Source organism: Zonotrichia leucophrys, chromosome 4A (genome assembly GCF_028769735.1).
Source record: "Zonotrichia leucophrys gambelii isolate GWCS_2022_RI chromosome 4A, RI_Zleu_2.0, whole genome shotgun sequence".
In the NCBI taxonomy this organism is placed as follows: Eukaryota; Metazoa; Chordata; class Aves; order Passeriformes; family Passerellidae; genus Zonotrichia; species Zonotrichia leucophrys.
This window is the reverse complement of record NC_088174.1, coordinates 1,894,686-2,035,683: the sequence shown is the minus strand read 5'-3', so window position 1 is coordinate 2,035,683 and position 140,998 is coordinate 1,894,686. Positions and strand designations below refer to the sequence as shown.

Genomic DNA, 140,998 nt, shown 5'->3' with positions numbered 1-140,998 from the left:
TAATGGCAACAAGACAGCAAGTGATGTGCATGTAAACAGATGAATTCCAATAAAAGCATTTGCTCTAAATCCTGATTAAAGAACCGAGATTCAACAACAGAGCACATCTTGAACAAGCTACACTCTGTTATTTTTGCATCTTTCCCCAAGTATTCACTTCATTTTTACATGAACCGAAGCAGAAGTCCTCTAATAAAATCAGGGTCTACTTTGAACTAATGAACCATGGAGTGCCCATGGCACAACACAGCTGGGAGCTCTCATGATCTCTCATTTTCCTGAGAGAAATGTCATTAAAAAATGACATTTTAAAAGTTTATAGACAATCAAAGCAGGCACCAGAACAGCACAAAAGCTCCTGCAGGTGTTCAGGACTCCTGTAAAATCCCAAAGCTCATTCCAAGGGAACCTGGGTGGTCCACCTGAACTGTGGCCTCCTTTGCTTCCAGCCCCAAACTGTCAGAAGCCCCAAATCTGCAGCAACAAACACCCACCACACACAGCATTAAACCAGAACACAAACAGCATGTGGGAAACCTTGAAGTGACCTCTTCCCTACTTTGTAAAGGGTTATGTATTTTTTTTCCCCAAAAAACAATTATTCTCAGGCTGGGTTCTAAGTGCAAAGATGAATATTTGGTTTCTTTCAGCTTAACAAGTCAGTCAAGAAGCAGAGCACTGCTGGAGACAGAAATCTGCTTAGCCAGCTCCACCCTCCCTTCTTACAGTGATAAAAATAAAAGCTATAAATGTTAATTCTCTGATAGAGCCAAAGCAAAGTCCTACAGCTACAGGTGACAGCAGGGAGGTGACATTCCACACCAGGGACACCACAGCTCTGCTTGAGCTGCCCAGTGTAAATTATTCAGGTGGCAAATGGAAATGTGGCACTCACAAATGCTGCAGGCACCTCCCCTGCACCACTGAAGTCAATAATTATGTCCTGATTCAGAGTGTGTAAGGCTACCCCCAATTTGTAGCCTGGATTGGAGTTCTTCAGGCATGTCCTACTGGTTTGACCAACAATTAGACATGAACCTAGAGGAAGTGGCTCTAATTGCCTACAAGAAACAAAATTCTGCTCCCAGCTTACTACAGACTCCTCACAAGCTGCCAGAGAGGAAAATCCCAGCTCTGGCCTTTGCACTTTGCTCCCTTCTCAAGTTCTGGTCTGCTCTTCCAAAAGTTCTGTCAATTCATCAAAATCCTCAAGTTCTGACTGAGAAACTCAGTTCTACAACTGCCTCAGAGCACAGCAAACACATCCTGGGTCAGAGGATGCAGTCAGACCCAGGGAATTCTGCCCTCCTCTCCACCTGTGCACCCCAGATCCCCCTTTAAACACTTCTGAAACTGCAACTGTAGATTGTTTAAGCAAAATGCCTCAGCAGTGCTCTCTGTTTCCACTGCAGCCATTTCCCTCAATCCTGCAGCTCCCTGCAAACAGAAGGAAAACCCCCAAAGCCCAGAGCAGAGGGAAGGGCTGGGACACACAGCTGGTGCCAGGGCAGCAGGGCTGGGGCAGTGGCTCCTGGCCATGGCTGTGCTTCCCCCGTGGTGCCACAGCCTCCCCAAGGCAGGAATCACATCCCAGGGAACAACCCCTGCTCCCTCCCAGCTCCCAGGCCTGCCCAGGGATGTGGTGGAACTGAGGCCTTGGGAGGGCTGAGCTGAGCAGAGGCTGGACAGAGATAAAGAATAAAGTAGAGATTTGTTAAAAGGATCTCCTTCAATGGATCCACCTTGGGCAGCACAAGAGCCCAGCCAGGGCTGCACCCAAGATGAACCAAAATGGTCAAAAATCCCCAACTGCTCATGGAGTCTCTCACTTTGATCAGTTCTGCTCCATTTGCATCTTGCAGTTCATTGTCCCATTCCAGCTTTAGCCCAGGTGTCGAAGTGAGGGAGCGACCACCTTTGTTGATTTTTTGCATCTGACTCCCTTTATTCACTCAATCAATCACTTTTTATAACTGTGTTAATTAAGTTCATGCATATTGCAAAATCTGAGCTCCTGACAGGCTGTAGAGAAAACTTCAGCTCCTCCTTTTGTTTACAATACCTGAAGTTAGTTTACTGAAACCAAGATCAGTGTTCCCACCATGATATTAAAGGTTCTCAAAACCTTCCTATCTATTCCCAGACTGGCCGTCTGTTCCCAGTAGCAGCCAAGGACAGAACGGTCTGAGAATCTTGTTGTTTATATAAAAGGTGGCTGAGAACCTTAATTATTTACAGGATCAAGCCTGGGAAAGGCTGCTTTTACAGCAGGCTTCTATATTTCCCTCAGCTGAATACCTTCATGGCCTCTTTCTTTAAGCCATGCTTAAACCAGGCTCTCCACACCCAGGCAGTCCCATCCTTGTTTTTCTCTCTCTGCCCACGGTGTTTGTGCTCCTGGGCTGAGATTTGGATCATTTGTCCTTGGTCCCAGCTGGAGCAGGAATTGTTTTGCCTCCCTAGGCTCACCATCCCATAATATGAACCCAGACCCACACACTAAAGCAGCACAGAATGTGAAAAACAGAAAAGCTAAACCTGAGGCATCAAAACCCTGGAAAAGGGACGGTGCTCCCACCAAGGAAATGCCACCACCCTGAGGCACAGCAGAGCTGATCCTCCAGAAGTGATTTCAGGGAGGGGAGATGCTCCAAGCTCAGCCTCATCACTGGCTGGAATGAACCCAAGCTTGGGATTTCATTTTCAGAGACATTGGAGAGGAATGGAGTGGCTGAGGAGCAGTCAGGAACAGCAGTCCCTGTGATGCTGAAGGGTCTGACAATGTCACAAACCTGGGTTTCACTGCTCCAGCCTGGAGCACAGATGCTGACTGGAAATGCTGGTAAAAACAGCATATTTTACTAAAAAAATATGTAAAGTTCTGTGGTAAAAACAGCATATTTTACTAAAAAAATATGTAAAGTTCTGTGGTAAAAACAGCATATTTTACTAAAAAAATATGTAAAGTTCTGTGGTAAAAACAGCATATTTTACTAAAACAAAATATGTAAAGTCCTGTACAATCACTACAGTTTAGCACAATCCTGGAGAAAGCAGCTCCCAAAGGGACTTTGTTCATGTATTTCAATGTTTTTAAAAAGAAAGCTCAGCTTTTTCATTTACCTTTTTTTAAACAGTATTTTTACTTGCTGGGCATGCAAATAAACTGATCCAGTTTTAAAATCCAGCACCCAGACTTTAATTTCCTGGGTAGGTGAGGGAATAAATGTTAATATTGACAATAAGTTTAGCCAAGCTACACATGCACCTAAACACTGATGCTGACAGATCCCACAGCATTTGATTAAATGACTAATTAAGAAATTAGGAAGGCAGTTTCATGCAATTATTTCTGCACAGAACTGAAACAGCAAATTCTCCACTTGAAACACAATGGGGAGAATCTGCTGCAGTTCTTGGAAAAGAACTTCCAGAACCTCAGGAGGGGAATGGGAGGAACCTGCCCAGCTTCCATCCATCCTCCCAGCCAAAATCCAGAGCAAAAATGCCAAAAGCCCACAGGGATGTGCTGAAGTGTGGCTGCAGAGTCCCAGGGAAATGCTCTGCCTTCCCTGGCCCAGCTGCTCCCAGGAATGCACCCAAAATATTCCAGGCACTGAGTCAATCTCTGCCCCTGGGTGCAGAACTCCTCAGCAAATTCCTGACTCACCTCTCATGGCCTTCATCTCACCTGGGTCTGTCATGGCAATTAAAAATACAAATTATGTAGGAAAAAAACCCCATTTGGTGAGGTTAGGGAAGGATAAATACTGGGAAGTTTTCTCCCAAAGACTTCCAGGGACGTCTCCAAGGCCAGGATTTGAAAAGCAAAGATTGATGAATCCTGTTAGGGGTGTGAGGCTGCAAACGCCCAGTTTGGAGCTGGGCATTTTGGTCAGTTTGTACTGGCTCAGCTCAGCTGGGCCTGGACTTACACTGGGAGGCAGCACCTGCATGGAGCAGAAGGAAAATCCTGTTCCTGTCCCACACAGGTAAAACAGAGCCAGTGACCGGTGTGGAGGCTGCACAGTGAAAAGATGGGATTGTGAACATCGAACTGCTCCAGCGGGCACCCCCTGCAGCCGGGGCTCGGAGCACGGAGCTCCTCCCAGAAGGTTCTGTGAGCTCAGCGCTGCTGTTTCACGGCCGAACTCAGATATTTCAGCCGTGCCCAGCGCCAGCCCGGCCACTCCAGGCTCTATTTACACAGCAGCGGAGCTTCATTAAGAATTCTGCATAATCATGCAATTACCAGCCTGCCTCTCTCCCCGGCTGGCGGCAGGGACGGTCCCGGTACACGCATGCACGTGGAGCGACTGCAGAGCTCTGACAAACGAGTAGAACGAGCTTTAAAATGAACTCAGTTATCACAACAACACAACACGACCTGGGCACAAGGCCAATTAATGCTCGATAATTGCTTTTCTCTGCGAAAGGCAGCACCCACCGGCCCGAGAAACATTGCAGGGCACGGGCGGCGCAGACACACCCACCGGGAGCGCCGGGCTCGCGTTCCTGCCGAGCCTCCGGCACCTTTCCCACCGGGATTTCACCCCCTTATCCCAAAGCCCTGCGAGCCCCGGCCAGGCCGGCACCCGCGCTCAGCCCGGCCGCGGCTCCCTGCGCTCCGCTCGCCCTGCCCGGGCACAGCCGCTCCGCCCCGGCCCCTCCGAGCCCGGTGCCGGCGGCGGGGCCTCCCGCAGCGCTGGCTCTGAACTGCCCGCACGGCGCCGGGGCGCGCAGCGCGGGCTCTCCCCGCCGCTGAGAGCGGGGCACAAGGCCGGGAGCCCCCGAGGAGCGGCGGCGCGGGCCGAGCGGCCCCAGGGCTCTCACCATGGTACAGACGGCGGCGAGTCTCCGCACCGTCACCAGCGCCTCCATCCGCCCCCGGCCGCCGCCATCTTGGGCCGCGACTGACAGCGCCAGCTGCGCACCCGATAACCGGCCCGGGCCGTGCGCCGCCGAAACAGCGCCGCCTGCGCCGCGAAACTACCGTTCCGAGGCGTGTTCGGTCCGGGGGGACCGGCTGGGGAACGGGGATGGGAATGGGATCAGGAATGGGAATGGGAATGGGAATGTGAACAGGAAGGGGATGGGGAATGGGATCAGGAATAGGAACAGGAATGGGGAATGGGATCGGGAATGGGAATGGGATCAGGAATAGGAACAGGAATGGGGATGAGAATGGCAATGGGAATGGGATCAGGAATGGGGATGGGATCGGGAACAGGAATGGGAATTGGAATGGGGAATGGGATCGGGAATGGGAATGGGATCAGGAATGGGAATGGGATCGGGAATGGGAACAGGAATGGGAATGGGATCGGGAATGGGAATGGGAATGGGAACAGGAACGGGAATGGGAACGGGAATGGGAATGGGATCGGGAATGGGAACGGGAATGGGAACAGGAATGGGAATGGGAACAGGAATGGGAATGGGAATGAGAATAGGAATGGGAATGGGAACAGGAATGGGAATGGGATCGGGAATGGGAATGGGGAACACGAATGGGATCGGGAATGGGAACAGGAATGGGATCGGGAATGGGAATGGGATCAGGATGGGAACAGGATTGGGAACAGCACAGAGATGGGAAAAGGACCGGGATGGAATTGGGCTCATTATGGGGAACAGTTTTCCCAGAGCAGCTGTGGCTGCCCCTGGATCCCTGGCAGTGCCCAAGGCCAGGCTGGACACTGGGGTTTGGAGCAGCCTGGGACAGTGGGAGGTGTCCCTGTCATGGCAGGGGTGGCACTGGAGGGGCTTTGGGGTCTCTCCCAGCCCATAACATTCTGTGGGTCTGTGATTCCATGGTCCTTGTGGGCCCCCTCCCTCAGGATATCCCGTGGTTCCCGGGGCTCAGGGAGGCCCCACTGGGCTGGGCACTGCGAGGGCTCTGTGACACTGGAGGAAGGCCCTGTCCCCACAGGGCTGGGGCTGGGGGGTGTCACCAAAACCCCACCAAGGGACACCACGGCCAGCCCAGAGCACCAGAACCCTCAGAGGTGCCCATGGAACTCTGTGATTCCCAAAACTCCTTGCAGAGGTTGCGGACAGTGGGATTTTGGGATGGGGTGGGACAGTGGTGCTGCCCAGGGATCCTCTGCTGTTCCACACCACATGTCCCTGCTCCAGCACGGTGACAAAAGGGCTCTTTGAGAGCTCAGCACTGCAATGACAACAGTGCCCATTGTCAATCCATTGTCAGTCCTGTGGGAGAAGGAGTGGGAAGTGTTCCTGAGACATCACAAAGCTCGTCCTGCAGGGCACGGTGACAACAAACACAGCTCAGCAGGAACAGCAAGGAATTGCCAGAAATTCAGGATGGGGCTGATCCTGACCCAGAGCTGTGCCCAGCAGGAGCAGGGAGGTCACTGTGCCCCTGTCCCTGGCACTGTGAGGGCACAGCCTGAGTGCTGTGCCCAGCTCTGGCCCCTCAGCTTGGGAAGGACCTTGGGACACTGAGCACATCCAGAGAGAGGGGCTGGGAACACAAACCCTGAGAGGAGCCCCTGAGGGAGCTGGGGGTGCTCAGCCTGCAGAAAAGGAGACTCAGGGGTGCCCCCATCGCTCTGCACAGCTCCTGAAAGGTGCCTGTGCTCAGCTGGGGCTGGGCTCTGTCTGCAGGAACTGACACAGCCAGAGCACACAGCCTCGAGCTGTGCCCCAGGGAAATACAGGCTGGATAGCAGGAAAAAGTTTTTACAAAAAGGGTGATAAAGTTCTGGACTCATTTGGTCCCATTCCCATCCTGGTCCTGTTCCCATTCCCAGCCACATCCACCACTGGAGGTGGTGCAGTCCCCATCCCTGGGTGTGTTTAACAAAGCCTGGATGTGGCACTGGGTGCCAGGGTTTGGGTGAGGTGCTGGGGCTGGGATGGACTCGATGATCTCAAAGGTCTCTTCCAACCTGATGGTTCTGTGAATTCTGTGAATTCTGTGAATGACAACAATGCCCATTGTCAATCCTGTGGGAGAAGGAGTGAGAAACATTCCTGAGGCACCACAGAGCCCATCCTGCAGGGCACAGTGATAGCAAACACACCTCAGAAGGAACAGCCCTGGGAAGCAGCGAGGAACGGGCAGAAATTGGGGATGTGGCTGATCCTGACCCAGAGCTGTGCCCAGCCTGGAGGCTGCAGCCTCCCCTCATCCCCACGAGCTGTGGGAGTGCCTGTGAGGGCACTGGGAGCTCCCTGCTCACAGTCCCAGCTCTGCCAGGGCTGTTTCCACTCTCCAGCCCTGACCTTGTGGGAATATCTGTGGGGAAGGGAGAATGGTTCTGTTTCCAAAGCAGAAACTTTTTTATGAGGCTGAGATGTTTCCATTCTGTTTGAGCTGCTGGCCTGCAGAGATCTCCTACCCACACTGGGCTTCCCACGTCATCTGCTCCATCCTCCCCAGGGACAGGCCCCAGGAGCACAAAAACCCAAATCCTTCCCAAAAATCCCCAAAGTGAAAAGGGCCACGTGCTGCTCACAGGGCTGCCATGAATGGCAGTGCTTTAAAATTAGGGACAGGAAATGCAGGAATTGGGGAAGCTGTACAGTGTTTGACCAGATTGAAGTGTGTATTTAAATGTTCATCTCTCTTACATCCCAAAATAGAGTCAAAGATGATTTATCACAGCTGCTGCAGCAGTATCTGAGGACATTTCCTTGCCCTTTAGCCTCAGGATCAGAACAACTTGGTGCTGAGTAGAATTACAGGGCTAAAATCATGGTCTTGTCCCTGAATGTCTTCAGAGGTCACTGCTGGAGCACAGAGATGCACTTTTAATTCATCTAAACTCAGCAAGGTGGAATTCTGAGCACACAGACCAAGGCTGGTTCCCTGAGCACACCACACTCATTTTTCATCCTTTCTTATCTCCTCCTCCTTTGCCTTTCCCAGCTTGGAGGTGTTCAGTTCCTGGGAGCACAAAGGTGCTTCAAAGACAATTTCTGTTGAATGCAGTGTCAGAAGTGACCTTTGGGCCCCAAGTTTGCCACAAAGAGGGGCAGAGAGAGCTGCAGGGACCAATTCTTGTTGGTTGGAGTCACTTCAGGGGTCTGTGCATGAGCCACCAGCCACAAATTCTGTCTCAGCATCTGCCACAGTCCCTGGCACTTCCCCACAGCCACATTTCCCATTTCTGCTCCAAAACCAGCCCTGTTTCTCCTCCCAAGTCCTCCTAACATCAATATATTCTATAAAAGATGTACCAGAGGCAAATGTAATGATTACAAATGGACTCCTGGAGGAAAAATCATTTCTGCCAGAGCTAGGCAGAGGGAGAAACATTTCCCCAACATGCTGGGACCTTAGCAAGGTCTCTCTAGTTCTGCTCATCTCTTACTCCTTTTGTACAATGCAGGAGGAATAATTACAGCCAGTTTTAAAGCACTCTGACATCCTCCTGTCACGGGCACTATGGTCATGGCAAATACTTTTATTTTTAGCAAGCTTCGTCTCTGAAAATGTGTAGGAGGGCCAACAACAATATAAATAGAAAATCTTCTAACAAACAGAGCCAAAAGCAACACAGAGCAGTAAATAAATCTGTAAAAAATTTGGTGTGGAAATAACAATCTCTGTGCACCATGCAAAGGCACAGATGCATGCTTTGCATGAGCAACCCAAGGGGTGGTAAAGTGAAACCTCCAGAACCATCCAAGCGTTTCCAAAGTTGCTCTCAGTTTTGCAAACATTCCCCCTCTAATTTAAGCTATTGTTTTTCCAAGAGAATTAGAATGTAAAACATGGGGATTTTTAGCTAAATATAAGTATATTGTGCACAAACAATGAATATCTCCTTTAAAAACAATTGTTATTCCACATGCCAAGGGTTACACAACCTCAGAGAGTGTGAATCCTTCTTGTCTCTGAAAAGGCTGCTCTGGCAATCAAGAAAATCAGACAAGGACATTTGAAACTTGTGGGTTTGATTCTGTATTTTACTTGAATCCTTTCAGAATTAAAGCCTCCAAGTTGAGAGGAAAGGGGAGCTTGAGAGTTGGTTGAAAACTTTGGGAGAATGCACAGCTTTGGGTTTAATTCTGTATTTTACTTGAATCCTTTCAGAATTAAAGCCTCCAAGCTGAGAGGAGAGGGGAGCTTGGGAGTAGGTTGAAAACTTTGGGAGAATGCACAGCTTTTTTATTTGTACTAAAAGCCCTTCTCTCTGCACAGAGATTCCTGCACGTGGTGGAACAAGATCTGGGAGAAGCACAAGAAGCCAGGGCTGGTGCAGGAGAAATTCATATTGAACCAGATCAGCCAAGGAGCTCCAGCTCCACTGCTCTGCTTCCAACATGCAGCCTGAAACTCTTTCACATTTGTTTTAAGCAACCAGAAGCCCTCAGAGCTGCCAAAAGCAGCAGTTTGACATTTCCTGCAGCACTGCTGTCTCATTCCTGCCCCCACACATCCCCTCTCAGCAGCAGATCCAGCCCTGCAAGCACATGGAGCAGCTTCCCTGTCCCTCCTCACACAGCAGCTGCTCCCTGTCCCTGCTTGGGACTCCTGATTTCTGAGTGCCACATCCAAGCTCAGCATCCTTTGGGCACAGTTTGCATTCTTTGTGTCTGCTTCACATTCATCCAGGCCAAAGCTCACCCTCATGTGCCTCTGACTCCCTTTGTGTTCCTCAGCACCACATTTGGTTACCCAAAATTATTTTGACTTTTTTTTTTCTTTCAGTTGAACGTGCCTCCCTCTTGGAGCAAGCCAGCAGAGCTGTTTTCTTCTAGGAATGTCTTTGCTCATATAGAATATTCTTCATGGTCTTTCTGAACTTATCTGGCTTTTTTTTCCTGGGCTGGAGCTCTTGTGGCCACCTAGAAGCTGACAGATCTATGACTGTTTGGTTTTGGAGGAGGACTATTGTGATGAATGGTTTTATATTACTCACTAGCATATGCTTTTAATAGCAAAATGGAACAAAGGTTCCACCCCTCAGACAGGCAGACAGTGACTTACTGCTGCTAACTAATCCCAAATTTATCACTGTCCTGCTCAATAGCACATTTCAAAGCGCTGCCCTATTAATTGACCACAAGATTTTGAGCTTTTTTCCTATTTCTCCTCTCATTTTGCCTCTTACAAAACTTGTGTGAGATTAAAGCACGCCGGTAAATAAATTTCCTGGAAAAGATTTTTTTTTATCAGTGTTTGGGGTTTTGCAAAAATCTGGAAGCAAATTGACGCTGGAAGATTTGCAAACCATTCCCACAGGAGCCATGTCCCAAAAGACAGAGGATCCAGCATTTCCCTCTCAGTTTCATGAGCTGCATCAGCCTCCACACCTTTCTTCCTCCTCTTCATCAGCTGCCAGGATGGTCAAAGGAGCAACGCTGGGAGCTTGCAGAGCATCACTGAACAAATACTGCTGCACAACGAGGTTTCAGAGGGGAAACAGAACCTTGGAAAAGGGACATGTCCATAAATCTTGGCATTCTTGTGCTGATTTCACCACACTGCTGTGCCCCAGAGCTGGATTTTCCTCAGGGCAGTTCACATCCTGTGAGGTGCTGGTGTGAAAGCTGGGATCTTTGGGAAGGGGCAGTGATCCAGAGCCCTGCCCTGATTTCCCATTCCCTGGGAGCCCAGGCTGGCTTCGGAGCCTGCTGGGAGGGCTCAGGTGTGTGCTGTGGGTCCCCATGAGAGCCCCATGAGAGCTGCTGGGCACAGAGAGGCTTTTTGGTGGCTGCAGCCTCTCCAGAGTGAGCCCAGCCCATCTCCTGCCTGCAGAGAATCTGCATCCCCAGGTCTCCATGAGCTCTGCGAGTTTATCTCGCTCTCCATTCCCATCCACGTCTCCCACACAGCCTGACAGAGTCCATGTCCCAGCCTCGCCTCTGCTCCCTTCTGAGAAGCCTTTCAAAGACGAATGCTCCAACTACATTATTTTTTTAAGTTTAATTTACATCTGTTTTGTATTATATGCAGTTCTGCTTTATCTGGGTCACTCCCTCCCCAGCGTTCTTCCCTCTCTGCTATCCCAGAGAGCTGATTGTCGGCAGTGTTCAGTTCCAGGCTGTCATCCCACAGACCCTGCCAGCTGCCCTAAAACCCCACTCAGTTTTCCTAGACAAGCCATTCTCTCCTCATTCTTCCCTCTGGAAGCCGCCCAGCCCCATTCTGTCAGCAGCCCCAAATTCCCTTTGCAGAGCCTGCAGGGTCCCACCCCAACGCTGCCCCACGTTCCTGCCGCCCTTCAGGACTCACAAAGCAGCAGATCAAATGTATCCCGGGGGATTCACGGCATGTCAGCTGGGATTTTGGAATATCCCACAACTGCCCCAAAGCTCTGAGGGGGGGTGGAAATGTTTATTGTCCTGGAGAGCGGGGTCCCATGGGCAGCACACAATGAAGGGCCCAGGGAGAACAACAGAGCGCGGGGCTGGGGCCGCGGAAAGGGCGAAGGACTCGGACAGGCAGAACCGGATTATTCACAGCCGAATTAAAGCTGAGCACGGCCGTGACCGCACCGCGCTCCGAGCGCTCCCGTGACGGCTGCAAAGCTCCAAAATCTGGGTTTTAGCAGCCGGCCAGAGGCAGAGCACGGAGCAGGCCCGGGGAGGGCCGTGATGGGAGAGCCGTGATGGGAGAGCCATGAGGGGACGGCTGTGAGGGGAGGACTGTGAGGGGAGAGCCGTGAGGGGGCGGCTGTGGGGACGGCTGTGATGGGAGAGCCATGAGGGAAGAGCCGTGAGGGAAGAGCCGTGAGAGGACGGCTGTGAGGGGAGAGCCGTGAAGGGAGGGCTGTGAGGGGAGAGCCGTGAGGGGAGGGCTGTAAGGGGCTGCAGGGTGAGGGGAGAGCCGTGAGGGGACGGCTGTGATGGGAGAACCGTGAGGGGAGAGCTGTGAAGGGAGGGCTGTGAGGGGAGAGCCGTGAGGGGCGGCAGGCGCGGCCCGCTCGGGGCCGGGGCAGGAATGTCCCGCTGCCCTCGCCATTGGCTGCGGGCTGCCGGAGTCAGCTTTCACGGGGGCCGATCAAAAAGTTCCCCTCGGCTCTGCGAAGTCGCTGTCTGAGCAGAGGCATTGGCTGAGGGAGGCCGGGCGCTCTCGCATTCCTCGGGAGATCGCCTGCAGTGGGATGAGAGCGCTGCTGGCTGCCGGCAGAGCCGGGCGAGGACGGGCGCTGCGGAGCCGCGCTCCTGCTTTCCTGCAGCCCGGGCCGAGCAGCCATCCCTTCTGGCATGCTCCTCATCCCTGAGCACACGATGTCTCAGTACTCCACCAACTTCCTGCTGCTGCCCATCCCGGAGTACCCCGCGCTGGACTGCGCGCCCAACAAAATCATCAAGCTGGTGGTGCTGGGCGGCAGCGGCGTGGGCAAGACAGGTAAGGACAGGTGTGTGCCCCGCTTTCCTTTTCCTTCCCTGCCAGACACACCCAAACTAGCCAAATTTAGTTTAACTATTTCAATTTGCTTTGTTTTCTTTTCTTTCCTTTTTTCTTTTTTTTTTTTTTTTAAGAAAAGGCATAGGAGAATTTTTGTGATTTGCTGTAGATGTGTTAGAAGCCAACATGAGCCAGCAGCGAGTTTTGTACTCACAAATGCTTCTAGCTGCTCTTGTGCAAATTATTTAACTGTAGCTAGATTTCCACACCCCAAAAAGTGTATTTTATCCTCCTTTCTGTAAGTGTTTTATGCTCTGCAGACAAATCACAGTGTACAAGATGTGTCTTTATTATTCTCCAAAGGAGATGGGAAGAAAAGACGGTAAAGAGAGCATTGTTGAATATCTGGTCCATGATTTCAGGAATTATGAAAAGCAGATTGATTTATTACGTTTGTGGTTCCATGGGATTCAGCAAAATGTTTGTTTTGGCCTTGAAAATAATATGAGCCACATCTTCATATTATTTTTAAATAGTTTCTTGAAGACAGCTGCACAGGCAATTTCATTTAAGGATGTTGAAGGATGACCCAGTATCACTGTGAGAAAAAGCATTGCTTGAAATAAAATCTATTGTAAAATAATGTTGCTTGCAGAATAAGACATTTTATTTAATTCTTAATTAACTGGTGTTGCAAGTTACAAGGAATCTACTGAGATCCAAGCTCCATGGGAGTATAAATTACTGTTGCCATGATGGGATTTAAATGTTTTATGCAGAAAAAGGAAAATGTTCTTATCAGAGTTTAAGAAAGCAGCTCAGTTTAAGGTAAGAAGACCCAGGGTGCTCCAGCATGACCCAAGGGTGCAGAGCACATGGAGTTTGTTTGCTGGGTGTGATTAGATATCACTAATGGGTTTTGTGAGAGGTTTTAAGGCTGGAAAGATCCATTCCATCCATCAGCCTCGCTTCTTGCATGACAGAAAATGCTTCAATCTGGATTAGCTGCAGTCTGCTGCCTTGTTACTCTTCTAAATTATTTCAGAGCAAAGGACAGATTGTTTTACCTGCAGTCACAGGGAAACAACCTCCTGAATCCCAGGGCTCATTTCCAACACAAGCTGTGACAAACTCTGTGCTGGGTATCCCAGGCTGGCCCCAGATCTTTGTCTGTGAGAGCTGAGAGTGGAGAGCAGCTGTGGCAGAGCAGCATGTGAGCAATGCAGAGGTGAAGCTGGCTCCCTGTGAGCCTCCCTCCTGCAGGGGATGCCCCGGGAGCTGTGCAGGGTGCTCAGGGCTCTCTCTCACCAAGCACCCACCTTTCTGTCGTTGTTTTGCAGCCCTGGTCGTGCGCTTCCTCACTAAGAGATTTATTGGGGACTACGAAGCCAACACTGGTGAGTTCTGCTCTGCCCAGCAGCCCTGCAGGGAGTGGGAAAGAAATCCTGTCTGCTTTGTGACTGGTGCACGTTACAGGGAAGCCAAGTGGTGTTGGATGTCCATAAGGTGCATATTTTCAGTTAATAGCCTTGAGCTATGAAAGCAATAAATCAAAGGCTCATTATTTATGATCCTTTCAGCTGGTTTTTTTTTCCTCCAAGTTGATGGAAAGGGATCAGAGTAAAAGGTTTGCTTGGGGACATACCCATAGTGAAACACAGGCTCAAGGAACAGCCTACACATCAACTAAACCATGGAAACCCAATGCTGCTCCCCCTGCAACCCCAGGGAAGGCAGAGGAATTCTGAGGAGTGTAAATGCAGTTCAGAACCTTTTCTGTGCATTCCCTTTATTTCAGGGGCTATTAAAACCAGGGAAACCTTGAAATTGAAACCTTCTTTCCACAAGACAAGCAAAGCAACCATTCATTCCTTGTTTAATCCAGAGGGTGTGTTCATGTGAACTGTTCCAGGAAAATACTGTACCCCCCATGCTCACCCCTACTGCACACCCCATATATTGGCCACCTCACAGTTTTGGGGTGAAAGTGGGCAGAATTCAGAAAATGCTTCACTTTGGAGATGCTTGCTGAGCTCAGGATGAGGAGGGAGCAGCACAAGGCACCTTTGATCTGAGGAAATGCACTCTGGAAGCTCCTCCTCCCAGCCCCCCCTCCCTGACCCTGGTTAACCCTGATGCTTGGCTGCACTTTTGCTCCTTTTCTTGTGTCACCTCTTCTCTGGGAGGCTGTACATCAAGTGAGAGCTGGGAGCTGTGCAGTGATGGCTGCCAGAGCAGTGCTGGGAGCCACATGCTTTTCCCATTAAGCTCCCAGGCCCGTGGCCATGCTGCAGGAGAGGTGAATGTTCCAGCAATAAGGAACAGGTGGCAGTGAGTGCCCTTGGGATCACTCAGCCCTGCCTGTCCTTGTGCCAGGCATCCCTGGGCAGAGCAGGGGCACTGCCTGGCAGCTCCTGCTCTTTGTTCTGCAGGGCATCATGCAATGGGAGCATGGGGCTGTCTGGTCTCGGGGGTGCAGTGTCTTCTCATAAACCACCTTTACAGCTTTAAATCAGGGCTGCTTTTAAACACAAACCAAATCCACCAGGGCTGGATTCCCCTCACAGTATTAAACCATAATATGATAATGTGGGATTCAGTGCTGAATTGCCTTGTGCTGAAAATGCTCTGTGAGCTCAGGCTCTTTTCCACTGGAATAAAATCACTTGTTTCTTTGAAACAAAGCTGATTTTCAGAAGTGAGGGCATTACTGTCACTAGTGGGCTCCCTGTTCATGTGAATTCCTTGCTCTGCAGTGGGTGGATTTCTCCACGTCTGACATTGTTCTGGAGGCAGCAGTGACAATGGTGCTGGGGCAGGACAGAAGGGCTGTACACAGCAGCTGTGGATTAGCATTTCCTCACAGCCCCACGTGACTGGGGCTAAGTTCTAAAGGAAAATGATGATGACAGCCACCTCTGAACCACAGAGAGTTCACAAGACCAAGACTTAAATTTTTGTTGTCATTTACCTCAGCTGCAGTAACAAAGTTCAAGCCCAGGATAGGGTTGGTTAGATCAGAGCTAGATCAGGCCTAGCTGGGTAGAACTGGCACTTGGCTGTGAATATGTGTCCTCCAGTCAGGTTTAAAGTGTTCAGTCTTTGGGGATTTCAACCAAGCTCTAACTCACACAAACCCCAAAGAGCACCTGGGGGATTTGTATACCATCCCTCATTCTGTGTCCAGAACTGGAGCACTTCCCTTTTTTAAAGGCATTCAGAAAAATGCAGCAGGAAACACTCACTCCTTTCACCAACCCCACCTGGATGTCTTCATCTGTGACATAAAAGTGAACTGCACTTCTATATAAAGTTGACAGTATGGGCTGGAAACCTGAGTGGGGTTTATGTGCCCACTTTGTGTGTGTGGGCACAATCCTGAGTGTCCCTTCCCACCCCCAGGCTGGCTGTGCCTTCAGGACGTGTCCCCACACAGCAAACACAGCCCCACTGCTGAGCAAACAACCACAGCAACACTCCAGGCCAGGCCCTTTCCTACAGGCAGCTCCACATCCTAAACCTCAAAGCTCTGGATTTCAACAGTCCCATTTTACCTTTCCTTTGTCATTTTGGTTCCTGGTACAGTCCCTGACTGACATCTTCCTTCTCCCCCAGGTGCTTTGTATTCCAGGAAGTTCACCATAGATGGGGAGCAGATCTCTCTGCAGGTGCAGGACACTCCCTTTGTCTCATTGGAGGTAAAACAACTGCTCTGTGCTTTTCCACACACTTCTGTCTCATGTTTATTGCCAGCACTTCCATCTCTAATTAACTCTGCTTAGCAGCAGGAAAATACCTGGGCTCAAACCCAAGACTCATCAAGGTACCTTAAACTCCACCAAAATGAGCTCTTGAAGGTGTTAAATCAGGCTCCTTCAGGAGTAAGCCAAAATTAAACCAATTTTATTTCCAACACACTACTAAACAGCAGTAAAATCACAATCTGCTTCCCTCCTGCCAACACCTGATTGTTTTATCTTCTGTCAAGTGGTTTCTGCCCCTGCATGGCAGGAAACTCACCTGCCCAGAGTCTCTTCCTCCCCACCCAAAGTCTCTCAGATTTAGAGAAGTGTTTCTTTCCAAGGGGCCAGGCTTCACAGCAGCTGCCATTTCCAGCTATGGTGCTTTGCCCTGCTTTCCTTACCCTGGTTTTAAATGTAATTAATTCTTTTTTTAAGGTGTTAGCAATTATCACACTCCTTTTTCTATCAGTGTTCTAGACAGTTAGACTCAATGATATTAAAGACCTTTTCCAATCTTAAGGATTCTATAATTCTATTGTGATATTAATGACCTTTTCCAATCTTAATGATTCTATAATTCTATTGTGATATTAAAGACCTTTTCCAATCTCAATGATTTGATGATTCTATTATATTCTAGATTTAAAATTCTACCAGGAACCTCTTTCTAGGAATATTTTTCCAAGCTGTCTCTCCTTGAAGTTCTGCTTCATATACAGAACAAGAGGATGAAAATAGTGTCAAAGCAACAGGAAATGTAGTGACATTTGTGGTTACATGAATGGTGGAAATCTCATGAGTTCCTACAGAACAGCAGAGATTCCATTATTAAATCAGGTATTCTCATTGCAGCACCAAGCTTAAACTTCTAGGTGTGCCCTTAACCTCAGACTAGACTTAGATTTGGCCAATATTTTGGGATGGGAACACCACCCTCTCTCCTCGTGTGCCAGGCTGCCCTGGACAGTTCTGCACCTTTGTTTTACCTGCCCAGAGCCACCTGTGCATCTCTGTGCCACAGCACTCTTCCACCCTGAATTCCCACAAGGGAATAAGCAAAGCTCCAATTTCCAAAGTTCCATTTCCAGCTCCTCTGCCTGGAAGTGGGTAGAAGGGGAAGCTTTGATGCAATCCCACTCTCTGCTGTGCAGGGTGCACAGAGCAGAGGGCAGGAGCCCTCATCTGCTCTGCACACTCAGAAGCAAACAAAAGCTGCAGTGGAAGCTCTCCAAATATTCAAGTGGGATTTGTCAGCACAAAGGCCTGGCCAGCTTGCCCTGCAGAGAGGAGCTGGGGGGGATTGGGCACCACTGGCATTGCCTGATAAACACTGAACAAAGGGAATCCCCTCTCTCTTCTGTGCCATGGAATAATTGAACTCCTGTTTTCAGACCACAGAGATGCTATTTTCCTGTTTAAATTAAAGCTGTGTCCTACAGTTCAGTAACTCCAGAGCTGCACAAAATTTAGCCAAGCCTACAGCTGATATTGCTTAGTTAGAAATTATTTAAATTAGTTAGGAATGAGTTTCATTTTCTTTGTCCCAGTCCAAGGTCTGTGCTGTTCCAAGATCTCCCACAGACACCCTTATCTCCCCCTGTGTCTGTTTGCTTCAAATAATAAATCTGCAATAATTGGAGGGACTGTGACAGAACAAGTTAAGATTTAGAAAAGGTTGGATTTTTTATTAAAATCCCTAAGAAAAACAGTTTCCTCCACTCTGCAGGCTGAGTGCAGTGTTCCAGGAGGAAATCATGTGGAAACCCTGAGGATTTAAGCCCCCAGAAATGTGAAATTGTAAGAGAGAAACAGAAGCAGATGAGTGGTTTTGTTGGGTGATTCATTGCTGCTTGGCCTATACACTGCAAAAGCCTGTGTGTTTCAAAATTCATTCTGGAGCAGAGATTTCCATTTAAAAAGTGGCCCATTAACCTTTGATTTCCTGAATAAAGCATTCCACTTGGGATTATCCATCCATCCATCTCACTGCTGGGTGGGCCTAGCTGCAGTGAGGGAGAATTTCTGCTCTTAGGGCTCTCTGAATGTGCACCTTCTCCAAACCCATTTTCAAAGCTTGCCACTGCAATTAGTTTTGTTGGGGGTTTTTTTTGCCATGAAAGGGTTTTGCTGGTGAAAAGGCTTCCAGGACATGGAGAGTGGCTAATTATCCCCAGGCTGGCTACAGCCCAGGCCCCAACAGTGCAAATTGCCCTTCTTCCCACAGGCTGCCCCAGCCTGGCTGGAGTTCACTCCTTAACCCTCCCACCAAGGCTGTGGGAGGATCCCTCTGCATCATTCTGCTCTGGGGTTTGGGGAGGAGTGATAGGAGCAGCTGATAACCAATGTCACTGCTCACAGGGTTTAGCTGGGAGCTGGCAAAGACAAAGAACCTCAAGGTGTGATGAGCCAGTGTCTCTGAGGGCAAAAATGAAATATTTACAGAGGGCACTTGGCTGGCAGAGCTCTCCTGGGGAAAGCTTTGAGCCTAATTTACTCTCTGACCCTTCAGAAATTCTGCTTCCTCCTCCTCACAGAAGAGTTTGTCAGTAGTTTTTTACTGTCTGATCTACCAGGAGAAAACTGATCAGTGTTACTCATTCTTTGCTACCTCTGCCATCTGAAGTTAGGCTTTATCATTCATGTTTAGGTCTAAATAAAAGTGCCCTGTTTGGGGAGAGTGCTGAGCACTAAATTCTGTTAGAATTAATCTGAATGGCAGATATGCATTCTATAAATTATAGATAATGGAATGTGTTTTCTATCAGTCTTACTGAAGTTGATGAAGATTTCTTGGATAGAATTTAGCAACAATAAAAAAAATTGAGCTCTGTATTTGTGATCTTGAACTCCCCTTAAAATACACGATTTCTACCAGCTTCATGAAGAGCTGTACACAGAATATGCTTGTTATATAAAATATAAAATAAATAAAGGATATTAAAAATTATAGGATAAAGGATATTTAAAAAATTACAACATTGCAGAAATGTAACATTGCCAGGAGTGACAGGCTGCAGCAGGGATCTCCCTCTCTGGCTGGGCTATCCCTGTCCCAGCAGGGTGACAAAGAGGAGAGGATTAGCTGGAAATGGCATCATCCTGACAAGTGAGCTGATCTCTTCTCAAGCCCACAGTGCTGCACTCAGCTTTGGAGTCCCAGTGCTGGTGGTTGTTGGGGCTCTAAATAGGAGGGGTGATGGACTCAAGAAATGTGGGACCAGAAAAAAATGGTATAAACCCATCACTGCTCCACAAATTACAATGAGACTTTAGCTGATTTTCAGTTCCAGTCATTGGTTCTTGATAACAAATTGCTTTTTTTCAAAAGAACTTTGACTATCTGGAGACCTGCAAGGCAGGAAAACCTGGCAGGCTTCACCAAACAGAGTTAGTGAGAGCCTCTGTCCATGGAGACATTGAATAAAGAACTGGGAAAAGCCCAAAAAGTCACCTGGGGGGACAAATGTTCACTTATGCTGTGACAAACCTGATGGACTTTTAGTGCTCTTACTGTGCCTGTCACAGTTTTATCCACAATAACAGTGTGAGTTTCTGACTGGTTGGGTACAAGAGAATTCAGAACTAACTTTCCAAAGCATTATTTTGGCTTTTCTCTTCAAACACTTTGCTCTGACCCCTCTCCACTCCACATTACTGCTTTCCTGCAGTATGGGATGAGAGAATCATGGAATCACTGAGGTTGGAAAAGGAGGAATGAGTCCAAGCCATGACTGATCCCCACCTTGCACTGAGTGCCACCTCCAGGGATGGGGACTCCAAACCTCCCTGGGCAGCCCCTGCCAATGCCTGACCACCCTTTCCATGGAGAAACTGCCCCTGATATCCACCCTAAACCTCCCCTGGTGCAGCTTGAGCTGTTTCCTCTTGTCCTGTCCCTGGGAGCAGAGCCTGGCCCACACTTGGCTACAGTGACCAGGTGTGGATGCAACAGCCTGATCAGTGTGAGAAAATGAGTTTTGTTTTCTCACAGTGAACTAGTGAGACTGTTTAGGGAGTTGTAGGAATGATGATAACTTGTTAGTATAAACAACCTGCAGGTGGTGTTTTCCTACTCGGTTTTTCTGCTCTTCTCAAGGACTGTTTGTGAGACAGATATTTTTGTTAGTTAGATTTGACACATTCTACTTGATTTGCTATCTATAAAAGAGAGGATTTTTTGTATTAAACACACTTCTCCCACAAACCAACCTATGAGTGAATTTGTGTCATTTCTGGTTCAACAGTGACAACCAGATTCCTCCCAGAATCTCCTTTTCTCTGTTGTCATCTTATCACAGGGGTTCCATACTGTTATCTTCTTATCACCAAAGTTTCACACCTTCTTGGTGTTTCTTGTGGGCAGCTCCTCAAAGCACTGACTCTTTCTGTTTCACAAAGCAGCCACTGACTGCAGTTCCCTTCTCAACCCCACCCCACTCTTCTGTAGCACTCTTCTTCTCCTCACTGGTCACAGCTGTGGCCTGTTAAAGTCAGGCCTGCTCCTGATCTTTGATAATTGGCCCACTCAATACTCAACTAAAGCATTCACCAGTCCCAGTATAGGCAATAGTAAAGACACCATTGGTGTGATAGAGAGTACGTACTGTAAGGGAAAGATGAAATAATAATGCAAAAACTGAGCTATAACAGCAAAGATCAACCCTTGTACCTTTTGCATCATGGTCTAGCAAGAAAAACCAAGCAAAATGAATTTAAGTTTGCCATCCCAAAACCCAAGGGAGCTACTTACGAGCAGCTATTGTTGAGTGAGCCCATCTCTGTGGCAAAAGAGTGGGATGGCTTGGGCAACTCCTTAGGGATAAGATTACTTTCTCCACTATCTTTATTTTCTTATATTCTGTCCCCCTCCATTTCTCCAGGCTGGACAAGCCAGCACAGTGCTACCAACACCAGGAATTTCCCTGGTACCTCCAGAGAGGTTTCTGGAAAAACAGTCCCATGCTCAATCCACACGATTTCTGTACTCAAAGTCTGGAAACAGTCCCATGCTCAATCAACACCAGAATTTCTGGTACCAGTGAGTTTGGAACATCCATGTCAATCAACACAGAATTTCCCTGTACCTCCAGTGAGGTTCTGGGAAAACAGTCCGTGCTCAATCTCAGATTCCCTGGTACTCAGAAGTCTCGAAAAAGTCTGCTAATCAGCTCTGTGTGGGGCTGCTCCCTGATGTGCACGTGCCACGTTGCTGTTTTGCAGGATGACACGGACAGCATCTGCTGCCAGGAGCAGATAAACCGCTCCATCTACTGGGCCGACGGCTTCGTCTTCGTGTTCTCCATCACGGACTACGAGAGCTTCCGCCTGCTGCGCCCGCTGCACCAGCACATCCGCAGGATCCACCCCAACGCCAACATCCCCCTGCTGCTCATGGCCAACAAGGGCGACCTGCTGAGGGCCAGGCAGGTGTCCTCCAAGGAGGGGCTGCAGCTGGCCAGCGAGCTGGGCGGCACCTACTGCGAGGTGTCGGCGCGGGAGAGCTGCGAGGGCGTGCTCGAGGCCTTCCAGCAGCTGTGCCAGGAGCTCAGCAGGAGCAGCTCCAGCTGCAACGGGGAGAAGAGGAGAGGTCTCCACCTGGTGAGGCCCAAGTCGCCCAACATGCAGGACTTGAAGAGGCGTTTGAAGCAGGCTCTGACTTCCAAAGGCAAATCTGCCACCACGCTTTGATGTTCCTGCTCAGGGATTGTGTTCTGGAGCCCTGCCTAAAAGGGCAGCAAGCTGGGAAAAGGGGCATCAGTTCAGCCATCAGGATGTGTGAGAGACCCTCAGTCCTGTGAGAGACCCTCAGGTCCTGTGAGAGACTCTCAGTCCTGTGAGAGACCCTCAGTCCTGTGAGAGACCCTCAGGTCCTGTGAGAGACCCTCAGTCCTGTGAGAGACCCTCAGTCCTGTGAGAGACCCTCAGGTCCTGTAAGAGACCCTCAGTCCTGAGAGAGACCCTCAGTCCTGTGAGAGACCCTCAGGTCCTGTGAGAGTCCCTCAGTCCTGTGAGAGTCCCTCAGTCCTGTGAGAGACCCTCAGTCCTGTGAGAGTCCCTCAGTCCTGTGAGAGACCCTCAGTCCTGTGAGAGACTCCCAGTCCTGTGAGAGACTCTCAGTCCTGTGAGAGACCCTCAGGTCCTGTGAGAGACCCTCAGTCCTGTGAGAGACCCTCAGTCCTGTGAGAGACCCTCAGTCCTGTGAGAGACTCTCAGTCCTGTGAGAGACCCTCAGTCCTGTGAGAGACCCTCAGGTCCTGTGAGAGTCCCTCAGTCCTGTGAGAGACCCTCAGTCCTGTGAGAGACTCACCAGTCCTGTGAGAGACTCTCAGTCCTGTAGAGACCCTCAGGTCCTGTTGAGACCCTCAAGGCACCTGTGAGAGAGCCTCAGTTCCTGTGAGAGACCTCAGGTCCTGTGAGAGTCCCTCAGTCCTGAGAGAGACTCTCAGTCCTGTGAGAGTCCCTCAGTCCTGTGAGAGACCCTCAGTCCTGTGAGAGACCCTCAGGTCCTGTGAGAGACCCTCAGTCCTGTGAGAGTCCCTCAGTCCTGTGAGAGACCCTCAGTCCTGTGAGAGACCCTCAGGTCCTGTGAGAGACCCTCAGTCCTGTGAGAGACTCTCAGTCCTGTGAGAAACCCTTCGTTTGGTTTTCACATCATCCTCAAAAAGCCCCTGCTCATTCAGCAAAGGAACTCACAGAGTTTGCTCTCTGAAGCAAGGATTTCCAAACCGTGGTTTAAAAAAAGAAATCGTCCCAAATTCATTCTATCTTTTTATTTCTTTTTGGAAAAGGATGCAGTCAAATATCTTGGTGTTAAAAAGTGGGTTTTGTTAATGAGAATAATGAAATCCTACTTTTAAGAGATGTGACTTCTCTTGGGGATGGCTGTGTTCCCAAACACAGGCAGTGAACTTCAGCAGGGCATGAGGAGAGTGATGGGAGCTCTACTGAGCAAGAAAAATGGACCAGATCTGCTTCAGTGCAAGAGTGGAAAATAAATGAATTAATTCATTTAAATGAAGAGCATAAATAATGAAAAATATTAATTGAAAGAGTTCTGAGCAATGGGAAGAAATTTGTTCATATGCAAACTTAAGCCTTATGTTTGTCTCTTTAAATGGAGATTTTTTTAAAAAATCACTATTTTTTCAGATTATTTTTGTTTAAAAGCACAGTGTCTGCTTCTGAAAGTGAAAATTTGGAGCAGCATTCTGTATTTCCAATGTCACAATGTCCAGTAGCTTCTCCATGGCATTTCTCATTTTTAGGAAGGTTTCTTACATGGCAAAAGGGAAAAATAGATCAGAGTGGTTTAAAACCTGCCAGAAAATGGGCTTCACTCAAGAGCAAGGAGGTCACCTAAAACTTTTAATTTTTCTTTTCCCCAAACTAGTTAGACTTCAAGTTCAAAACAAAGCCTTCACACAAAACATATTTACACCATTAGGTTATCCTGGGGTTTTTTAAGAAGAAAAGGCTTTATGATGCCTGAAATGTTTGGCTTTGGGAATTCATTATTTTGTTGTTTGAGTGTTTGTTGTTGAACTCTGTCCCTGAGCAGCTCCCAGAGCATCCCAGCTGTCAGGACAAACCCCAGGGGCAGCCTCTGGTTGTGCCTCAGCACGTCCAAGGATTTGGGGCAGCATCCCAGGAACTGATTGATGGAACCAAAACCAGCCCAGGGAGCTGCCAGCACTCTGCTCTCACTGAGGTGGGCAGCAACAGGCTTGGAGCATGAAAAATTCCTGCTGCTCCAACCTCTCCTTCAAAGAGAGCAGATGAGCAATTCAAGGAGCATGAAATGAAGTCAAGCTCAGTGATTTATACTCAGGGACACTGGAGGGAAACCCGAGTTTGATGGATATGGAAAAACACTCCCAGCTGCAGCTTCATCTGGCAAGACTGAGCTAAATCAACCTTTTCCTCATTAGGAGCAGCAAAAATGCAAATGGAGTCTGATGAGTATTTGTATAGCTCAGGGCTTTAAAATGTACTTTGTATTTTTCATTTCCCTATATTAGACAGTTCTAGCCATGATTTTATCACCTGGATTTGCCTTATCTCCAGCTCACTTTCTGTTTTATTTATTGTTTTCCACAGCTGCTCATCAGAGAATGTCTTGTGCTCTGATTCATTTAAGAGTTTTTCATTCCCACAAATGCTCTGCACCTGGTTTTAAATTCAGTTTCAAGTGGGATTAGGAGGGGAAAAGTTGGATCATCCAAAAAGGGACTCAAATTATATCAGGGAATTTTTACTTTGGCTTGTGCTTAATTAAAAATTTGGTGTTTGAGCAGTGTCATTAATCATCCCAGGCACTCTGGTATTTATGGCATGGAATGTCAATATTTTAAATTAATAATAGCACTGCTCAAATATTGAATGTGAAATTCAATAACTCAAATATTGAATCTAGAGATTCAATGGCTCAAATATTGAGTCTAAAGTTTCAATAACAAGAAATAGAACAGTTTGCAAGACACATAGAAATGGAAGTATTTTTGTGTTGGAAAAATGATCACCCATTTTGAATAGCAATTAACAATTTTGCCACTCCAGTACTGCATAACAAGGGCTAAATTTGCTGAAGACATTTTGCTGACATTGATTTGTTTGCAATTCCTTCAGCTCAAATCCTTTCTAATTTGGGAAGAAATGTCACCAAAATTCAAACCTGTCAATATTTTAGTTTCATTAGTGATTAATAAAAACATGCAAGGTCTTCCTGAGTAGTGAATAAAATGGCTTCTCAATGTGTCACATATTTAAATATTCCTTATTTACACTAAAATTTATTGTTTTCCCTTCTTACAACCTAAGATACCCTGCTTTGGAAATATTCCTTATGTAAGGAAATACTCCTTATGAAAATAAATATTCCCACATTCCTGTGGGGGGAAAAAAATCTATATTTTGGCTAAAGCCAAAAAAGATTGAAACATTTAAGTCTTCTCTTAGGTACTAACATGTGGCAAACATTTATTCTGCTACAGAAACTTCAGTATTTCCTTTGTTCATTGACCAGGAGTACAAATGCTGGTTTTAAGCCAGGACTAAGCATCTAGAGAAGGCAGTAAAGCTCAGTATTTTTATTTGGGGTGCAGCAGTTGAGCCCCAGGACACCTCACTGTGCCCCAGAGGCAAGGCTGAAGGGCAGCACAAAAAGCAGGGAGAAAAGAATGCTATAGAATTAAGTGCCTAAAAATAATCCTGTACAAGATCAAAGTTTAGTCATGTAGAACCTGATCCTGAATTAGAAACTTCAGGCTGCCAGGGGAAAGCATGAATTCTGCTGAAGGTTTAAAATTAACCCTCTAGAGAGAAAGTACTGACACAAAGTCAAGAGGGGAAAACAAAGGTTTGAGAGTGTGGGGTGATTTTTGGATATCAAAGAAAATTCTCCTCTCAGTTCTATTGATTTAGTCCAGATTAACTCTGCTGGAATCAATACCAACAGCAGTGAACTGTAGAATTCCTTCTTTCAATTTTTTTTTTCTCATCCCTCATCATTCTCCTGAGCATTTTAAATCTTTGTGCACCATCTGGTTTTCAAGATGGTTTTACAGCTGGGTTTACTTGGGCACAAAGCAGTTGAGTGATTTGCCCCAAGGTTACACAGCTGAGCAAGTACTTGAGAGGAACTCCAACCCTGTGTCCTTTGTAATGAATTCCCAACTCTCAGAGCTTACACCTCCCTCAAGGTATGCACACAGCACAGAGAGTTGTGTTGCACAGGATTGTAATTGAAAGTTGGGCAAAGTCTCTTCAATCTCACGTGTGTTGGGTGCTGAGCAAAGTCCCAGTGGCAGGCTGGCAGCTCACAGTGCCCCCAGACAGGCTTGGAGCCACTGGAGAGATTTGTCAATGGTTATTTCTGTGTTCTTGGCCAGATCCCTTCCTCTGAGCTCCTCTGCCCACAGGTCACAGAGAGCTGGCTCCCACTTCAGCATCCCTGGGGTAGAATCCCCGAGGAGAAACAAAGGAATTGTCTCCATTTGCATAGGGATGCTGGAATATTTACATCTGAACTCACATCTTGCTTCTGCAATCCTTTAAAACTCCTTTGTTGTTTAGATCCACATTTACACCTGGAAACCAGAAAATCCAGGTCCTGATTTCAGGGAACTGCTCAGACAGAAATATTTGTACCCAGGGTACCTGGCTGCTCCCAGGATTTGTGTCAGGTGTACAAATGAAGAAGGAATCATTTTCTGAGACATCAAAAAGAAACTTGCTCTGTACCAGAAAACAATCTTGTCTAATTGTTTTCCAAGGCAAGCTGGGGCGCTGCCAGCTGATTGTTACTGCTGGATTTCCCTCTGCCCACTGGCAAAGCAGATTTGGGGTCAGAATCCCAGTGCTGTGTTAGCAGAGCCTGCACACAGCCCTGAGGCAGCAGAGCACAATGAAATTCTTGCTAATATTTCATGTTCGTGGGTTCCCAGAGCTCTGCTGAGCTGTGCCTGTCTCCTCTGGGGCTCACACAGGAAAACCACGGAATTAAAGTTAAAAAAGATCTCCAGCTTCACTTTAAAAGCTCCAAAGCAGGGACAATGGGCTGGAGCAGATGATCCAATCCATCACTAATGGAGACAAAGCAAGACTCTTCCTTTGATAATTTCTCACTGGCTCTGCCCTCCTTGCCCCTTTCCATTCATGCCTTTGTTCTCATTTCACTTAGCAAGCAAAACCTTCTGCAATTCTTCTTCCTTTGCCTTAGAAACATACTTTTGCAGGCTAGTTTAAAATTTATTTCCAAATATTTGAACTCCAAGCACAGTTTATAACAAAAGAAGAGTGTCTACTTAGTCTTTTGACCTTATTTACCTAAAGCATTTTAAAGCCCAGCTACAGCTCTGTGCTTTGAATTCCTGCCACTTCTCCCCAAGAGCTTTCACTGGCTTAGCCCAATATTTCCTCCCCTTGTTTTGTGCTTACAATGTTGGGCTTATTAATGTTTCAGAGTCATTGCTTACTTAAACCTGTTCAGTTCTTACATTTTGCTGCTCTCTCTGAAATCCCTTCCGTTTAATCAGACAGATTCTCTTCTCTAAGCAGCTGTGCAACTGGAAAAGCAGCTCACAACAGCTGGTGGTTTTCTGCTCTGTCAGATTTTAGCCCATTATTGAAGATTTTGGAATAAACAGGAGCATGGAAAATGATGCACCAAGGCCACTTCTCGTCTCCCTTCATCTGTAGCTGGTGCAATAATTCTATCTGTCATGAAGTGGACAAAGTTCATCCTAAATGATAATGCTTTTTCCTACAGATGGAAAAACACCAAATATGAAGCAGAGAGCTGAGCTGATAGACTGTAAACCCTGGGATCCAATTCATTCAGGAGCTGTCACACCAATCCTCTCTTCTTTAGAAGATACATTTTTTACATTTTCCCTCTTATCCAAAAGGGTTTCAGGACGGAGCCTCTGCATCTCATCACACAGACACTTCCATCCCTCCAGCAGGTCAGGGGAAGCTGCACATTTTCCAGGGCTGATGGGTGGAACTCTGCATGTCTGTGCTGTTGTGGGGGATGATTGTGGAGACTGTTCCTAAGGACGTTTTTCTTCTCCCTGGCCAGTAATGCAGAACACTCACCATCAGTAAGCGGTCATTTGGAAAAGATACGAGGGGGTTTGTGCTGAATCTGGAGACACTCTGTACCTTCTCTGATGGTTAGAAAGCTCACCAGATAAGCTGAGGTTGGGTTTTTTCTGAGGCTGCCTTTGAACTCTCACAGAGAGAGCTGAATTATTTCACTTTTGATTGTGATCCAGGTTTCCAGATGCGTGCAGAGGCCACCACTCTTCGCTGTTCTGCATTGTATTTCACTTCAAAACTCAATATTTTCCTATGCCATGATGAAAAAGCCAATTTGGAACCTCACATGAATAATGTAACAGCCTATTCTCTGATTCCCTGTTTTTGATGAAAGTCATGGCTTTACATTTATTGAGGACCTGAACTCAAACTCATGCTCCTCAGTAAAGATGTTTGACCAGGTTACCCAGAGCAGCTGTGGCTGCCCCTGGATCCCTGAGAGTGTCCCAGGCCAGGCTGGACAGGGCTGGGAGCAGCCTGGGATGGTGGGAGCTGTCCCTGCCAAGGACAGGAGGGACTGGATGGGATTTAAGGTCCCTTCCAACCCAAACCATTTCAGGACTCTGTGGTTTTGAATGAAGAAGAATCTTAATTCTTTACCCAACAGGACAAGGCACATCCCAGCAGTTCTGGGACTGTCAGCAAAGAGCAGTGGGATCAGGGAGTAAAAGGGGAATCCAATTTTGAATTACCCTCCCATCTGCCTTTGATTTCCCCTAAGGGAGACTGACCCTCCCTCAGCTCTGGGAGAGGTGACAGGCTGGGGGTGCTGCTGGATGTGGAGGAGGTGATGGTGGCAATTCTGCCTCTCCAGTCTGTGCTCCAATCCCTCCATCTGGGAATGGTGGCAGAGGTCAACATCTGTAGGAACCTCCCAAATGCCCAAAGGAAGGTTACTGGGAACTATCAACTCTCTGAGGCTGAACCAAAATGTTCTTTCTGTGAAGAAATGTTCTTTCTGCTGAAAAGGAAACCCAGAATCCCAGCTGGAGAGCCATGAGTGTTTCCCATCCACATTCCCTGGGAGCAGTGGTGAAACCCCCACATCTTCATCACCTTCCAGCCCATGTGGTTCCATCAGGCCAATGTCAGTCCCCCCTGCTCCTGCAGGGCTGCCATGGTGCTGCTGTTCCCAGTGCAAACACTGGGATGGAGGGTTGGACTTGCCCTTCTCCTCCACCCTTTCAGCTGCCAAGACCACCTAGGGAGTGCAGAATCCCAGAGTTAGCACCAGATACCAAATATATCTGACAAGTGTTCATCATTCTGTGCTGGAGAGCAGGAGCTGGCTCTCAGGAGAGCCCTAATCTGCCAAAAGAGCAGCTTTTAAAGCCCAGAATACATATTTGTGTCAGGCCTGTGAAATGATACATTTTACATGGAAGTGCTGTTCTGTGGGAGTTATTTATTAGGCAGCTTTAAAGAAAGCAAGAAGTTTTGTTTCTAAATCCTGAGTGCTAATCATTGAAAGTCCTCATTTTATCTGTTTTTGTAGCTTTAGTTTTAGCCATTTGCACTTCTGAACCTCAAACTGGAATGAATGAAGGAAATGGAATGAACCTGAACCTCAAACTGTGGCATGAAGTGAAGCACATGGAGCCAGAGGTTCATCTCTTTGTACATTTGGAAATGCACATTTTCACCACACTGCAAATACATCTCAGCACTGGAAAAATCAAAAATCTTGAGTAGGGAGAATGTGTTCAGTTTGCAAAGTCCAGACACTCCTGAACTCCAGTGCTGTGGCTTCTGGGAAGAGCCACTGGTAAGACAAGAACAGACATCTAAAAACACCAATTCTCATCACCCACTTACGCGTGGTTTGAAGGGAGTTTGAAAGCCAAGGCATCCCAGGCTGAGGGGAAAGGCTCTCAAAGGGTTAAATGCTTCCTGCCTTTAATCTAGAATCACGTAATGTGGAATGAATGTTTCAGCTCAAACTGTTTCCTCACTCTGACAGTTTCATGGTGTGAGGTCAGAGTGGGGGAGAGTGGGGAGAGGAGAGGGGGAGCACGGAGTGGTGAGCTGCTAAATCCAGAGAGACACATGCAGAGGAATAAAAAAGATGGGTTCTGCAGCAGCCTCAGCCCATCTGGGATGGCTGTGCTGGAGCCATGGGTAAATGTGTGGGACTTTGGGGACTTCCTGCTCCGGGCTCCCTCTGCTCGTCCCTCGTGCTCCTGCTCGGCTCCGGGCACCGTTCCCACGCCGCGTTGCAAAATGTGCCTCGAGTTTCTCACAGTGGCTCTGCCTGGACACAAAGTGCAGCTCAGTCCTTCCTGCACCCTGCACATGCAGGAGATGGGATTCCTCTGGGAGTACTGCTGGCTGTTATTTATTTTCCCTTCCTGTGTGGACCTTTCCTATGCAACCAGGTCTGTTCCATGTTCTGCTCTACCCAGTGCAGAAAACTTCAATTTAAAGCAGATTTCAAATTAATTTGATTTTTTGGACCAACCATCACTTCTTACACCAAAAGTGACCTGGTTTGATTTCATTTGCAGGCCCTCCTACGAGGACAAGACACTGTCTCCATGTCAGAATACATTTCTACTGATCAGTGCACCACGTTTGTCTTTCTCCTTGTAATTCTCACCTACTCTGCCAGGGAAAGAAGTTTTCATTTGGAGAATTATTGCATTTCTTGCCCATCAACATAAACTTCTAATCATTGATACAAGGATTGAAAGGAAAAGAAAACAACAATTTCACAAACACTTAATTAAATGCATTACATGCCCTCCCTCTTCAGCCAAGCACAACAGTCTCGACCTCTCTGTTTCCACCCTGAGTTACTCAGCCCACCCCAAATCCTTGTTTTTCTTCCTGAAACAATCTGAGCAAGGGCACCACGTGCTCCTTTGTGGGGCTGATGCTTTGGCATGTGATGGGCTGTGACAGGAACGTGCTCTCCACAGAGGGCACCTCTGCAGCCCCAGCTTGCACATCAGTGCAGTGACCCCACAGCTGATGCCCAATTCACTCCCACAAGGAGCAAAGGTAAGGACATCCCTCCCTCCCTCCCTCCCTCCCTCCCCAGCCCATGGCAGCAGCACAGGGACATTCAGTAGATCAGCCTGCTGCTGAGAATAGTAAATTCTGCATCTTCCCACCAAATGATAACAAATGTCTGAAGGGAATCAGCTGACAAATCCTCTTGCTCAACACCACTCGTCCCTAAGCTGCATGAAAAAAACAAACTCCTTTCATGGCAGGAAATCCTCAGGCCAGTTTGTCACCAGGATTCAGACAGATTTAAATAACAGACCTGCTAACAGTGGATTTTGAGTGGTGAATGATACAGCCAGAAAAGCTGGACAGCAAGCATTTTTGTGGGCTGAGAGGTACAAATCCTATTTTTAAGATAGACATAGGTTCTAATGCTTTCAGGATAAAGATGCAGTAGGATTCTAGAACTCTTTTTAGGAGTGATTTAGGAAAAGGTCAAACTCCTGCCCACAGCTCCAAACATTCTATTTCTAAAATGGGCCACATAAAAATTCCCTAGGCCAGACCTGCCAGTTTTCAGCATCCAGCTTCAGCCTTCAAACAGAACTGGAAGATCCTAATTTAAATCTCTTTTTTAGTGCTTCTCTGTGTATTTTGGAATGTCCTTTATGGGACACTAGCAGTTTCTCTGATCCCATGTCTTCACATTCCCTGTGTGTTGGACATGTTTTCCAAGGGGCCAGGAGCACTGCAGAGTGCTTGTCCCACCCCTGCGCTGCAGTTCCAGTGAAATTAAAATGATTTTTTCCTTCCTTTGCAAAGTGTTTTGAGATCTATTGATCAAAACCCCTGTGTGCAAGCCAGGTGTCAGAGTGTTTTTAATATTCAATTGCTGCTCCCTTGTGCAGGAGAAGAGCTGATGGTTTGTTATTAATAGGGCAGGAAGTGGGGATTAAACTTTGCTCTCTAATTACAAACAAAAGCTGTAAGAGCTCTGTAGCTTCTGGATAAACCTAGGAATGAGCAACTGTTTCTAAGGCAAGTGAATCCCAGAAGTAGAAACCCAGATTGATGTCTCACAGGGAGCTGAATTAAAACAAGGTCGGGTTGGCAGGCTGCCTCCTCTTCACCTTGTGCATATTCTCCAAGGGAGGGATCTGGAATAGAACTGCTCTGGTGCAGGGTTTCCTGTTGCAAATGCTCTCTGCAGCCTGGGATTTTTGTTAATATGTGCCTGAGCCACGTTTTTGAGTGCTGTAAATTGCCATAGCACCACGAGAGTTTTGGGGATCAAAAGAAATCCTGGCTTTTGTTAGCTGAGGGTTTAACCCAGACTGAAAATCTGAAAATCATCCCTAGCAAAAGGCATCTCTGAGGCTGGGGAGGCAGTTCCACCCTGCAGGTGAAGCAGGGCTCCCATCTCCCCAAGGCACAGCTGCAGCTGCAGGGAGAGCTGTGCAGGGCAGCCTTGGAATCTTCTGTGTCTCCATGAAATCACACGGAAAAGGTTTCAGAGCTGTATAAACAAAACTCTGCCTGTTCAGTGGCCTTGCTGATTTGCTTTAAACTCCTTGTGCATATTTGGCATTCACTTTCCAGGAATAGCCCAGTGAGATTCACCCTGGCCCAAGAATTCCTGGATTGGTGTCTTTGGGATATCCAATTCCCTTTTGTGCAGTGCCAGATGGCTCCAAGGGCTGTGGGAGCCCTGATCCACCTGTGGGCCACGGGACTATCACATAACAAATCTGATCCTGCAGCAGCAGCCCCATGGATTATTTATAGGTGCATATAGGTTCTATATGGTACAGAAGGTCGTGGGGTCCTGCTGGTACATCCAGGGAGTGCAGCCACGCCAGGCCCAGCCCTGCAAGCTGCATTCTGATTGACAATTCTGGCTGCAAACTGCAGCCCTGTGCTAACACAGCCCTGCTGCTCCCAGTCTGGGAGCTGGTTTGGTCAGAATTCCCTGGGCCTGGCTGCCCCACACTCCATTGTGTGATGTGGCCATGCCCTTGGAGCTGCACAGCTGGGAATTGGTTCTGGAGAGGCTGCACACTCACCCACCCTCCACAGCAACAATGCAAGGGGATTTTTCTCTAAGTGCTCCTAATTAACAAAGCATAACCCATGTAATCATCCAGCCCTGCTCAACATCAATGGAAAAACACACAGACAAAGAATTACCTCCCCACTGCTTTTGAATGGCACAATAAAGTAAATAATCTGACCACAAGAATTCAGGGAGCAAAACAAAGCCTGAACCCAGCAGCAGCAGCAGCATCACCCTGCCTTTAAAGCTCAAGCAGTGTTTAAAAGATGCTCTCTGCCATCAGCAGCTCTCCAAGTGCTGCACACTTGCTGTGCCACGAGCTGGAGATGGGGCAGTGGCCTGGGGACATCCCAGCTCACCAAACATCTTCATTTATTACAACATCAGTGATGGCAGGAGCTGTGCCTGCCCAGAAATCCAGGTCTCAGAAAGAGCTCTCACATAAAAATAAACAGGACTCTCTTGGGCTGTTTCTTAGCAGGGCATAAAAGCAACTGAGGAGATACTGATTAAAATGGTCATGGAAAATTTGGGTCATACTATTTAAATTCAGTTTTCTGGTTATGTTCCTTCTTTGGTGTGTCTCCCTCCCTCTGCTGTCTCTGATGCTGAAGGCAGCTACATAAGCACCAGGATCTCTGAGTGCTCTTCTGACTCTTCACACCAAATTTACCTCTCAGTGTTGAACTCCAAAAAGAGATCATCACTACCTGTGAAGAAAAGAGCAGGAAATAAAATGATCTATAAGGAGCTACTTGGCTCAGTTCATTGTGTGAGTTTCATGGCAGCCAAAAATTTTAAAAACATAAATTTAGTACCATCATTTTTCAAGCAATAATACAGGAAAAAAGGGAAGGGAAGGGAAGGGAAGGGAAGGAAAGGAAAGGAAAGGAAGGAAAGGAAAGGAAGGAAGGAAAGGAAAGGAAGAAGGAAAGGAAAGGAAAGGAAAGGAAAGGAAAGGAAGGAAAGGAAAGGAAAGGAAGAAGGAAGGAAAGGAAAGGAAAGGAAAGGAAAGGAAAGGAAAGGAAAGGAAAGGAAAGGAAAGGAAAGGAAAGGAAAGGAAAGGAAAGGAAAGGAAAGGAACTTGCCATTGTCAATCTGTTTTTCTATTAGTACTTCTGTATACATGAGATTTCTTGAATAAATGTTTGCCTTGAAATTCCACCCTCTTTTAATAAAAATAATTTAACCTGAATTCTAAATAGAAAAAGGGAGCTTGAACATTGTCTGGTGCTACAGTGTGCTCCAGTCACTAGATTCTTACAAGCCTTGAAAAACTGTTGCCCTGAAACCACCTCTTTTATAAATTTACTGAATCTAAATAGAAAAGGGAGTGCAGTCTGGCCAGTGTGCTCCATCATATTCTTCAGGCAGAAAAGCTGCAGCTGCTGCAGACCACTCTTTCATTCACTAAATCTGGGATTGGGAGTCAGTATTAGCTTTAAGGAAGCATAAACCAAAATTAGTTTGATCTAGATAATTAGTTAAAGGGTAACAGTTGTTTCATTCTTAGTTCTTCAAGTTGTTCCTCTTGTTCTTCACCTCTCTCTCCCCTACATTTTCCCTGGAGGATTTTCTGTGTCACTTTTCAGGTTTTTGTTGTGCCACTTGTGAGGGACACAAGGGCTGTGTGAAGGAGGGTTCTTTACACCAGACCAGCTTTTACCAGGGCCAACATTTTCCACTAGCAAAGTCCCAAAGGATGTGCTTTGACTGCTCCCACTCAGGCATCCACACAAGCATTGGGGATGGGATGGGAGGGAATGGCAGTTCACCAGATGTCCATGGGTGTGCAATTGATCCATGGGGACATCAGGGCAGAATTTGGCAAAACATCAGCTGAGACATCAGAGTTAAACCACAGAAAGCAAGCCTTGCTGTAAGAATTTTGCTGTAGATAGAAAACTATTTTAAAAATAAGTGATAACAGAATGGTCCAAATAATGGACTGGGTACTGGTGTTGGCCAGTTCCTCAAATTGATGAAGGATCAGACTTATAGACTTACAACCAGACCTGTAAAATATTTTTCTGCAGGACCCTGGCAGGGATTGTCAGAACAGGTGAGTGAAACTTGCTGATGCTGTAAAGCTGGGAGGCACCATTACCATGCAGTGCCCTACAGGAAGAATGGCATTCCTCTGGAGAGCTGGATCTTGGTAATGGGAAGCAAGAACAAATGCCTTGGGACTGAGAACAAGAATTTCTCCTCTAATCAGTCAGGAGCAACACAGGAAGAGAAAGGGCAGAGTATATTATACACATGTATAGATGTCATTGTGCTACAGCTCTGAAAAAGGAAATGGAATCTGAGGGTGAAATAATTGCAGCAGAGCTGGGGCTGGGAGTGGCACTCAGAGAGTGCCAGAGACCTTCCCTGCTCCTGCCCCAGCCCTGGCCACCCATGCTTGGTGCAGGACAGGAGTTACTGGGGCAGGAATGAGGCTGAAACTGGGATTGTATTTTTTATCTGTGACATCCAAAGAGCCTGGAGTGGGTACAGATATGGGTTGATGTCCATGGAGATGGGGGCTCAGGTGGGATTTAGGGACCCCCAGCTGCTTGCTGTGCCTCACAGGCTGCTCACCTCCTCCTGCTGACACAAACGTGCTGCAGCCACCGGGCAAGGCAGGCAGAACATGATCCATCCAAGGAACAGCACAGCAGTGATGCAAAGGTTGTTTTTCTAGATCCAGTCTCCCGACAGTCAAGCAGCCTGGGCTCCTTTGAAATCTGAGATGGCTCAGTCGATGGTGATTTGGGAATGTTGGCCAAGTCACATTTCCATTGTAGAGAGAGGGTCCCAAAGGTGCCCTCTGTGTGGAGTGTATGCCCAGAAGAAACCAAGCTGCCTGCTCCACACCCTTGGAGTGCTGGGGACAGATTTGTTAGCTAAGGAACAAGACTGAGCAGGAATTCCTGAGCAAAGTGGCCATGGATTCCCCGTGGTGTGGGAATTATAAACTGGCTCCATCCATGGCAGCAGGTGAGGTTCCAAGAAGCAGCGTCGTGGTTGGGGTGCTTGTCACAAGTGCTGAGGCCCCAGTGACTGCAAACCTGCAATGACACCTACTGGTAACCAAAGACGTTCCTGCGTGCAGCCCGAGCCTTCCTTCCAAACCCAAGGACTGATTCCACATCCCCGAGGTTCCCCACACTGCTGGTGTACATCCTGCCACAGGAAGCTGTGCCCTGCTTAGCTACACTTTCAAACCCCTCATTTTCAATTTCTGTGTCCTGGTCTGAGCTGAAAAATCCATGTTGGCATCATCAGTGAGTGCCCAGTGTGGGCACTGGGAGCCCAGTGCTCCTCCCCTGATATCAGCCCAGCCAGGTGTGGGTGCATGGACATCTCCTGCAGCACTCCTGAGGCTCCACACCAATGGTTCTGTGATCCTGCAGAACAGGAGTTACCCACAAACTTCCTCCTCAGCACACCTGCTCCCTGAAAGCCTTGGAAGGTGACTCCTTTACCTGCAGCTGCCACAGATAACACCCAGAGCACCCCTGAACTGCTGACATGAAGCAAGCAGCACTTCCACTAAAACAGCCCTAATGCAGAGAGCAGTGGGAAACAAGGGTGCTGATCTTACACTGGAAAGTCTCAGAGCCAGTGATAATATTTCCCTCAAAACTTTCTTTTTTTCCCACCTTAAGATGAAGATTTTGACCAGATCTCTGGAGCACTGGTGGTGCACTGAGCACTTCAGCAGGCAGGAGAAGGCAGGAGATGGGGCCAGACTGTGCAAAGATTTGCACTGGGCTTGCTCATTTTGAAGACATAATGTGGAAAGAAAGGGAGTGGGAAGGGAGGAACCATCCCTTTGGAAGCTGGATGGGTTTTAACCTGTATCCTGTCAGCCTGCTGGAACACTGCCAGAGTGGTTTCTGCTTGGACAGGCTGCCATAAATTACAGGAGAAATCCAAGCAGAGTAATTACACTCAGGAATCCCAGTTGAGTGTTCCTTACTGAATTCCTCAGATTTGTCCCAAATTTTAAATCATCTCCTTTGTCTTTTTCTAACATATTTCTGGGTGACACTACACCATCACAAAAAATGAAGGCTCCCTAAATTATTTCTAAGACTGCAACACTTGAAATCATTCATTTGCATTAAAGAAAATCCAGGGTGAGAATGTTCTGTATTTGTTAATAGGTAAAGAGCTGGCCAGAGGGATTATCTGCTGGCACCCCTGGAGAGCACGCAGCCCAGATTAATGGCAGTACCTCTGGATCTCTCCAGAGCACACATAAATATATCTAAGGGCCAGTTTTCCAACTTCTCTCTACAACTGGGAGAAGTAAGCACTCGAAGGACACACTTTGTCTTATCCTGGACATCTGGAAATATCTCTGCCAGGGTGAGATGAATTGTGCCTCACAGAGAAACCTATTTTTCCCTTATTTGGGCACACCTTATATATCAACCTTACACAATAGATATAAAACCTTGTCTAAAAGATCCTATAAGGAGAATCTGGACAACTCTCTGGTGTGGCAAATATTTAGTGTGGAGAGATGAGCTCTGCCCTCATGCTGCAAGAGAGATTTTCCTGCCTCAGCCTTTGCTGTACATTGCATGAACTTCTACTGCAAAGACCTAAAGAGAGGCCGTGCTAGTTCCTTTTATGAAGAGATGACAATTTTTTAAATTAAATTTTCAGCTGAAATAGGTTTGATATGATCTCATTAGCCCACATATTTTAATGCTGACCATTAGCTCTTTGAAAAAGCCAAGAGGAACAAATGACACCCACAAGGACTGGGCACTCCAGTGGCTCTTCCTGTGGCACAAAACCTCTGAGCAAAGGCTGTACCAAGGAACTCTCACAGATGAGGGTACAACTGCATCATATTTCTCTTGTTTTCCTATCAAATCTCCCCATGGTTCAGAGTCTCTCTTGTTTGAGACACCAAAAGCAAAATGAGCCTGAGGTGAAATTTCCTAGAGCAGTTCCCAGGAGTTTTCCCTCCCATTAAATGTTTCTGGGAGCTCTGTTACTACAGAAACTGAGGGGCAATTCCTGCCCAGCACAGAAAACCACCACAGCCTGCAGAGCAGTATTTGGGCTCTTAATTTGGGCATAAGGAGTGTTTTGCTCATCCCAGACTTTCTGTGCTAAAATAACATGTAGAACACACTCTCTTCTTATGTGCCTCCAGGAAACAATTCAGCTTCCAAATGGGCTGGTTTGCCATGGCTGTAACAGGCAGAGCTAATACAGTATTTACTTAATCTGGCAATTTTTGAAATCTTCCTTTAATTAGAGCTAGATACAGTCTGTTCCTGAAATTCATTTATTTATACTACTCGGCGTCCCCACTGATAGAATCAAATGAAACTCTGCCTGCAAATATGTTTTTGCTCCTGCATTTAGAGCTCATGGCATTCCACAACACTTTGAGGCCAAAGTCTGCGACTTAAGAGAACCAATTCTTTGGCAGGAGTCACTTCTTGTGAAACTATTTTTGGCCCAGAACAACAAGGCTTATGTAGCTCCCCACAGTTCCCTATCACTAAAATACCACAGGCTGTTGTGGAATGAAAAGGAGTCATGGGCTGAGCCAATGTCCTTTGGAAATCCAAGAGGCTGATCCAATTTAAGATTGTGTTGTATGAAAAGATGGATTTCCTTTTTCCCCCAAATCACATCATCATTAATACTTGTCCAGCCTTCTCTGTGGATCAGCTCCTGGAGCACCCAAGTGGAGGTCCCAGCTCCCATTTTGTGGATGTCTGGATAACCAGGAGGTGGGAATCTCCTGAATTTATCTCATGAGTCTGTCCCAGGGGAAATGAGGGAGGTTTTTGTTGCATAATTCCCTGGAATGTGGCAGACACCTGCAAAGGAGCTCTCTGAAAAGTCTGCTCAGAGGCAACACCCAGAGCATCCTGAGGCACAGTGTGACAGCAAACCAGGAAAGGTGGGAGTGGATTCTGGAGAACCTGAGGCTGCTTGGCAAAGGCCAGTGCCTCACACAGTGAGGATTTTTCCCCCTCAAGCCCCAATCCTGAGCATTATCCTCGTGCTGTGGGAAGAGAGGTGGTGTCCCTGCATGCTGCCATATACAAAAATATAGTTCCTGGACTCTCCCAGGGTACAAGGCTTGACACAGAAAACCTAACATGCAAAAATCTCTTTTCCTCCCCTTTTGGAATTATTTCTACCTCTGCAAATGAAATTTCACCCACAGAGCATTGTGACATTTTACAGCCTTCTAGCAATGAAAGCAGCAACAGAAAATTTGGAAGAAACAGAATCAAAGCTGTTGGATGCCAGTATGCAATTAATCCCTTTTCATTTGCTACTTCAGATTTTATTAATATTACAGAAGGGAAAAGAATGGATCAGGGCTGAATCAAACACTTCACATCAAGAAGAGTCAGGATTTCTTTTCTAAAATCTTGTTATGTTCTAGCATACAATAGAAACCAAATGTCTCCATCAGGATTAGGCCATAAGCCACCCACGAAACCCAAGCAGTGCCAAATATAAACTGTCCCAATTTTGGGGGTTTTTTTTCCTGTCAGCAAACAAAACACCATCAGCTTGTTTACACAGAGCTTTGCAATTAAGTAAGACAAAAATTCAACAGCTGATTTGCATGACTTTCCATGCACATGGAGCATTTATCAAGAAAGGTGGGAATGGCCAGTTCTCTCACCAGGTTAAATTGCAGGGATTGAGATGTGTAAGGAGGAAGGAGAATAAAAGAGCAAGGCAGGGTGAAAGGCCAAGCATTCCCATTTTCCATGAATTAGGAACCATCAGTCACTGCAGAGTGTGGGTGCAGCACACAGGCCACGATGAACATCACTTTCAGGGAGAGCTTTTCTAAACCTGTAAATACATTTATTAAAAAGTTGACTCCTTCCCCAACATGCAACTCCATGGAACTGATCCTGCTGCAAGGCCCAGTGCTTCTCTTTTTAAGTTGCTGAAGGATTGGCTTAATCCTGCCTCAGAAAGCATCAAACCCAGGGGTGCTGTTCATGTAACAGGGAATGGTGGTGAAAATCCTGCAAAACTGCCAAAAAACCCATTTGACATCCAGAAACTGGATACTCCATCAAAGGTAGATCAGCCAACAGGAGAAATCACAGCTCAGGGTTGGAGTTTGTTTTTGAACATTTCCAAACATGAGGCTTTAGGATTTAGTTTATCATGGGTTTAAACTGCAGGCTGAGATCTGAGCACATTTTTCAATTACATTTGCACTTTCACAGAGTTTTGCATTCAGACCAAATGCTGGATTAGAAGTGTTTCAATGGTTTCCAGCCATCTTGTCAGACAGCCTCAGTTCTGGGTATTTGTTCTGTGCATTTTTATTTAAAACCATGCCACAGAGCAAGGCTTTGTGGATCAGCATATTAAGGGCTTATTGCTATTGTTTGGAGAGATGCTTGTTCACTCAATTAAAAAAAATCTGACATTCAGTAAATCAACATGATGTGAAGAACATTTCAGTTTCAAAAGATGAGATCATGTAACCTTAACTTTTCTGTCTGTTATTTACAGTGGGTAGGCAGAACTCTCCCAGTTGTGCTTTTCAACAACCTTCATATATTTAGTCAGAAATCTCTGTTTCTGGAAGCTTTCTGTGTTGTCATGGAAATTATCACCACGTCCCTAAGACTGGGAGAGCAATTTTATGACAAATTACAGGAGAAAGAGAAGATTTTGGCATAAGACAATACTTAGAAGGAAAAGAAATCACACAATGTTTTTGGACTCTAAAAAGGCATCCAATTAAAGATGACTCTTTAATCTCTGCCCATGCTTTATAACCACTCAAGCACAAAGTTTACCAATCTGCAGGAGGTATTTTTTGCAGGATTCAATGCAATTCCTCTGTATAATCCAGGGAAGATTGGCCAGGACATCTCAGGCTGCTTCCAACCTTTTTTCCTAAGCATCACACCCCAAAATTTAAGAACAAACCACACCAGAACATAAGGTTCTCAGGAAGATTTCTGATCATTTAAATCTGAATCTTGCAGACTTTTTCTGCTATAGACACCCTGTGCAATCACCAGGTCTCCAAACCTTTACAAATTGCTCCTACATAAAAATCACCCAACAGTGATTTTCAACAGCAGAGGGAACTCTTCCCAGGTAAGGAAAGGGATGTGAAAAACAATTTTAGCAGAAGAGTAAATATACTTTACCACTGTTGCTGCACTCTAAGCTCTGCAAAGGTGTCCCAGGAATCTGGGAAACAAAGAAGGAGGATCCTGTAGAACCCAACTTTGCCTTCACCAGCCCTAGAGAGGTGAGAAAAAAAGGCTGATCACAGTAGGAGAAAAGCTCAGTTAATAAAGAATCCAGCCTGTGCTCAAACATCAACCCTGCTTCCTTTCCTGGTTACCTGAACTCACTGGCTAGAACACTAAAGAATTAAAAATTCCTGCTGCTTTCCATTTAGGGCATAACTAATTATCTACAAACAGAAATAGCAGCTAAGCAGCTGCCTAAAACTCAGAATACCTAAAATTATTCATATAAATAGAACTGAAACATTTCATATTTTTAAAGTGAAAACAAACGGAAAAATTAAACTTGAAAAAGAGTCAAGAAATATTTTCATATTTTTGGCGTTTTTTTCAGAGACATTGCTGATAATTTTGGTTTTCAAAAAATTTCTAAAATGAATTTAAACTTTTTTAAATGCAAGTAGCACAACACAGGAGTCCATGGGATCAAAGTAAGGATATTTCAACCTGTTGCTGGCTGCATATTCTGGCACAAATTTGTGCCAGAAGGAGGGAACAGGCTGGATAGGGAAGTCCCCATCCCTGGAGGGATTTAAAAGATGTGTAAATGTGGCACTTGGGGACACGGGTTAGTGGTGGCCTTGGCACTGCTGGACTCAATGGTCTTAAGGGTCTTTTCCAACCTCAGTTATTCTGAGATTCTACATCTGAGCTGCTTTTAGTCCAGTTCCTGGAAAAATCTATAAAAAGGCTCGATGAATCAGAGCCTGCATTTAAAAAAAGCTCTTAGTAATGAATTGAAAATATTTGCATTGTTTGTTTTTTTTTTTTTTTGTATTGATATTCAAAACAGTAACTCACTTCAAGAATTTGGAGTTTCAAAATTTTACCTGCCTCGCTACTTTCTAATTGATAAAAGCACCCTTTTTCACCTATTTCTCACAGGATTTGGCAAAGTGGGGCGGGACTGAAATAAACCCCAGCAAATCCCAGGTGCTCTGAGTTCCACTTTCAACACGATTTGAGCGCTCAGGCAGCAATTCCAGCCAGCGACCAGGAGAGAGCAGGCACAGACAAGGGTTTGAGGATGCAGCCCGAAGTCGCGGCGAGCTCCTGGTGTAAATGCTACAGCTGAGAAAAGGAGTAGGGTGATTTTAAGGCATTATTTAATGGTGTGTGTGGATGACTGAAGGTCTCCAAATGGCAAACACTGCAGCTGACATTAAAGGAGGAAGTGCTCTGCCAAGGGACAAAACCTCCTCCTTAAAAACAAATCTAATCCCTGATCTTCTTCCGGGCAGACAATATTTTATTTCAGTCCATGTTAAAAGAATAAAGAAACTTCCATGTCTGAAAACCACACAGAGAAGTGTTTCAACACAGCCCACCCCAGCCATGGAGCCAGGGCTGCTGCACTGGGATTGGGATGGCTCTGGAAATGGGAATGGTTAAAGCTCCTTTGGGATGGGGATGGTTTGGAGACTGGAATGGTTAAAGGCCTGCACACAAGGGGCAGGGAAAGACAAACAAGCCTCAAAGGCACAACACACCCCCCGGACCTGATAGCATCCTCCAGCCACTTCAAAAGAGCCCAGGTCTGTTTGATATTCCCTTTTCCTCCCTGAATTTGGAAACATGTAAACAGGGAGAGCTGGGCCAGCAGCTTTGAGCTGCAGAGGGAAGTGGGAGGGGAGCAGGGCCTGGCTGGTGTCAGACGGGAAGGGCTCTGTGCTGCTGCCTCCTGGAGATCCAACAGCAGATACAGCCCAGCTGAATATATGGCTTTATACCTCTGGGAGCTCCCTGGCCTGGCACGTGCTTACCCTGGAGGATTCTGTGCCAGCTCTCCTGTGCTTGCTGTCAGGGTTTTGTTGGAATTCCTGAGAGCTGTCCAGCTTCCCTGGGTGACCTCACTCCTGGAACTTGCTGTGCACATGGAGTCCTCAGCCTTTGGAACGAGGAGGACACTTTAAACAGCCACAGGAGAAAACCAAAAACCTGTAACCCTAAAGGATGCAAATCCAGGAAGAAAGCAAAAATAACCCAGTGTTTATTATTTTTAGGTTACTGAGAATTTTATGAAGCATCTCATAGCTGGATGTCTGACTCATGATACTTAAAAGCTTGAGGATGTCAAACCTATAATTATTTACTACTGGAAAATCAAAGAGAAACAGCGATTTTCATAAACCTCAAGCTTCAGAACAGAAGCCAATCTCTGCTTGCACCAAGAGCCTCTTTTTGAAGCAGGTTATTTTAGAAAGGCTCTTTATGGAAATTCCTCTAAAACATCCTGTCCTGACGTCTGCTGGAGAGGGCAAATGAATAAATGAGCCACTGGTCAGATGGGTCAGCACTTCCTCAAGCAGTGAGGTGCCTGCTGACCAAAAGCTGTGCTCAGCAAAACCATGTGAATAATTCCTCAAGGCTCACTGAAGCCACCCTGAGATGTCACCACTTTTGTTGCTACTCTGTTAGAAAATAAGAGGGAAAAAACCCACTTTGCCTGAGCTTCTGTGAGTTGATATTTCCCCTCAGAGCCCTTCACCCAGAGGCATCTCCCATCATCTCTCTCCACAGCCCTCCCTGAGATTCCCAGCCTGCCTTCAAAGGACCATTTTACAGCTCCACTGAACTTTTCCAACTGTTCTTTGCAAAACAAATTCCTGCTGCCCTTCCACCTTTGCCCATCAGAGCCCATCTTCTTCCTTCTTGCTTAAAACTGGGGTCACTGTGCCCTTTTCCTGATACTGACACTGCAGACTTGGGTTTTAATTCCCACCACTGCTATCAAAACTACTCCAGGGACCAAAAAGCTACAGTACAGAAGCAGCATCTTTGGGTAGTGAAGTTTTCCCTTCCCCGAATTATTGAAATTCAGGTGGGATGAGCTTCCAGCACTGTCGGATCTCAGGATCTCAGTCCTGAGGTGCTGGGACACCGAGACCACCCTTGGGGGGCTCGGGAGTCCTGGAATGTTGCCAGAAGTGTCTGGTGGCTGCACTTTGACCCTACACAGGAGACGACACCTGTATGAGGATAGGAAGACTTCACCGAGGTGAATGGTGAAGGGATCAGTTAATTAGAGAGTGAGACACAGAGTTTAAGATTTATGTACAGAGAGGTTTAGAGAAGTAAGATAGAAGAATTGGGGCATGTCCTGTCCTTCTTCTTCTTCTCCTCCATCTTCTTTGTTGATGGTGGCACTTTTGGATTGGTTATTACTGAAAGTGCACTGAGTAATAAGAATAAATAGTATTGGAGAAAAATGATAAATATTGTACACGTAACCATGGGTATAAAGATGGGTGACTGCCCGGAGGGCAGCACAGTGTGCTCATGGCTGGCTGCTGAGCAGACCTCTGTTGGGCTGAAAGAAAATCTTTTAGATAAACAATTAATAAACATAAAAACCGAAAGAAGAACTGAAGCCTCTTCTCGTCCTTCGATACGCGGGCTGCCCCAAGGCCACTCCGGGCCTTTCCAGGCCCTTCAAACAGCCGAGAAAACCCGACACAGCAGTGCTTGTGCAAACAGAGCTGTGCTGCAAAGCAAAGCAGGACAGAATCAAGAGATGGAAAGGTGCTGTCTGTGTGCTCTTTGAAAGGTGGTGTGAGGCTGCAGCTGGCTCTGAAAGGCTCCCCAGGACAACCCTTCCCAGCCTGGCTGGGGATGGCTTTGTTCCCGTTTGTCTGAACGCCTTTGGGAGCCTCTTCCACGGAGAGCCGCGCTTTCCTCCTGCTCTGCTCCTTCCTTCTCCCGCTTTCATGTTTTGTACTTCAGAGCTGGGCTGCTCTGCTGGCCAGGGTCAGCACAAGGTCATGACTTGTGACAGGAGGTTAATGTAGTTGTTAAGTAACAACGTGAGTCTTTTCAATGGCATGAATATTCCACCCCACCCTCTCGCAGACACACACACGCTCGCTGTCTCTCGGCTGAATGCTCGGCAATGGCAGGGCGGTCGTGGCGGGCTCTTGGACACCGTGCCCTGCACTTACACCGATTTCAATTAGCACTTACTCAGCTACAGGAGGTGTTTCATATGTAGGCTTAATTCGTTGAAGGATTTCTGGTCTTTTCAAGGAGTTTGGCAAATATTGTGACTGTTTTCTGATAGCTGAAAATGATAAATATGGAGTGTGCTGTTGACACTACATTGTGAGCAAGGACAGGACCCAAATCTCTAAATTTGCTGCAAGTTTGCCATATTCATTTACTTTATGGGGGTCTGCAGAGGTCACATAAACTGTGAACAAACCCATGACTCAAGTCACTTCAAAAAATTTTAAAAATTGTATCATTTTCAACGCATATACTCAGGAAATAGCTTAGGTGATCTGGGTGAGATTTCTGGGGATGGGGATGTGAAAATCATGGAACTGTATTTCAAGATTGAAATTCTGAAGCCAAAGCACTTTGATGTGAGGGTTGTTTTTGAGAATATGAGGAGGAAAAGGGAAATTAAAGAAGGATTTAGAAAGCGTCAAGCTAAGGAACACTAAACCTTTTTCTACCCTCATCTGACAAGCCCCTAATGAATGTATTGGACAATACCTTAACAGGTATTTCCCATTTCTGTTTTCTGTCCTTCAGATGAACATAGTTATCCAGCATAACTCAGAGTGGGATACTGGATGAGCTATTACTATCCTAATGTGGTACAAGGTTGGATAACCTCATAAGAGCATAAGAGGGCCAATAGTTATGGCTGGAGAGGAGAAATCCCTCTGTCTGCTTTGCTAATGACAGCTCTGTCTGTGTCTCTGAATTCTGAAAGGGGTCTCATTTGCCTCCCTCCCTTAATCTGGTGGGAACCTTTTGATCTCAGCTGGATCTGGGCCCTCAGTTTACAAAGCACTGTTAAAGACAGATAAGCCTCCTGAAAACAAATCATTCAAATCAGAAGACCCTAAAAAAGAAGCCAAGTGATCTCAAGTCAAAAATCTGCAAACTTGCTAAGATTTTGAATCCAAGAAAGAAAGGGCTGAGGTGAGCTCTACTTATGTCTGACTTTAAATATGAGCCAGAACAGCAAAGCAAAGCCAACTGCTCAACTTCCCTCCTGGAAAGAAAAAATCCAAATCTATTCATTTAACAGACCTCTCAGTCTGTGGTAATCACACAGCTTCAGACTTGCAAACTCTTAGAGCTGTGTTGGATTTGTAAACCACCAGGTATTTCCCAGCTACCTTTCACAGTGTGACAGAGCCATCAGGGAAAGAAAGCAGATCCCAATTCTCCAGAAAAGCAGATGTCAAAGCATTTTTAAATGGTTATTTCTGTCAGAATTGGGAATACAATGGGATTTTGGGCTGCAGTGTAAACTGCAAAGCTGTGATTAATAATTCATCGCCAATACCAACCAGTACAAACACCGACATTCCGAAGTGAATTCCTCTTTGATGCAACGCCTCTGGAAGGTGCTGTCCCAAGAAGCGCTGTCTCACGAGGTGACACATCCAAGCAGGGCCGTGCCAGCCACCAGAGATCCGCAGGTGTCAAGGGCAGGAAAGGAAACCCAGCTGCGTTGTTTTCCTCCCCAGCTCAGCTGTTACCCAATTGATGGGTGCGGTGCTGGAGCTGTGGAATCACTCTCAAAGCGCTGACACCTACCGAGCACTGCCTTGGTTTTGTTTCAGACCTCCAAAAGATTATTTGAGGTAAACATAGAAAATCAATACACTATTTTATGTGCAGCCTACTGTGTGATTTTGTCATGTCTTCTGTGTTGCTTGCTCAGTGACAGCTTTGATGTTCTGGATGGGTCTGATGCTGTTACAGAGCCAGAGGCAGCAGGTTTTGCTTTAGACACTTGTCCCTGCAGAAGCTGAAAGAACAACTGCTGTGGTGTTCTGTTGGTTTCCATCAATGCACGGCAGCTGCCCCGTTCTAAAGCAGCCCACAAACATCTGTGAGGGGCCCCAGAGCAGGCAGGTGGCTCCTCTGTGCCAGAGATGGGCAGACAGCAGGGTTAAACAGGCAGGACAATGAGGGGCCTGAGGGAACTGGGGCTTTTCTTTCCTAAAAATCCGCTGAGGCTTTGGGAGAGGGAATGCTCAGAACCAGCCCTAGGGCAATCCACAGGCAGCACAATCTGTTCCCTCTCACTCACCCCAAGGGGATTTCTAATCTTGGTTTGCAGCTACTCCTCTCTCCCAGCTATGCTCCATGTCCATTGTATGCAGACTCACCAAAGGGCTCAGATCCCAGCATTTCCTCTCTGAATTCCTGCTAAGAGTGGTTAAACAGGGCCTGGATCCACCTCTAGCCCAAGACAATTTTTATTTCCCAGTCCCAGAAGAGTGATTCTTCTCTGCTATTTACTTTTGTGATTGAAAAGAAACCAAAACTCTTCTCCCCCTTAGATTTCTGTTGTAGAAATTTCCTCAAGACTCTTACTGTTTATCTGTGATCCCTGGAGTGTGATCTGGAATCCCATCAGCATTCCATGTTTAACATATGGTATCAAGTGTATCAGCACTTAAATTATAGTATGTTTTGTCCAAGTGCTGATTGTTGGAAAAAATATTTAACTGAAGGACTTGAAAGCCAAGCAGGGAAAGAAAATATTTATAATGACAACATCGCACTATGATGAAAAAATAGAAAATTTGGGTAGAATAGTAAAAGTTATTAAAGTATAAAAATGCCTCTGAAGGGAAATCTGTCCATGAGCATATGGAGGTAAGAAAAACTGGGAAATGTGCTCTGGACTGACAGTAGCAGGCTGGAGAGCTGTGGGACAGAGCCCAGCACAAGACGTGCCAGCAGAGGGTACTCCTACCTCACCTCTGCACTGCTCCCAAGGGAGGGACAGCCCGAGGACAGCACGGGACCTTCGGGGACAAGGGAAGCGACTGAAGGGATGCTCACGGCTCTGCTGTCGCTAAGGAGCTTCGTTAGCAATGGAGCAAGGCAAAGAACATAAATCAAACTTTGACATTGTTGCCAAACACAATGGCTGTTTCTAAAAAGCTGCTCTTTAACCCTCAGGCTTCCAGGACAAGCAGAAGGTCACAGCTGTTACAAAACAGCTGGATTGATGGAATTATCTGTCGAAGGAAGGGGACCAGGACACCAGCTGGTTCAGCACAGGTCCAATTTATTGAAGAAAGCATCAAACACTTATACAGCAAATAATAAACTTATGAATATTCTGTAAGCCAAGCAATCTATTGGTTAAACTATACCATGAACTCTTCCACATTCCTTAGGGGTTACATCTCTCTTTTCTCATGTCTCTTTCACTGTTTGTTATCACACTGCAGCTAGGCCCAAGGACACTGCTATCTTACAGGTGCAGGACTTGGAATTAGCCACGGTTTTGTACTTTTCCAGTCTTTAGTCAGCTAGATTCCCAACAATTATCCTCACAGAATTTTTGTGCTTTGTAGCCAAAGTGTTACAGGCAAAGGGATAAAAATCCAAATGTAAGTAATATTATCAGTGTATGTGCTCATGGCAATGCAGATTGGAAAAAATGGAATATAAGTTCTTTACTTCCTATGCTTGTAGGCATTCATTGATATGAAGTAAACATGAAAATAATGCAGGCATTAATTGATTTAAAAATAAATCCACAAATCTCTTTGCTGAAGCAGTGAAACCACTGCAAAACCTGGGGTTTGAGCAGGGTTCATTCTCCATCAGATCCTGCTTCCACACAGGGCTGAGCTGGGAGTAGCCAGGATATCCAGCAGAAAGCCCAAACCCAACAATTCCTCGGGGAAAAGGGAATTAGGCTGTGAGATTTTTGGATTATACAGGCAGCCTGAGAGCAGAGAGCAGCAAGGAAGCTCATGCCTCAGCTACCACATGATCCATTCCTTTAAGAGCAGCTTAAAGTCCAGCTCCAGTGCTTGGAGTCAGCTCTGGTTGCTGTCCTGTGGCCACACACGGCAAGGGCTCCAGGACTCTTTTTCCACCTGAGCTTGGTGTCATCCAGGGACAGGTTTGTGACCTGCTCCTGTACTCACACCCACACCTGCAGTGCTGCTGTAGCCAGGCAGAGAACACCCCTGTTTGCAGAGGTTCTGCTGAACTGAAAAGTCGCTCTTGGTGTGGAGAGTTTTGTCAAAGAGTGGCTTGAGGAGAGAGGACACAGCCGAATTAATTTGGGAAAGATGTCCTAACTAGGGCAGAGACAGGCAGAGGCCTTTCTGTGTCTGTAGCAGGATAGAGAATGGAAAAGTACAAGACCATGGTTAGTTCCAAATCTTGCAGGTGCGAGATAATTTGTCCTTGAGCCTTGCAGAATATGATAAAGAAATGGACAGTGAGGCAGGAGAGGTAGAGAACGTAGGCCCAAAGGAATGAGGATGAGTTAATGCTATAGTTTAACCAATAGATTGCTTGGCTTACAGAATATTCATAAGCTTATTTGCTGTATAAATGTTTGATACTTTCTTCAATAAACCGGGCCATGATGAACCAACTGGTGTCCTGGTCTCCTTCCTACGACATCTTGGTGTCAGCATTTTTGTTGATGCAGTGCACAGACAACTAACCCTAATTAACACAGATTCTTCCCCTTATTTCATTTTATTATTATCTTATTTGAACCAAACTTTGCTTTGGATTGCAACAATGTGATAGATTCACACTGCTCTGTGCCAAGATCCATGGAAGCAACGTCTCCATGCCAAGAAAAAGGAATTTTCTTGTGATGTACTTACAAAATAGCCTTTTCAGAAGCAACATTTCATAACCAATGTTTAATAACACAAAATTACCGAGTATCAAGTTGCCTTTCACCTTGCTTTGAACCCTAAATTAACTGCTACTGTAACATCACTACTGCAGCTCAGTCATATCAGGGATAAAAATAGCATGCCTGGCTTGGACTTGGGGCCTTATCTGGCAAATTCTTCCCAAAATTCCACACATGAGCTTTCCTCCCCCCTGCACAAATAAAGCCACTCAGGAAGCTTCCTTCTTCTAGAAAGCAAGAGAAGTGCTGAGCTAATTTCCACAATTAGCAAAAGAATTAAGGCAAAGAGAAGCAGATGTAAATAAGAATAAAAGCAGCTCCTTGAGTTCTATTAAACATGTTCTTTGTTGTCCTGTAGTGTGTAAAGTACAGTTTCTAAATCAGTAACCTGAACTGGAAACTGGGAGTCTGCCAGCAGGCAAATCTGCACATTAATATCTGCAAAGTGCTTTTTGATTATTGGGAAAAGGAGATTAAGAAAGACCAAGGGTTATGAATAAAGACAAATTTGCCAGGGGACTCCTCAGCAGAGGGGAGCTGCCACGGCTGGTGAGGAATGCAGCTGGGCCAGAAATCAAAAATGTCCTGTGACAAAAGATGTCCTGTGAGCTGCACAACCAAAAACCAGCACCTTCAGCCACAGGAGGGAATTGCTGGATCTATGAGATGGAGTAGGCAGCTGATAATATTGAATATTGTTTGGGTGATTCATTTTTGGGGATATATTTCAGTTCCACAGCTAAAGAAATTCTTAACCAGCTAAATCCTGGTATGCAGATTAATAGTTTGGATATCTCTCACTTAAGCAGGGAGGTAGAATTTGTGGATTTGGCCTTTTTTCTTGGTTGGTTGTTTTTTGTATTTTTTTTTCAGTTTCTAGTATATAATGAACATTACTTTGACTATTGAATCTTCTGAAAAATGTAGAAAGGGTAACACCAGAAGTGAGCAGTGATTTCTGATCTGGCATAGATTTAATGACAAATCACTTCCTGTCAGCAAACACACTGGGATAGAGCAGATGATATTCCCAGAGCAGCTGGTTCCTAACACCCCTTCTCTGAGGAGGACAAACAGTGGAGCTGTTGCATCTCTTCTGAATTCAGAGCTGGGCTCCACATTTCAACCAAAAGGGGAATTTAAAGGGGGCTATGACCAAAAGAGCAGATTTAATTTATGTACTTCAGTGACTATGATGTGACAGATCTGTGTTCCATTTCACCTGACATCAATTGAGTTTTTTATTAAAATGATTATTAATTTCTTGAGTACATTTCTTGTTTTACAATAATGCAATAATGAGGAGGAGAGAACTGGTGTGGAGCAGGCTCTTTCCAGGTCCATCATTGGAACACCTTGGTCAAAACACAAATGAAGGCTCCTCTGATGAAGATCTATTTAAAATATCTGCAGTCACAGACATGTTCCATTGCTGAAAGTAATTCTTTCATACCAGATCCCTTCATTTATCCTGTAAAACTATTTTTACTTCTTTCAGTATTTTGAAGATCTTACAAGTGTGGATGACTGGGCTGGAGGCAGATGTGCCTCATCCCAGCCTCTTTTATTATGTTCAGACAGCAGAATCTTAACTTGAGCCAAGCAAATTCTTCCCAGGCAAACCCCACCTGACTTAGCAGCACATTTGCGAGGCTGCACGGAAGAGGTGTGTTTTTTTCTTATGCTAAGTCACCTCTGGAATGTATTTAACGAGCTCGTTCTTCCTAAGTCATGCATAGCTTGAATTCAGGGCAGGCCGCTAAAACTGGTCAGAACAGTCTCTGAGGGCTGCTCTCAGCGTTTGACAAGATGGGCCTATAAAATACCCTCAAACAGCCCTGTGGACAAAAGCACAAAACGCTGATGGTCACTTGGGGGCTCAGGGGGAGAAGGGCAGGAAGAGAATCATTGCTGGAATGTCCTGTGTCACACGCAGCACCTTTGTTTGTCACTGGACTTACCACCGGCCCTTGCATCTCAATTCAGCTTCATGGGAAGCACAGAAGACTTTCATTACTGCAACCATCCGTAATTATGGCCAGCAAACTCGTGTAATGCATCCTTGAAAACCATCAAAAAACCTGCGGCATCTGGTCCAGAATTTCAGGTGGCGGCTCTGCAGAATTACATTTCTCCAGAAAAGAGCCCAAAGTACAGGTTACAGAAGCAATAGGGTTTAATGACTGGGTCTGCCAGAACCCAGCTCCAAGCTGGGACAGAACTGTGCTGAAGTATTCCTGTGAAAGGTTTATTCTATTTTTTACAGCTGTATTATTGCTGTGACTCTTCAGATTTCTATTTTAGAGGTCACCTAGAAAAGCAGAAGTGATGTACAAGTGCAAAGATTATGTAAAGTCCTACAGCTGGGGTTGCAGTGTCTTTTCCAAGGAATCTGGGACAGCAGCACCGAAGTGGTGGCTCCTTCTCACATCATCCCAGTGGCACTGCAGCAAGCAGAGGAAAAGCAGAGCTGCAGGGATGGGATGGTGCAGAGCTCCTGACTGACAGCTAACAGAATGTAACCTCTGGATTTGGAAATGGAGCAGCTTGGTCCAGGAATGTGAGAAATAACTCCTAGCAGAGGCCACAGTGCAATTTTCAGAGAAGTTCTATTAATTATATAACTGTTCTTGATGCAGCTGTATTGCTTCTTCCTCTGCTCTCCTCTCAGTGCAGAGTGAATTCTTGTGGATTAGCTTGTTAATAGACAATCCTATTTAGTGGGTATCTGTGCTGCAAGGCAGCCTTGGCTTCCCACCCATCCAGTCTGGAATGTTTATATTTAGCTATTTTCTGGAAACAGAGCTCCAGCTGCAGCACATAGCAATTATTTGGATGGATCTTGTTTTTCCTCAGGATATGTCTATTTTTTTGGTGTAGACTGAACAGTCTTGCTGGAAATATGTCACTTTGCCTGAGCAGTGTTTTGAAGAAAAGTCTGTTTAACTAGTATGGCTCCAGATCTGTGTTACAGCTTGATGAGACTTGCAGCCATCCCACATTCCTTTGGGATGTATATTACTGTTATTAAAAATTGATTTGAAAATACTCGAGGTATTCCAGGGCAACGTTAGTAACTGGAAACTCCAGGGAGAAAAGAAATGTCAAATGATTTCAGTACATTTTGCCTCTCTAACAAACATCTAAACATTTCCTGATGTTGAGATGCTTCTTCACTCCATTGGAGGATGGTGTTAAACACAGTGAAATAAATGGACCCTGAGCCTCTTCTGCTCCAGAAGTCAGTGAAAATCAGGCACCAAAGGAGTAATCCCTATGGAGATATTTCCTACATGCACATTTAAATTCCTCTGGCACCTGCTGTGCTGAAGGGCTTGCAGCAAGCTGTGGATGAAGAAGTGATGAGAGGAACCTGTCAGTTTTTATGAGTTTTAGGATCATTATCTTTATCCTTTACCTTTCTTTGCACAGCTGTCACAGCTCCTGGTCCCACTGCTGGTGGCTGGTTTGACACTCAGGATTGCTGCAGTCATTTCTTGAGCTGTAAATGTATGGCTGGGTGAAATACCACAACAAAGAGACGCCTTGAGAGATTCTGCTTTTGGAAATGGTTTGAAGGGTGTTGTGGTGGCACAAACCAAGGGGATCTCTGGTTTAGTGTTCCAAATGGAGGTGTCTTCAACACATTGTATGGCCAAGCAGAAAAGTGGGAGAAGCCTGGGCCAAGCATTATCCTGTGGCAGACAAGTCCAGATAAAAGGTGATCAAATCCCCAGACTCACACGTACTGAGCACTTTGCATTTATGCTGGAGAAATGTAGGTGCTCTATTACCTTGCAGTAAAGACAGAGCAATCCCTGCAGGAATGCCCCATGCTCAGTGTTCCACAGCCCCTGCTGCTGCCCCCACACTCGTGGCAGGGAGTTTGGCCCCCAGGAGTGTCGGGTTTTTGGCTGTTTGAAGGGCCTGGAAAGGCCCGGAGTGGCCTTGGGGCAGCCGCGTATCGAAGGACGAGAAGAGGCTTCAGTTCTTCTTTCGGTTTTTATGTTTATTAATTGTTTATCTAAAAGATTTTCTCTCGGCCCCACAGAGCTCTGCTCAGCAGCCAGCCATGAGCACACTGTGCTGCCCTCCGGGCAGCCACCTATCTTTATACCCATGGTTACGTGTACAATATTTATCATTTTTCCCCAATACCATTTATTCTTATTGCCGGGTGCACTTTTAGTAATGACCAATCCAAAAGTGCCACCATCACCAAAGAAGATGGAGGAGAAGAAGAAGAAGAAGGACAGGACATGCCCCAATTCCTCCATCTTACTTCTCTAAACCCCCCTGTACAGAAATCCTAAACCCTGTGTCTCACCCTCTAATTAACCAATCCCTTCACCATTCACCCCGGTGAAACCCTCCTGTCCTCATACAGGTGTCGTCTCCCGTGTAGGATCAAAGTCCAGCCACCAGACACTTCTGGAACATTCCAGGACTCCCGAGCCCCCCAAGGGTGGTCTCGGTGGCTCGGCACCTCAGGACTCAGATGCTGAGATCCCACACAGGAGCAGGGCTGCAGATTCCCTGGCTCCTGCAGGAAGAGCAGAGCTGCACAGCCCCACTGGGGAGCCCGAGGGGAAATGTTTCCTGCCAGGGACAGGATAACACCCCTGGACACACACAGCCCTTTCCTCCGGCCCAGCTGCCCAAGAAGCTCATAAACACAGAAAACCAAGTTTGTTTTTAACCAGTTAGTAGAACAAAAGTGGCTGGAGGTCAAATTCTAAACCCTGCAGGAACACATTATTTACTACAGACTCTGTATCAGAGGGCAGCAGTACCTCCCAGGCACAAAAGTGTATAGATAATATTCCTGAATTGGATCAAGTCTTCTCAGTATCTGATATCAGTTTGAACTAAGAGAATAGTGTTGTAATTACAGGCTGTAAAGTAAATTGAGCACCATACTTGCTATATAGAAATAATTGCTGGAAACTCAGTACCTTATCTCTTTTCTTCAAGAAATTAATAACGAAGGGGAGTCAGGCCTTGGGCTAAGCACCACAAAGAGAAGTTCACTCCTGAAAAATAATAAAGGAGATTTCAGTGGGACCTGAAATTGGCCTAATGAAATATTATTTTATTTATTGGTACAGTATCATATTTTGGTAGGTGAAGTATTTCTGAACTCTCATTGAAAATACTGCAACAGAAGCATTGTGACAAAAAAGAAATCTGAGTCGGTTACAAAGAAGCTGCAGCATTTCAACAGTAACATTTCAAAATTAAGGGACAAGTGTCAATATTATTCACAACAGCAATCCCAGGAAGTGATTATTTTAATGTTTTTCTTTTTTGTCCTTATATTATCATATCTGTTCCACTGCAAAAAGCCAGATGGGTTTTTCCCCTCCTAAGAAAAGCCAGATGCCCTCTTTATATCTGCCAGCAGGCACTTTTCTGGAAGCAGGGAATCAGTCTGTTTACATCTAATGAAAACATCCTACAGATCCATCAAATAAACTACTCCAACACTGTTAATAACTGCCCACTGTTAATAACACCACAAGGATAGATAATGTAAAGTAGTCCTAAATCATTACTAACACATCCAAGATTCTTGTGTTTTATTTTTTAATAATCTGTTTGCTGCCATTTATAAATTCCAAACCCTGGGACTTCAGCTACTCCCTGTAAAACACAGTGTGCAATGCACAGGTAGCACTAATTTACAGCAAACACAACAAAATACTGTGAAAGCAACAAAGAAAGTTCTAGAATCTGGCAGAATGAATCCAAACAAAGTGTTTGGGACCTTGGGTTCACCAGAATGGCCTTGGTCCTCATGCACACGTGCTTCCATCACTCTGCTTTCCACAAAAGGGAGATTCCAGGGCATTTGATCATAAATTCCTGGGATGACTCTCTCTCCTTGTTTGTGGGATTTGTTTTTTAATTGTGTTTACATTCTTGTGTGTGGGTTGGGAATTTTGTTTTGTTTGTGATGAAACATCAAAGTTGAGTCCCAAATTAATGCTTGCAGTTGTACATTTCTTGCACCTTCCCACAAGAGGACAGCCACACACACAGCTACCAAGTTTTATGCAAATTTAATGGGATTAAACTAATCTGTAAATCTTTGTGTAATATGTTTTTGCTTTCTCATCTAATTTTCCTGCTGTTATTTTTCCAATTATTTTCCTTACTGAACACCATTTTTCAGATTTAAAAAAAGCTGTCTGAATCATCTGAAAGAAAAGAATTCATAATCCGTAAACACACAAATTTATTCACTTGATATTTAAATTCTCTTTGCCAGAAAGCTGCATTTTAATCCTGACACTTGCACTGCACAGGAGTGTGGACATTAATCTTTCCCACACAGAGGTTAGTGTACAAATCACACACAGGAAATTATCAGCAGTGAAAGCAGATAAAACTCAACCTGAGATTGCTGGATTTTGTGATAGAGAGTCTTTGCAGCTCTCAAAAGCTACACAAGTAATTCAGCAGAAGTGCTAGTAAATAAAAACTCCCGGAGTTATGCAGAACTTTGGCATTTCAAAATCAATAGACCAGAGTTTGTGAGAGGTGCCAGAGAAGGCACAGCTGACTGAGATTCTCACCAGCACCAATTTAACCAAAGTCAACATTTGAGTGTTATCCCAGAAACTATTTCTCTCCCAAATATTGAGATGGTTTCCATGCAAAACACATCTGAGCCTCCTCTTCAGGTTTACACAACACATGAACTGCCAGCACAACAATCCAGTGGAGCAATTAATTTACACTTTGCAAACTGAATATTCAGCTGTGGTTTGGGATCCTTCTTTACCAGGATCAGCTTCATATTTAGCTACTTTGCCCTTCTGAAATGTTTCTTTAGCATTTCTAGGGAAGAATCTCATCCATCCATTCCCCCTCTGAATTATAAACTAGATTGGGGAACTCCATCTGGCTTTAGAAATATATCCATCTATTTTAAATGTGTTTATATATTTAACACAAAATATATTTATAGAGATTTTCACCTGGTTTGTTTTTCAGCTGGGTCAGTTCACAGTGCAGAGCTAAGGGCTGGTGTGCCTTGCTGCCAGGGCAGGAACAGGAGCAGGTAGGAACCAGTAATACAGCAAAGTCTTTGTGTCATCAAGGCAAGCCTTATTTAAAATGTGGCTGCTTTTGCCTGGGCTAAAAAACAAATTAATTTGTGTTAGCTCTGCAGAAGAGACCTGTGTCCTCTGTGAGTCCATTTAGTAGCCATGACTCAGTGGGATTCCTTTATTACAAAACCAAAGCAGAATTCCAGCACGCTTATACAATAAACTTTCACCAGATCTTAATTATGTATGGTCACACTGTCCACCCAGAAACAGCTGATAAAAATCTCCAGCGAGTGCTAACTTGACAGAATTCCTCTTTCTGAAGATTTGCATCCATTTCAGATTTCCCTGGGGTTTGTCTCCCCAATACTCATTTCCTGTCCTCACCCCTGCACCGAGGAGGGAATGGTTCTGTGCTCAGGTTTAAATCTCTTCCCTTGGGAGTTTTCCAGCCCTACGAAGCTCAGCTTAAGCTTTGCCTCTTTACAGGCCAGGCTATTCAGTGTAAATGAGCTCTGGATTAATGAGTTCAGGCTCAGGTGTGAGGTTGGGGTGCACACCCAGCCTGATGTCTCTGCACCAGGCTCTGGTGCTCATGTCTGAGCTGGCAATGCATTTCCAGGTTTATTCCTGAAATCTGATGGATGTTACCCAGCCTCCTAAGCTTTGGTGCTTCAGAGGAAATCCTATCTGACATTTCAGTTTTCCTAACCAAAATCAATAGATGTGAAAAGCTGGATCATAATTCTCAGCTGAGCCGTACAAAATCACCTTACACTTCATGTCCTGTGGAAACATGATCTCATGTGGGTAAAAAGGGATTGTTGGTGTGCCTCAATTCCACTACATTTCAAAGAATAATGTAAATAAAATAATGAAAGCACCTTGCTGCTCTTTCAGAACATGGTGTACCTCCTACAGCCTCACCTGTGCACACAAACATCCCTCACTCACTCCCAAGCACAGCTCCCAGTCCTTCGTTGTTAACTTCAACAGACAAAAACAGGGAACAGAATGAATTAATGAGGTAGCAATGAACCAGAAAGACTCCATAGAAAATTTGACGCAAAAGGGACAAATTGAATTTAAAAACTGATATAAAATTATAGAATGGCTTGGACTGGAAAGGACCTTAAATATCATTTAGTTCCAGTCACCAAATAAAAGATGGTCTCTCACTTATTGAAAATGAATGAATAACACAGATCCCCAGCCCTATTAAAGCACAGAGGGTGTTTTCAGGACATGGAAAGGACTTTTTCCTCCCTCCATTTAGGTCTGTATCAGCAACTCTGTGGCATCCTAAATGATCAAATGCAGACAGGTGTGTGCTAGTTCCATCTAGACTACATTACCTCAGTGTACAAAAGTTCCCTTCCTAATAAACCCTCCTCTAAACCGCTGGTTCAAAGTTCTACTTTCTTCTCTTTATTGTCACAAACGTAATCTACTTTATTACTTCATGACCCTCTTGTCTGCAGAAAGAGCAATTCCAAGGCTGTGTGATGAACAAGAGAAAGAAATTATAACCCAGAGACTGTGATGGGTTGGGTCTTGTGGGGTTGGTCTCTTTCTTTGGGAGGAATTCCAAGCTTGGACATAGTGCTAACACAGCCTGGAAACTTTTAAACCCCATGTGTGTGTTTTGTCAGTTTGCTGGTTTGAAGCAGGAAGTTGCCTTAAGAGGAGCACTGGAACTGCTTGGAGTTTATAGAAATGACAGGTAAATCAGCACTCCCTGGTATCCAGGGCCATATTTTCCTCTGAGGGGAGCAGGAATGCTTTGAGGGGAGCAGGGATTGCTGGGAGGGAAACAGGCATGAGGGAAGCAGGGATGCCCTGAGGGGATGGGGATTGCCCTGAGGGCAGCAGAGATGTCCCGAAGGGAGCCGGGATGCCGTGAGGGAAGGAGGAATGCTCTGAGGGGAGCAGGAATACCTCGAGGGGGAATTGTGCTAAGGGCAGCGGGGGGATGCCCTGAGGGGAGCGGGAGCTGCCCCAAGGGCAGCAGGACTACCTCGAGGGGAAACTGTGGTAAGGGCAGTGGGGATGCCCTGAAGGGACTGGAAGCCAAGGCCCGGGACGTGCCCGAGGGCAGCGGGGATGCCCTGAGGGGAGCGGGCGGTCCAGGCCCGGGAGGTGCCCCGAGGGCTGCGAGGATCCCTTGAGGGCAGCGAGGATGCCCTGAGGGCAACGGGCGGTGGAGACCCGGGAGGTGCCCTGAGGGCAGCGACGGTCGAGGCTCGGACGCGCCCTGAGGGCAGCGAGGATCCCCTGAGGGCAGCGGGCGGTCGAGGCCCGGGACATGCCCCGAGGGCAGCGGGGATGCCCTGAGGGGAGCAGGGATCCCCTGAGGGCAGCGGGCGGTCGAGGCTCGGGACGTGCCCGAGGACAGAGGCGATGCCCTGAGGGCAGCGGCGGTCGAGGCCCGGACTCGCCCCAGCCGCCGCGGCTGCTCTGGCGGGGCGGGCCGAGGCCGCCGGGTGTGCGCGGCTCGGGGAGGCGGCGGCGGCGGCGGAGGAGGCGGAGGCGGTGAGGGGAGGGCAGGGCTGGGTTGAGCCGTGCCGGGCGGGCGAGTGACACCTGGGCGGCTGCGCTGCCTCCTCCTCCTCCTCTCACGTAGGTTTCGACTTTCTTCCCCGCCCGGAAACTTGGTGGAGGCGCCGCGCTCGCCGCCGTCGCAGGCCGGCTCGGCGCTGGGCTTGCAGCGCCTCTTCCCTCCCCATCCCGGGGCTGAGCGAGCCCTTTCCTGCCCCGGCGGCCCCAGGTGAGCGGGGACGGTGTGGGGGGCGTGAGGGGGTCCCGCCGGGACTGAGGGACGTGGGAGTCCCTGAGGAGGTGCGGGGCTCCCTCCGGGCTGAGCTTCCCTGAGGAACTCGGGGGATCCCAGCCGGCTGAGCGCGGGACTCCCTTGAGGGGCTCGGAGGATCGCACTGGGGCTAAAGGGATGCGGAATACCTTAAGGGGCTCGGGGGGGTCCCTGAGGGGATGCGGGGTTCCTGAGGGTCCCGTCGGGCTGAGGTTGGGGTCGCGGAGCCCCGAAGCTCCCGTTGTCCCAGCGGAGGGCTCGGCCGTGACCGCGGCCGATGTCCCTTATCAGTGACACGGGCACGCAGGTGAAGGCTGCCGGCCCCAGGGTTAACTCTTCACTGCTGCTGCCCGGGCAGGACACACCAAACCCCGCGGTTTTCTGCTCGTGGGGCTCGCAGGGAGGCAGCGGGGCAAAAATGTCTTTGCTAGGAGACGGAGAGCGGCAAAGTCGGCAAGTTTGCTGGTAATTAATGCAGAGGGAAAAATAAGCCTATAAATAGGAGTTGAGATAAACAAGCAAAGCACAGCAAGGGGAGATGTGGACCTTTTGGAATTACCTTAAAGGTGAGAAGTACAGGTGACGATAAAACTTAGTTTAACCCAAAGACTAACCATCTGTCTGTAAAGATTTTTATTTAAGAAGGGGTTTTTTAATGAGGGGTGTAAAGCGGGGTGAGGCTGTGTGCTGCTGAAGGGCTTGCTGTGCTCTGCTCGGCTGGGTGCACTTGTTATCTCGAGGGTAATGTCAGAAGGAGAGAGATCTGATGGAGAAGGAGCAGAGCAGGCAGCAGCCAGCTGATGCCAGCGCAGGAGGTGGCAGGGACAGCGGGACTGCCCCTTTCGGTGGCACTGCAGGCTTAGTTTGCTTTAAGCCCCGCTTGAAACGGCGCTTTCAACTCCTTGAGCGGTTTTTGGGACCTACTTTACCTCCGGAAAGTAAGAAATGCAAAATGAGTGCTTCCCTGCTGCTTACCGAGCCGAAAAAGTGTCACATTTAAACTTCTGCTCCAGTTTTTTAGCCAAGGCGAAAGGACCAGAACATAAAGTTTCCGTAGGAAAAGCGATTCCAGCTCAAGCGCAGATGTAAGTGGCAGGGGAGCTCTCTGCTGTGCAGCATGTCGCAGCAGGGACACAGTGAAGATAATTGGCGGCCCAGAGAAGTTTCTGTCACTGTCACAGAAGGCCGGAGTTGTCCTGTGTAATCCTTAAGGCCCTGGGGGCTCAAGCAGCCCGAGGTTTGGGTGGTGCGGAGGGCTGGAGCTCTCCTGCAGCCGCGCCAGTTGTGTGCTGTGCCTTTGAGGGACGGCGCTGACGTTTGTCCTTGATGCCGGAGCTCTTCTGGCAGCTCTCCAGCCGAGGGAGAGCAGATTGCACACATGGCTCCTTCAAAACAAAACTTCTTTCTCTGAAGTTGCACACTCCAAGTCGTCTTTCACCATTTCCCCGAGCAGATGTAGTGTGTCTGCTGCTGAAAGGGCCTAAGGCAGTGGGAATATTTATTCCCTCCCCCAAAGGGATTTGCTCTCTGGACCAGCTTTTGAAGTCAGAACAGCACCAGCGCTTGTGCAGGGCAAAACAAAGGGGTCATATGGCCGGGGATGGAGCGGGGAAATGATAAACAGGAGGCCAAGCTCCTCTGGGGACTCCCCAGCTGGAAAAGTCAGCCCTGCTGGAAATCCACACCTTCACTCTCCCTGAGTGTTATCATGCATGCTGGGTGCAGATGGGATGCATTTAAATAACGGGGATTCACTGCCATAAACCCCGTGGGATGAACGGCAGAGAAGGACCTGGGTGTGCAGCAAAAAGCACCATCTGTTGAATGACAAATTTCAAGTTTTTAACCAAATCATTAAAAAAGAAAGAGTTAAGAAACCAACCCAACCATATGGGCTGGGGAATGAGGGCTCAGAGAGGTGGAAGGAGCAGCTCCAGGAGGGACCTGGCAGCTACGTGACCTCCAAAAACCCCCCGAGGTTTGGAGATAGCTGATGAAACAGCTTGAGATTGATTCTGGAGAAACTCAGTGCTCCCTGAATGGCAATTCCAGTAACTCTCACAAATTTTAATTAATGGGTTTGTAAACTACAGTAGTGCAGTACTTCCCCAAATGTGGTTAATAAAAGAATTTACTCATATATGGGATTGTAGAGTCTTAGCCTTCCATACCTAAAAGAATAAATATCACTGCATAATAAACTACCTGGAGCTCACTAAACACCCCTGCTGTATTTTCTCTTCTCCTTGCACTGCCATATATCTCTTATTTTCTGCATTAAAATAAAAACTTCCTGCTGCAACAGCTCTATTGATTTCACTTTGAAAATGAAGCTGCATCATTTCATTCTGCTCGTGTGGATCTCCCCAGAGGAGTTGCAGCTGTTGCCTTACTCACAGGCCTGAATATGTTTTGCTGGTTTGATACAAAACCCTCTTGTTTGGCTTTTCCTTCTCAGTTTCCTTTAGTGGTGCTGCTCGTACAGTTGTTAGGAATTGCATTTGACAGTCCCTCATCGGTTTATGCTCCCTGATTTATAGCACATAAAACGTTGCTCTTGGCTTAGACAATTTCTTGACACCAATGGAGTTTGAAAATATGAAAATATCTGGCAGTTTTTCTGATATTTCAGATAAGAAATTGCCCATGAGTCAGTATCTCACAAGCCATCTAAAGGGTTAGAGGGGATTTAGATGAATGAGCAGCAAGAGTTACTGTGCTGGTCCAGGAAAAAGCACTTAAGGCTGGAAGGAGGGAAATGGAATAAAGTTGGATTAATTTGGAGAGACAATCAGCAGCTTACAGGCAAAGGCTTTAAAATTTTTTAATATATATATATTTATATATATATGTGATCTCCTAAGTGATTCCCTAAGTTTAGAGGTTCCCTGTGCAAATTTTGTTTGGAGTCTGCAGTGTTCTTAATTTGGAATATTCTCCAAGGGAAGCACTAGAAGGGATTATGTGTTTTTTAAAAGTATTGTCTAACTTTGCCTATTCTTTACCTGTACCTTAAATCATGCAAGTTTTGTAAACAGCTGCAGCAGAGTCTCTTTAAAGCTGATTTTCTGACAGTTAAAAGGAGTTGAGATAAACTTGCCCTGTTTCCCTGAGGGTTCAAGGGACTCACCTGTGACATCCCTGTGGCCGTTATTGAAAGCCCAGTAAATCATCAGCAGCCCTATCTGTAAAGTTCCCAGACTTATCTAGGAGTGGGGGATTGATAACAGAGAAATTCTTCTCACCTCATAAATGCTCTTGCAGATCCCTACACAGCAAATAAATAACAGCCAGCAGTGCCTGCCCTGGGAACCGAGAGCTGAGGATTTCCTCTTGAGCACGGGAACAAAAATTGCCGCGTGATTATTTCGAGGAGGATACAGAAAAATAAACACAATGGCTCTCCTGGGCCTTTTAGTCCTTAGGCTAAAACGCAGTTAATTGAATTCCCTGTGAGAGCAGCACCTGGGGCTGCTTTAGCCCAATTTCTCAGCAGAGAAAGGAGATTCCTCCCTTCCCTCCCACAGCTCAGGTCCCTCACGGCCCAGCAGGAATGTGGCTGCTGCGCTGATTTGGGAACAGCTCAAGGACTTTGCTCTGTTGCTTCAGCTCCCTCAGCCCCTCCCGTTTGAAATTTATTTTTAGAACAAGGGAAAATACAATTATCAATTCACTCATATTGCAAATATGTGCCCCGTACGGCAAGATAACAACGGGTTTTAAAGTCCTGCTGCTGGGGCCAGGATAAGATTTGAACAGAAAGAAACACATCCCAAAATGCCTCTTGCAGTTCTGCTTCCCCCAGCTGTGAGGGTTGTCTGAAGTCAGTGAGAGGCACCAGGAGAAACTGCATGAAATTGGATGAAAAGGCACCTTCAATTCCATGTGCAACTGTGTGAGCTCATTAGCCATTAACACAGAGGTGTTAAACAGCAGAATATATCTCAAGACTTCTGAAAATGAGATCTAAGACTGATCTGTCTGTCTCTAGGGAAAGGTAATCATAATCCAGAGATTTTTTTTTTTTTTTTTTTGACTTCTGCTGTTTCATTATTTACTTAGGAGCTGTCACCTGTGGTGAAGGGCATTACACTGCTGGTTGCAGCAGCTCTGCCTACCCAGAGGCACTGGCAGAGTTTAGGTTCACTTCAAACTCAGCTGCAGCTGCCCTGGGGAGCCACAGTTTGAGAAGGTTTCGTTTTGTTTAAATGAAGGTAACTTGTTTTCTTTCTTCCTTTCTTCCTTTCTTTTCCCTTTCTTTCTTTTCCCTTTCTTTCTTTTCCCTTTCTTTCTTTTCCCTTTCTTTCTTTTCCCTTTCTTTCTTTTCCCTTTCTTTCTTTTCCCTTTCTTTCTTTTCCCTTTCTTCCTTTTCCCTTTCTTTCTTTCTTTCTTTCTTTTCCCTCTTTCTTTTCTCTTTCTTTCTTTTCCCTTTCTTTCTTTCTTTTCCCTTTCTTTCTTCTTCTTCTCTCCTCCCTTCCTTCCTTCCTTCCTTCCTCCCTTCCTTCCTCCCTTTCTTTCTTTCTTTTCCCTCTCTTTCTTTTCCCTTTCTTTCTTTCCCCTTTACCACGATCTGAGGGTGAGATGGAATGTAAAGGGGAATTACAGACTTAATTACCTCTTAATTCAGCTTTTTTAGTTAGTGTGAACAAGCTTGGGCTGGAAAGTGCTTTGCATAAAAAGCCCTCTCAGCCCGTGAAAGGAAGTCTGAGCAGGGTGATGTGTCCTGCTGTCACCCTGCTGTCACCCTGCTGTCACCCTGCTGTCACCCATGGCATCGGGCACAGGAGCTGTTGGGAAAGAAGAGCCAGCCAGGGGAAATGTGCTGGACCCTCTGCAATGACTCCCAGCCATCCTGCCTTGGGTTTATTTTGTGGAGCTGAGATTCCAAGTGCCAAACTCTTTAAACAGAGCATCATTTAAAAAAAATAGTGCTGCTGAAACTGGGACTTGGACCAGGTAATGAGGAGTTCTGTGCTTCTTTATCCTGCAGCAAAGCCCTAATCTGGTGCTTGTGATGTTTAAAAACTGTGACTGTTGATAGGAAATATTTCATCTCCAGGTGCAAAACTGCTTTCATGCTGCTGGATTGCTTGTGGTAAAGTTTTGTAGAAAACAAGAGTTCCTTGTTTGTGTTTTAACCAACTTAGAAAATGAGTTATTTTGTGCTTAAGGCTGAGAGTAGCCAAGATTAATTTCTTTTAACTGAAATTAATTTTAAAGTAGCACTTTGATAGAATGTGATAAAGATTAAAGCTCTGTAGGAGTTTCTCACAAGACAGCAAGGCTTAGAGCTACAGAAATACCTTTTGTCTCCCAAAAGCAAGAGTCTCTCTCTTCCCGCCTCCTCCCTTCTCACATTACATTTAAATATCTCTGATGTGACCACCCCGGTGAGATTATTCAAACAGGGGCTTTAAAAACATCCAGTTTAATAAAATACAGTGCACAGTCTGCTTCTTCCCGTGTGTCCTTTGGAAGTGCTGTGCTGCAATAGAGACCACAGATGGACAGGGGTGTGCAGTTTGCTTTCACCTCTGTCTGTAAGGAGGGAATTTGGAGTACACACACAGGCAGGGGTGAGATAACAGCAGCTGATACTCATTTGTAGCCATTACACACTGGATTTTTACCTCATGCTCCCAGGAGCAAGCACAGCTCTTTGGAAAGTCAGCGTGCTCCCAGATATTCAGATGAACCCAAATCTTAACATCACATCTCCTAATCCCTCTTTGTTTGGTTTTGAGCTGTTTGTTTGAGTTGCAGGAGAAGCTTTGATTATTAATTACTGATTAAATTCTTAAATAATAGCACTGGGTTCTTTCTTTCTTTGTAGAAAGCTTCTCCCACAAACATCAAACTGATTTTTAGGGATGGAGTTGTAGATAGCTGCCAAATTGAAAATGTAGGTGAGGGTGGAGGTGGGAGAATTTAATTTCCTGGAGAGAGAAGATTACAGATACAATAGAAAAAAAATAAAGGCAATCCACCCCTCTGGTGATAAAACTTCCATAGGAATATCTGAGTCAAATTCTGCAAAGAAGCAAATTGATTTAAGTGACTGAAGGATTCCTGTGAGCACAAAATGAGCAACATGCATGTTTGTGTGGAATGTGCTGCAGAAAAGGAGGGTGGATGTAGTGGAAGCATCTTGCAAGGGTGAGAAAGCAGGGAGAAATACATCAATAAATCAGCTTTTTCTGCAGCTCTTCTCTTCAATTTGATGGCATTTAATGTTTCCATTTTTTCTGAGCATGTTAAAATAGTCACTGTTGGATCCCCTTTGGAAGAAGAGTGTAGGTGGAAAGCTTAATTCCCAAAGAAGGGAGGAGAGAGGATGTTTATTGGCTCTTGTTACCCAGATAATATTAACAGAATGATAACTCCAGATCCTCCTGCTCTGCAGAAAGAACTGGGATTCATTTTTGAGATTACATTTGTTTAGCCCTGCTGCTTTACCACTCTGGGTCCTGTGAGAGAGTTACTGCCCTGTGCAATCATGAACTGAGAGAGAAGCAAATGTTCTGAGCATTTGGTAGTGAGAGAAATAAATTATAAGTACCAATTTTTTAAGTTTTCATGTCAACTTTTCATTCTGCTCAAATTAAGAGTGCTCACAATTTAAACTGTTGATTGCTAGCAAGATTTTTAAACTGGAAAGATTTAAACAAATCTTTCCTTGTGTTAAACTTTCAGATACACTAACCAGACAGGTTGTTTATAAAAGTCTGGAAGATTTTTATCAAATTTAGAATTTTTAAAATCTGTCTGGAAGTGAGTTCTGTTAAAAAAGGAAATCCATCAATGCTGCAGAGCTGATGCTGCACAAGTTGCTCAGCAGAAAACTCCTGCTCTGCTCAAGCCTTTCAGCTCATCTCTCAGGATAGGGTTTCCTGGGATGGGTTGTTATCCTGGACTAACAGGATAAGGATTCTGATTGTAATTAATGGAAATACAATTGGCTTTCTGTTTTCTGGTGGAGAAAAGAGATACTTGCCCAGAAGCTGGGGCAGATAAAATACCAAATTGTTAATGAGCACAGAAACACCAGGGAGTTTAAATACAACTTATTTTCACATTTGGTTAGAGAATGGGTATAAAAATTGGTGGGGACAATGGAAATTTCAATTTCCATTTTTCTTGATATTGATTACAGTAAAGCAGCTTTGATTTAGAGTTTCTGAGTCCAAATGTTCACACAAGTGCTGAGCAGTCACTCTTGGAGTATTTAATCCTCACTCATTAGAAATCCTCTGGCTTCAAGGCAAGCTCAGTCACTGAAAGGGCTGCTTCTTATTTAGCTGCATAAATGCAGCATTTCCAGAAGATTTTTACATTCAGTGGCTGATCTTCAGCCATATCAGAAAATCATAAAAATAGTAGGAAATTGTATCAACACCTGAAACCATTCTTGGGTTTGGTGTTGTTTTTTTTTTTTTTTTTGTAAAATTGATCTCTTTCAATGTTGTTTATAAAAATCCTCTGCTATTTCAACACTTTGCTGTGCCACTGTTGTAAACTAAGGGGTTGTGAAATGCTGTGGTAACCCACTGGAAGTGTTCATTTAGGACTGGGGTGCCTGTTCTAGAAAATCTGTCTCATTTCATAAACCCTTCTTCACAGCAGTGATGAAATTCAGCCAAAGCCCCCCTGATACAAAACACATTTTCAATGCACTTTTCTGTCTCTGGAATGGAAAAAAATACCATTCTGTGAAACACAAAGCTTCTTAACTGAGTGAAAACTATTTAAAAACATTGAGGAAAATCTCTGCCCCTTTTTGTCATGTTTTATTTCTAGAGGATTGGGTTTGCTCCATCAGAATCCATCTGGAACTTGCTTTTAGGTTTGGTCAGTGCCCTCAGCCATCTTCATCCAGATTGTGCTGGCTTGTTTTGTCCAGCCCCAAAAAAATTAATTAATTGTTTAGCCTTTAGTTGGAATGTTGCAATTCCAGTCTCCCAGGGAAATGTTGTTATAAATATAATAACTGACATCATTATTGCAGTGAAGTGTTACATAGCAGATGTGGGGCACGTGCCCCACAGTCCCCAAACCAGCTTTTATTTGGGTTTTCAGCCCAATATTTCTTTATCACCATGTCAGTGCTAACCTCCAGCTGCCCCATAGCATAAACCATAGCATTTCTAAAATATTTCCCATGACACACCTCTCTTTTTAATATTGAGAACCAATTATTTGATTTTTTTAAAAATTATTTCTTAACTTCAGCTGTTGGAGACATTCTCTAGTCACCCATATCCTTCAGGAAGAATTTTACATATCTGTTTTGTGTCCTTGCTGCAGACTGGTTGCGTGGTTCTGTGTTTTGCAATGTGGAATGTGATCTGCTTACTCACCGTATTTGTGGTTTTAGAAATCAGTTAGTTAATAGAAACAGGCTTGACTTTATTCTTTTTTGTTTGGGTTGTTCTTTTTCCCCAGGAGTTTCCCATGTGGCCTTAGGTGGGTCCATTGAGATCCACTTCAGAGCTATAACAAAGTGTTAAATTCCCAGGGGCTGCTGCCTCTGTGGGTCTGTCTTAGCCTCTGGTGATGGAATTTCTCAGTTTTTAATTGGGAATAGCAGCACTGTTACCCCTCAAAGAAATGAAATTCAGGTGGATACATTATGGCCAAAATTCATTTGTACCAAATGCTGGAATTATGTCAGCAGACAGGCTTGGCTTGAACAGAGCTTTCATTTGTGCTCTACACCGAGAGTGGCACAGGGAAGCAGAGGCAGAGCAGTGTTTGGGAATGCTGGTGATAAGCTGGAGCTGGAATGTTGTTGTAGTGTGTTGTTAAGTTTCTTGTGTTATTCCCCCAATTTATGTATTGTTCTCCCCTATTATGTGTAAAATGGTTTCGTTCCCCCAGTTTTTCCCGCCACTGCTAGCCTGTCAGCTAAGTTGCCATAGTAACCGCTATTCATAGTTGCCGATGTGTAATTGCTCCTCCCCTGGTTTCCCTTATCAGTGAAAGTTGTTTCCTCCCTGTCCAGTCAATCACCCCCTTTCTCCTCCCAGGTTTCGAGAACCTTCTCCTCTCTGGAGATGGTGGCTGGCTGGGGTCCCAGGACACCTCCTTTACCTTTTGATTATTGGTCTCCATGGAGTGTCAGTTCTGTGAAGTTCATCCCCTCACCTTTCCCGATTGGTTCCGCCTGTACCCCCCCCCCCTCCTTTATAATCCTGTTTCATCCCCTATGGATGAACTTCTTCCCGGTTGGTTTCCCCGTGTTTGGATCCCGCAACACCTTCAATAAACCGATGTTTAACCCCCGGGAAATGGTCAGCTCCATTCCTCCCCAATCCCAGCGGTGTGCGCCAGGCGCAGCCAGCACAGCCCGAGGCCCTCAGACGCCGAAGGGCGCTGGCCAGGAATTGCAGAGGGGCGTCGGCCTTTCGCCCTCAGCAGCCGGACTCTAAACTTCGGGCCACATATGCCCCCCTCTGCAGAATGTGGAGCCAGGTACCACAGGCACAGCTCCTGCTCACTCAGTCACTGCACAAGTGGAGGCACGGGGCTGGGAAGATTTCTTAGATAATCACCCTTTCTTTAAAAAGGCTTTTCATTTTTTTTTTCTCCAAGCTGTGAGTCATCAGTTCTATTGCCAAGTCTGGGCTGCTGGGCAGGGAATGAGCAGTTTGCCCACCAGGAATGGTGCCTGCTGTGGTTCTTGGCAGACCCCTCCCAGAGCTATTAACAGTGCTGTAGATGTGCAGGGGGGCAGAGCTAAAACAAGAATAGGCAATGTGCTAACATTGTCAGGAATAGTCTTGCTTTGGCAGGAATACAGATTAGACTACCTGATAAGTCATCATTTAAAAAAAAAAAGTCTAGTCTTTGAGTCAGTGTTACAGTACCAGGAATCCTACTTAAAAAAAAGCCAACACTGGTTGGCTTGAAAAACAATTTTTTTTTTGTTTGTTTTTTTAAATACAGTAAAGATAAAGGTGATCCCAAAGAGATCCTTATGGGATAATTAGGAAATATAAAGAGATTTCTGCTGGTCTATTTCCTTCATTTATTTGTTAGGCATAGGGGTAGGGTGTGTTACTCTCCAAATAATTCTGATCTAGAGGCATTTTAGAAGAGCAGAGTCCCTTAGAGCAGCACATGTCCCTGCCAGGCTTTAACAATTCCATGCAGTCAGTGTGGAGCAACTGGAGACCAAGCTGGATCCTGATGTTGTGACTCCCTCATGATGTGGGTGAAAAGGCATGGGGAGATTCCAGAACTCTGGGAAAGGCAGCAGCAGGGAAGGTGCCACCCTTTGCTGAGAGTGGGGAATGATGGAACAAAAAAAGCAACACGAGGATGGAGGGGTGGATTGGGTTGGTCTGGCCTTTGGGGGTTGGAATGAGGAGCTGAGATTGGATTGCAAAGGGTTGAATTTGTATCACTGCCCTGCAGAGCTGGATCCTGTGGGCTCTCTGGGCTGACTTCTGAGGGTGGCTCATTGAAGCTGAGGGGAGCCAGGCCTGTTATGATGAAACACTGATTTCCTCCACACTTCAACTCTGCCTTGTTGGGCTGCAGCAAGGTCTGTGCTGGATGAGATTTTAGCAATTCTTCCCCTGCAGAAGCTCTGCTGAGTGCCTGAGTCCCAGAGCAGGGGAGGCTTGTTTGAGCCTGTGCCCTCCCCGTGCTGCTCACTCAGCCCTGCCTTGCCCAAGGCTCTGGGCTGGGTTTCATCACTGAGGTTTGGGTTCCCTGCTGTCTGCAGCAGTGTCCTCGTCGAAGGGACAGTGGTGGAAAAGTAAAATTCACCTGGGCACCTTTAAATGAAATCTTCACCCCTTGGTTTGAATGATCTAGGAGTGAGACAACAGATCAGCTTGGAGAAGCAAAATTTTGGTGACACTTTTATCTTCCACAAGTTATTACTCAGAAATTACTCATCAATGGGATTCATCTTGGGTAACCTTTAAACACAGAGCAGAGAATTAATTTGATAAATAATCTGAAAACCCCCCCAATAAAAGTAGTTTATCAGCAAAATTACTGTGAGGTTTGTTTTTGCTAAGAAAGTGGATTTGTTTCATCACCTGCCAAAGTTTTATGCAAATAGTCCAACCCGAAGCACAAGTATTTCTGATTGGTACTGTTTGCCTTAGAAGCTCCTTATTTCATTACCTGGTGATGCTGAGCTGATTGATTACAATTGAGGAGATGTTAAGTGATGGTCTGATGTTGAAATCTTCCTTTTGCACCTGTAAGGTCATTCAAGATCAGCTGAAGGCAGGCAAAAAGGCCAGGAAGGCAAACAGAAGGGCTGCCTGTTTCAACTGGAGGCAAGCACCAAGAGCAGGCAGATTTCTGAGAGAGGATCCCATGGACACAGCAGCTTTCATTTCCATGGTGCTGTCTGAGCTGTGCCTTTTTTGGGAGTCAGCCATGCAGGGGTTAAGGAGGGAATGCAAACAGAGGGGTCAGGGATGTTCACCCAGCCTGCTTCCCTCCAGGGGAAGATGTTTTCTTGGCACTGCAGCAGGGGAGAGCAGCAAATAACTCCTGTTGTACCCACCTGGAACTGTGACAGTGATGTTTTAATCTTTTGAAGTGAACATGTTCCTGTGGCTGGGTAAAGAATTCGCCTGTGAAATGGCTGATTCTGTTGGTGATACATTCTTCCTTTAATTAAGTAGCTGACTTACCTTGACAATTAATTGGAGTGATGTATGGTTTTTATTAGAAACCCATGACTAATTTTTTCTTGCCGTTCCTGCTATCTTATTGTTCCTGTCTCCCCTCCTCCCGAGTTCTGCTGAGTGCCAGCTGTGTCCTCCAGGCACTGGTGCAGACCAGTGTTCCCTCTTGCTTACCTGTTCCAGATAAAGTCATTGTTTTCAGGTATTTTCCACATCATCTTTCAGAAATTTTCCATTTCATCACAGTTTTGTAATTTTTTTTTTGTTTTCAGAGTCTGGGATTCTTTACTTAAAAAAACCCCACCAATCACAAACTCCTCAAAACATCAGCACAACACCCCTCACCGTGCCATGTAGTTTGCTTCCTTTAATACCACACTTCCTACTTCATTAAAATAACTGCCAGGTTAAAAAAATCCTCCCTGCAGCCATCCCTGTGCCTGTAATCTGCTAGGAAACTCAAGTGAATTTTATATTTAATTACAACAGGCAAGATTCAAAATGGATCTGACTAAAGACATTTCTGTTAAAATCAGAGCAGCAGCTACAAGGACTCAGTTTGTCCCTTATCCTGCTCTCCCTGGCTGAAAGGAGCAGAGGCTCAATTCTCTCTCTATAACCTTGCAACAAATGATGTGGACTATTCTTTACGTTTTTTCCACTTAGGAAGCTTTAGTCTTTTTATAGGAAATTTGTTTCCATGGGGGAGCTTAGGCATGGATGAGTGGGGAACAATGTATTGTTTGTTAAAACAATTTTTTTTAAAGGGAGTGGGCTTGAAAGGAAGGAAATGTGGTTTAGATTTAAGTTTCTTTTGAAATTTATTCCTCTTCTTTTGCCTCATCCTCCCCACCCCCCAAGATACAAAACAATAATCCTAACAACCAGACCTGCTTTTAACCCCCTGTGTTCTCAGAGGAGTATCCATGTCCTCAGTGGCCACAGCAGGTGCCAATATTCAAATCTGAGCACCTATTGGTTCGACCACAGCATCCCAAAAACTCACTTCCTTTTCAAACCAGGACATCCCCAAACTGACTTTTCACCACACGTGTCTTTAAAAGATTTGGTGTAATCTGAAAAGCCAGAGGAAGTTTAAAAATCACTGTCTTGTGTATCCTTCCTTTCCCTTCCCTGTCTGGCTTGTTCTCTATCAAGAACCTGCAGCTTTTGTCTCAGCTTTCCTAGTCCCTGTGTTTATTTAGTCTGTCTCTGGTGTGTGTGTGTGTAAAGTTTAAGCCTCAGTTTATCCACGTGCTTAAACCTTGTGCTGAGCAAGGTCCTTGCATGCTCTGCTCCCTGGGCTGTTCATTCCCAGGGTGGCTCTGGAAGGAAGAGCCCTGTGGGGCCAGGTGGGGGTGCAGGTTCTGGGGGAGGAAGCTCAAGGCAGGAATACAGTTTAATTTGTAATGGGCTGCATTTAAAGCAGGCAGTTGGCTGGAAATCTCTCTCTCCTTTCCCTGCAGGTGTGTGGCAGAGCTGCTGTGTGACAATCTCTGCTGCTGCTGCTGCCATGGCTGACCCCGTCCCCGAGGACAGCGCGTCCCAGGTCCCCGAGCTGTGCTGTGAGTGTGGCCAGGCCCACCCCTTGCTGGACAATCACCTGTACAACTTCCAGGACGAGGTGGACGATGAGCTCATCTGCCACATCTGCCTGCAGCCCCTGCTGCAGCCCATGGACACGCCCTGTGGGCACACCTACTGCTTCAAGTGCCTGGAGAACTTCATGCAGGAGTACAGCTTCTGCCCCATGGACCGCAAGAAGCTCTCCTTCCAGCAGTGCCACAAGTCCAGCCTGCTGGTGAGGAACCTGCTGGATAAGCTGCTTGTGCTGTGTCCTTTCAAGGCTGAGTGCCAGCAGAGCATGCAGCGCTGTGAGCTGGAAGCTCACCTGCAGAACAGGTGCATTCCCCTTTCCATGCTGTCGTTGCCAGGGTGCTGTGCTGCTTATCAGAACCCTCTGTTCCCAGAGCAGCTCCCTGAGCTGGGGCAAGGTGGGACACCAGAGCAGGCAGGGTGAGGCTGCAGAGGTGGGTGGGTGAGGACAGTGTAATTGTGTGTGTGCTCTGAGCTGCTCACCTTCAGCCTGTCTGCAGATGCTAAACCTGTCAAACACCCAGACATCTGTGGGTCCTGAGCTGGGCTGCCAGCTCTGGAGTTGTTACAAACAAACAAGCTTATTCTTGTTTCCCTTGTGCAGAGAAGAAAGGCACAAAGTCAAGGCTCTGAAAGCAAGGATTGTGCAGTGCTGCCAGTTTAATTGGTCCAATTAAGATGTGCAATACGTAAGGCTTTGATTCAAATAGTGCAAGTCCCTCCAAGCTGCACATTATGCACTTGCTGAAACACCTACTTATAATTCCATTATCTTCTCTCATTCTTTTGCTGAGAAAGAGAAGCAAATGAAAATTACTACGGTGTTTTTTTTCTGTTCCTCTTGTGCAGAGGAAGGGAGACTTGTTGGTGCTTCCCTGCTGGCTGGGCTGTTGGCAGGCAGGACATTGTCACTTTAAAGGGAGTGCAGGTGACAGAGCTCTTGCCATGGTGCATGGAGAACCCTTGTTCCTGCCTGGTTAATGATTGCAGGGAGGGGAGCTGAGGGCAAGCCCTGCTGCAGGTGGAACAGAGCTTCCTTGGCAAGGTGCATTTGTCAGCAATGGGAAGTGCCACAGGCTGTTTCATTCAGCTCTGTTGTAGTTTGTTGTGGCAATGACATGTTTTTAAAATAAGCCAGCCAGGGAGCAGGTACACTTAGGATACCTTTGCAGCTCCATCCTAACAAAGGATGGACCCTTGTGTTATCATTGTCTTCAGTCCCCATGAGCTGAGAGTTTGTGTTAGAGCCAGGGGAAGGGATGGAAGGTGCTTGGGTGCTCCTTTCCCTTCAGTGAAAGTTTATAATCTGCTTTTTCTTGAGCAGCCCTTTGTCCTGGCTGCTCAGGCTGGGGCCATGGCTCACACCAGGGCTGGGCCTCCCTCTGCTCTGCAAATCTGCCCTGCTATCAGTAAACTCCTGTCACTCTGTAATCCCTCTGGCACGGCAGTTACACACAGGGGAGGGAGAGAGGCACCTCCAATGTTTACATTAGAGACCTGCTGGAAACTGTAGCATTCTCCTATATATTCCACAGTTGTTTGTATCTTTCTTGGGGACAGAGTATTCTAGGATTCCAGGCTATTTCACCTGGGCTCTGGGTGCAACTGGATCATCAGACTGAAAAAAAACCAGATAAGAAAATTGCACTGGGATTAGTGTGTTCTCTTGTTTTAAGTGAGATTAACTGATAGGAGAAGATTTAAGGAAATAAGAAGCACATAGTAACTTATTTTCTTGGGGGATTTCCCTGCCTTTTGCAAATTGAATTTGTGTTTTGGTATCTTAAGAGAGGGACATGTGCACACACAAGAGGATCACTCAGCTTCTGTCATTAAGTTCAGGGATATTTTATTGCTTGGAGAATAAATGAGCAGAAATAAACCAGAGGAAGTAATACTGGCATGAGATTTCTTTAGCCAGAGTGTAAAAAGTAGAGTTTAATTTGAAAAGTGACTCTGGTAAACACCCAATACTACTCATGTCTCTGAAAGTGATGCTTTTGCATACATCACCTCCTCACCTTTTTAATAAATATTTGTGATAAAAGAGCTGTTTTTCCTCACCCATTAGTGCTGAGACAGGCTGCTGATGTATCTGCATCCAATTACATCCCAGTTCTGGGACCTGTGCCCTCTGGGGAGCAGCCAGTGGGATCAGGAATTCAGCTACTCCCATTCAGGTAGAGCCATCCCCTGCATGGCCTGGGAGTGCACCAGGTCCTGGGTCAGGTCTCATTTCTCATTCCACAACAGAAAATTCCCAATCCTCCCTTGCTGCTCCTGTGTGTAGCTGGTGTGTTAAAACAAAGCCTAATTCAAAGCTGAGCTTGAAACCTGAGCCACTTTCTTTGTATCAAGGTACAGTTCACAGTGATCTCTACTACGTCAGAGCTCAGTATTTGCTTATATTTAATAGGGATTGTTTTCTTTATGGATTGTTTACCAGGTAAATATTTAGCAAAGGAGACTCCTGTTTCTATTACATTCTTATTTTTCAATTAATTTGCTTAATAATTTCAAAAGTGGTAAAATAACAAGCCACTGCACTTAAGCTGATACTTGTATAAGTAGAAACTGAAGGTCAAATGAGAATCAGTTTTATCATCTGAGAAACCAGGAGTGCACTGGTGAGATCTGGAAGCAGCTTCTTCCCACAGGTTTGTCAGAGCTCTCATGTGCTGGCTCACCTGGCCAGGCAGAGACAGTCACTGACAGTCCCTGCCAATCTCTCTGCAGGTGTCCTGGCTTTAAGAAATACAAATCTGAGCTCCAGAGGAAAAGGAGCCCCATTTCCAAAGGGAAGGAAGAGCCTCCTGCCAAGGGGGACACAAACTCACCCAAGGATCCAGAGCTCCCAGGTGGAGGCTCCTCACTTGTGGCAGAAAGCTCTGGAGCTGCTGTGGTGTCACTGGGGACTGCAGAGCCTGGACTGGTCAATCCAGCTTTTGAGGAGACTGAGGAAGGTGAGAGTTTGGTACAGAAGTGGAACTATGTATTTACCTTTCATGATACACCAATGAGGCAATTATCTCAGGAAATTCAATTTGTAAGTGCCCCCAGACTGTCAGACATCATCAGTGCTACTCAGCCATTAGTGGTCATGTCTTCACCAGAAGAGAGATTCATTCATGTGCATCAGGGGTGGCAGAGTCTGCTCACAGGCACAGAACTGTACAAAACCATTTGGAGAAACTCTGTGAGATTGCAGGGAGTACTTGCAGTGTTCTGTGGAGAAACAAAGGCAGTCCCTGTCAGCGTGAACGTGGAGTGCTTAAAGCCCTTGCAGAAGCCAGATAATTAGTAACTAGGAAGTGTTCCAGGTTCTTGTTAATCTTGTTAGGAAAGTTAAATATACAGTCAGTTTCCTGGAGTGGTCAGTACCTCCCTCCTGGTGTTTTTGTAGCATAAGTTAGGTTTTGATTAACAGGCAGCTCTGGAAGCATTGCAGATCAAATCAGCATCTCCAGTGTAGCAGCCTTGTCTCAGCTTGGTAGGAGGCAGCAGCGTGGAAACCTCAGTGCCTTGTGTCAGAGCTAGGCTCAGCTTCAGCCCCTGTGCCTGGGACAGAGGTAACTCACAGGTCAGTTCAGTTCCCTGTTGGCTTTCTCCCCAAGCACACCTGGAGCAGGTTCTGCATCCCTGGTGTGACACCTGCCCTTCACCCTGTGCTGGGCCTGCCTCAGTGTCCCCGTGCTGGGGATCTCAGCAACTTTCATCTTCAAAGTGCAGCATTGCTTCATCTCCATGCTGTGAAACACCAAACATTCCTCCTGCTCTCCAGGGAGGATGGGAAAAGGGGAGCAAAGGAAATTAGAGGAAGGAAGTTGCAAAGCAGTAATTACAGCTGGGTAGTCCCTTTCCCTCATGGGCATCATGGAAACTGGAATTTATTATGTGTGTGCTCCTAGCAGGCCAGATATCACAAGAGAAAAACAAATCTCTAAATATAGCCAAACCATACTGAATGCCTTTTAATAAATCCCAAGCAACAACAATAAAGAGTTTGAATTCACCAAAAGCGAGGAGAAAATAGGAAAAATTCTGGAGAACCTCTAAAGAAACAGAGGGGTTTTAAGCTTTTTATCTGACCTTAGGTCTCCTGATAGGTGCTTTCCCTCCAGATTGAACACAACCTGAATCTTGGGGTGCTGTGAAAAGGAAAATTCTATTAATGTGTTGTTTTTTCTCTTCAATTTCCACAACCAGACCTTCCTCACAGAACCAGTCTTGTGGCTGAAACTACCACCATCGAGATCCACCGGGAGGATCCGGAGGAAGAGCTGGGCATGAGGATAGTTGGGGGTAAGGACACCCCCCTGGGGAACATCGTTGTTCAGGAGGTGCTGAGGGACTCTGTGATTGCTGCTGATGGAAGAATTGCTCCTGGAGACCACATCCTTGAGGTACAGAAACCCCCAGTGCTTCCCTTGGCTGGGGGAGGAGAGTGCCTGGAGAAGCTGGGAAATCTCTGCAGCTCAGGGTTTTAGAGCACCTCTGTGTCAGCAGCATTGTGTGTCTGCTGGGGCTCAGGAGCACTGCTGCCATTCCTTCCACTCAGACTCATATTTCCCTTGCATGTTTGACAGCTTTTTGAAATGTAGGCCGTTTTGGACAAAGTAAAAGATTCCTACCTGATAAATTTCACACAGCAGCCCCATTTCTCTGCTCTAGTTAGGAAGTCTCATAATTGCCTGCTGCACTGTGTTGCTTAAGCTGCATATTCTCCGTGGGCAGGTCCAGGGTGAGAGCTGCTGACTGGCACTGAGTGTCAGCTCCAAAATGAGTAAATGCAGAGCTCCAGCCCCAGCTGACCCACAGCCAGGGCACTGCCCACACTGGCAGGGCTCTGTGGCCCTGGGTGACCCAGGTGACACCTTGTACACACAGTGACAATGGTTAGCACCTCCAGCCATGGCTGCCCAGTCATCTGCCAAGCCATAAATCCTCCTTGTCCCATGGGATTGGGCACCAGGAGACCTGGCAGCCCCCACCCAAGTGGCTGATGAGATCTCTGAGTTGGTTTCTCAGGCAGAGCAATGGAGTGACTCCTGCTGTATCCAGATGGATTGTCCATGTCTCAGTCTCAGCAAATAGGGCAGGTCCCACACTTAGGAGCCCTGTTAACATCCTAAAAGACTGCACGGACTCTTATGTGAAACAGGAAAGGCACAAGGTTGCCTTCTCAGAGTCACCCTGGTAATCACATAATTAAGTGGATGATTCCAGAAGCTTGTAGACTATGGATCACTCAGAAGTGGAGATTTGGGTCTGTTCCATGCTGGAAATTAAGGAGAAGCAGATCTGCATTTACATGGCATGGAAGGAATGAGTGAACATTTTTAGGTTTGTTAGCTGTGTGGGTTGTCCTGTCTTGTCCCTGTCCTCAGTCATTCACCAATTACAGTCTAATTCCATCAGCTTTCCTCATTCTGTTTTAGAAAACTTTGCTCCCTAATCAGAGTCAGAGATTGCACAGGGAGTTTTCCATCCTGCCCCAGCCTGGCTGTGCCCCACAGTGTGGACAGTGCCTAATTAATGTGGGCTCTGATTAGTGAGTGCTTTGTTTGTCTTTGTAGGTGAATGGCGTCAACATCAGCAGCGTGACTCACTGCCAGGCTGTCTCCTTCCTGCGCCACCCAGGGCCTGTTCTGCACCTCCTGGTGCTGCAGGAGAAGGGCTTTTCCAGCAGGACTGCCCAGCAGGATCCCAGTGCCACCAGCAGGGAGGTGATCCACGTCACCCTGGTGAAGAGAGACCGATCGGAGCCCCTGGGAATCAAACTGATCAGGAAGACTGACGAGGCAGGGATCTTTATTCTGGATCTCTTAGAGGGGGGCTTGGCAGCCAAGAATGGGAAGCTGAGTCGGAATGACAGAGTGCTTTCAATAAATGGCCAGGATTTGAGGCAAGGAACTCCTGAGGCTGCTGCCCAGATCATCCAGGTGAGTTCAGACATGGAAATGGCTGTGAGTGGCTGCTGGCAGGGTTCCTGTTCTGAGCCAGGGCTAGCAGAACACACCAGGACAAGCTGCATTCCCCCAAATCTCTGTCATGGAAAGTGACTCCCCTCTGGATGTGTGGGAAGATAAACACCAGGAGTGGGAATCCGTGGTGAGTCAGCCCTGACAGGTCTGAGGGGAAGCAGTGGCTCCTGGCACTGAGTTCACCTGAGGAGATTGCAGCTCCTGTGTGCTGCTTGCAGGAAATGCTGGGATGCCCTGGGTGGATTCATGCAGCAGACAGGGAGGGATCAGGGCAGCCTCTTGTGCTTCCAACAGTCACACTGAAGGTGCTGGCTGGGGGTGGGATGGGCTGGCAGCACAGACAGATCCCTCAGGGCTTCAAATCAGACCATTCTCCCCATTTTACCTGTATTTGTGAAGGGACACTGGAAAACGTGGGGCACCTCAGGCTAAAAGCATTCCAAGGTACTGAATGGGTAGAAGAGGGGTGGTCTTTCCCTGTGGAATGTGCTCCTGTTGCAGCATGCCAGAGGTTTTGGTGGAAGGAGTGGGCAAGGAATTCTAGTTAAAGGATGAAGGACTGCTGCATGTGCAGCAGATATCACACAGATCAGTTTAAATTCTTTATCTCCCCAGGCGAGTGCCTCCAGCTTGTGTTTTTATCTCCAGATCCTGACACAATGCTCCTCATCCCATTCTGTTTATATCCCAGAAAGGATGTGAGGTCAGCAGGAGGGAGAGGCAGCTCTCCTCACAGTTATCAGAGCAGTGCAGTGCCATGGGAGAAAGAGCAGAGTTCCAGCACTGAGCTCCTTTTTCATGTTTGCTTCTGTTCTGTGGCCTCTTAGAATTTGTTTGCATCCCACAAGTGCTGCTGCATTCCTGTTGCAGTGTGCACACACAACTCCCATATGAGGAACTCCTTTGATCCCACTGGAACCAGCAAGCAAAGTCCAGAACTGGCTTCATGAGGTTTGGGGTTGAATCTCTGGAAGTGACATTTGTGTAAAACTGTGACAGCTTTCCAAACATGATCTGTTCCTCTGAGGGCTAATTGAAATCCTTGCTTGAATATAACTTTAAAAATCCCTCTTCCAAGGCCAGGAATTCACTCTGGCACCAGGGGAGCAGGGTGCTGTGGCAAGGAGTGAGAGCAGCAGCTGCATTTCTGCCATGCAGGGCAGGAAACAGCCGAGTGAGCACCGGGCCCTTCCCCAGCCAGTCCCTCACAAGGAGGTTCTGTCAGGTGATCTGAAGGAACAAACCCAGAGAGGGCAGCAGGAACAATGGGAGCACTTCCCCTGCAGCCCTGCCAAGGCCAGACCAGCAGCTGGTGAAGTGTTTAACCAGAGGTACCCTGGGGAAAAAATGGATGGGAGATGGTGAACAATAGATGAACAAAGCTGGGAGGGAAAGAGCTTTAACAACTTCCTGTGCAAGAAAAGCATCCAGTGCTTGTGTGGTCACTGTGTGTGGAGCAGCCAGGGTTCCAGCTCTGGTCACTCTGGGGCACAACACAAGATGCTATTTTGGTTGTTTGTAGCAAAGTGCAGGAATTAATCATCCACCTTTGGCATTTGTGGGCGAGGGAGGCACGAGTGAAGCCTGCCTTACTCTGTTCTCTGTTCCTTCTGACTCATGTTTGCTAATTCCCTTTTTCTTTTTCCAATCACATTCCCTGGCTCATCACAAAAGACTTTGCATCACACTGAGGAGCTGGTGGAGGAACAGAGAGCCTCTGTAGGAACTGATGCCAGCCCTTCTCTCTCCCCAAGGCAACGAGGGCTGTCCCTCATTTCTAACCCATTTCTCTTTTTAATTTCCACTCCTTGTTTCTCTGGGCAGACCACGGAATCCAGAGTGAACTTTGTGATCCTGAGGCAGTCTGGGCTGCAGCTGGGGGAGCCAGGGGAGGATGGCAGCACCTCCAACAGCAGCAGCAGCAGCAGCAGCAATGGGGGCAGCCCCGTGCACCACCGGAGGCGACCAGAGCAGAGCCACTACAGGAGGAAATCCACCTACCAGAAGGTGGGGCTGGGAAATGAGGCCAGGGCGCTGCTTGTTCCTGGTTTAGCAAATGCATTGTGCTGTTCTGGGATGGTGTTTTATCACAGAAGGCTGATCAGCAGCTCTGTTTCTGCTTGGGCAGGTTTGGGGCTTTTGGTACTGAAAAACCACTTTGTCATCTATAGGGAAACATCATTTGAAGGGAAAAAGGTGACAAAATTTCTTCAGTGTTGGTGCAGAGCTGGTGTTTAATAATTTGGAAAGGGCAATAAGGAATTTGCCATCCATGAGATATTTTGGGATTGGCTTCTTGACATCCATCAAGCTCTGCACGCTGAGGGTGTTGCAGGGACACCCAGCCGGGCTGGTGTGGGGCCAGAGCCCTTTATGGTCAGGAGAAGAATCCCCAGGTGCCCCCATGGTGCTGCTGAGGCTGCAGAGTGGCTCTGCCACCCCTCTGTGGGCACAGCAAACTGCAGAGCAAGAGGACAATCAATCCCCAGTGTGCTGAGCCCAGAGAGAATTCTGTGTGCAGAATTCTGAGTGACAGACCTGCTGCAGCTGCTCAGAGTGCTGTGTTTCAGTGGCCCTGGAGCTCAGGGAGTTCCTGTCCTGTGGGGCTGGAGTGTTGTTCCTGCACTGAAATCCCTGAGTAGCATTTACACCCTGTTGTACAGCCTGTGCTCTGATGTGTGCCTTCACTGCAGCCTCAGCATTCAATCAGGGAGAGCTTCCCTGCTTGGCATGAGAAGCCCTGAGCTTCTTCCTCAGTGCAGAATTCCCCTCCTCAGAGGGAGCAAATGGATTTGGGATCATCAGGACAGCACTGAGGCTTCACCTTAGAAATGCTGCTCTGTATTCCCACCCTGCAAGGACATGGGAAGCTGACTTTGCCCTCCAGCAACATTGCTGGAATGCTGTGGATGAAGGAGACAAATGGTGCTGGGCTTCTCCTGTTAAATGCATGAATGAAGTGCATTTTGTGCTGTCATTGCTTTGTAGGATTTGCCTCAGGGATATGTAAGTCATGAGAAGACAGTTGCAATAAAAAAGGAGCCAAAGGAATCTTTGGGAATCACAATTGGAGGTGGAAGGGATAACAAAAACAAGCTCCCTATCTATGTGACAAGTGTGCAGCCCATTGGATGCCTCTTCAGGGATGGCAGAATCAAGAGAGGTAAGGGAGGCTCTCAGGCCTTTTATCCTGTGGGTATTTCAATGGCAGCTGGGCTTGGACACTGAGAGAGGCTGGAAAAGGGCTCCCATGACCCCTTGAGGCTGAAATGGGCTCCAGAGCCCAGGTCTGTAACAATCCCATTTTATTTCATCAACAGGGGATGTCCTTCTGAGCATCAATGGCATCGATTTGACTCATCTGAACTACTACGAAGCTGTCTCAGCTCTGAAATCCAATGCAGCCTCCCACTCAGTCACACTGAAAGCCTTGGAAATCCTGTCCCTGAGCTGCCCAGAGCCAGCCCTGGACATCAGGGAGCAGGGGTTCAGCTGGTCTCCCCTCTGGATCACGTGGCTGGGATTGCCCAGGTATGTGTGGCAGGGACTGCATGCAGAGCTGTTAATGACAGGGTTGACTTTCACTCAAACACTAGAAATTAATGACTTTGTTGATGAACTTAGAAGCATTCCTGGTATTCCCGTTTAGTGAAAGGCAGTGGAAAGCCTCATTTGCCAATGAGATCATAGAATAATGAGTACATAAGGAAATTCCACTGTTTTTCTGCAGTGACATCATTCCCACACTCCTGTTGGACAGTAACCATGCTTTAGAGGCCCTGAAACCCCTTTTTAAAAAGAGAAATAGTCAATGTTAGATGCAGTCCTTGCTAAATTACTGACTGAAATCCCTCTGGGGCTCTTTCTGCATCCCCTAACCCAAGCCAAGAGACACCTGGGCTGTCTGGGAGTTTCTAATCTGATCATCTCACTTAGGGGCAGACATTCTTTCAGTCTAACCCTTCTTGGCTGTTGTAACTGTGTCACCTTCAGCACAAAGCAGAAATGATTCTGCACAGTTGAGTTTTCCTGCTGCCAAGCTTTACAGGACAGGTTTTAACCTGGTAATTCCAAGAGAAGCTTGAATTTCCCTCTCCTTCCTGGAGGGGTGAACCTCTGGCTCCCTCCCTTTAGCAGTTACATCAAAACACTGAAAAGCAGAGTCAGTTGTCATCATCCCAGCTGACTGCAGGAGCATCTGCAGGTGGAACAGAAAGCCAAAGCTGCTGTGGGAAGCTTGGATCATTTACAGCCTTGTTCTTTGAGACACTTAAAGAAGAACCACTCACAAAGCCTCTGTTGTGTTACTCAGCAGCCTGGAAAGAAATGCTCAACAAGCCAGGCCAAGGCAAGGCAGCTTTTGTGTCTCCTGTACCTGGCCTGTGCTCAGCAGCTCCTCCCATCTCCTCTGCTGCTCCAGGCAGGTCTGGGGTGAGCAGGCCCTGAGCTGCACCTGAGAGCCCAGAGCAGGGCACAAACCCTGAGCTGCTGCTGCAGTGAGCTACAGCAAGGCAGAGCCTGCCTGGGCTTCTCTGCTTCCTTTCCCAGTTTTTCTGCCTGTCAGGTGCCTTGCAGGCTCCCCATGCTCTGGGCAGGGACTGGAATCTTCTCTGCTCCTGGGTCTGCTGCCTTCACTTCAGGAGTGTCCTGACATCCCCTGCATTTAATGCATTGCTGGGAACTCCTTTGCTGCTGGGATTGATGTTCTCCCTTCTTTTGACTCCTGAAGCAAGAAGTGATTCCAGATTCTTTTACTCCAGCCTTGGAGTGTGTCTGCAGTTCTGGCTGTGAGGGTTGGTAGGAGCACTCAGCAAGGATCCACTTTGGGATCTGACAGCACCTTCCTCCTGTTTCCAGCACTAAAAAGGGCTGGAATTCCTGTGCTTCCTCCCTGCTTCTCCCAGGGAGACCTGGTGGCCTCTGGCTGGTCACCCACAGGGTGTTTGGCACCTGGGCACGTTCAGGGTGCTCTGGCACTCAGGCAGGTGCAGCTGCAGTGAGGTCCCAGTGCCATCCCTGCTCTGGGGTGGTTGCATTGCAGAGCTCCTGTCCCACCCAAACTGCTTTCCTTTGCATAGGAGCAAACCCCCAGGGCTGCAGGGGAATGTCCATTGCCCTGTGGCCCTGACAGACCCTGTGTGCACCACACTGGCACAGAAAACCCCAGAAAGGTGCCCAGACTGGAGCCAGCACTGTTCCACTGGCATCTGCTCCTGGTGGCTGCCCTGGCCCCAGTGTTGGGGTGTCCTGCAGGGTGAAAGCTCAAAGCTAATGGCATGTGCAATTTTGGGTTTGTTCAGCTTGTTTTCCTTCAGTTACTCCTCTGCCCCAGCAGAAATATCCCTTTCCTTTTAGAGGAATGTATTTCTTTCTAGTTTGAACCCAGAACTGCTGCTGAAAGGAGTGAGTTGAAATGAGTGCTCAGGGCTAGGGAAGTGAATTTGATCCTTGCTACACTTGAGCCCACAGTGTTTCATTCAGGCCTTGATTCTTGTACCTGTGATTTCTGTTTCTGTCAAACAGAAACCTTGGTTTCTTCCTAGCATTGTGTTAAATCCACACCACTGACAGTATAAAATACCATCTCAAAAGCTGGTTTGGACTGGGGTCATGTTCTAATCCAGCACACCCTGGATCCCAAAGGTACCAGAAACAGAAGTTTGGATTGATTATCTTTTCTCTCTAAAAGAAAGCACAATGCTCTGTGTGGCTCGTGGAGAAGCATTTTCCTCCCTCCCTCTTGCCTGGGGTTTCTGTGACTCCAGCCTGCCTCTTCCCACAAGAAGCATGTGGAGCTCCCAGTCCCACCCCTGCAGCTGAGCAGGGCCCAGGAACTGCCAGCTCAGCAGCGTGCTTGGCACCAGACACCCTGCACCTCAACCTTCCCTAAACTCTCCCATTCTTTTCCCACAGTCATTTTTGATTGTGGGAAATTAAAATTTTTCCTCTAGAACCCCTTTTCAATATGGAAAATGGATTCCTAGCAGGCAGCCCTTTCCAGCTCCTGGAGAAACGTGCCTGGTGTTTTTATTTATGTTCTGTGCTGACGCAGCCACTGCTGCTCTCGGGCTATTCATTTGCAGCAGCTGCCACAGCCATGGCTCAGAGCTGTGTTTTTGCACTTGTGTGGTACCAGTGGAAGGAAAGCATGGAGGAATCAGCGAGCTCCAGCTGGGACTCCTGGTGTTTATGTGTGAAAAACTCCTACAAAAGTAAATTACAGTTTGAAAGTACATAATTGGATCTTTCTCCTGGTGAGAAGTTAACTGGGAAGGCTTTTGAAATCTGAAACTCCTCAGCAAACTGCTCAAGCAAAGCCCTTGGGGCAAAAACGTTTATTAGGAAAAGTTTAGCTGCTGGAATAGCTCAGTGGGTGATGATGAGCAGCAGTTTCACAGCTCCGGTGCCAGGGCACGGAGAGCTCCTGCCACACCCTCAGTGCCACCTCGGGGCTCTGTGCCAGCAGCCCGGGCAGCGCTGCCATCTCCCAGTGCCCCAGCTCCCTGAGGACACAAACCTCACTGCAGGGATCCAGAACCAGGAGCTCTCCCCAAGGAGCCCAACACAGAATGGACATCCTGGATCCTGCAGGAAAGCCAAGCCCTCCCTGCTCTGGCCTGGCAGCTGCTGCACCTCACAATTGGTGCCACTGGTGCTGAAAGCCTCCCCTGTGCCAGTGCAGGGCACACGGGATAAACCCTTCCCTTGTGCCAGTGCAGGGCACACAGGGGATAAAACCCCTCCCTGTGCCAGTGCAGGGCACACAGGGGATAAACCCCTCCCTGTGCCAGTGCAGGGCACAGAGGGGATAAACCCCTCCCTGTGCCAGTGCAGGGCACAGAGGGGATAAACCCTTCCCTTGTGCCAGTGCAGGGCACACAGGGGATAAACCCTTCCCTGTGCCAGTGCAGGGCACACAGGGGATAAACCCCTCCCTTGTGCCAGTGCAGGGCACAGAGGGGATAAACCCTTCCCTGTGCCAGTGCAGGGCACACGGGATAAACCCCTCCCTGTGCCAGTGCAGGGCACACAGGGGATAAAACCCCTCCCTGTGCCAGTGCAGGGCACAGAGAGGATAAAACCCCTCCCTGTGCCAGTGCAGGGCACACAGGGGATAAAATCCTTCCCTGTGCCAGTGCAGGGCATAGAGGGGATAAACCCCTCCCTGTGCCAGTGCAGGGCACACAGGGGATAAAACCCCTCCACTCTCATCACTTACATGGGTGCAGCTGCTGCCCACTGTAATTTGGGTTTGTCTCTGGGGCTGAGTGTGTTCATTAGCAGAATTCATGAAGTTATCCAGGGGTCTTGCAGATCCCAAACCCCTTTAGAGCTGGGTGATTTCCTCCTAGCTCTTAAACTCTGCAAAGATTTCTAAAGGTCTGGCATCATCCCATTTGAGAATTAACCCTCAGACACGCCTTGCAAAGGAGTGTCCCAAATCCTAAAACCCAGGAAAATGAGGTTGTTCATGAGGGAAAACATAAATTCCTGCTCAGGCAATTTTCCTCATAACCTCTCTGTTTTTGACACAGCTACCTTCACTTCTGTCAAGATATTGTCCTCAGTAAAGGAAACCTGGAGAGTTGGGGCTTCAGCATTGTGGGAGGCTTTGAGGAGAGCAAAGGAAACCAACCCTTCTTCATCAAAACCATCGTGCCCGGCACTCCCGCCTTCAGGGACAGGAAACTCAGGTAGGTGTGAGGTGCCCGGGACATCACCACCCCGGGGCTGGGGGTTCCTTGGAGGAGCTCAGCTCCAGGTTAATGACCTTGCACAGTTTGGAAGTTAAAATTGTTTCCAAGCTTGTAACAAACCAAGGCCCGCGTTAAGCAGTGTTCTGGTTTCCCCATAAAGGTGCAAGGAAAAGGAATTTACAGCCCTTTAAAACTTAACTGTGAAGGGTTTAATTTAGTAATTAGGCAAAGGTAAAAAAGGGGATGTTTGAGATCAATCTTGGAGGTTCCAGACTGTAAAACCTCTTGGATTAGGAGAAGTATCCCAACAGAAGCAGCAAAAGCTCTCCTGTGTAGGAGCCCTAACTGGAGCTTTGCTGAGGGGTTGTGGTGAGAGATCCCAGGGGAGGAGCAGGGGGGGCTGCAGGGACACAGGGAGGGGACACAGCTGGGAGGGGACACAGCTGGGAGGGGACACAGCTGGGAGGGGACACAGCTGGGAGGGGACACAGCTGGGTGCAGGGAGGGGACACAGCTGGGTGAGGGAGCTGGGCTTTGCTCCAGAGCTGAGGGGGAGCCCCGGACTCAGCTGGGCTCCTGCTGGAGTTTGGGACTGGGCTGTGGGGGCTCAGCCCCGTGCACCCCTCAGGAGGGGCTGGGTGTGCCAGAGAGGGGCAGGGCCCTCTCCCAGCTCTGGTGGGGGCAGTGCAGGAGCTGCAGGACTGACCTGGGCCAGCAAAGTTTGACCAGCACAGCCTGGCCCTCACTGCTGCCACCCAAACACCAGCAGTGCTCTCCTTTTCCCTGCCCCCTGGTTCAAGGGAAATGCTCTTTCAAGGAGGAGCTGGTGGTTTGGCTCAGGGTTAATAATGACCCCAGTCCTGACTGGATCTGTCTTTGGGCAGGTGTGGAGATGAAATCGTGGCAGTGAACGGAGTGCCAGCAATAGGAATGAGCAACTCAGAATTGATCCCAATGCTGAAGGAGCAGAGGAACAAAGTCACCCTGACCGTGGTGTCCTGGCCAGGGAGCCTGGTGTGAGAGCCCCAGGCAAGCCCCAACACCTGCAGGTATCCACCAGCAGCTGCACCAACAGGCCACACTGCCAGGGAACAGGGGCTGCTCCACTGCTGCTCCTGCTGCACTGCCAGGGAAGGCTCCTTGCTTCCTTTCTATGGAAAACATTTTACCAACAAATCTGGATGCTGAATTCAAAGGGTTAATCCAACAGTTGTTGAGCTTCCCAGGCTCATTAAAGCTCCTCAGGATTGGTGGAGCACAGAAAGCTCTTCCCAGCTTTCTCCACAACCTGCCCTGGAGGCTGCTGAGGCTTGCCTTGATTTTAGGGCTCTTTCCACTGAGTATTTGAACAGGTTAAAACAGAGGCTTTAAAAGCAGCTGCTGGATCTGTAAGGATGGGGACCCAGCTGAGGCATTTGTGTCTATCAGGATTTCCAGGAGCATTTTTAGGTGTCAGTAACCCAAGGGATGATTGAACACCTGAACACCCCATGGTTGCTCAGAGCTGGGGAGCTGTGTGACCTGCATGGGGTCCTGGCACAAATCCCCGTTCAGGATCCTGCCAACTCCACTGATTTATTGCAAAGGGACAATTTCAACAGCTTCAAGAACCACTCTCAAAGGCAGCAGCAAGAGGGGTTTCATTGAAATATGATGTTGCAAAATGTGACTTTATCAAAGGTCAAGGGTAAGATTCACTTATTGCACACAGGTTTCCCTGGTTTTAGGATTGATAAAAGCAGCTTTTCCCCAGCAGGGAATGGGCTGGTGTCAGTCACCCCTGGCCCAGCCTGATGCTGCTCTGTCTTATTTTTCTGTTTCCAGTGATGAGGGGCAGAGTTCAGGCAGGGGCAGAGCACCTGTACTGCCAGGTGAGATTTCTCCTGCAGTTCCCTTCATGTCCCTCTTGCAGCTGGAGCAAAATATCAACTTATGGGATCAGGGGAAGCTCAAAGGATCCTTGGCTGCAGGAAGAGTCACCTCCTGAAGGAGACTGTGCCCAGCCTGGCTTCAGCTCAAACCCACTGTGCAGTTACACTTTACAATGAAAGAACTGAAGGCCAGGCAGGGTGCTTTGACCTCTGACACTGTGAAAGTTCCTACTTGCAAAACTCCACCTGAAGCAATCCCCTTTTTTAGCAGTTCAATGAGCAGCAGAGATGATGGGTTTTTCTCAAACCAGGTTGCACTGAGAGATCTTTGCTGCTGTGCTGCACCTTTTGCAGGAGCAGCTTTGTAAGAATCCAAGGAGTCTGTCCCCTGTCCAAATGCTGCCTGGAGTGAATGTTTAATTCATTTGAATGAATGTTTAATTCCTTGTAGCAGCCCTGAGCTGGCACTTTGTCATTTGCTGTCCCTGGGCCTTGTTCACATGCAGTGACTTCACCTCCTGTGCTGGGAGCTGCAGGCAGGGACAGCAGGGCCTGGCCCAGAGCCCTGGGCACTGCAGGAGCCTCAGCTCCATCTCCCAGAGCCCTGGGCACTGCAGGAGCCTCAGCTCCATCTCCCAGGGCACTGCAGGAGCCTCAGCTCCATCTCCCAGGGCACTGCAGGAGCCTCAGCTCCATCTCCCAGGGCACTGCAGGAGCCTCAGCTCCATCTCCCAGAGCCCAGAGCCCTGCAGGAGCCTCAGCTCCATCTCCCAGGGCACTGCAGGAGCCTCAGCTCCATCTCCCAGAGCACTGCAGGAGCCTCAGCTCCATCTCCCAGAGCACTGCAGGAGCCTCAGCTCCATCTCCCAGAGCACTGCAGGAGCCTCAGCTCCATCTCCCAGAGCACTGCAGGAGCCTCAGCTCCATCTCCCAGAGCACTGCAGGAGCTCAGCTCCATCTCCCAGAGCCCTGGGCATTGCAGGAGCTCAGCTCCATCTCCCAGGGCACTGCAGGAGCCTCAGCTCCATCTCCCAGAGCCCTGGGCACTGCAGGAGCCTCAGCTCCATCTCCCAGGGCACTGCAGGAGCCTCAGCTCCATCTCCCAGGGCACTGCAGGAGCTCAGCTCCATCTCCCTGGGCCCCTGCAGGAGCCTCAGCTCCATCTCCCTGGGCACTGCAGGAGCCTCAGCTCCATCTCCCAGAGCCCTGGGCACTGCAGGAGCCTCAGCTCCATCTCCCAGGGCACTGCAGGAGGCTCAGCTCCATCTCCTCAGCTCCATCTCCCTGGGCACTGCAGGAGCCTCAGCTCCATCTCCTCAGCTCCATCTCCTGGGCACTGCAGGAGCCTCAGCTCCATTCCAGGCATGCAGGAGCCTCAGCCATCTCCCAGGGCACTGCAGGAGCTCAGCTCCATCTCCCAGAGCCAGAGCACTGCAGGAGTCAGCTCCATCTCCTCAGCTCCATCTCCCAGAGCCCTGCAGGAGCTCAGCTCCATCTCCCAGAGCCCTGGGCACTGCAGGAGCCTCAGCTCCATCTCCCAGCTCCATCTCCCAGAGCCCTGCAGGAGCCTCAGCTCCATCTCCCTGGGCACTGCAGGAGCTCAGCTCCATCTCCCAGCAGCCCTGCCTGGGCTGAGCACACCTCTGGGGACTCTGCCACCACAGCTGGGGCTACCTGGGCTCCAGGGCTGCTTTCCTGTTTTCTACTGGGCAATGCTGAGAACAAAATAATCCACAAAGAAAACTCATCACTGACCTCGCTGGAACACAAAAACATGAAGCAATTTTTTATCTCTTTCCAATCAATGTGCAGAATCTGTGCCTGGAACAGTAAATAGTGATGTGGACAGACAGAGGGTGGTTCCCAGTGCCTGCCCCAATGGTGGGGAAAGGGCAGCAGGGAAGAGCTGTGCAGCTGCAGGGCTGGCAGTGGAGGGAGGAGGAGGAGGCTGCAGAACCATTTTTACTCCATCTCCTTTCAAGGTGCCTTCAACTTCACCAAAATGTCCTCATAATTTAAATTTTGTTTCCAAAAATCAGCTTGTTAATAGATGTTGAGTTTGTTTTGATGCCTTTATAAATTATTGTAATATTGCTGAAAAATATGCATCAGGTGTGGTTTTTTACCCTTTCTTTCCATGTAGTGACTAATGCCCTCAGAACAGGTCACCTCAGCAGGACTGCTGCAAAAAGTGACCCTGTGGCAGCAAACTGTAATTGTCTTTGCTTCTCCCAGGACAGGAGCTGGGCTGTCCTGAAATGCCCTGTGCCTGGGAAAAATCCCTCAAAAAACAGAAAACCCCACATCCCAACACCACTAAACCTGCAGCAGCTTCCTGCTGCCAAGTACAGATTATTTCCAACACCCCACCTTTACATTTCCCTGATAGTAAAGGCCAACATTTTATCTCCATTTAATGAAAAGAAACCAATTTAACACTACTTACCTCAAATTCACGGCTGCTCCTGGCCCCAAAGCCTGGAATATTCTGTGACCTGGGTCCAGCACATTGAAATAACACAGGAGGAGGGGCAGCCCTGACTGAGTCCATGCTGGATTCCCATCCCAGTCCCACAGCCCCAGCCAGGTGCAGGGATGCACAGTCTGATCACCAACAACTCTGCAGGAGCTCTGGCACAGGGTGTGAACAGCCCTGCAGGGCACCAGGGACACCTGAGCGTGCAAAGGTGGCACAAATGTCCTTGTGTGGGGCCACCCCTCCCCTGGGGGCAGCATTCCAGTGGAGCACCGTGCCTGAGCCAGGCAGGGAAAGGCAGCTCTGAGGGGCTGGGGGCACTGCCAGGCCCCCCTGGCACTGCCCAGGGCTCAGAGCTGCTGGGCTGGAAAATCCAGCAGGTCCCATCCTCAGGCTGGGGGCACTGCCAGGCCCCTCCTGGGCTGGCAAATCCAGCAGGTCCCATCCTCAGGCTGGGGGCACTGCCAGGCCCCTCCTGGGCTGGCAAATCCAGCAGGTCCCATCCTCAGGCTGAGGGCACTGCCAGGCCCCTCCTGGGCTGGCAAATCCAGCAGGGCCCATCCTCAGGCTGGGGGCACTGCCAGGCCCCTCCTGGGCTGGCAAATCCAGCAGGTCCCATCCTCAGGCTGAGGGCACTGCCAGGCCCTTCCTGGGCTGGCAAATACAGCAGGTCCCATCCCCACCTCATGCAGCTCCTGAGGGAGGCTGGGCAGGGCTCTGGGCCCCTCTGTGGTGAGCAGTGCCAGGGGACACAGAAGCAGCACTCCTGAATCCTCCTCACCACTCTGCCTGCGTTTCTCCTCAAGTTCATCTCCTAAAAGCTTTTGGGCACTCCCAGCTGCAGCCCAGCCCTGGGCAGAGGCTGCCAGGAGGATTCCCCTGTTCCTTGCACAGCCAGTGGCAGAGCTGCCAGGGGGCAGTGAGAGATGTTCCCAAATCTGGCTCACTGAGGCTGCAGAGGCAGGAGCAGCCTGATCCCAGCTGAGCCTGCCTCAGTGCACACACATTTCTCAGGAGCTCAAGCACATTAAAAAAACTCCATGAAAGCCAAACCCAGCAGAAGTCCCAGTTCTCCTCCTCCTCCTCCCCTGGGCTCTGCAGTTCCAAACCATCACTGCACTGTCACAATGCTGAACCCAAACCCAAGGGCTCTCCTGGCACAGGGTTGGGCACTTCCCAGCACACTCAAGACTTCCAAGATTACAATACCAAAAAATACAGAACATTATATTCAGAACCATATTATTTTAGGACAAATATTTCAGACAGTTTAAATAACAAGTCAAAGGAAAATGAGACATTTGTGGACTCACATGAACAGAAGGGCAGGAACCTAATGACCAGAAAGACAAAAACCCCTGAAAATTATTTCCCCTGTTCTTCCCACCCAGAAACATTTCTGTTGCCCCTTCCCCAACCAATACTAAATCCAAAGAAACTTTGGAATTTGACTAAATTTATTTTGGGATCTAAGGGAAAGGAATGCATTGGACAGGAGTGTTGGTGATACCCAAATAGAAACACCAGTCCCACGAGGGCAAACTGCAAACTGGGACTTGGTGTTCTCTACTGTACTCTAGGTTATTCAGTCAACTCTTAGTAAAAAAAGGAAATAAAATAGTTAAGTCAAAAGGAATTAAAGAGAAATTCATGCTCTTGCTGTGGATCTTCATTGATTCCCCACGCAGGGGTGTAACATGACAGAACTACCTTTGCAATGGATAAAAAACCAGTTTTGGAGTCTCTGCACACGCTGTGTGAACGCCCTCAGCAGCTTCTGGAAGCTGCCACATCCAGGCAGGCCTCTGTGCCCACCTGGAGCAGATCCTGCAGCTCCTCCTGGCACGCCCAGCTGGCCACGGAGAAATCAGAAGCTGATTTTGTAGCTATAAAGAAATTTATTCAGGGATGAGACTTTTCACTACTGGACACCAGGCTCTAAGCTGGCTCCTGGATCTAAGTCACGCTGTTCTTTGGACAATAAATTCAAGTTGCACTTACTGTCCTAGTTCTGAAAAAGGAATGATGATGCCAAAAAGAACCAAGAACTATGACCTAATTGCATTAGTTTCAGCTGAAGCCATCTTCCATCAGAAACCATAGGATCTGATACACCAAAGTTCTCCCCAGGGATGTGGATGAGTAGAGTAGCTCAGTGCTTTGTAACTAGTACTGCTGTATTGTCTTGTATCAAAACCAAACAAAAAAAGGAAGTTTAAGGGCACGTGCAGCCTCAGCTCCTGAAGCACTGCTGGCTGTGCCCCGGCTCGCCCAGTCAGCCTCTTCCCTTGGAAAAAAGTAAAAAATAACAATAAAAAAAATCACCCCCCAAACAAAACATCACCAATTCCATGCTGGTTCCACAGGAGAGTCGCTGCCGAGGGCTGTGGGGGCCTGGCTCACTCCTTGGTGTCCTGCTCCTCTCCCTCCTGGGCCCCGTCCTCGCTGGCCTCCTTCTCCTCCTTGCTCCGCTTGTTCTTTTTGTGCTTGTGGCGCCGGTGGCTCTCGCCCTCCTCGCTCTCGTGCTGCTTCCTGAGAGGGGAACAGAGGGGACAAAGGGACATCAGACACAGCCCTGCCACTGCAGGGACCAGTGATGGGCACAGGGGCTCTGATCCCCACCAATGGGAGCCACCTCTGCAGTGCCGAGGGCACGGCGGGGATTTTTGGGGTGCATTAGCACTGCCACGATGCCAGTCACAGACACTGCCACACTGCCAGTCACAGACACTGCCACTGCCACACTGCCAGTCACAGACACTGCCACTGCCACTCACAGACACTGCCACACTGCCAGTCACAGACACTGCCACAATGCCAGTCACAGACACTGCCACTGCCACACTGCCAGTCACAGACACTGCCACAATGCCACTCACAGACACTGCCACTCACAGACACTGCCACACTGCCAGTCACAGACACTGCCACTGCCACAATGCCAGTCACAGACACTGCCACACTGCCACTGCCACAATGCCAGTCACAGACACTGCCACACTGCCACTGTCACAATTCCAGTCACAGACACTGCCACTGCCACACTGCCAGTCACAGACACTGCCACTGCCACACTGCCACTGCCACACTGCCACTGCCACACTGCCAGTCACAGACACTGCCACTGCCACACTGCCACTGCCACACTGCCACTCACAGACACTGCCACTGCCAGTCACAGACACTGCCACAATGCCAGTCACAGACACTGCCACTGCCACAATGCCACTGTCACACACACACACAGTCACACTAGCACTGTCACACACACTGCCACTGTCACACTCACCTCTGACACTGTCACAGACACTGCCACAATGCCACTGTCACACACACACACAGTCACACTAGCACTGTCACACACACTGCCACTGTCACACATGCAGCCACACTGCACAGCCACTCCTGGCAGTGTCCACAGGCAGCACCTTGCTGTTCTTCCCCTCCTGAGCAAGCTCCAGCAATTCTGACACAGCACCAAGGCTGAGGAGGAGGAGTCCTAAACCCAAGATGTGTTTGAAACTCTCACTCCTCTGAAGGAGTGTGGGAAATCCCTGCAGTAGGGGCAGCAAAGGGATCAGTGGAGTGAGAGAAATGTGGGTTCCCCATGGGAGGCAGATCCTGTTCCTGCTTTTGCTGACTCACACCTGACCCGGCTCTTCGGAACTCTTTTATCTCCCCCAGTTTCCCAGATGTGGGTGATAGCTGGGGATGTTTACCCAGGGTTTCTGTGATGTGGGAGCAATCCCAGGCACAAGAGGCCTGAGCAGGCTGTGCATGGCCTGAGCCTGTGCCCTGCCAGCTGCTCCATGCAGCCAACACAGCCCCAGAGCAGCTCTGCTCCCACCAGGAAAAGGGCAGAGCTGGTTTGGCCTCTCACAGGAGGAGATTTTCTGCTGCTTCTCTCACAGGTTCAAACCACAGGAGTTGACTGTGGTGTGAAGGTGGCAGAGTTAAAGCACAGCCCAGAGAACAGGAACAAGCAGATAAATTTATCCCAGGATAAACTGTGACTGTGCAGGCACAGCCCCATGAGCAGGGACAGCATCAGGTGTGCAGACCAATTGTTAGCACAGCTGGAATTCCAGTTCAGCAGCAGACACTCAACTGGCTGAACCTGGCTGAAAAGCTCCTGGCTTCAAGTAATTTTCTGGCTGGTTTAATAAATGGTTTCACAGCCATTAAAGGCAAGAAAAATAGGGAAAAATAAAAGGCTGCTGCCTCTCCACAAAGCACCTTCAGCCACCTCGTGGCCGATGTGTCAGTGGTTTGTGCTGGGACACTGGCACTGTCCTTTGAAAGCAGCGTCAGTGATTTCCTGCAGACTGCTCAGTGTGCAGGAAGCTGGAAGTGAATGAAACCCTTTCATCTGCAGTGCCTCAAACAGCCTCAAACCTCAGTGTGCCTCAAGCAGGGAATACCAGAAGGTTTGGGCTGGAGGGGACCATGGGCTGGGATTCCTTCAGTGAGGTATCTACTGCAAGGTTTCAATTCTGAGGAGAGGAAGCTGAGAAATAACCCTAAAGCCAATGGCTTGTTTGTCTGATACCAGCTCAGCTTCCAGCTGCTCTGCATTAAATTTTTATTATGGTCTTCGTCCTTCTTCCTATCATTTTGCTTCCAACCCTTTAGCAATCAGTCCTTCCTTGAAAACTTACTCATCTCCTTAAGGATATGTCACTACATAGCAGTTTTTCTGATACCAGCTTCAAAATAAGGGTAATTACCTCCAGAGCTGACAGGAACTTCCCCTAAAAGAAGGGAGGTGACACATCAAGAAAATAGAGCAAGAACAAGTCATTAATGGGATGTGAAGTGACACAGGACCTGAGCACAGGACCTGCCCCAGCCCAGAGGGCAGGGCTGCTGCTCTGCTGGAGATGCTCTTCCAGGAAAATCATCTGTTGCAAATCCATTTTCTGCACAAAAGCTGTGATTTCAGGACATGCTGCTCTGCCCCAGAACTTTCACCTTGGTGCAGACCATCACTCCCTCACTATCAGGCTGTGGGCAAGAGCTCTGCTCCTCCTGCTCAAGAAGCAATCTCTGAGTGCAGGCAGAAGGAAGTTCTTCACAGAAGGAGTGACTGTGCATTGGAATGGGCTGCCCAGGGAGGTGATGGAGATGTTTAAGGAAAGGCTGGATGTGGCACTCAGTGCCATGGGCTGGGTGACAAGGCGGTGTTGGGTCACAGACTGGACTCGATCTGTCTTTTCCAACCTGATTGATTCTGTGAGCTCTGCCCTGGTGCACAGGAGCAGCAGGACCAAAAGCTGAGGCTGCTGTCATGGCCTTGCACCTCCTTTGTGCGTGCTTTTGTTAAGATGGGAGTTCTGCTGGGAGGCTGAGCCAGCTCAATCCCTTCAAACCTCAGGGATGGGGAAAGATCTCCTTTCGCCATCCCAGAGGTTCCTCCTGCCCACAGCTCTCGGGCAGAGGGAGCAGGGATGAGCCAGGTTCTCGTAACATCCCAGAAGAGGGAGTGCCCACTGACCTGCAGGAGGATTTGTGTTTGCTGCTGTCCCACCCCAGAACAGGGAGTGCCCACTGACCTGCGGGAGGATTTGTGTTTGCTGCTGTCCCACCCCAGAACAGGGAGTGCCCACTGACCTGCGGGAGGATTTGTGTTTGCTGCCATTTTCCCCAGAACAGGGAGTGCCCACTGACCTGTGGAAGGATTTGTGTTTGCTGCTGTTCCCCTCCAGAACAGGGATTGCCACTGACCTGCAGGAGGATTTGTGTTTGCTGCCATTTTCCCCAGAACAGGGACTGCCACTGACCTGCAGGAGGATTTGTGTTTGCTGCCATTTTCCCCAGAACAGGGAGTGCCCACTGACCTGCGGGAGGATTTGTGTTTGCTGCTGTTCCCCCCAGAACAGGGAGTGCCCACTGACCTGCGGGAGGATTTGTGTTTGCTGCCATCCCACCCCAGAACAGGGAGTGCCCACTGACCTGCGGGAGGATTTGTGTTTGCTGCCATCCCACCCCAGAACAGGGACTGCCACTGACCTGCGGGAGGATTTGTGTTTGCTGCCATTTTCCCCAGACTGCCACTGACCTGCGGGAGGATTTGTGTTTGCTGCCATCCCACCCCAGAACAGGGAGTGCCACTGACCTGCGGGAGGATTTGTGTTTGCTGCTGTTCCCCCCAGAACAGGGACTGCCCACTGACCTGCAGGAGGATTTGTGTTTGCTGCTGTTCCCCCCCAGAACAGGGACTGCCACTGACCTGCGGGAGGATTTGTGTTTGCTGCCATTTTCCCCAGAACAGGGACTGCCACTGACCTGCGGGAGGATTTGTGTTTGCTGCCATTTTCCCCAGACTGCCCACTGACCTGCAGGAGGATTTGTGTTTGCTGCCATTTTCCCCAGAACAGGGAGTGCCCACTGACCTGCGGGAGGATTTGTGTTTGCTGCCGTCGTCCTTGTCGCGGTGGCGGCGCTCGCGGTGCCGCTCCTCGCGCTCGCGGCTGCGGTCGCGGCTGCGCCGGTAATCGCGCTCGAAGTCGTAGCTGCGCTCGCGGCTGTAGTAGCGGTACCGCTCGTCGTCACTGGGGGGACAAGGGACACGGACAAGGGACACGTGGGCACAGCGACACCGGGCAGGGATCGGGGCTGCTCCTGAACCACCGCACCACGAGCACACACTGCCCTCCTGCATCGCTGCCTCCCTGCTGCTGCCCCTCAGCACAGACACCCCGATAACCTCCCATCCTTTGGTGTAACAATCATAATCACTCATTTTGTGAGTGCTGCATGCTGAACAACATGTTTGATTTGCCTTCTCTTTGCTTTGTTTTTTTGTTTTTTTTCAAGATCTAACACCAGTAGGTCACAGGAAGCTCTGAACCTACAGTCACTCTGCTATTCTGGGTGATTTTTTAAAGCAAAAAGCACATCAGCATATGGGACTTGATCTTATTTACTTTCTTATTTTAAAACAGCATTACTTGATCTTATTTACTTTCTTATTTTCAAACAGCATTAACAGCAATAAGGTATTATAAATCTTTTCATTTTCTGAGCTGCCCTTACTGGCAGCCTCCTTTCAGTGAGCCCCTCCCAAAGGGGCTGGCTCAGGAACTTCTTTACTCTGGTTAGTTCTCATTATTTCTTTCTCCTTTTACTATCTTGTTTCTACTTAAGCTTCACAGTGTCTTTTCTCAGTTTTTCTTCACACACACATCTCTGGGTGGCAGGTACCAAATGTGACCTTCTACACATGAGCTTTAAGATCTCAGGTTCTGAACTGGCTTGATCAGGACTTTTCAATTTACACTTAAGGCACAGAACAGTAATACCTAGTGCTTCTCACAAACTTCTCCACAAGCTCAAAACATCAAACTGTGAGTGCAGCTTTGTCTGCACCCCTCTATGTGCTCAAAGCACCTCATTCAGTCCCCAGGGGTGGGCAGGGTGTACCCCAAACTGAGACACATCCCACACTCCCCTCCACATCCCCCTGGTCACCTTCTGAAAGCCAAAATCCAAAGGGTTAACAGTGCCCCTGTGGGAACAATACTCAAGACCTGGGAGAAAGGATGTCACAGACATTGTTCTGACACTCCTGGAAACAAGCTGGACAAATAAATGTGCAGGATCAATCAGCTGGGAGTGCTCCAAAGGACTGCTGGGCCACTTGCCCTGCTTTGACCTGCACCAGGGTGCTCCAAACCTGCCAGAAATGCCAGCAATGTGCTCAGGAGTGCTGATCCCAGGCCTTGGCTCCAGCATGGACCAGGAAGTGGGGGAGTCTGAGCTCTTCCAATTTTAGCAAGTTTGTATTCTGTTCTCTTCCTCCCCCCTCCCATCCACAGTGCCCAAAAGCTTATAAAGGAAAAAAAAAATACTAGAAGCACACTGCCCTGTTTGCTCCCTCCCTGGGCTGGGAAGCTCCCCAGCAGGAAGTGCCCTGTGCCAGGAATGCACATTCTGATCATGTTTTGAATGATTATTGGCATTTCTGAGCCTGGAGCCTGCAAAACACCAACACAGCTGCTGACTGAACACCAAAGGGATGGGTTTGGGAAGTGTCTGCAGCCCAGCCTCCACCTCAGATGAACACAGGGAGGCTCCAAGGCTCCTGCTCTCTCCCAGGTGCTCCCAGCACTGCTGTCAGCTGAGGCCACAGCAGCTCCCACCAAGGTGGTCTCTGCAGTCCTGCTCCCATTTCCTGGCTGGCTCCCAGGGAATGGCACTCCCAGCCCCACAGGAGAGCAGAGCAGGCTGTCTGTCCTTTGATCTGACAGTGACATTTAGAAGACAAGAAGCAGCAGCTCCTGCAGCCAGTGCTTCACACTGAGCTGTGAAACACTGAGTAAACACAGAGGGGCTATTTCATTGACTGGCCTCGTGGGAGAGCAAGAGGAACTGGTTCTGCTGGATTTAAACAAAAAATCCCAGACCCAGAGACAGGAAATCAGCCAGGGGCACAGCACCCTGTCTGTGCTGCAGTTATTGATCCAAAGGAGCTCTTCCCCAGGCGTTACAGAGAATTCAGCTGGGGTCCTCTACACCCAGCCCTGAGGGGGCCTAAGGCTGCCAGGAGCACAGGAGGGCAGCACTCACTTGTTGTGCTCACTGGAGGTGAGGGCAGCACTCACTTGTATTCACTGGTGGTGGGGGCAGCACTCACTTCTTGTGCTCACTGCAGGTGGGGCAGCACTCGCTCACTGGTTGCACTCACTGCAGGTGGGGCAGAACTCACTCACTTGTTGCACTCACTGGAGGTGAGGGCAGCACTCACTCACTTGTTGCACTCACTGCAGGTGGGGGGCACTCACTCACTGGTTGCACTCACTGGAGGTGAGGGCAGCACTCACTTGTGCTCACTGGAGGTGAAGGCAGCACTCACTCACTGGTTGCACTCACTCACTGGTTGCACTCACTGCAGGTGGGGCAGCACTCGCTCACTGGTTGCACTCACTGCAGGTGGGGCACAACTCACTCCCTTGTTGCACTCACTGGAGATGGGGGCAGCACTCACTCACTCGTTGCACTCACTGCAGGTGAGGGCAGCACTCACTCACTCGTATTCACTGCAGGTGGGGGCAGCACTCACTTGTTGCACGCACTGGAGGTGAGGGCAGCACTCACTTGTATTCACTGGAGGTGGGGCAGCACTCACTCACTTGTTGCACTCACTGGAGGTGAGGGCAGCACTCACTCACTTGTTGCACTCACTGCAGGTGAGGGCAGCACTCACTCAGTGATTGCACTCACTGCAGGTGGGGGCAGCACTCACTCACTGGTTGCACTCACTGCAGGTGAGGGCAGCACTCACTCACTGGTTGCACTCACTCACTTGTTGTATTCACTGGTTGTTGGGGTGCGGTCCCGGTCCCGCTCTCGCTCCCTGTCCCGGTCCCGGTCTCGCTCCCGCTCCCGGTCCCGCCTGGAGCCCGAGTACTCCCAGTGGCTGCTGCTGGAGCTGCTCGTGCCCTTGTCCACCGTGGTCACCCAGGGCGTGTGGGACGTGGAGATGGGGGGGTAGCTGATGAAACCTGAATCTGCAGCCAGAGAGCAGAACCTCCATCACCCAGAGCATGGCCAGCACCCCCTCTGTCCCTCCCTTCCCAAAGATCCCTCTGGCAGCAGAGCTGGATCCCAGGAGATCATGGCCCAGCTCCCTGCTGCCCTTCCCCCTGCCCTCCCAGCAGTTTGCTAAGAACAGGGAACTCCTCCCTGGGGAAGGCACAAGAGCAGGCATTTACAGGCAGCACTGCACAGCGTGCCAGCCCTGGGCTCTGCTCACCTGCACAAGGTCCCACCTCCCACCAGGTACCTTCTGCTCTAGGGTGGCACCTGGGGAGGGCCAGCAGTGAAGGATGCCACCTGGGGAGCCCAGAGCCACCAGCATTTGCCAGGCAGAGGTGGCCAGCTGCACTAGTGAGGTCATATCCCACAGCAGGGCCACATCTGGCAGCACTGCAGGCTCCTGTCCTTGGGAAGGGCTGGCACTGCCACTCCCCCAGCCCTGTCCTGCAGGGAGGCTTTGCTCTGCAGGGCTGCTGGTGCTCCCACTGCTCAGCACAGCCAGGAGCCACTCCTGGGCACTGCAGGACTGGGAGAGAGCTGGGGCTGCAGCAGGGAAGGGAATCTGCTGAAATCCTGGCACTGCCTCTCCCATGGCTAAAGCACAGGAGATGGTGCCTGTAGCAAGGAGAGGGTGAAGTGAGGGAAGAGATTCAGAAACTCAGGGAGGAGATGCCAAGCTCAGTAGTTGTGGATGGTTGTGCTAATCCCTGAGGGTGGGGAAAAGGGAGAAGATGAGTGAGGGTGAGCACATGTGTGTGCAAACAGGCAGAGAACACACTGCTGAGGCACTGGGGAGGCTTCTCTGGGTCACAAAAGTGCCTCCCCACACCTGCCCAGCACTCAGAGCACACACCCAGCCTGTGCTCCTGCCTGGGACCCTCTGGGGCACAGCAAGGCCTGCAGCTGGAGCAGCCATGGTGAGGGTCAGCCCCAGAAAGGCCTGGGCTGCCAAGAGCCAGGGCAGAGAGAGCAGCAGTGGATGTGTCCTGCCCCGTGCTCACCTGCAGAGTTGTAGCCAAAGGGAGGTGGCTGCCTGTTGTTGTAGCTGGCTGGCTGCCTTTGGGAGAGAAAAGGGGGTGAGTTACTGACATCAGGGACCCCACAGCTCTGCCTGTGCTGCAGCTTCACCCTGTTTTTCCTGCAGATCTGTGGAGCATTCTCATGGGAATCCCACTACCAGAAATGCTCACAGGTTTTGCCACAGCTCCCAAACCTGCCACAATCCCACTGCTTGCCCTGGGAAATCACCACTGCTCACAAACTACCTGGAGCACCTTCAGAGAAAGCAGCTGCAGTAACAAATCATGCCATGAACTACTCCAGGCCTTACCTAGATTTTACTGGCTCCTTCCTGTGCCTTGAATATGCCAAATCCAGGTGAATGCACAGAGGATTCCTGACAGACTCTGCTCTCCCCCACCCCAACTCAAGCCCAGACCATGCATCCCCAGCACTGATTTTGGACCTGTTCTCCTCCCCTCCTCCCTCCAGGGCAGCTGCTCCCATGGTGTGATCTTACCCAGGTGTGGTCTTACCCATCCAAGGTGGGGATGAGGAGAGCTGGTGGTGGTGCCAGAGGTGGTGGGAACAGCCCTAGACACACAAGGGTAAATCAGCACCAAGATCTTGCAGCTTCATGGCTGCTATTCACAGTTAAAAATCATTAAAGCAACTTTTTACCCTAAACAAGGCCCTGTTTAAAATAGAGTAATTTTCCTTCAGGATAGGATCTCCTCCCCAAATTCACACCTTAAAGCTCTGTTAGTTTTGTAGGGATATAGGAAGAAAAACAAAGCAAAAACTACCTTCTGTTTTGGCTTATAAATACTGAACATAAGATTCATCAAGGAGTAACAATTAACTCTTACAGCCCTAGGGAGGAAAAGTGGTTCTTGGGATGCAGACTCATTGCATTCTGATCAGAATATAACAATCAAGATTTGTGTCAGAATAGAAGATAAGCAGCTCAGGTTCAATGCTCAGTTGGAGTTTGTTAATCCTAAATTAGCTGTGCTCTAAACTGGTGCCATCCTATTTCATGTTACTTAGTCCAAATGCTCTGAACCTGTGTGATCAAAATTGTTGCTGTTACTAAGAACAAGGTAGCACCTACCTGGAATTGGACCTGGAGGAGGCAGGCCTGTGGAAATAAGCAGGGAAAACAAGTGAGGACAACAAGGAAAGCGTGGCCTCTCTGTACTGCATGGACTCTCTGTATCTCAAGCTAAACCTCAAAGCACAATTCTGAATAAACTTCACATTGGAGCAAACAGAGCAGGAGAAAAATTGGTGCTACTAAACAGGAATTAGCCTATAAATGATATAGTTTTCCCAAACAATCTCTTTATAATTTAAAATGCTGCTGGGGAACTCCTTTTCTGAGTGTGAAGACAATTGATTTGGTTTTCAGAACAACTGAAGGAGCTGGAGAGGAGAACCTGCTGCAGGTCACACTCCAGTGTGTCCAACTTGATTTTGCCAAGCAATTTTAACTAAGGCAGCAGGAAAAGCTACCATGGAAAAGTTACTGGGGAAAAGAACCCCTGAGTGCTGCAGCAAATCCTCCTCAGGCTGGAGTCACTGCATGGAGTGCTCCTGGTGCTGCTCCAGGAGCAGGAGAAGCCTCACTTCAGCCTGGTGTATTTAAGCCAGAATACAGAGAAACAGGAACCTGCTTCTTGACATTTATCAATAAAGCAAATGGATCAGTAGCACTGCAAGGTTCCCTCAGGGAATCAAAGCCCAGAGGTTTTCCTTCAAGGACCAGCTGCCATTTTTAAGTATTCAGGGCAAATATAGAATAGGCTGATGGAGACTAAACAAAGGCTGGCCAGGGGTAGGGATCTGTTCCCTGAGTGCCCCCCCATCCCACGGCACTGAACCACTAAAGCTCTGCTTTGCCCCAAGCCTGTTCCATGAGTGAGCACGTACCTGGAGGATGCAGGGGAGGTGGAACAGAGGTCACTGGAGGAGGAGGGTGCAGGAAGTGAGGAGGAGGAGGCCCGGCCAGCGGGGGAGGCGGAGGCCCTGCTGGTGGAGCAAACGGCTGCTGCTGCGGAGGCTGCTGGGGCTGCGAGGGCTGCTGGGGCTGCTGGGGGGGCTGGGGCTTGCTGCCATGGTCTCCCAGCACCTTGGGGGCACAGCAATGAGAAGAGAGAGTTTTAACCCCTCTGCTCCTGCAGCAGGGCCCTCACAGTGCTGGCAGCATCACCACAACAGGACTGTGGCTGTGCCTGAACAGTGACCAAAACACAGAGGCACCACAGTGACCTGAAGTGCAGCTTGTGAGGGGGAGGAACAACAAACAACCCTTTCCTAGCAAATTCTGTCTCTTAGGCAAACTCTTCTTGTTGGCAAAATCTGGGAAACTGACTGCTAAAAAAATAAATGGACCACAAAACCATAGAGAAAAACCCAAGGAATTGAGCCTAGGAAGGGAAAGGTTCCATGTTTAGGTTTTTCTGGCAAGTTAGCAGAGTTGGCAGGAGGAAGGTGGTTAAGAGAAGGGGGCGTGGCAGACCCTGCAACTTCCTGCCTAGGAATCAACCAGAACATTATGGTCACACACTGGGCAGGCAAGCCCAGGACTGGGATCAGCCTTAAACCCAGGCTTTCATTTCTTAGAAGGGGCAAGATCCAGTAACACAGGCCCAGGCTCAGTCTGAGGTGTGGGCTGCACCAACTGATTTGAGACTAAATGTTACTTTAAAGTACAGAGAAACACCAGCCCCTGGTACAAACCCTTCACTGCAGATTTGAAGATTCCAAGCCCACAGCAGAAGGGAAGGGAATAATCCACAGAAGATTGCCAGGTACAAACCCTTCACTGCAGATTTGAAGATTCCAACCCCACAGTGGAAGGGAAGGGAATAATTCACAGAAGATTGCCAGGTACAAACCCTTCACTGCTGATTTGAAGATTCCAAGCCCACAGTGGAAGGGAAGGGAATAACCCACAGAAGATTCCCAGCTACACATTCCTAGGAATACTTTGGGAGGGCTGATGATGAAAGAACTCAGGCCTTACCATTCCAGAGGGAAGATTGGTCTTTAAAGGACAAATCTGGCTCCTAGCAAGACCAAGCTTTTAAGCCAGAAATTAACTGAGCCTGCAGAAGGGAATGATCCACGCACACACCTCAGCAGGGTCCATGCAGTACCTGCTGCTCTGCAGGTATGAACTGGGAGGTCAGGAACTCACAGACATTTGCCCAGGGCTCACCAGAAGTGCAGTACACTCAGGAATTTGTCAAGGCTTGCAGGGTTTTACCTGGATGGGGTTCTCCTCCGAGGCGTGCTTGTCCCGGCGTCTCCCTTCCACCCTGCGGATTGTGCCTGCCTGGCCCCCGATGACATCAATGGTGCCCCCCAGCTTCCTGGGACAAAGCACAGGCACCTTGTCAGCCTCAGGAGCACCACAAGGAGCAATGTTCCCTGCTGGCAGCACATTTCTTTCAAGCTTTCTTTCCCACCAGGGAAATGTCTCTCAAATGGGGATGAGGAGACAAGGAGAAGCCCGTTTGCATTCCCTCTGAGCAGGGATGGGTTTGGGCTCTCTGAGCACCCAGAAATGTTATCCAAAGAACCACCACAAATAGGTGTAAAAACAGGGATTACACACCGGGACAGAAATGCTCCCAAAATGCTCAAATCCAACAGACTGAGCAGAGCTTTAATGCTCATCCTTGAGGCACAGAGCTGGTTCCCAGGCAAGGGGTAAAGTTGGGATGCAGGGCTGCTTTCTGCAAGGCAGGTGTGCAAAAGCTGTTTTGTGAATGAAGCAACAGAAACACCCTGAGCCCAAAGCTCTGGCTCGTCTGGGGTGTTCTTCTGAAGCTTCTGATAAAACCCCATTGATCTCCTAAGGGCCAAGTGGTTTCCCCAGCAGAGGCTGCCCCTCAGAATGACTCAGTTGTTTTACCACACATCCAGCAGCGTCGCACACAGGCTCAGGAACCAACAGCTCCTCTTATCCTCTGCCAAACTCGTAATCCACTTCCACTTGAGGAGGCAAAGATTAACATCGTGGGAGGAGGAATAAGCCAAGCAAGCACAAGCAATGTCAGCAGTGTGAGCCCTCAAAGCTGAGGAGTTTGCCTGGCTCCTTCCACTCCCAGAGATGTGTCCCATCAGCTGGGATCCAGTGCCAAGGAGGGGGGAATGGACAGGCAGGGGCTGCACTGCTGGAGGTGACACTGACTGAGTGACCACAGCAGCTTCCTGCCAAGCTTAAAAGCTTCTCTTTGAGGCTTGAGGAGACTCAGATGTGGCCCAGGTGGTTCTTAGGTGCCCCCATGAAACACAGGCTCCTCTCTTACCTGTTGGGAGGAGGCCCAGCCTTCATTCGTCCTCCCACCAGAGCCAAGAAGTCTGTTTTGAACTCTGTTTTGATGATGCTGCTTTCCACTTCTTTTTCAGCATTTCCTGTTCTTCCCTGCTGAACCTATGGAAGGAAATAGATAACACATGGGTATTGTGCTCTTATTTCAACTGAATGGAGCACCAGAGATTAACCCTCAGCAAAAGAAAAGGAACAATCACAGTAACCTATTCTTCAGTCAAGGCACAGCCATTTGTGTCAGCCAATGGCCATTCCACTCTCAGCCTGCTGCCCACTGTCTCCCATCAGAAGCTCTGATATGAGTTTATGAAACTCATATCGTTTTCCATGGAGTCACTAAGTCCAAATTGGAATAAGCAATACTTGTACTGACAATTTGACTGAAGTTCTGATGGCCACCATGGACTCCTGCAAGGCTGATGGCCAAGGCAGTCTGCAAACACAAAATGCAGCCACACCACTGCAGCAGGCTCCAGAGTAAGCAGAACAACCCTGGGGGCTCAGCTCCCCTCCCTGCACTTCCCTCATCCACAGGGCTTTCCAAGTCAACTGGAAATTCACTCCAGTCTTGCTGCTGTAGTGGTTCAAACTTACCAGGCTGATGGAACCACTCCTTCCTCACAGAAAAGATTTTCAACAGAGATTTAATCTTTAAAGATTCATTTTTGGATTTCTCCTTGCTGGAAGCACACAGAACAGTTCAGAACTGTATCTCCTGCTCTTACACCCTCATCTCTGTGACTACAAACACAATGCCAGTTTTCCTGGAGCCAGGACAGGAGTCACATCACCCACCGTGATCTTGTTCTCAGTGCTGATGGGAGGAGCAGGGTCCAGCCCCAGCTGAAGCCGCCGCTGCTTTTCACAATAAGCTTTCCATGTTTCTTCATTGAATCCATAATTAAAGTAATCAGAAAGATCAGCACCTGGCAGAGGGAGCAGGGGTTAGCACAGAGGCTCTGCACATTTGCACTCTCAAGCTGTCCTTTAACTGCTCATATAAAGGGTTAGGGCAACAAAAGTTTTCCAGCAAGCCCCTGTGCCTTCCCCTGTCAGCTGTGGGTGCCCCAGAGGAGGAGACACTGCTGCACCTTGGGTGGGAGGAGAACATGGCCTGAGCAGCAGGGGGACCCTGGGACACCCAGGACAGCAGTGGGACACCCAGGACAGCTGTGGGAGCCCCTGGGACACACAGGACAGCAGTGGGACACACAGGATAGCTGTGGGAGCCCCTGGGACACACAGGATAGCTGTGGGACACATAGGACAGCTGTGGGACACCCAGGACAGCAGGGGGACACCCAGGACAGCAGTGGGATCCCCTGGGAGACGCAGGACAGCAGTGGGACACCCAGGACAGCAGTGGGATCCCCTGGGACACACAGGACAGCTGTGGGATCCCCTGGGACACCCAGGACAGCAGTGGGACACACAGGACAGCTGTGGGATCCCCTGGGACACCCAGGACAGCAGTGGGACACACAGGACAGCTGTGGGACCCCCTGGGACACACAGGACAGCTGTGGGACACACAGGACAGCTGTGGGAGCCCCTGGGACACACAGGACAGCTGTGGGACACACAGGACAGCTGTGGGACACACAGGACAGCTGTGGGACACACTGGCCTCCACAGGCCATTGGGAGCTCCCTGCAATCACTTATTCACCATTTCTTCCAATTGTCCACATGAGCTGGGCACAGCACAGGAGTGACAGTTCCAGCTCCCACCACAAAAATGGGGTGGAGCCACAGAACCTTTTTCCTGGCAGAACTAAGCCCACACATTCCCCTCCTGACCATCACTGCCTTTGCTGTTTTGAGAGGAGATTCTGGGGCTCACCCATTTCGTGAGAGGCAGCTGAAGTGGAAGGTTTTTATTAAAGCATCCCAGACTACACAAGTAATTACAGCTCAGTCACAACCCTAATTAGCCACCCCAGAGTGTTATCTCCCACTGCCAGCCTCCTGTGCAATGTGCTAATTCAGCACCAGCACTTCTGAATAACAGAGGTGACCACAAACTGCTTGCCAAGAAAGCCGAGATGCAGGGGGGCAATGGCAGCTGCAGGGATTACAGGAGCACCCTCCCACCTCCCAGCACTACAAAGCACCTCCTGCCCTGCTGAGGTGTCCCTCAAACATCCCCCACATAAAGATATTCCTACACAGAGCAACTCCAAAACAAAGAGCTGCTACAAGAGTGAGGCAAAACTCTGCCCAAGCTGAGCTTGGTTTAAGTGTGAGGTTTAAGCAGTGAGGCTTATCTCCTGGGCTGGCCACTCTTCCTGCTGTACCACCCAAACATGCAAACTGCATCCACACCGACTCAGCAGCACAACACTGACTTGTGGATTTTATCAGCTTCTAGTTCAGACCTCTATCAGTTCTTCCACACAGGATTTCTCCTTCCACTCCCTCACTCAAAGACATACCAAGCTGCTGAACAATTAACTGTAAAGGATATAAACTTGAAAGGCTGTTGAGTAATGAGCTACTTGCTATCTAAAATAAACTTACAGACCACACAGCTCTGCAGAAATCTTCCCTCTATTGCATTCCAACACTGTTTTAGGGCCAGCTGGCTCTACTCTGGTCCAGGGGTGTCAGCATGGCCACAACCATGTCCACGCTTTAGCTTTGAACTTCACTGCATTCTTTCTAACTCATTTTCTTCCCATTCCCCTCTGTCTCACTTCGAATCAAGGAGAAATCCCTGCAGAAGAAAAGCTTCAGTTCCATTCTGCCTGCACTATCTGCAGGGAGTTTCAGTGCTGGTTTGGTACCTGGCCATGCCCATGGAGCTTTCAGCACTGGAGTGGGCAGGGGGTACCCAGGGCACAGCACAGGCAACCTCAGGAAAGCTCTCAGCACAGCAATATTGCTGAAAGATAAATCAAATACAGGGGCTGGCAGGGAGAATAATGATGGCTCAGAAAAGGGAAGTGGACTTTTTGTTTCAGTTGACATTTCATCAGAGCACATTTTATGAGAGTAGCACAGCAAAAATCTGGATGTCTAGTTCCTTCAATTACTTCTGTATCAGAAGAAAAACAGCAGCTGATTTGTAGCATCCTACAGCTGTAAGAGGAGAAATCTCCCTCATATAAATAAATGTGGGCAGCCCCAAATGAGGAGGGACCATAGGGACAACTCTGGGCTTGGCCTGGGGACACAGAGCAAGCTCCTGCACAGGAAAAGGAAAACAAATATCAACAGCCCAATCCTGACCCCACTCAGCTGCCTTTAAGGCCAAACATTATTGGATTGGTATCAGTGCAATGTTCTCAGGAAGCAGGGAATTAATAAAATAGACCATTTAAAAAAATAGCTGTTCCCTTTAGGGAAGTTCAATTACTAGAATAAATGCAGCCCAATTTAACATAGCCATGGCTTGTTCAATCAGTAAATGCCATTGACTGTCTAGCCAGGCAGCAGAGACTGAGCAACACACGTTGTTCCAGCTTCCCTGTTCCCTGGCAACAACAAATGGACAGAAATTACATGTGGAAATCAAGAGACACAACCAGAACTGCAGAAAATATTTATCACAAGGAACTGTGAGGCCTCACCTGGTTTCCTCCACGGTTTGTCTTCAAATGAATCCAAATCCACTTCTATCACAGGCAATCCATTTATATTCCCTGCGGCATCCAAGTCAATACCTTTGGGCTGCAACTTGGCTTTGGGGAGAGAGGGACTGTTACAACTTTTATTGCAATGCCTTTAATCCACTCATTTGCTCAGCAAATCATTGCAGCAAAAACAAAGCACTGCAGTGAATTAATCACCGGGTTTACAGCACGCAGGTAACCACAATCAGCTTTTTAATAAAAAGGACTCCAGTCACTCCATAAACAAACAGGGTGTGCAGCACCTGCAGCTGAACAGCAGAGAAGCAAATTCAACCCAGATTGGTACCACAGACAGAGTAAATCATTAGGACATGCATGAAATTTACCCCAAATGAAAATAAAATGAGATTCTTTTTCTCCCCAGGCAAAGTACCTATTTTCCCCTCCCAAGACAGACACATTTTCTCATAACAAGAGACTTTCTCAGGATCACTCTTTAGCAGACTAACAGGAGTTTGCAAAAATCTTTCAGGTACAAAACCTACAAGGGGAATTTGTTCTTATTTTCTCAATCAGAAGAGAATTCATTTGGATAAAGCAATTAGTGGAAAGGAGCAGATGAAGCCCATGACAGGACAGTCTCACACACGTGGAAGGACAGAATCCCAGACTCAATTTACAGTAGAAAATAAACTGAATTGGTTGTGGAAACCAAACTAAACTGGTGTGGAAAATTTCAAATAAGCACAGCTGTTACTCAAGGTCAGAGTTTGTTTCTTTTAGCATCTCACACTGCAAGTAGCTCAAGACACTGAGTTCCAGTCCTTCTCTAGAGCTGCAATGCTCAGCCCCAGTGCAACAATATATTTTAGAAATATTCTGGGGTTTTACTATAAAACTATCAATCAATACATTTTTTCCTAATTTAATTAGAATTATAATCACCTTGCTCAGTGATGGGTAATTAAATCACTCCATTGCCTCCTGTCCCCTCACACTATGCTGGCAGCACTGATATTTAGGAAATGCACTTCCTATTGCTGGTTTACACTAATTCTATATTCTTTTAAACAGAGCAAAATTTGCAGCTGCTGCAGCTGTCAGTGCCAGGTAGGTGAAATACTGGAAAAGTGAAGGATAAAAATAACAGCAGTACCTGAAGCTGATGCTCCATAGCCTCTACCCGTTTTTAAGTTTAGATTCATAGGAGTTCCCCTATTGGAAAAGAATCACTACATTGGCATTTGAACAAATTACTTGGCTAAAGATTCTCATGCAAAATATATTCAAGCCCTGACACCCTTCAGGAGATGCTTTAGTTCACCTGGGTTTGCTATTCAGAGTCATCCATCAGAGTGAAACCACCTCTACAACAAGAGAAGGAAATTATCCATAAAGTGGAAAAATTAGAATATGCAGCAAAGCACAGGTAAGTCATTTGTGTAAGAGGAAGGCTGCTAGCAGCAAGCAAAATGCTCTCTCATTATTTTTATTCAATGCACATTAGGCAGAGTTGTAGAAAGTATAATTTCCTGCTTCTCAAATCCAGCCTTGCCATTTCTGAGCCATAAAAAATCAGACAGCTGGAAATGAGTAAATTCACAGTTTATGCAAATTTTTAGCAGTACAGATTTGGTTCTGGAAGTTTTCACAGATGAGTTAAACAGAACTTCCCACCTTTGATTTTGCCCCAGGGAGCCCAGGAATTAGTAAGTTAATTTCCCAGCAGCAGCCCCATGGATTATCATTCCCATTTTACAGATGGATTCTCCAACAAGCAATTGCAGGGCAGAGCTGCCCCTCAGCTCCTGAGCCCTTGGTGGTGTTGTGGCCACTGGTGCCAGCAGCCAGAGCAGCTCTCAGCCCATCCCTCTCCATGCCCATGCTGGATGCCAACCCCACAGCCCATCCCCAGCAGTACCCACATGTAGGACGGCGCTCCCGTTTTGATGTTGCCGATTGTGACCTTCACATCATCGTCATCGCTGTCACTGTCACTGTCATCCTCATCATCCTCACCGCTGGGGAGGGCCTGCAGCAGCACAGCCACACAGCAGCTCATCAATACACACAACTGGAGAATTCTCCAGCACAGCCAAATCTCAGGAAGCTTCCTGAATAGCCTTCAACAACAAAAGGCAGCTCCCACAGAGAAACTCCCCTGTCCTTTGAAGATTTGGCCCTACATGAAATTTGGGGTAATATTTGTGAACCTGAGGAAAGTTTAGCTCAGTTCTAAGAATTTCACCATGTCCCTCAGTTCTTTTTGAGAGTTGGGGCTTTTCTGACACACCTCCTTCACAAGGTCATGGTCAAAGTACACAACCACAAATGAAAACCACCAAAAGACATTCACCAGGTTTCACCTAAGAACCTCAAGGTAAATATTCTCTCACCACAACTTCTGTGGTAGGGAGCTGCTGAGGAGTTTGGTTTGGCTGATTAAGCACAATCAGACCCCAAGACACTTCATCTCACAGATCTGACTCCAGTGCAACCCCAGTGCTGACACAAACGTAATAGAATAGAAAAAGAAATTTTTTTTTCACAGATATCCAGCAAGTGCAGTTTTGTGAGAAGCACAAGGTGAATTAACACCTCACCCCACATGAGGAAGGCATCCCTCACCCTCCCTCCTTTTCCACAGCACGTGGGTCTGTCAAAACCCTGCATGAACCCTCTTGATGTGGCAGAAAACAAACCCATCAAAGAGTCCAGGAGAGGAGGGTGGGGAGAAGCAACCCTCCTCCTCCTCTTTCAGCACTGAGCCACCAGATTGTGCTCTCAGAGGCCTAAGCCTGAACCAAAACTGATTCTCAGCACCTTGGGCTTTCTATCCCAGTGTTTCCCATATTTTACAGGTCCTTTAGAAGTCACACTGAATACTGAGCTGGAAGACATCATGTTCTGCTTTTCCTACCAGACTGCAGCATCAGAGAGCCTGATCTGCCTCCTGAGAGGGTTTGGGCAGAGGCTGCACCAGGGTTCCCTCCCCACCACTGGAGGCAGGATGACAAGACAAGGCTGCTTCTGGAGCTGGCTTTGGGCATGGCTGGCAGCACACCCAGCACTGCAGCCAGCAGGGATCTCTGCACTCCCTGTTTGTCCCCAGCAGTGCTGGGAAGCACAGCCATCCCCAGGCACAGGGACACCTACGTGCTGGGCCATGTCTCTGTCCTCGCTGGCGACGGGCCGGCTCTCCTGGGGAGCGTCCTGCAGAGGGTGAGCAGACTCTGGGTGCCTGCACAGGGGACACAGGAAACAAAGTGACTGTGACACACAACAGAAAGTGAACAAGCACAGCCCACAGAGTCACTACAATGAATTCTAAAGTCTTTGCCCAGGTGACTTTCACACAGTGCTTTATTCTTCTGGTGTGCTTGTTCTGCTGGCATTTGCTCAACTACCTGACAAAAAAAATAAATCCATCCTCCTGGCTTGGCTTTGCTTTTGCTGGGAAGAATCAGTTTCACACATCCAGAGAGCACCTGACAGCACTCAACAGCTCAGTGGCAGCTGGCTCAGCTCGGATTTGGCAAAACAACTGATAAGAATAAGACCATAATAAGCAAAGTTTCACCTCCTCCTTAAGGATGCTAATAATTACACATGCATTTAGTCAGCAGCAAAGGCATCTGTCCCAGAGAAATTAAAGAAAGAATGATTTTAGTGTTTCTACAAATAGTTTACAGTAAGTAGTTAAAATTCCAAAAGGAAAAGTTATGGGAAAAATTATGCACCTGTTCTTCTCACTCATTACAAATTAGACCTGATGAAACAATGGTAAGGTTTGGATTTAACTCCAGTTTAGGAGTTTGTACAAATGTTAACATTGTTTATGGCACTGGCCAAGCAAGAAAGTGGAACTGATGTACACATACTAGAAAAGAGTGTGCCATGAGTTACAGAACTGAAATACAGAGAGCTCATCTGTCTCCAATGACACAGGTAAAGCTCAGCAGAACTTCAAAATAATTCTGAGTTTTTTCAAGTGAGACAATCAGAACAGCCCAAGTCAAATCCAATTCTCCACCAGTGCTTTGTGGAGTTGTTGCTATTAATTTAAAATCCCACACTGGACAACAAACATCCACAGGATTGTTTTCAAAAATGAACAGGCAACATCTCACAGAATCCAAACACTGCTCACATCAAAGCCACTTCAGTGACACCAGACACCACCCAAGAAAGGCAAAATAACACAACTCAGCTGTTACTGAGTGTAAAACAAAGAACAAACACTCTGAGCATAACTGAAGCCCCCTTTGGGGAAATCCCATACACAAAGAAATTCATCAGGTATCAAAGAGAGGGCTGAAGGTTGGGCAGCTGACCAAGCACAGGTGCCAGGGGTGCCAAGTTCCTGGTGTGACACCTGCACACACTGGCAGCTACAGAAGGCAGCCAGGATGTCAGAGGGAAAATCAGCCCCCAGGTATTTCCATGCTGCAGACACAGGCTGGGACATGAGGACCAAAGCAGGGACTGCAGAAAATCTCTCTGATGGATTCAAAAACATTTTGCCCAATCCAAGGAACTCAGCATTGACCTCCAGCCTGAATCTCCTCAAAACTCTGAGATTCTGTGTTCAGGAGGAGTGACAGGTGTTACCTTCAGCTTCAAGTCACATGAAGCATCTGTGGGTGTGCATTAAAATGTATGAACTGGAGTTCAGAGTGACACCTGGGAACCAGGAGCCTTTCCTAACCTCTCTGCTTCCCAGCAATGAAGCAGCTGACAAATCCCCAGCATTGGCTGGGCACAGAAAAACGTGGCAGAGATTTCACCTGGCCAGAATGCCAACAGAATGCTGGGCACTGCTGGCAGCACAGCATCCTGCTGGCCTCTACCACATCCCTTAGGCTGGGGAATGTCAGTGATGCTGCACCCCAAACTCTGCAGATTTCTGCTCTCTGGCTGCGACAAACACTCCAGACAAGCCAGCAGAGCATCCCTGGAGCTGCAGCTGCTGACAGCAGGGCTAACAAAGAGTCATTTTTCTTAAAACACCCCACAGCTCCTCTTTTAGGTAGATTCTCATTGTGCAATGAAGAAATATGGGGAAAAAAAGTAAAAAAAGGGGAAAAAAAAGGACAGCCAGCATGGCCACTAATATTCCTTCTCCCTACAACTTGCAGTTATTGGGGACAGTTGCTAGAAATTCAGATTTTTAGTCCTGCTTGTGAAATAAAATTACATTCAGATGAATGTGACAAGGAACAGCTGATTTATGTAAAGCAGCTGTACATTTCTGTCTAAAAGTTGTTCCTCCTCACAAAACTCATTTGATGTTTTTAGGTAACAATTTACCATGTCTTTCACCACTTGTTTATTTGAACAAGCTTTCATATTCCTTAAGCACAGAAGTAGGACAGTATCTGTAACAACCTCAGCATTCCAGACACTGAACCTACAATGACAACAAACCCCAAACTGAACTTTGGAAGGGGCTGAACACAGACAAACCCAGTGAAAACCAAACCTTCTGAAAAATGTTACATTTAAAATGGCAAACAGGTAAAACTGTGCTGAGACCAAGCTCTGCTGGTGCAAAACACAGAGCTACAAATGGAGAGAGAACACAACCCAGGACAGACACAGAAAGCCAAACTGAGGATTGGTTTTATCTCCAAGTCTTACCCACACCACTTGACAGATCTCCCAGAATGTGCTGATTTGAGCAGCTCAAGATTTTAACCCAGCTCAAAGTTTTGACCATTCCCAGGCTAAAGCACAGGCCAGTTTTACCAACACCAGGTTAGCACAAAGCCAGTCCTCAGGGCATTATTCTTCCCATGGAATTAAACTGGAAAAGAGATCTGGTTTGAAACTAATTGCTGAGAGAATCAAACCAGTCCACTCATCCAGTTCAGCTTCCACATCCATAAATGCCTGCCACCCCCATGGGGGCAGCTGGGGATGATCCCATGGGATGGGGAAAGGACAGGCTGCTGCTCCTGGCAACAGCACTGCTCCAAAGCCCTCACCAAGCTCTGCTCAACAAGGCTCAATCTTTACACCATGGATTGTTATAGAGAATAAACAGCCTCAGGACTCACCCAGAAATTGGTCCATCTTCTTGCTTACCAGTGGTGTCATCTGCAAAAACAACAGTAAGAACAAAGGAATTATTCAAGTGAAAGGAAAAAAGCTAAATTGAAGCACAAAAGGCATCACAGGTACAGAAATACCCAGCAGTGCCAAGGCACTGTAACCCCAACACTCTCTTTTCAACAAAGTTCAACCAGAAATGGAACAACTAAAAATCAACCCAACCCAACAAACACCATCCATCTGCAGAGGTGATGTCTCACACCAAACTAAATTTAAAATGTATATCCTAATTCTCAGAGAACAGAGACAACTACCAGAGAGGAACTGAAGTCACCTATCAAGGTCTTTATATAGAATTGTAACGTGCCGGGGAAGAAGAAACATAAACGCATTCATGTGCAAAGCCTATGGGGAGGACAAAGACGTTTCAATAAAGTCCTGTGGTTTATACCGGCCACATCCCAGCCCCGTTAGCCCAGGGGCTCACAAGGTTTGGGTGATTAGCGAACTCAAACTCTTAACAAAGCATCTCATTAACCTCCCTGCACCAGCGTTATTGATAAAAGGACAATAACACACCGCCAGCCGCCCACAAGAGCCGCTGAGGGGAGGCCGGGGGCGGACGCGGGTCCCTCTCCGGGCCCGGGGGCAGAGGCCGGTCCGTGTGAGGGGGCCCAGGGAGAGATGCTCATCCCTCCCTCCCTCCCTCCTTCCCGCGGGGCCGCCCCCGGTCCCGCACGGCCCCGCAGCCGGGGGCGGCCCTGAGGCGGGGCCGGGCCCGCTGCCGGCCGGGCCCCGCGCTGCCCGCGGTACCTACCCCCGTACAGCCAGTGCTCCTCGTCCTCCTCCGCCTCCAGCGGCGCCGCGCCCGACACGGCGCTGGCGGCCGGCGGCTCCAGCTCGGTGGCCATGGCGGCCGCGGGGCTGCGGGGAGCGGCGGCGGGAGGAGGAGGAGGAGGAGCGGCGGCCCCGCTCGGCTCCCGCCGGGCCCGGGCGCGGCGCTCGGGCGGGGGTTCGGCGGCCGCGCTACGGCGCCGCCATTGCTCCTTCTATGGCGGGAGGGAGGCGAGACCCCCGGCGTGGGCGCGCAGGGCCCCTGAGCCGCCCGCCCCGCGCTGCCGGGCCCTAGAGCCGCCCGCGGTGCTCCGCCGGGCCCTAGAGCCGCCCGAGCGCCCCGCAGGGCCCTAGTGCCGCCGGCCGCACGGAGCCGCGCTGCCGGCCCCGCCGGGCCCTACCGCCGCCCTCAGAGCCCCGCCGGGCCCCGGCGCCGCTCGCCCGCCAAGCCCGCCCCGCCAACCCTGCGCGCGCATGCGCGGTGGGAGAGCGCGGCCCTGCCCGCGGAGCGCTCCGCTGAGGGGATTGGGGGCTCTCGGCCCTCGCCGCGGGTCCCGCCGCGCTGAGGCGGCGCGGAAAGGAACGCAGAGCCCGAACGGCTGCTGTGGCACCTCCCGCTCGGAGCTGCCCGGGAAGGACGTGAGGAGTCCCGCAGGATTGCCGAGGAGGCGCCGGGAAGCACAGAACGCCGCTCCGTGTCACTCAGGGCTGTCAGCGCAGCGCTGCTCCCGAGCGGCTGCGGATACACTCGGGTCTGTCTGGGTGCGGTTTGCGGCTCCCAGGTCCGGCTGTGCTGCTCCTCGGTGAACGCTGAACTTCAGGGCCTGGAGATGCAGCGCCTGAGGCTCCTTCTGCAGCTCCACCGGGGAGCTCCTGTCTGAGCATCACCCGCTCCTCTCCCGGAGCCCTTACCTCCATCAGCATCACAGGGAAACTTAGAGCAAGCTGATTTTCAGTACTAATTCTCACAAAAACCATAGAGAATCCTGAAGCAAGTTACCTTTTCCATACACTAAACAGTTCCAGAAAAATGCCGGATTGAAGTGTTCCCCTGGGGTTCCGGTGGGGCTGAGGTGCATTCCTGCTCCTTGTGCCCTGCTGGACCCTACACTGGGAATGCTGAGTGAATACTCACCGTGGGAACTGGAACTGGACATCCAAAAATCACTGGGAGGTGATGAGACCCCTGGTTATACCAGTGAGACCCCTGGTTGTACTGATGGACTCAGGTTAACCCTGCAGAGGTGGGAAAGTGCTGCTCACCACCAGGCCTCAGCAGTGCCTTTCCATTTTCCACTCTTTTCCATTTACAGCAAAACCCAGAATTCCTTTTGCTCCTCTGTTCAGACACTTCACAGTCAAAAATGTCCAAGGAGATCATTGTAGAATGTAGCTTTCAATTACCCCTCCAGGCTTGCACACCATATAATTTACAGTAAATACACATCAGTCATCACCTTTTGATTAATATTTGCCTTTTAATTTTAAATTCTTATTAGTCTGAGAGCTACTGTAATTCCTCTTTCCAATTTTATTACCTATCCCATGGGACCAGCGCTGTTGTGAAGAAGTGTTTCTTTTCTAGCCAAAATCTCAGGTTATATTTATCACTGAATACAAAAATACAAACCTAGTTCCTGCAGAAATTTGAATTTACTGCTCAAGAAAGGTTCCTATAGATCATGAGGTTTACATAAAGAATGTGAAGTAAAATGTGAACATATTGAAAGGATCATTACCTAAACACATTCAGTGATTAGGGAAAATGTAGAATTCAGCAGGTTAGCCCAGACCCAAATCTGCTGTTTGCATGTTTATAAAATAACCAGATGTAAATCAACCAAGTCCAGGTAGATTCCATCTCCCAGATAAACCACAACAAGGAAATTACTGATTCAGTCAGATGTAGAAACAACAGAAATATTTAAAGCAGGTCAGGGACTAAGTAAGTAAAAGGGCATTTAGAAAATCATAAGCAAAATTCAGGCATCTATCTGGGAACTAATCTTTTTAGTAAATTCATTTGTGTTAATTTTGCAGACTGAATCAGCCTGTGACAAACACTTCTCACAGGAAGACTGGGAGCACAAATGCAAGGAGGACTGGGAGGACACAGTAATGGAAATATTGAGAGATTCACCAGTACAAAGTGTCAGGGAACTTGTATAAACTACAAGTGGCTGAAGAGAAATAGCCCCAGATTTATCACAGAACAGCTATGGATCAGAAATGCAATACAGCCACTAAGGAGACAAATGTGACCCTTTAAATTTAATGGATCACATTCTTTTCACACAAGAGAGGGAACTATCAACACTGAAATAAATACCTGGTGCCTTCTTGGCCATGAGCCACTTACTGGAATATTGTTCCTGGTCACTCCTATTCAAGGAAAATTCAAATAAATGCAAACAGGATGAACAGAAACAGAACTCTGCTTTTGAGAGGAGGCTAACATTTAATTTGGTCTAAGAAATGAAGGGTTGAAGTCTCTCCAAGCTTCACTAAAAAAATAAACTCAGCTAGAACAGTTGAAGTGATGACAGACACAGCATTATAAATACACAGGCACAGACAGCACAGCAAGCTGCTCCACCAACAGGTCTGAGACTGGGGCCAAATCCCAAATATCCTCAGCACAGGCCTTTGCTGCTCAGTCTGGGCAATTACATCTCCTAAAGCCCCCAGGGATGAACTCCTGACTCAGCCCCTCATCCTCCCTTTGGCTGAACACCCCAGAAACATTCCCAGCTTTCCCAGCCAGCATCCAGGATCAGCTCCATGCTCAGCAGCCCTGGCTTTGCCCAGAACCACTTCCAACACAAACACTGCACGTGCCCCTTTCAGGAATGCGTGCTTTCCCCTCAGGGATGAGCCAAAGGTTTTGGTTTGCAGTGCTGCTGTCACAGCTCCAAAGGCAGGCTGCTCACACACACACACACACAAAGGGCTGCTGTGCTGGGCACAAACCCCTCTGGGAGCCAGGGTTTGTTCACCCTCACAGAGTCCCTGCTCAGGCTGGGTGAGAAAACCTCTGCAGGGACAGATTCCTTTCTCCCTGACCAGGGAGGGTCTGTGAGCCCACCAAAAAATAATGGAATTGTTAAGGCTGGCAAAGACTTTGGAGATCACCAAATGCAACACCCTGATCACCACTAAACCACGTCCTCCAGGGCCCACATCCACATTTTCCAACACTTGCAGGAATGGGGACTCCACCACTGTCCTGGCAGGAAGGTGGAGCACCAGGAATATCAGATTGATGATCATTTTGCAGTTCTCATCTTTGGAAATCCCTCCTGTGCTTTCCAAGCCTTGTTTGAATGAGCCCTGGCCTGGCTGTGTCAGGTGTGTCTCATTTACACACAGCCCAGCACTGCTGCCATCCCACTAAAACACCTCTACAGGGAAAGACACAGAAAATTTCAGGGTTTTTTTCCATAAACACATTGCACTACTCAAGGTTTTCATCTTTGAATTTAATTAAAGAAAAATGTCTCAAAGTGATGAAGCATGTCTGACTTCCAGCTTCTTTCAATGGCACAAGCCAGTGCAGTAAATTATAGAAAGCAAGCTCAGTTAGAATTTTATTTTCATTTAAAATAAAAAATAGAGAGAAAACTCTCCAGACGTGAGGTCCTGTTAAAAAAGTGGCTGTTCACTTGTAAACAGAATAAAAGTGTTAAGAACACAGTTTCATACAGCTTAAACAAAACCACTTTTCAGAAGCAATACAAGTATGTTACAACACTGTAAGAACACCAAAAGCAGAAAACAAAAGAATGGCAGAAGAATCACATAACATTGCTTACTAAAGTGATAAATAATTGATGGTGAATGTTAATAGCTTGACATTTTTATTGCTCCAATGGTAGTGTGTTGACAAGAAAATGTAGTAAACTGTCAGTGGGACAATAATAAACATCAATTTATGGTTTTGCATATGGACTTTTGTACCTATCAAGAAGAGCATAGGAACTTTTTTTTTTGTATTTATCAAAACCACACCAGATTTAATAAATTGTTTTTTCTCTGTTTAAAAGTCACCCATTTACAACCTAACCCACACTACCTAGACTTGGGTGTGCATGTTTGAACACTTGTGTGTTCCACCTCTGGGAAAACACCTTTGGCCAGGTGGGGAATCACTGAGGAGCAGCTTTGATGCTCTGCCAGAGTTCTGCACTCCTTCAGTACTCTCCAGATCCTAAACTTCCTAGATACAAACCCAAAGATTTCCTGGATAAAATCTAGGAACAAAATTAGTGTCAACATGTTGATGTGAAGAAATAAACACTGATTTGGTAGACAGTAGCTGCTTTTAGAAATCTGCTGCAAACTCCCACTCCTGAGAGGGACCAGTGAATTCCCTTTTCTCCTTCTCTGCACAATGGTGTTGGAACCAGCCAAGGCACTTTCTTTACCACTTCCACTCACCCAGCTGACTTTAATCTGTTACATTGCTACAAATTCTGACAGATACCCTCCATGAACACTTCCCCAACTCATGCTGATCATTTACTGTCAAAAATGAGATTTCCAGTCCTGGGAGACAGAATTACCTGTGATGTTTTGATATTAAAGGCCAGGCCAAGCAAAAAGAACCTGTGTAGAGTTCACAGCAGCCCTCACCTTCCAGTGAGCTGTGAATCCTGTGTCTTTTACATGCAAATATAATACTGCTGCTGGTTCTGCATTTTAATGCAAATTTATCTACTCATTAAAACATGGAGCTTACTGTAAATGACAGGTTTGGCTCTGGTTCTTTATGTTATGGCCACATAATTAAATGTCAATTAAAACACAAAGACGAGACCCATTCATGGTTTGAAGACTGCACAAGTAATAATTAAGGACAAATTAAAATGTATAGGATTTATGTACTTAAAATGTAAACTTTACAAATTAATATCATGTGCTTAAGTGTTCAAGGCCAGTTTGGATGGAGCTCTGAGCAACCTGGGCTGGTGGAAGGAGGGGTGGAATGAGAGGAGCTTTGGGGTCCCTTCCACCCAACCCATTCTGTGGTTCCATGGAAGTGCCTGTTCTCCCCTTTGGGCAAGGACAGGGAGAAAACAGAGTTGCATGAAGGAGAAAATCAGAACCTGCTGAGATTTCTTGAGTGTTTTGCACAACAAAGTTCTGGCAGAACAATAAGGAACTTCCATTGTTCTGTTAATTACTCAGAAACTCATTTGTCAGTGAAACCCAAAAAAAGAACTGAGTGTGCCATTTCAGTTTTGGTTTACTCTGCCTTTTCTGCCATTATTTTCTCTGCTTCCAGTTAACACTCATCCCCAGAAAACAGAAATAAATTGGAGACAACGCTTTGCTTGGTTCTGCAATGGAAATCTCAGTTGCAGGTGCAGCTAATGATAATTTCAAACAACACAGGAGGTTTTTATTCATGTTACAAATGCAATTACACATTTAGTTGTCACCAACCTACCAGTCAAACAAAGTTGCTGCATGAAATGTGCAGATTTCAAACTGAACCATCAGTCTGGGACAGGAAAGAGCACAAACTTCCCTTTGAGTAACAACTTGCATAAAACTGGCCTTCTGTAAACACTGTGTATTCACAAGGAATCTGACCTACTACAGGATGCAATGGTCTGACAAATACTGTACTTTAATAGCATATTGCAAACTGGAGAGATGCAAATACATTCAAAGGAAACCCCAAGTCACCCTGAAACTAAAAAGCAACTTGGGATGATGTTGCAGGGAGTCAAGATGCTGCAAAGAAATGCCTGGACACTGATAATGAAATCCACCACAACTTGCAGATGCTCAGTTATCTGCTGGGCTTTGTTATTTCTAGTTAGGAAAGGCAAAGAACTTGCAACAATTTCCATTTGCTTTCTTTTATCAAGTGCTCTTGCTTAGATCAGCCATTAGAGGAAGTTTTTCTACAGTGACTTCCCTTCCTGAGATCAGGCAAACAGGGAAGAATCCAAAATAATCCGGAATTCCACAAGGCTCTCCTGGCTCCCCAGACAGTGCCTGACTGCCAAAACACATTCAGGAGCCCTTTCAACTGCTGCACTTGCTCCCTCAGCATGTCTGGAATCTCCACTTTGACTGAGATAAAACCTCTTTCCACTGGAAGGGACTTCATGTCACTGAACTGTGAAAATGCTGAAGTGCAGCCACCCCAGTAACAAAGGTGCAGCTTCAGCTTGGATTTGGCTGTTTCTGATTTTTCTCTTCTGGAACGAAGATCTCTGATTTGAGGCTAATTTCTCCTGACTTCAAAACAAAATAGAACTTAACATCCATATATAGTCCTCACTTCAAAAGAGACTTTAGGGTATTTTAACAACAGCTGCCATCTACCCCACAAATGCAGCTTTTGCAGAGGTGAAGATTTCAGCTTTGTATTTCAGGTGCTGCAAACACCAGCTGAAATACTTTTCAAAATAAAGACAGAAATGCTATGCATTTTTCATCCATTTACTAAACAAAGTGCAACTGAGCCCTACACATCTGACATATGTACAAACTCTTTATGGCTTTCCCATAAAAGCAGTGTGGGTGGGGCTGTACAATCCCAGGGGAACGAGCACATGGAACAGATGCTGGGGATGTTGGCAATAGAATAAGAGCTATAATACATTCTGTAAACCTTGGCATACCACACTTTACATTATGCAAAGAGTCAATATTTACAAATCCATAGTGGGTAAACTAAAGAACCCCCTAAATGGAAATGATGATTTTGCAAAGTGCAGGACAAAACCAGTGCTGTTGATTGCAAGTCCTATGCAAGCAGGTTCTACTAAAATCATTACTACTGGAGTTTACCTGGACATTCCTACTGAGGGTTTCTAGGATTGCAACACTTAGGATGAAATATAGGATGACACAGCTTTAGGATGCACATTGGAGGACAGCAAAGAGAGAAATTAATAAGGCAGCATGCTCAGAACAAGTTTAAGCAGCACTGATGTTAAGATCCCTAGTGGCAACTCTATCAGTTATTGGTAATGTTAAAAATTCAGAGTGCAACATAGAAGCCTCGTTTAACATAAAAAAATGTGCAAATTGTTCTCTTCTTAACAAAAGAAAGTAACAGCAAGGAAGATTTCTACTGAAGAACATTTTTAAGTCACAGCAAAGTAGACCATCTTCTTTCCAAAATCATCTACAAGGCACTAAGGGTAGAAAATGACAGGTAACATGAAAGACCAATGCTGTTCCTCAGTCAGGTCGAAATATGGGGTATTTTGGTAAGAACTCTATTAATATTACCTGTTGAAGAAGGGAAAAAGACAAGAACAGAAGACAGTAACCAAAAAGTTCAAAGCTTCAGCACAATTTGCATGAACATTTGCTAATTCATAAGACTAAATATATCTGAGATAGTCAGTGAGGAGGGAATGTTCCCCAGGGTAACAAAGCAGAGACTGCAGTCATTCTGAAATAGAGGGATTTTGGTGCTTGGCTTTTTTTGGGGTGGATCTCTTTCCCTAAAGCCTTCACAATCTTCACATGTTAAAGGGGATAGGGGAGTGGTAGAACCACAGAAATGCTTGAAATTCTGCTTTTCTACAAGGTCTGTCTTGTTTAAAACCACGTGAAATTTAAATACCCCACCAAAACAAACCAAAAACAAAAAACACAAAAGAAAAGGTCCAACCAAAAAAACCACATTACTATAAAGATGTAATACTTCTGCAAAATTATTTGAATCAAAGGTGAATTCTTTGAATTATTTGAATCAAAGGTGGATTATTTGAATCCAGTTGTGAACACCAGTGGAAAAGGAGGATAGGTGTTAGGAGCTATGGACTGGTGCTGGTGTGGGAATCACCCCAGTGCAGAAAGTCCCAGTGGGTCTCCCTCATTCCAAATTCCAGACAAACTGTACATTTGGCTGGGAGATCTTTCTGCACAGGGTCACTAAGTGAAGGATTTTCTTTATCAAATCATAGTGCTGTTGAATAGCAATAAATAACAAGCAATACTCACATATTCCATCATATTGCTAGTTTCACATTTCCTTTTACTCAGCTTCCAGTGCAAACCAAGCTAAGGAAATCATTAACAAAGGATTAACACAGCCTTGTTTGGATGGGTAATGCAACAAGCATTAGCAATACTGAATTATTAGCATCTATTATTAGCAGTACTGAATTATTAGGATCTATTATCTATTTATTATTTATTAGGATTTATATATTTACAGTATAAAGTAATTATACTGTAAATATATAAAGAATTATATAATATATATAAATAAAGAATTTATTTTATATTACTAAATAAAGAATTTATATTAATATATAAATAAAGAATTATGGCAAGATTGTAACATCCTTCATTGCTAATATTCTTAAAGCTGAAAAAACCAAGCACTCTTTTCTTACCTTATGATATAGTCTGTTATTTTCCCATTCTAATAACTTCTGAATTGATCTTCTAGTCTAGAAAGGAAGTCAGAAGTGGATCAGAAATGGTTCAGCAGCTGCTCTCATCCAGCAGGATCTCACTGCTGCATTTCTAAGGTGAATTTATAGTAAGTTAAGTTTTAGAAAAGTAAAACAAGCCAAAGAAGAAATACATGGAAAACTTATCACTTCACTCCCACTCCCCTTTTTTCAAAAAAGGAAAACACTCCTGGGTTTTTTGTTAACTTGGAATCACTGGAAAAATTTCTAAGATCAAGTGCAACTTAGGCCTGTGGCTTTTCCAGAATTCATTTGGTTAGTAAGAGATCCTTTTGAATTTGGTGGCTTTACCTCCCACAGCCAACAGAACAGAGTCTCCTGGCCAAATCCTGCACTCACTGCAGCTGTTCTGCTGCAAACACACATTTCCATACATTTAATTTCCAGATTTTGCTAAGGCAATTGTGATCTGGATCTTGAAAAGAAACCTCACCACCAAACTCCAGCTCACAACAAATTATTTTCAACTCTTGGCTGCCAAATGTGTCCTTCATGTCCTGCTCTTTCCACGACTGTGGAGAGGAGATCATTTCTCAAGTCCCAGTGATTTTGAAGGTCACACAAAGGCAGCTGGGATGATCCTGCATGGTATACATTTAATTTTAATCCTGCATGGTTGTTATCACCCTCACACCCCTATGGAAGTGCCATCATTTTCCCTACCTGGTGCATATTCTCTGCAGCCTTGAGAATTTCATATAATTAACGGGCATTTATTTAGATTTTCACTGGTACAGGGATATTAAAAATGGCTTTAAAACTGCAAATACTCCTTTTGTACCTCTCAGGCATAAACCTCTGCAATAATTAAGTTTATAAAAGCAGTTAAAATGAACTAAAACAAGTCCTGTAACTTTTTAGTGATGCAGCTTCAGTGATGAGCACTTCAATAAGTTGCCACATTAATGCATTTCCAATATTTACTGCTGTGATAAATCAATTCTAAACACAAACCACTGAGGCCATTGACTGAAGTGCTTTCCAAAATTGTTACTTTGGACCTGATTACAGGAGTGGTCAACTCTGTTAGGGAAGAAGTCTAGAAAATAAATTTGTTCTTGTTCCTAACAGAAACAGAACAGTAAAATACAGCAAATAAAGCACAGCTCAGAAATGTTATGGTGCCTATTGCATACAAAAAAGTGATTTTTAAATTTGAAAAATATTTATTTGGGGGGTGGAGGGAGTGAAGATGGGGATGTGAAGAGGAGAAGTGATTTTTCAGTCTCATTCTGCCACTCTTTGATGGTCATGAAGGTTCAGTTCTACACTCAATTCTTAGACCTTGAGAAATCCTGGAAATGTAGAGTATCATATATTCCATCCTGTTTGAACTGACAGGAGATCAGCTATTCTTAAAACTGTTAATTTGGTGTAATTTCAATTTTTTTTTCTATTTTCTAAGACGGAAACCAGAATAACCTTTTAAATGTGGGTTTTAAAATGGGGAAGACATTATGAAAAGTTATTTAACCCTACCAATCATTCAAAAATCCCTAGAATGTGATGAAAGATGGAACTCACTCTTTTGTTAAGACAGACCACAGGCCAGAGGCTGCAGCCCAGGGTGCAGCAGCAGCACAGGCAGCCACAGAGCAGCCACTTGACATTGACAGGGAGGTTCTTCCTCAGGCAGGCGTTCACTCGGCTGATGCTGGTCTTGAATTCCTCAGGGGCCACCTGCAACAGAGGGCTCAGCTTCAGGGAGAGCAGCACAGGTGAATTTTCACAGAAATTGCTTCCACAGGTTCCAATGAGAAGGAAATGACACAATCTTCTAAAGCACTGGTCACCCAGTGAGCGTGAGAAGTCGTTTTCCTGCCACAAGTTCATTTCTGGTGTGTGCACTGCACAAACCTGAGTTCAAAAGCTAAACATCTTTTAGATGAGCAGCTCATCTGTATTTAATGCACCAGTAATTAAAAAATGGGCCTGAAAACACAATGGGCCCAGACAAAATCAGAACTGGGCAGTACATGCACTGGCTGCACTGAGCAAAAGCACAGAAGAATGACAGATGTCTGCTTTCCAAGGGAGTGTGGGAGCACTGGAGCAAAAACAGAAAGGGAGAAGATTGTCCAGATTAGTGTCACACCAACCTAAGCCTGCTCTGGGCCTGGGTGAAGGCTCTGTCCACAAATCCCTTCCTGAAGTGGCCCAAAATGAAGCCACAGCTTCCCTTGGGGCTGCTTCCTAAAATAGGGAAGCCTAGGGAGGAATGCACTGGATTGTATTTGAGGCAGAGCAATGCACCTTGTACAGGGTTAGGAATAAAACCTGCTTACTGAAAACTAGGTATAAAATACTAATACCTAATCCTAGGTACACTTATATAAAATACTAGGTATAAAATACTAATACCTAATCCTAGGTACACTTATACCTAATACTAGGTATAAAATACTAATACCTAATACTAGGTACACTTATATAAAATACTAGGTATAAAATACTAATACCTAATACTAGGTACACTTATATAAATATATATATATATTTATATAAGTGTATATATATAACTATATTATATATATATTATATATATTATATTTATATAAGTGTATATATATAATTATATATATAATTAATATAATATTAAATATTAATTTTATAATAGTATTAGTATAATTATATATATATATATATAAAATTTATACCTGAATTTGCATAATAAAGTATAAATTCTAATCCTAATTTCAAAAGTTTTGAATTCAGAATAAGTATTTTATACCTGTGTTGCCACTGCAGAGTCACAGTGGAATTACGCATTTTGTATCAGAAAGAAGCTCTTTTCTTCAATAACTGCATTTCTCACCTACACTTTTCTGCAATAACTCACATTTCTCACCCCAAATCCCTCATCTCCCTACAGAACCCAAGTCACTCCATCTGACAAGCAAACATGGATTTGAGGCAGTGACTCCAAGATCACACTCTTGACTCTAATGCTGCCCAGCATCAAATACACAAAGCAGAATAAACCAGGAGCAATGAGACCTGAGCAGGCAGGCACAACCCAGCACAATTCAAATCCCATTTTTCCTCCCTCCCTGCCATGTGCATGCAAATCCCCAGAGTGAGCCTGCACACAAAGCTGTGCCCCACAACCCCCACCCAGGGCAGCCCAGCTCTGCTCATCTGCCTCTGCAAACAAGGGCAGCAACAGCAACAAAAGTTCATTTCATGACAAAGATCCTTTTCAGCAGGGGCAAAGCCACAGGGCAGGAAATGGAGAGGAGCTGATGCTGCTGCTCTGCCTTTTGAGCTGAATTCTTTCAAGCATTGCAGGGAAGGGAGTAAATAAATACAACATCTGTTTCCTGGCCATTCAGAGTCAGGGGGCAGCTGGCCTTGCACACCAGCCAGGCCTACAGTTAAAAACATGAGAACTTCATTTGGGATTATTTTACAGCAGGAATTAATAAATACATAGAAAGTAATTATTTTGTCCCCCTCCCACATTAAATACACTGTTCTGTTTTACATCTACAAATGGAGCAACTAAAAAGTTGCAGTTTAGGGGAAAAAAATAAAAGAGAATGGTCAAAGAAACCCCCTGAGATCCTTTGTACTGCAATGAAAAAAATCCCATTGTAATGTGGCAAAGTATCCTGTACTTGCATGTCCTGGAACAAAGTTTTATGGATTTCTTTGCCAGTGCCAGATCTTGTACTGGGATATAACAAATACCAGATGCACAAGAGCAAAACCATTTCATCTTCAACGTGGGAGAGTGTTTTGTAGGAAAGAACATCTGGGCTGGTGGTTTGCAGTAACCTCAGGCAGCTGCTGCAGTCACTGCCTCAAAGTAAACTGAGATTCCTCCATTAATTGGCATTCTCAACTCCTAAGGAAGTTTCCATGGGCCTCATATTTAGGTATCTACAAATGGCACTTCCTTTGATAGATCTTTTAGAATTTTATATTCTGTTGATGTGAAATATAAAAATAAGTAGTTTTGTTTTTTTTTTCCTAGAACCCATTCATACTTTTGTAATGAGACTTCCTAAGAAAAGAGAAGGTTTCCTTTTCCTTCAGACACAAAGTTTACTGGAGCTTGACAACAACACAGCCCAGCCTCCAAATGCAGCTGAACAAACTTGCCCAAGACAATGGAATGGCTCAGCCCAGAATTTAGTTTAACAAGAAAAACCCTTATCAGTGATAACATCCAACATGAAGAGAACTCAACCAGATTCTCAGATCACAGCTGGCAGAAAAATTTGGGAGCTAAGAAGAAAGCCCAGGGAGATTCCCTATTCCCTATAATTTTTAGGGACTCACTGTTCACATTTTCAGATGAAAGTTGAAGTACTTTCATTCCTGCAGAGCAAATGGCTAAACCAGAAACCAGCTCTGGATGCCACTAAGCACCATAAAATTCCCATTTCAGGAGTTTTGGTCTGATTTTACCTTAATATAGCATTATGAAAGCAGCACTACCTGCTAACTCACCAAATATTTTCATGTGAAGGTGAATCACTTGGCTACAATATAAGATGAAAATATTTAAGTTGCCTTTGACTAACCCCAACTATTGGATTGTTTCTACCTTTAGGAAATGGAATCACAACAAATATTTCTGTCACTAATGGCACATCTGGAACTAAAGGAGCTGGACAGCAAGATAAGCCTCATGTTGTGATAAACAGAAGAAATCACATTTTTGTTGCTCAGTTTACAGCTCAGTGCCAGTTAAGCATTGTTACACACTGATGAAGAAGAAAATATCTGTAAATAACTGTTCTAATCTAATAATGAAATGGAATCCAAATGAAAGTCAGCACAGAACTGTTGATTTTCTGCCACAATTTGAACTCTTGCCTTCTTGCAGGTACAGCTGTTGAAAGGTGTCTGTGGAGGGGCTGATGTATTTCAAACAAACAGAATTAACAGCTCCTCCTGCACAAACACAGCTCCCTAAGACAGCTCAGTTTTGAGGAATTCTGGAAATCTCTTGGAGAGTTTGTGTCTGGCTCTTGAAAAGAATGAGATAAGCACTTTGCTCCTGGCTGTGCTGTACACCTTGGGAAGGGACATCAGCTCCTTTTAGGAGGGAAAAAAACAAAAACAAAACATAAAAGGAAAGGAGGGGGTGTCATAATATTTTACAACAGGATGCAGAGGATCTCCAAACACAGGAAGGGAGGCAGCAAGGCCCAGCAGGCCTGATCTTCCTCCTTCAATCATCATCAGCAGCAGCCCTATCAATCACACAGCACAATGCCCAGCTCAGTTTATGGCTCCCCCTGCCCTGCACTGCACACTCCTCTCTGGGCAGGACCCTTTTGTTTCAAGATCAGAGCAGGAAATTCCACTTTTCCCCTTCAGGATCACTGCCTCCATCACCACCTGGTCACCTGGAGCAGTGGGTGCTCTTGTGCTCCATATCACAGAGAATATTTTGGTAAAAGCTTTTTAAGAGAATTAATAATCCTGCAAACCTGTAGCACACAGAATTTAAATTTAACCAGCATTCCAATTTAGGCCAAGGTCCAATTACATTATTAGAAGTTAAATATTGCCTCTGTATTAAGTGTAGTCAAATCTTTTCTTATAATGTTCCTCTGAAAAGAAGCCTGGCTTGGGATTTACAAACCAGGTGAGTTTGTGTCTCATCCTGCAAGACAAATATTAATCCAGCTGAATTAGCCACACCAAACATCTGATGTACCTGGGATTTTCCTTTCCTTTATTATTTTATTGTCTGTGCTTTACCCTCAAATGTACACATTCACCTCTCCCAAGGAAAGCAACAAATGAAGTCTCAATTAAACATTGAAGATGTAATTACAGGCATGTGGCTCTAGGCTAACCTACAGCAGGCTCTGGAAAAACTGGGAGATGAGAAAATGGGGGAATGAGGGGGATTCCAGATGGCAGAAAAACAAAATCAGAAGGTTTGTTGCCATCATGATGTGGATGGGCTGAGGGCAGGAAGCTTAAGGAAATTACTGACACAAGAATGTGGCATAAATCCCAAAAGTTTGTGCTTCTGGGAGAAAGGTGTAGCTACAGAGTTTTCTCTAATTAGGATTCTCACCCTGCTTTAAACACCTGCATCTTTTCCATCTGTATTTATTCCAAAGAAAACCAGCACCACTGAGAACTCCATCAAGCCCATCTAAAGGCTTCATCTCTTACACTCCATTAGCAGATGGGATTTATTATTAATATCAATTCACAAAGCCATTCAACTTAATGTTACACAGGCAATATGAATAAACTATGGCATTGTCTTAGAGGAGCTGAGGACCAATGCAAGTTCAGAGTAAACATTTTAATCCAAATTTGTAAATATTAACAGTCACTGTTATTCATAAATTTTGATTTCATAAAAAGCAAAAAAATTACATTTTAACCACAAAGAATGTTAACGTAGGGTCTCAGTTGAGTATGACACTGATTGTCATTATTGTAATTATTTAAGAGGGTATTTGAAGAAAAACTTACTGAAAAAATGACTGAATTTTCATTTTCAATAGAGATTAAGATGATTGACTGCCTCAACCAGAGGAGGAAGCAGATTCTTTATTTCTTGCAATAACACAAACTGAAAGACCCACAACTGTGGTTTTTAATGTCTTTCATGGCAGTGGTGGCAGGCAGGAAGAGAAATGTGTTTACTATCTTGTTAGATTGGTGCTCTCCCCTGACAAAAGGGAATTCATTTCCTTGCTCAGAAAGCCCCTCAAATCCACAAGCCAACAGAATACCAAGATTCTCAGCAGAGGAGCATCCCCACATACAGCAAATCCCTGCCCATGCCACTCCTGCAGCACTGATTTCACCCAGGACAAGAAGGGGAAATGCCAACAGAAGAATTTCCTCTTTTCTGGCTTTGCTAAATTAAGTCCAAGCACTCAAGTGAACTTTAAATTAAGCTTTTGTTCACTGTCTATTTAACAACAGGAGGACAGTCAAGTGGAAAAATGTGACAGCCACTGATGCTGGTATTAAAAAGTGTAGACAATATATTTTAGAGAGACAGAAAGAGATGAAATGATATCATTAAATTTAGTTTTAATGCTTCTTGCCTGGCATTTTCCACAGGCTTATTTATAATAAACTACAACTTGAGCAAAAGAACATCAAAATTGTTTTTTCCAAAATGTATTGTGGCTGCTCAGTGCTCAGAAAAGAGCAAGCCTCAGACAAGGTGGTGAAATGTAAGTGCTGTCAGCAGCCCTCACACTGGGATCAGCAGGATTTGTCTTTCTGAGCTCAGTGAGATCCATCAAGCCCCAGGCTGATGTTCAGCACCCAAAACTCCAAGCAGAATGTGCTGTTCAGGGGTGCTGCTGGCTGGGTGTGGGATCTCAGGATCTGAGTCCTGAGGTGCCGAGCCACCGAGAGCACCCTTGGGGGGCTCGGGAGTCCTGGAATGTTCCAGAAGTGTCTGGTGGCTGGACTTTGATCCTACACAGGAGACGACACCTGTATGAGGACAGGAGGGTTTCACCGGGGTGAATGGTGAAGGGATTGGTTAATTAGAGAGTGAAACACAGGGTTTAGGATTTCTGTACAGGGGGGTTTAGAGAAGTAAGATGGAGGAATTGGGGTGTGTCCTGTCCTTCTTCTTCTTCTTCTTCTCCTCCATCTTCTGTGGTGATGGTGGCACTTTTGGATTGGTTATTACTGAAAGTGCACCCAGCAATAAGAATAAATGGTATTGGGGAAAAATGATAAATATTGTACACGTAACCATGGGTATAAAGATAGGTGACTGTACGGAGGGCGGCACAGTGTGCTCATGGCTGGCTGCTGAGCAGAGCTCTGTCGGGCCGAGAGAAAATCTTTTAGATAAACAATTAATAAACACCGAGACCGAGAAAAGAACTGAAGCCTCTTCTCGTCCTTCGATACGCGGGCTGCCCCAAGGCCACCCCGGGCCTTTCCAGGCCCTTCAAACAGCAGAGAAAACCCGACAGCTGGGCAGCCTCAGCACAAGGCTTTTATTGCCTGGGCTGCAAATGCAGGAGGAGAGAGCCCAGCTGGGCCTGGCAGCAGCAGGAGCAGCCACTCAGCTGCATTTGGTGCTTGTTGGGATGACTCAACCTCTGCAAGGGGCTGCAGAGGGAGTGCAGCTCTATGGGATGACATGAGACAAAGTAGAAAGAGCCAAATAAAGTTTTTTTTCTTCCCAAATTCTGGAAAAGATACATGAGGGGGATAGAAATCAAAGTAAAAACAAAGCACTAGAGAGTGAAACAGTAGGAAGGAAAAAAATTCTGGAGAGAAAGTACTAAGCAATTAAAAGATTTAAAAAATATAATTACAAAAATAATTTAAAACTAACTAAGAATTTAGCTAAGATTGAATTAATAGCTACAAATTACTGTTTCTTACACTTGCATTAAGTAAGATGACAGGACTCCAGAGAAAGCAAGAGACTTGTCACCACTAATTTTCAGAACTAAATGGTAATTGTGAAAATGTACTAAAAACCTCCTTAATTTGTAGATTTAACACTATGTTTTGTTCTGTAAAGCTTCAGCTAAAACAGATTCACTTCCAGAGCTTTGTCTAAACAAACCCAAGGCTTGTCAGGCATACTCAAAAGAGAGGTCTAGTGTTTGTAGAGATTTAATTCACAAACTCCAGGTATTCCAAAAGCAAGGTGAAGTGAGTGCTGCTTTCATGTCTGCATGGAAACAGTGGGATCCATGGGGAGCTTTGCTGTGTTTGGAATGTCAATAATGATAACAATCACTGCAAATCCTCCTTGTTTGCAGCTGCACTGGGACTGGGCAGTGAGCAGCTGGGTCACACAGGCCACAGGGAACATTTCTGAGTGGGTTCATGCTCAGGGATCCAACCCAGAAACCACTGGATGCACTGGCTCCTCCCATTGAAAAGAACAGTTTAATCTCACACTTACCTTCCCTGTCAGAACAGAAGGAAATTCTGTATCAAACTTGTTGCTCAAGCCAAACCTTGAAAACAAAAGAGACAAACAAAATATATTCCACCTAACTTACTTTGTTTCCCTTCATAAAAAAATGTAATAAGAGTTTTTACTTTAAAAAGAAGCCACTGTTAATGTTTTTTGCCCTTACAGTTGCATTATTTCACGGGCTTTGATCTCAGTTAACAAAGGTCTCTGTACATTCAGCCATTTCAGACACAAACACAGCTCTCCTTACTTCAGTACCTCCAGAATGCAAAAATCCTGTTCCAGCTGGATGGCAGCAGGTTTCAATCTCTGATTTCTGTAAGAAAAAACCCTCCAGCTATGAGATCCCAGGTTCAACAACCCTTTGACTTTCTTACACATGCAGTTGTTCCACATGCAACAGATGGAGTTTGTTTAAGGAACCCATTCATCATCATCTTAGAAATTTATAACTATGTGGTTTTAAAAGCTTCCTTTGGGCTGAGTTAAGGTACCTCATAAGAGCCTACACAAAGGAGACTTTTACAACAACTGTGAAATTCAAGAAAATGAAGTTTTGGGTACCACTGTGACTACTTTTCATTGAAGTGTTTTGGGGTTTGAGCAAAAGGTTTTCCTTATAACCAGTGAAAGCTTCAGGGAGCTGGATTTGGCTTGTAAACCTGTTACCACTTATTCCAAAACTCCTGAACCTTTAAAATTCAGTAATTTAACAAAATACAGCAGCAGCTGGCCCTCAGCTACAATCTGTATGTTTGATGAAAGTTAAATATATTGTACATCAAATCAGCTCTGCTAAGCTATCTCCTGAGTGTATGTGTTCAAAAAAACCAAAATACCTGAAAGAATCACTGCCAAAAAGAAGAGCACAAATACATTTGGAGTTCTTGAAGAAACAAACTTTGCTTTGAGTCAATCTGACACCTGCCATACTCCAAACTGGTCCCCAACAATACCAGAATTGCTGAAATATCACAGACTTGTGGGATGGTTTGGGTTGGAAGGACCTTAAAGGTCCCAAAGCTCCCTGGACATCAGTGCCCATCATCAGATCTCACACACACACAGTCCTGTGCACTCTGTAATAGCCCAGATACACAAAATTGAGAATGGAAATTCCTCCCAGGTAACAAAAAATCAAATCAACCTTAAAGAAGAGAGAGGCAGAACAGAAGAACTTGTGCTGGCTCTAGAAATCCAGTGAGTGAAATGTTTGCCAACAACACTGGTGAAGTTCAATCCAGTCCTTAGATGAATAATTTAAGTTAGAGCCTCTTGTAAAGAGCAATATTTGTGTAAAACATTACAAAAAGCCCCAAACAGTAAAACCAGTATGATTTTAGGCAAGCACAGAGGTTACTAACATAGCACATTTCCATTCTCTGTACTTTGGTAAGTCAGCCTCCACATTTTGTACCTTTTCAAGCTGAAATCTTCCAGGTTTTGTAATGTTATATATTTAGTTTTAAGGAAGCTTGGAGAGCAATGAAGTAGTCTTTCCAGTTAAAAAAAAAAAAGACTAAAATTATAAAGCACATTCCCAAGCTGCTGTGAGGAACCCAGACTTTTCTGTGCATCAGCAATGGAACAACCTGGAATGATCACAAAGCAGGAGCAGTCAGACAACACAATAAAAAACTACTGGAAAATTCAAGAATTATTTACTCTACCCATCTAATGGAGCAATTCCACTAAACCAGCCAAGGGTCCATTTGTCCTCAACACTGATTCTTACAGTGGCCAGGAGGAGTTTAGGATACAGCAAAAGAAATGAAAAAAAAAGAGCAAAGATGTCCCAGCTGCTCCTCAGAACCCTCCTCTGACCTTCAACAATCCAGAGTTCAAACACTTCCTAAGCCACAGGTACTGGCTTTTATCTCACTGATCAAATATGCTCATGAAAATTCCCACTGCATCCCAATTTCTATAAAGAACAAGTTAAATTAGTGCTTTCTGATTAATAAATCTGATTAGGAATGCAAGATCACAATGTGTTTTGGGTTAAATTTCAAAGCTGATGTTGGGACACATAATAAAACCCCCAAATAACTCATTTTTATTAGTTGCCAAAACACTCCCTTCAGCTGCAGCACGTCCAGGAAACCTGAGTTAAGAATGGCATCACTCCCACTGACACCTGTGAGTAGCTAAAGAATATAACTTTATGTTTTAATTATACTTTTAAACACTTTATTTACTCAGAATCACTGATGGCCTTTAGTAGAGTTTTACTAAAATATCTCTGGAAGTTTTACAGACTATTCTGTGATTATTTACTACAGGGCTTAGAAATATTAAACTCCTCTTAGATGGGGCAGAGGGGTGACCTAACAAGCAAATAAAATAAAAAGGTTGAAGCAGGATGTTATACAGTTGTACAGCTTTACAACTGTATAACTGTTGTGAAAGTACTGAAGTGTATAACTGTTGTGAAAGGCAACTTTGTGAAAGTATTGAAGTGTTATTAGAACCTTCCATGTAAAGAAGTTAAAATCTAAAGTATTGATCAAGAGGTAATTAACTTAATTAGACTTCCTACAAGAGACTGGTGATCTAGCATGAGCAGGAAACGAAATCTTTGAAATCTGTGAAATCTTCTAAAATTCAGAATATTTTAAAATGACAATAACATCAATTCCAGTAGCTGTCCCTGAAGTCACTCAGAGCAGCAGCTGGTGGTGATTTATTTCTGGGCCAGTTCTGTGACTCCTCAGTGCAAGCTGCCCAAAGTGTAACATTTAGCAATTCAGATCAGTCACCCACGTTCTCTGCTGCACTTTCCTCACTGCATGACAAGCACTTCCCAGAGCCAGGCACTGTTTCCTGGAGGCTGCAGCAGAACCAGGATGACCTCACTTGCCAGTTCAGGCCCTCCTTCCCTGTTTTCATGGATGGCACCAGGCAAATCCCATCACCTCATTTCCCCCATCTGCAGAGAGGTGAGAACACAACTTGTCCCAGGGAGCTATAATAAGAGAAATGCATCAATCCCTCAGTAAAAGCTGAAATGAACATCTTGAACCACCAGTTGCAAACCCCACCTGCAACAGGTACACAAGAAAATGTTTATTAGTTTACAAAGCAGGAGCTCGGGTTTTCTGTCCCCAGAACTGAAACAGGAAGAGTTTGGAAATAGTTTCTTACATTTAGAAGAGAAATATTTCAAGGTGCTTTGCCTTTTTATTTTAAAGCTCACCTCATTCTCAGCTCTCCCACTCCTGTATTTATAGATAGTAATCAGCCTTACTGGACTGCACAAGTTCAACCTGTTCAGGGAAGTTCTCCAACCCCCTGTGAGCAGAGCTCCCTTCCCCACACCCAATCCAGGTTATGTTCAACCTCTCTGCAGAGTGGAGCTCACACACTGCTCTTTGGGAGCTCTCAGCTGAGCTCTGGCCAACATCAGAGGGCAGAGATGACAATCCTCAAGGGCCCTGAGCTGAAATCTCCTTGGACATTTAACATTCCCCAGTTCAGAACATTTTCCAGTGGAGCCAACAGAACTATCCAAGAATCCTTACCCACAGAGGATGTTTTGGAAAATGAAATTTTTGGTAATGAGTGGAAGGCTGAGGTCATTTGCTGTTTTCAATATGTGGAAGGTGGAACAATACCAGATAATACTCAAATGTTATCTCAACTGGCTCTTCCCTCTCTTCCCCAGCTGATGAAAATAAACTTTTCACAAACTGTGGGTCCCTGGGGAACTCCTACAGAAAACAGGATACAACACCAAAAGTTAACTTCCACCCAGACCAGGAGGTTTGCAGACTTCAGCAGCAAGCTGGATACTAATGGCAAAAATATGTTTAATTGCTATTTCATTACCTCATTACCATCCATCCAAATGGACTTAATGATATGGAAAAATTATAGCAGATAAATAGAACCCTACAGGCAAGTTCCAGTGTGCTTACTGCTCTGTTTTTGGAAGTTATTGCCTTTGCTTTGCTAGGCATGACTCAGTCCTCACTACAAATGTCTGTGCAGATCCTTGGATACACCAAGCAGCCACACTGACTGTGGCAGAAACAGCAGACAAGGTGTTAGAACTCATCAAAAGGGAATTGCAGAAGAAAAGGACCTAGTAATTTATCTGTGCTAAAATTCAAAAGCTTTCAAAACCAATACATATGACAGAATTTTTTCAAAGAATCCTGGACAAGATGAACACTTGATTTTGCCAACCATTTCTACACACATCCTCTCTAACTAAAATAAAACAAATACACATTACATGGTCATTCTTACCACACACAGGGGTAGAATGGCTAGCAAAAGTAAAGTGGGAAAAGCAAGATCCTGCCAAATACCCTCAGAAAACTCTTGGAATTTTTATTTAGTACTGCTGGATACTGCAGAGTAGTTACTGTCAGAGCAAGCAGCTCACTGACAAGGTCATAAGAATAAAGAGTCTCTTGCAGGAAACTGAGTGTTTGAATCTACCAACTTGGGAGCTTTGTAAGAGAACTGGACATGAAAAGCTGCAGCAGATGACCCTGGAATTTGAGAACTATCCCTTCTCTATACACCAAAAGTATTCAAGAAGGTGAGTGTCAGCTGAGGAACAGGAGACATCTGAAACAAAAATCCAAGGGAAACAATGGCTTTATAAAGATAACTGGTTTTCTTTTTTTAATAATGTCTGACCTGCCAGGACAGATATTTTCATTAGCAAACAACCCCAGGTTTTCCTGGATGACGTCTCTCCCTTCAGTAACTGGAGCAGGCTGATTTCAAAAGCAGCAGCCTCTGTGTGATCAAAAAGTGACAGAGTTCCAACACAAACTCCTTGGGAAGCAAACCAGTTCCCATTTAACAGGAGGGTGGGATTATGTACTCCAGTGCCCAGGGTTTACTTGCATTGTATTGGTAACATCCAAGAACTGTTTTTATCAATATAAGGAGATTTTAAAATACAGCATGAGCTGATAAAAGCTGCCTCCTACCATGCAGGTAGGTCCTGTTACAGGAAGAAAACTGAGAGGGGTGGGAGAAAGGGAAAATAAGTTGGATGGGAACAAGGGCACACAGCTAAGGATTTCCACTTCACTGACAAGAGTGCTTTTTGTGATGCAGACATCCCTAGTTCTTGGAGATGTTCCTGCCCATCCCAAAAAGATGCTGGAGCCAAGAAGGACCTGGAAGTAACATCACTAACACACAAAAAGCATCACAGAAAGCAAAGCAGATGAGTGTGTAATGCTTTTTTCCAGTTCAGCACTTCAAATCAGGTAGCTCCTAAGATGGGTACTTGGTATTCTGAGCATCTTTGCCTGTGTTCCACCTCTCCTTTAGTGAGGCCAGCAGCTCTTTGGGGTGAGGACACAAAGAAATTCCATCTGCACGAGCAAATGCACTGCGGTGCAGCAGAGCAACTCCCCACTGGCACCAGCTCAAGGCAGCCCTGAGGACACAGATCCAGCCCCTCTTGCCCAGCATGGCAGAGCCTTCCCCAGCCAGAGCTTTTGCTGCAGGGCCTTACAGCACCCTGCACCTATTTACTGAGAGAAATGGGAATTTTATGCAATCCAAACACAAGCTCGGTGGGTCTCTGCAATACATAAATTTCAATACCTCCCTCCCTGCCGTGAAAATTAACATGACAACCAACAACTTGTTAAGGATGCACTTGCTTCTATTTAATTCTTCAGCTTGCTGGAGCAGGAATACTAAGAAAATCCCTACGAGTAAGCATTACATATAAGGAAACACAGCTTGCTCGTCTTCTGTTCAACTGTTTAAATGAGCAGCAAACATTCTGGCTCACGCTGTGTTCCAGTGATAAAAACACTCAATCTAAACCAAACTCTCAACTAAGTTCGGGGCAGATAAAGTAGAGCACGGGCAGGAGCCTCCTCTGCAGTGCAGTGTGGGGGCTCCCTGGCTCAGCTGTGGCACGCAAGGGTCACAGCGAGATGGTCTGAACAGGCTGTTCGTCCTCGCATCGCGTGGACTTTGCTTTTTATCTCACAAATTGTTTGGATAAAGAGGAGCAAGCAGGGAGGGCTGCCAGGGCTGCGCTGCAGCCTCTGCACCGACAGCCAACTCCGGCTGTTCATTCACGGCTGCCTGGGGGTTCCCTCGAGCTACCGGAAAATGCCCACGTTCACCAAGTTCCCCTCACAGCCAGGGGACAGGGGCGCAGGGCTGCGGCTCTCGGCCCCGCGGGGCGGGAGCCTGGGGCCGACAGGGCCGGGGCACGGAGCTGCCGCTGCCCTCACCCCTCCCGGCGCTCCCGCCCGGCTCCACCGCCCCGCCACACCGGCCCCTCACGCTGCCCCCGCTCCTTCCTTACACGGTGATGTGCCCGGCGCCCCGTACCGCTACGGGATCGGGCGCGTCGCGGGGCCGGGGCAGCTCCTGGCTCCGCACCACGGGCTCGGGCTCATCCTGCTCCTCCTCGTCCTCCTCCTCCAGCTCGTAGATCGTGTCGAAGTCCGCCATATTGGGCAGCAGGACGCTCATCGCCGGCCCTCCCGCCGCGCCTGCGCAGCGCGCGCCGGGGGCGGGGCCGCGCTCGGCCACGGCGGCGGGAGGGCGGCGCGCATGCGCAGCGCGGCCCCGCGGGAGCGGTGAGGGGAGCGTGCTGCGGACCGTATCGGGCCGCACGGTGCCAGGCTGTCCGCGTCACCCCCTGTGCGAGCTCCAGGGGCGGTGGGGACCGGCTTGTGGCCGGAGGCGGCCGCTCCGGTGCGCGCCCCTCGCCGCTCCCGGGCGGCGGGTAACGAGCCGGCACGGGGAGCTGCTGAGAGGAGTTAGCGTTGGTGGTTACAGCGAAGGCGGAATAACCTCGTTGAACTCTTAACTTGTGTTCATAGACTCGCTCTAAGCCTTTCGCGCACACGGATGCGGAATATCTCTACTATCGTTAGTAGAGTTTGTAACTGCCCCGACCTCCCTTCCCTTCCCGCCGCCCCCGCCTCAGGTGCCCCTTTCCGCCCCTCAGGTGCGCGAGCGGCTCCTCAGGGGAGTTTTAATTTGCTGCTTATAGGGAAGCCGGGAAAAAAACCTCACTGGATTTTCATTTTTTCCAAAAAAACCCCACAAAAATCTCAAATCACCCCTGAACTTCGGCGTACAAGGTGCCTGAGTATCTGTACTGTTACTACCGCATTTATCACTCGTCCGCGCGCCTCCCTCAGGTGCGCTCGTGCCCTTTCCCGCCCCTCAGGTGCATGAGGGGCGGCTCCTGAGGGAAGGCGGGGGCAGCTGCTGATCCTCCTTTATTTGAACCTCTTTTCCAGGAGTGTTTCTGTGACGGTTTTAATAAAAACAGCCAGGTAGCGCTTTCCGCTCTCTCCCTCCTGTTTTTGGCCGCTGTGTCGCTCCCCGGGGCGCCTGAGGTGAAGATGAGGGAGGGCGGGGGTTGTGGAGTTTTCCCGGAGTTTTGGGGTTTGTTGGTGGGTTTGAAACGTGAGTTACGTGCAGCGTGATGGGGTGGTGAGAGGGGAAGAAAATCCACATAGGAACAGCAAAACTTGGGGAAAAAAAAATCTCTTAGAATACTTCAGGGGAATGCCCCCATCAGCACACAGGTGTAAGCTATTATTGAGGTAATAAACGC

The 140,998-nt window shown here is 47.1% G+C and overlaps 5 protein-coding genes and 1 long non-coding RNA gene across 11 annotated transcripts in view; 2 read left to right on the top strand and 4 right to left on the bottom strand.

Annotated features, from left to right (window-relative positions):
- Positions 1–4,939, bottom strand: part of LOC135447871 (ubiquitin carboxyl-terminal hydrolase 12-like) — a 31,707-nt gene extending 26,768 nt beyond the window's left edge. Inside the window, exon 1 of the mRNA XM_064713042.1 lies at positions 4,834–4,939. Coding sequence (XP_064569112.1) covers positions 4,834–4,881 — 48 coding nt within the window. The 5' untranslated portion in view covers positions 4,882–4,939. The remainder of the gene's footprint in view (positions 1–4,833) is intronic.
- A 6,860-nt stretch (positions 4,940–11,799) lies between these two features.
- On the top strand, positions 11,800–24,791 carry LOC135447870 (ras-like protein family member 11A-like). 4 transcript variants are annotated; one of them, XR_010440338.1, is made up of 6 exons: positions 11,803–12,331; positions 13,672–13,728; positions 15,947–16,029; positions 21,295–21,883; positions 21,942–21,979; positions 22,058–22,107. XR_010440338.1 is itself a non-coding variant. In XM_064713040.1 (4 exons), the coding sequence occupies exons 1-4, from the start codon at positions 12,187–12,189 to the stop codon at positions 21,760–21,762; spliced, it is 753 nt and encodes a 250-aa protein (XP_064569110.1). In that variant the 5' UTR covers positions 11,803–12,186; the 3' UTR covers positions 21,763–22,174. The 4 variants fall into 4 exon arrangements, 1 of the variants encoding a protein (XP_064569110.1); XR_010440339.1 differs by lacking the exon at positions 21,942–21,979 and having other exon boundaries at positions 11,800–12,331; positions 21,295–21,921; positions 22,058–24,791; XR_010440337.1 differs by having other exon boundaries at positions 21,295–21,979; positions 22,058–22,157.
- Positions 24,792–33,089: 8,298 nt separating this feature from the next.
- On the bottom strand, positions 33,090–46,561 carry LOC135447732 (uncharacterized). The gene is made up of 5 exons (XR_010440277.1): positions 46,254–46,561; positions 42,714–42,896; positions 40,846–40,941; positions 35,261–35,730; positions 33,090–33,384 (listed from the first exon to the last, which is right to left on the bottom strand). It is a non-coding gene; the product is annotated as an uncharacterized LOC135447732 (long non-coding RNA).
- A 12,655-nt stretch (positions 46,562–59,216) lies between these two features.
- LOC135447869 (ligand of Numb protein X 2-like) lies at positions 59,217–89,400 on the top strand. Of its 3 annotated transcripts, none has more exons than XM_064713039.1 (11): positions 59,217–59,422; positions 72,585–73,020; positions 75,451–75,677; positions 76,921–77,117; positions 78,291–78,656; positions 80,523–80,705; positions 81,687–81,861; positions 82,019–82,229; positions 86,234–86,392; positions 87,280–87,444; positions 88,308–89,400. In XM_064713039.1, exons 2-10 carry the CDS (start codon positions 72,632–72,634, stop codon positions 87,413–87,415), a joined length of 2,043 nt encoding a protein of 680 aa, XP_064569109.1. In that variant the 5' UTR covers positions 59,217–59,422; positions 72,585–72,631; the 3' UTR covers positions 87,416–87,444; positions 88,308–89,400. The 3 variants fall into 3 exon arrangements, with proteins under 3 accessions (XP_064569109.1, XP_064569108.1, XP_064569107.1); XM_064713038.1 differs by adding an exon at positions 63,527–63,678 and having other exon boundaries at positions 87,280–89,400; XM_064713037.1 differs by having other exon boundaries at positions 87,280–89,400.
- A 2,558-nt stretch (positions 89,401–91,958) lies between these two features.
- On the bottom strand, positions 91,959–116,499 carry LOC135447868 (pre-mRNA 3'-end-processing factor FIP1-like). Its single transcript, XM_064713036.1, has 16 exons — positions 116,066–116,499; positions 115,254–115,293; positions 112,351–112,435; positions 111,120–111,226; positions 110,351–110,409; positions 109,192–109,302; positions 106,416–106,546; positions 105,598–105,722; positions 104,550–104,655; positions 103,211–103,409; positions 102,393–102,419; positions 101,815–101,872; positions 101,281–101,336; positions 100,047–100,251; positions 97,135–97,293; positions 91,959–93,274 (listed from the first exon to the last, which is right to left on the bottom strand). The coding sequence occupies exons 1-16, from the start codon at positions 116,157–116,159 to the stop codon at positions 93,142–93,144; spliced, it is 1,695 nt and encodes a 564-aa protein (XP_064569106.1). The 5' UTR covers positions 116,160–116,499; the 3' UTR covers positions 91,959–93,141.
- Positions 116,500–119,542: 3,043 nt separating this feature from the next.
- Positions 119,543–139,915, bottom strand: CHIC1 (cysteine rich hydrophobic domain 1). Its single transcript, XM_064713035.1, has 6 exons — positions 139,730–139,915; positions 133,417–133,471; positions 126,060–126,215; positions 124,455–124,511; positions 124,057–124,116; positions 119,543–123,336 (listed from the first exon to the last, which is right to left on the bottom strand). Exons 1-6 carry the CDS (start codon positions 139,897–139,899, stop codon positions 123,286–123,288), a joined length of 549 nt encoding a protein of 182 aa, XP_064569105.1. The 5' UTR covers positions 139,900–139,915; the 3' UTR covers positions 119,543–123,285.
- Positions 139,916–140,998: the final 1,083 nt, after the last annotated feature.

Bases quoted from the DNA above. Each gene is read 5' to 3' on its own strand.
- LOC135447868 (XM_064713036.1), bottom strand. From the start codon at position 116,159: ATGGCCACCGAGCTGGAGCCGCCGGCCGCCAGCGCCGTGTCGGGCGCG. The intron at 106,547-109,191 runs GTGAGGCCTCAC...TCCCTCTGCCAG, and splicing joins CAAACCGTGGAGGAAACCAG to GTGCTGATCTTTCTGATTAC. The intron at 101,873-102,392 runs GTAGGTGCTACC...TTGTGTGTCTAG, and splicing joins TCCTCCAGGTCCAATTCCAG to GGCTGTTCCCACCACCTCTG.
- LOC135447870 (XM_064713040.1), top strand. From the start codon at position 12,187: ATGCTCCTCATCCCTGAGCACACGATGTCTCAGTACTCCACCAACTTC. The intron at 12,332-13,671 runs GTAAGGACAGGT...GTTGTTTTGCAG, and splicing joins CAGCGGCGTGGGCAAGACAG to CCCTGGTCGTGCGCTTCCTC. The intron at 13,729-15,946 runs GTGAGTTCTGCT...CTTCTCCCCCAG, and splicing joins GGACTACGAAGCCAACACTG to GTGCTTTGTATTCCAGGAAG.
- LOC135447869 (XM_064713039.1), top strand. From the start codon at position 72,632: ATGGCTGACCCCGTCCCCGAGGACAGCGCGTCCCAGGTCCCCGAGCTG. The intron at 75,678-76,920 runs GTGAGAGTTTGG...TTCCACAACCAG, and splicing joins TTTTGAGGAGACTGAGGAAG to ACCTTCCTCACAGAACCAGT. The intron at 77,118-78,290 runs GTACAGAAACCC...TTGTCTTTGTAG, and splicing joins CTGGAGACCACATCCTTGAG to GTGAATGGCGTCAACATCAG.
- CHIC1 (XM_064713035.1), bottom strand. From the start codon at position 139,899: ATGAGCGTCCTGCTGCCCAATATGGCGGACTTCGACACGATCTACGAG. The intron at 133,472-139,729 runs GTAAGGAAGGAG...TTTGTTTTCAAG, and splicing joins GGCGCCGGGCACATCACCGT to GTTTGGCTTGAGCAACAAGT. The intron at 124,117-124,454 runs GTAAGAAAAGAG...TGATTTCCTTAG, and splicing joins ATAACAGACTATATCATAAG to CTTGGTTTGCACTGGAAGCT.